Genomic DNA, 144,179 nt, shown 5'->3' on the forward strand with positions numbered 1-144,179 from the left:
CATCTCTTTAGAAATGTTTTCTGTCTCCAAGTAAACAATTTCTTATATTTCATTGACATTAACAATGAAATGGTTGGTTTGATGAGTTAAGTAAATTTTTCAAACCGAAAAGAAAACTGAAATCATGCATTTTGGCAGGTTTTCTTTCAGTTTAGAGGGAAATAAATCAGCATATCTAGTGAAAAAAACAGTCATCTGAAGGGCTTTGTTACCTCCTGTTTGAAATTTATATAGTCTGGACCTCTTTACCCCCCCTTCCTGGTGAACTCACCTTTTCATCTATGCCCAGCTGCACCCAGTATGAGCTGCTATCCTAACCTCATCTGCTTAAACAGTTGCTTCCTTCAACTGGGTTTCAAGAGCTTTAAGAGTCTGTTGGCTCTGTGTCTGATTCATCTTTGTAGCTCTTTGTAGCATGATTAACTAGTAATTAAGTGAATAAATATGGAAAAAATTTCAGTAAAAGCAAAAGTGATGACCAAAGTTGCAGGTGGCGAAGGCTTTCATATAACTAGTTACAGGGATTTGCTTTTTAAAATTTTTAAATAGAAGTATAGTTATGTATAATATTATATTACCAGTAGTTTCAGGTGTACAACGGGATTTGCTTTTTAAAATGTTTTCAATGAGACATTCCTTTTTAAAAAAGGACAACTTTTTTTAAAAAAAAGCCTCTAAATCCATGTATGCAAAACAATCAGTCCCTTGTAACTACAGCCTAAAATTTCTGAATATAATATTATTTTACATGTTCAAAACATTAAAAGAACTTTAATAAATCACAGGTTGTCCTCTCTACCAGTAATGGTAAAAGTGATCTTGAAAGAACCAACTAAACTCACTTTTCCCCATGAGTTTTTCATTATAGTTGAAACCGAGGTTCATACATTCCCTTTTAATCTGTGTGCTTTGACTATGGGATGTGAATCAGAAGGAGATTTTCAACTGGAAGTTAACAAGAATGAGTAGTTCACTTATAATTTTTGTTTTGAGTATATTACCAGGAAAGAATTTTTTCCTTTTTTTTTTTAAGGGCCCACGCTGTGTTTGTTTGTTGTTTTTTTTTGTTTTTGCGGTACACGGGCCCCTCACCGTTGTGGCCTCTCCCGTTGCGGAGCACAGGCTCCGGACGCGCAGGCTCAGCGGCCATGGCTCACGGGCCCAGCCGCTCCGCGGCACGTGGGATCCTCCCGGACCGGGGCACGAACCCGTGTCTGCTGCATCGGCAGGCGGACTCTCAACCACTGCGCCACCAGGGAAGCCCCACGCTGTGTTTTTCTCACAATTTTGTGTCCATTCTGGCTGGCAGTGGAGTCTTCCATAAACATCAAAGGCATCATAGAACTGGTATAAAGAGCTTTTATTGCATCTTTAACCTGGAGTTTTTATTTCCAATGAGTCCAAAGTATTATCCTACTTGAAATCTGAATCAGAAATAGGCTAGATAGGGCTTCCCTGGTGGCGTAGTGGTTGAGAGTCCGCCTGCCTATGCGGGGGACACGGGTTCGTGCCCCGGTCCAGGAAGATCCCACATGCCACGGAGCGGCTGGGCCCGTGAGCCATGGCCGCTGAGCCTGTGCGTCTGGAGCCTGTGTTCCGCAATGGGAGAGGCCACAACAGTGAGAGGCCCGCGTACAACAACAACAACAAAAAATAGGATAGATAGAATTGTGTCATAAAAATGAAGATGATTTTATTTAAGAAGAATGAAAGATTCTTACTCTATTCTATGAAAGTTGTCATTGAATGCCAGAGGCTCATTCCAGGGTGTACTTTTTATAGTTATGTTTAGATTCGAAAAGATAGACGGTAAAGCTACCAACTGCTTTGTGCCTATTGTGAGAGTTTTTTTCTCACCTAACTTCTTTAAATGTTGAAATAAAAGCAGTTACTACACTTATCAGTTTATGAGGATTACAGTGACATCTTGTGGCATGTTATTTTCCCTTTTAAAACTTGCCCAGGTAAAAGCTAACACTTTAGTTCTTGCTAAAGAATTTTAGCTTTATTAATGTAAGAGATATTAATAAAAAAACTCAGAAACTACTATTTGAAGTAGAAGCCAAATGAACAAAATGCATTCCACCTTATTTGGTTCAAGTAAATATTTCTGAATAATTTCAATTAGAAAAATACTTTCTTTCAGGAATACCAAGATCTAGCATTCATTTAAAATTTTCTTCCATTGACATCATTATGACATAGGAAACGCCCTAGAAATCAATCCATGTAAAGACAATGAAATTAAAAATTAAAAGTCTGTTGCTAAGGAACTATTGTGTGATTATAGCTTCTATAGCTTATGAATTGTTAAGACCAGCTAATTATAAACAATCTTATTGGAGGAAAGATTTTTATTGGAAGAAAAAAAATTTTCAGGACAAAATTAAACCTCTGGCATTTAATCTGATAATTATCAGCCTCCTCATGGATTGCCTCTAATTAGCATGTACAGTATGTAAGGCGAGAATGTTAAGCTACATTAAGAGATGTAATTTTTTTAAAAAAAAGATAAACTAGATTTAATATCCCCACCCTCCCACTCTGCCCTCCTTACATGCATTCTGGTCATTAACAGTCACTTCTATGTGATGGATGTCAGAAAAATTCTTCTTTCAGATGTTTTTTAATGACCAAGTTCAGTCTGCTTCAGATACTGTGGAGTCATTTTGCTGAAAATAATTACCATTTGCAAGTAGCTTGTGAATATTTGCTGTTCTACTCCCTTTTTCCTTTCCTCTCTCACACACTCTCCCCTCCCCTCTTTTTGAATTTGAACCTCTAAATAACCCTTCTGAGAGCCAATGAAAGCAATCTCCCTGGGAATTTATACGTGACAACATTTCCACTCGCTATGTACTTTAATAAATGTGATTCCTTCACAAGTCTTGCTGTGAATAATATGCTAGTTCATCCAATTCAAGACATCAGTTGTAGGACACTCCTTTGTTTTACGTACAGCTTAGAAAGAAAAAAATCACTTTCAGTAAAACTGTGACATGTTAAACAGAATGTTTATTTCAAACTCATTTGAAACATTAAGTATATCTTCCATTTAGACTTATTTAAATACATTTTATTGTAGATCATACCTATGTATATATTAAAAAGAAAATATAAGCAAAGTAAAATGTTTCTAAAATACAGAGTCCGGCTCCAAGTCACTCTCTGTGCAGTGATTGATGTCCACGTTTGCCCACACCATTATCCTCTACAGCACTAAGAGCACTGGTGACACAGTCATGCCCGTAGTGCAACTTCTGTCTCTAGGACTTTCTTCTAAGCTATTGATAAGTATTCCACGAGTTTTGAAACTGGCACTTTATCTGACAGAAAAATCAGTGAAAGGTTTTCAGATGATAACCAGGATTCACAATGCTTCTTCAAATAGCCATTATGATTCTTTCTCAAATGGCTTGTGGACTGAGAAGCCAAGAGATTACAGTCAGACAGCCGTCATGCAACAAGATTACTGTGTGCGCAGGCAAGGCCGTCTAAGTCTTGGTTGTTACCTTCACCAGCAACTGTAAGACACCATTGATCACTCCATTCCCTTAATGTTAAAATGTGAAAAATTATATGCCTTAGAAGAGCTGAAATATGGTAATGTTAATGCTAATTGCTAGCCTTTCATGACTGACTGCTATGTGTCAAGTACTTATTATATTCCTCATACACATTATATCATTTAATCCTCAGATAATCCTATGAAGTAGGTGTTACTATTTGAATATACAGATGAAAATTAAACAATCTTGTTCCAAGGACAGACATCTAGTAAGTGGCAGATCTGTTTAAACTTGGTTCTCTCTCATGCGCACAGCCCATGTTTTTCCATAAGTACCTGGTTATAAATATTTAAGCAGAAAATACTTGAAGGGAGGTGACTCAATCATATAGAAAAATATGATCTCTCCATCAGCAATTTTCCTTGAATAACCGATAAAGAGCAATTGCGTGAACAGGTGTCAGATTTATATATTTGTGAATTATCACAAAAGTTTCAGAAAAGGGGAGAGATGAAACACTGTCTCCTATTCAAAAAAGAGAAAAAACTGCTGTATCAGCTAGTAGCTGGGATGACTGCTGAAAAAACGTTTTCTGGAACATGCCATATGTCACAAATAACCATGTAATTTTCCCCCAAATAGACAAAAAAACTCTGCAATTTTCAAAGAGAGGAAAAGTGTGTCTATACTCAATACATAATAAAGGGTGAATTTGGACAAAGGACAGTACGTGTTCTATTTGCATTGGTTTTGTTTTATTTTATTAAACACCCTTTTCACAAATCCATGCATCTTTGTCTCATCAAAATCAGAAGCCAATATATATATAATGCACCTTTAGCTTTTAGCTTATTAATGTTAAACTATCTTCTCTAAGTAAACGGATTATTTTGTGGAAATATCTCTTCCAGTTTTCATAACACACAGTTTTTTTCATTAGCTATTTTTATGTGCATGTAGACGCTTCAGACTCCCTCAAGAATAACTTAGTTGGCAGACATGAAACAAAGCAGCTGAGTTAAGTTTCATATTCTCTAGGTTTGCTCTCTTAGAAGAAAACATAGGGGAAAATATCCTGATACTGGTCTTGGCAATAATTTTTTGGATATGATACAAAAGCAAAAGCAACAACTGGGATTACATCAAACTAAAAAGCTTCTGTAAAGCAAAGGTAACTATCAACAAAATGAAAAGGAAACCTACAAAATGAGAGAAAATATGTGCAAACCATATATATGACAAGCAGTTGATATCTAAAATATATATCCAAAGGAAAAGAAATCAGTATCTTGAAAAGATATCTGTAACTCCCGCGTTTATTGCAGCATTATTCATAATAGGCATAAAACAACCTAAGTGTCCACTGATGTATGAATGGATAAAGAAATGTAATATATGCATTCCTGTGTAACATATGTATATATACAAATACACACAAATGTATACACACACACAAAGGAATATTACTCAGCCATAAAAAGATGGAAATCCTGCCATTTGCAACAACAGGGATGACTCTGAAGGATGCCATGCTAAGTGAAATAAGCCAGACAAAGACAAATGCTGTATGAACTCACCCATAATGCAGAATCTAAAAATAAAATAAAATAAAATAAAATAGTAGAATACAGAGAAACAGAATAGAATGGTGGTTGCCAGGGCTGAGGGGGTTATTTATAATAACAGAGATAAACTCAGAAGGCCTTGTGCTATGTGAAATAAGCCAGACAAAGGATAACAAATACTGTATGGTATCAGTTGTATGCGAAACCAAAAAAAATAAAATAGACTCATAGAAACAGAGAGAAGAATGGTGGTTTCTAGATGCTGGTGGGTGGGAGAAATAGGGAGATATTGATCAAAGGGTACAAACTTTCAGTTATAAGATGAATAAGTTCTGGAGATCTAACGTACAGAATGGTGACTATAGTTAAGAATACTGTATCGCATGCTTGAAATTTGCTAAGACAGTACATCTTAAGCATTCTCACCACACACACACACACACAAAGGTAACCGTGTGAGGTGATAGATGTGTTAATCAACTTGATTGTGGTAACCATTTCACAATGTATACATATATCAAATCATTGCATTGTAAATTTTAAATATATATAATTTTGTTTGTCAGTTATACCTCAGTGAAGCTGAAAAATTATTTAAAATAAAAGCAGATGTATAACTGTTATTGATTTCCCCCCCCCAAAATATAAGAAAAATAGAAAAGTTTTCATAAGCTGGCTGTGCACATTGTGTGTGTGTGTGTGTGTGTGCATGTGTGTATCTGTGCTAACATACATTTTAAAGGAAATGGAACTGAACTATACTTTTTCATTTTTCTCCTCAAAAAATTAAAAATATAACTACCATATGATCCAGTAATTCTACTCCTAGGTATATATCTGAAGAAAATGAAAACACTAATTTGAAAAGATATATGCACTGCGGTATTCATAGCAGCATTATTAATAATAGCCAAGACATGAAAGCAATCTAAATGCCTATCGATAGGTGAATGGATAAAGATGTAGTATATGTATATGTATGGAATATTACTCAGCCATAAAAAAGAATGAAATTTTGCCATTTGCAACAATGTGGATGGACCTAGAGGGTATTCTGCTAAGTGAAATAAGAGAAACAAATACTGTATGTTATCACTTGTATGCTGAATCTAAGAAATAAAACAAACGAATATAACGAAAATGTAACAAACTTACAGATATAGAGAACAAACTAGTGGTTACTGATGGGGAGAGGAAAGAGGGCAGGGGCAAGATAGCGTAAGGGCGCTAAGAGGTACAAACTACTATGTACAAAATAAATAAACCACAAGGGTATATTGTACAGCAGTGGGAATATAGCCAATATTTTATAATAACTTTAAATGGAGTATAATCTATAAAAATTTTGAATTCCTATGTTGTATACCTGAAACTAATATAATATTGTAAATCAACTATACCTCAATTTAAGAAAAAGAAACTAAAAAAAAAAAGATTTACTTTTTCAATAGAAAGGAAATTATTGAAGAAATTATAAACAAAATCAAACAATAGGAAAAACTTGGTACTATCAAGTATTCTATTTTTAAGCACTCCACAAACATGCTAATAACAGGGCAGAATCCATTTTCATTTAAGGGACATCTAAATTGTATTGAAATATTTTATGGTAAACATTCTGAATGGTAGAGTTTAATCTTATGTCAGCTAACACAAATTGCATTTTGGGCTTTATAAAATGCACAACTGCATTAGACAAGCCACACGCTTGTCTAATAATGTTTACTCTTCCTTATAGGTAACCCATTTAGTTGACTGACGGCTACACAGGTATAGCAATATATGTAATGCTTAAGAAGTAGTGATGGGCTTCCCTGGTGGCGCAGTGGTTGAGAGTCCGCCTGCCAATGCAGGGGACACGGGTTCGTGCCCCGGTTCGGGAAGATCCCACATGCCGCGGAGTGGCTGGGCCCGTGAGCCATGGCCGCTGAGCCTGCGCGTCCGGAGCCTGTGCTCCGCAACAGGAGAGGACACAACAGTGAGAGGCCCGCATACCGCAAAAAGAAAAAAAAAAAAAAGAAGAAGTAGTGATATGGTAATAAAGAACATCACAAACTCAGAATATCAATACTGAATCAACATTAGTTAGCCCAACCTGTGTACATTATAAATGAAAACAAGAACACTGGTCTCCAATAACCTCAGCTTTATGAATACGTCTTCTGAATATACAAGCAGTAAAAGATTCAGTGATAAGTATTGTGTCCTTGGATACTCATAAATTCTTTCATGGGCATTGCCTATAAATGTCTTTATATTTTTAAAAACTGTATTTCAAGTGTTCTAATATGCAGAGGAAGTCTGCATTTTTCCATGTGTAACAGAAAAAAAAACTTTAGGGTGAAACCATTTTTTTCTTTTTGTATAAATTCATAGCACTCTTAATGTAAACTACAACCCCAACTCCTGAATCTCTCCAAGTTGCATGAAAATTATACAGTTTTTCTGTTTCCATAGTAAAAATATCAAACATGTAAACCTATGTTAAGTGGAGCTTTGCTACCAACCTGAATCCGTGGGTCAGCAGCCATGGCATCACCTGGGAACTTGTTAGAAATATAAAATCTCTGGTCCCACTGCAGATCTACTAAATGAGAATTTGCATTTTTAATAAGATCCCCAAGTGATTCCATTACACATAAATTTGAGAAGCACTAATTTAGGATACTTCATTGATTGACCTAATTTTCTATAAATTAATCATATTTAAACAACTAGTGTATAAGTGTTCCATCTGTATCCTTTATTTTAGCAATATTCAAGATTTAGTGTATAACAAAATCACCAAAGGAACTTGTTTAAAAAGCAAATGTTCAAGATTTTTCTCCAAGTTTAGAATTCAGTATGTCAAGGATCAGGCCTGGTTGCTTCAAACCACAACTCTCCTGAACAGAATTAAAGTTAATAATAATATCAATTCTTCTTAACAGCTCCAAACCATAGCAAAATACCTAACACACAAGAGAGTCACATACAAACTGTTTCTGTTAAATTTTGAAACGTTTCAAACTTTTTAAGAATTTATTAATCATAGAATCAAAAATTTGGCAATAAATGGACCTGGTTCCATTCATGGAACACGACAAGACCATTCTTTTTTTTTCTTCCCCCCCAAAGGAATGCCATTATTTCAGCCACAGGATAACAAAATAATTTACTGGAGAACTTAAGAAATTGACACTGTCCCCATTGGAATCGACTACTCTTATACTAGAAAATAAGAACAAAATATTATGCAAAGGACTTATTACAACTCTCAAGAGGTCTCAAACACAAATGCATCCTGGAGCCATCAGGTAACCAATGGGGAAACAAGGAATGTGTTATTCCAGTTACAGACATTCAAGTTCAAAACATGAAAACCTCTTGCACAGAACAAACAAAAACATCCCTGTGGGCAGCTCTCAGCCTATGATCTGCTAGTTTCTAGTATCTGTACTAACAGAGTTTTTCTAGTTAACTCTCTGGTGACATACCAGAGGGCATATTTTTATCATTAATTTGCTCATTTGGCTTATTGGGGCACTTTTGGGAACTATGTTACAGTTCAGATTTTACTTGCCACAGCAAAACATGGTGATATATCAGGCTCATAGTCTACATCACCCTTATAAAGCCAATGATCTTTAAAGACAAAGTCAGTAAGCTATAGCTATAATCTATGGGTTGGCATAGCCCTATTTTTTTCTAACAAGTTTTGTGATGGAGCCACACAGAAGATGTTCAGTGTGCAGGTTTTTATGTTACACTATACACTGTCTTCAGAGAAACAGCAGTTAGAATTTTTGCAGAGTACCTGTCTTCACCTCACTTGTTGTTGCTTGTTATGTATAAGTGTATGATGCTAATTTACTTTGGTGCTTTGTTTCTGCATGATTATAAAAGACTTAAGATGTCCAGAAACATCATTGTTTCCAAATTTCACCTAGAGGTATCTTTATACTACAACTTCTAAAATGAAAAACAGAGCTGTTCACACGTTCACTATGTACTTTTATTTTAAATTCTAGCACAACAAACACAATGACATGAGAGGATCATTACCTCAATAATACGGATAACATTCCTTGAGAAGTTGGCTTATAATTTACATACATTGCTTTTATCAGGAGCTATTTTAAGTATTATCTTAAGATATATTGTAAAACACGTCTCAAATATATACCAGTTGCAAACATAATGTGCTTAGTTACTATTTTCCTTATTATTTAAATAAAATGATTTAAAGTTCCTCAAAATCATGCCCACTGGTGTTCATGGTTTCAGGATGCATGACTCGTCCCATGAATACGATTGTACCTGCATTGGGTTGGGAATGAACAAAAGAGGAGTTGAACAAAAGATATTTATTTTCCTTCTTGCTTACAATTAGCAGTGTTCTAATTGTACATTATAAATGAAAGCAAGAACACTGGTCTCCAATAACCTCAGATTTATGAATAAATTATAAGTTTTCTGAATATACAAGCAGTAAAAGATTCAATGATAAGTATTGTGTCCTTGGATACTCATAAATTCTAAAGATAAAAATGTAAGTAAATTATTTTCATTTAAAAAATCATTTGAACACATCTGATAAATAATGTGGAAAATGTTTTCAATTAAAAAAATGATTTCTTTTTGGCTTATTAAAGTTCTGTTCTCATAACAGACTTACCTGTTCTCCTGTTCCTAATAAGAAAGAAAAATGGATGGTCGACAATAACTTGAGGATACAGCACAGCCATCCTGCTAATTGCAATCATTCCTGTAACGCAGAGAGAAAGTAATTACATGTCTGTGGATGTGCGGGGACTAATGAGTAATTTCTCCAAACTATCTATGTTTAATGCAAAGGTAATGATTTACACGAAACAAGATTTTAAAGACTTAGAGAAAAATTGTAAATGTGTTAACATTTCTACTTGATCTTAAAAAAAATCAAATACACACACACACACAGTTCCCTCCCTATAGAACAATTTATTTTGCATGTTACAAATTTTTATTCTCAGATAAATACTTACAGCTTTACTAAAATGACCTTTGAGTCAAGGAAAGGGGAAAAAAAAACACCGCAAACAAGCAAAAATCAGTTTCTTTATATTCTCAAATCATTATTTCTTTTACATGAAATGGGGATTTTTACATAGCAAGTCACCAGGCTTCTAGCAAGTGGCCAGAACAGCAGTGATTAAAGAGAAAATACAGCAGGGAGAGATGCAGTGGTGTTTCCTGCAGCTGGGAAATTGAATTCCCTCGAGATCCTTATTGTGGGATAATCATTTTATACTTTCTGCAGGGTGATTTGTTGTCAGGAAAAGGCCAAGATTAAATTATGTAAGATTTTAAGCTTTCTCGGTGCCTGAGACTACTGTTTCTATTTCCTCCCGAAAACACCATTTTAACTGATGAGATCCTTTTAATGGACAAATGTATGCAGAAGTTAAAAAGAATTTGCGCAAATATGATATGTTGCATTTTACCGGAGAAGGGAAAAATCCTGCCAAAATTTCATGACGGCTGTTGAACATGATACTGAAACAAATCCAAAGAAACAAATGAAAAAAAAAAGAAAAATCCTTCTTGCTTAACTAAGGAAGTCAGAACATTCAAAATAACCAAGGACATTTACCATTTTGCTTTGGACACGTAATTTAGGTAAATTTAAAAAGAATTTTATTTAAAATTATTTTATTATTAACTTAAAATTATGTATTGCATGCTATCATGCACTCTTGTTTGTACATGTGCTTTTTAAAAACTCAAAGCTCTTCACTGACAAAATTAAGAACTAACTTCCAAAAATAATTAAGTAGAAAGAAAAATGATTAACTGGGCAGCAGGGAAATATTTAAAATATTTAAACAGGCAGCACAGCAGGAAAATCTATTCTGCAGAGCTGACAATCTTCTCCTGCCTCTCATTAGAGACGGGAGTTACTCTGTATGGGGCACTGAAATGAGTGCATGCTTCATATCCTATTTGGAAAATTCTAGCAGGTTCATCATTAGCTTGACTTCTAAGTTAGAGCAGGGTCAGTTTTTTGGCTTAGTTCTAAATGATCCCCATTCCCCACCCAAGATGGCTTTAAAAATACAAATCTCAAAAAAGTGAGAAGATTTTGGAAAACAATAGTTTGGCACCTGAAGCAGCAGCAGCTTCTGAGCCTTCTTCATTAACCTCTATGAAGGACTTGTGAATTGCTTTAGAAAGGAAAATCTCTTTGTTATCTGCAAAAAAAGAGATAACAGAAGCATTTTTTCGGTATCAGAGAAGGGGAAGCACTTTTTCTTTAGTTAAACAGATTTGAGAAATATAAGTGATATAAGATACTGATATAAAACATAAGAGATAATGTTGTAAGATTACATTCATGATTTGAAAGAACCATTGAAGATGTATTTTCTGTTTTGTCCTTATTTTATATTCTCTTGTTGATTTTCTCCTTCATTTTTATTGGTAATTTTCCCATCGTTTATTTCTTATATTGCCAGGAAAAGCAGAAACGTGGCTCTGTTTTTAATAGCAACCTCAAATTAGTTCATAACTCAGGATAAAACTTCTTACATGTTTCTCCCTAACTTGAAATTTCAAAACATAAAATGAAAACAGAAATCCACGTATAACCAGAATAAAAAGTTTTTAAAACTCTAATCTCTAATTACTGTGATAATAGAAATATCCTTGGCAAAGGAAAACAAAATTGACTTCTAGGTTGTAGAAACAGGAATATATTAAAAAGCTATTTCCCATTCCAATTAATTGGTTTATCTGAGGATTCAAAAACATGCTTTATCCTAAAGTCAGAGGAAATAACACATTTTTAATATTAGGAGGACTGTCTTTCCCTTTGAATTGTCTTTCTAGTTATGCTTACTTTTAAATTAATGGCTGTTACAGGCTGAATTTGTTCTCTAAAATTCATATGTGGAAGCGCTCATCCCCAAGGTTTCAGAATGCGACTGCATTTGGAGATAGTCTTAAATTTAAATGAGTCATTCGGGTGGGCCCTAATCCAGTATGACTGGTTTCTTTACAATAAGAGGAAACTTAGGCACAGACAGGTACAGAGGGAAGACCAGGCATGATGGTTAATTTTATGTGTCAGCTTGGCTTGGCCACAGTGCCCAGATAATTGGTCAAACATTATTCTGGATGTTTCTGCAAAGATGTTTTCTGGATGAGATTAACATTAAAGTTGGTGGACTTTGAGTAAAGCAGATTACTCTCATCATGTGGGTGGGCCTCGTCCAATCAGATGAAGATTTTACTAGAACAAAGACTAGCTTCCTCTGAGTGAGAAGGAATTTTGCCAGCCTTCAGACTCCTTCCTGTGTCTCTGGCCTGCTGACCTACCCTGCGGATTTTATATTTCCGAAGTCTACACAATTGTGCAAGCCAATTCCTTAAAATAAATCTCTTAATCTCTCTCTCTCTCTCTCTACATATATATAGACACGCAAATGCATATATCCATCTCTCTCCATATATATATATGTACATCCATTCATCCTGTTGGTTCTGTTTATCTGTAAAACCCTGACTAATACAACATGGGAAGACATAGGGAGAAAATGGCAATCTATAAGCCCAGAAGAGAGGTCTCATAAGAAATCCACCCTGAAGACAGCTTAATCTTGGACTTCCAGCCTCCAGAACTGTGACAAAATAAATGTCTGTTATTTAAGCCACTCAGTCTGTGGTGCCTTGTTACGGCAGCCCTAGCAAGGCATACAGTACAATAGCCTTCAGTCTTGGGTTTCCCACTTTTCCCCAAGATTAAAACAAAACAAACAGAAGATACTTCAATATATATAAAAAGGAAAATAGCACAAGAAGCAAGATAAAGGATTACTCAAGTTTGTACCGTTTTTTTTTTTTCTAATCCCAGGAGGTCTACTTCAAATTTAAGATAAATAACTTTGTTGCTCATGCCCAGCCCTATTTAGTAAAAGCACAATTGACTTCCCACTAAACTACTTAGTAATACTTTCAAAGACACATGATTATCTGATACCGATAGAAAACGATGTTCAACAACATTTTTGGTACACCTGTTGCAAAGCACCTGCTTATTTTGAATAAGCCCCAAGACAAACTGGTGGCATCTCTGAATATATTTTAATAGGGATACTCCTTCCTCAGCTCATATTCAGCATTAAGATAGAAGCACTGCATTATGAAATTGTCCATCTCACAGATTATGATATTTTCTTCTAGAATGCATTTGATAACCAGAAGAAAAATTAAAAGCAGTAAAGTTTTACATCAAACAATTAAGTATAATTAGCTTTCTCAAATCCAGATGACTAGGTTTTTTTAGCAAATAAAAAGAAAAAATATCAATTGCATTAAGTAACTAGTCAAACTAATTTAGTAGGCAAAACAAACACTAAATTCCAAGACAGTAAAACGTAACTATTTAGTAGTTAACAGATGCTATATTATTTTCAGATTCTGATGCCCATTTTCATCAGTCTGCCAGTTAAGGTAGAGTCATGCATCAATGGCCCTAAATGCGAAAGTGACAGCACCCAGTTCCTAAAGGATAAGGAGTGTCCACATTGCCAGGTAAGCCCTGTTCAGAAATTTGAGGGGAGGAACTTCCCTGGTGGTGCAGTGGTTAAGAATCCGCCTGCCAACGCAGGAGACACGGATTCAATCCCTGGTCCAGGAAGATCCTACATGCCGCAGAGCAACTAAGCCCGTGAACCACAACTCCTGAGCCCGCGTGCCACAACTACTGAAGGCCGCACGGCTAGAGCCCATGCTCCGCAACAAGAGAAGCCACCGCAATGAGAAGCCCGCGTGCAGCAACAAAGACCCAATACAGCCAAAAATAAATAAATTTATTAAAAAAAAAGAAAAAGAAATTTGAGGGGAGTTTTCAATAACACCGAATGATATTTCAGACACATTAATTTGCACAAAGGAAACTGCCTCCAATATCCCCTGAGCCTGATTTGCCGACTGTACTAAGCACCTTCAAAGAAGGAATCTCCTCCCTTCAACCCTGGCATCTGCCCCAAGTATACCCTCCTCTAGACCCCAAACCTCTCATGTGCTCTCATTTACCTCCACAGAACGGTTTTGAGGGGAGGGATGCTGCAAGACATCATGGCAGAAAGATCAAGAAAGCAAGAATGCCGAGGGTTCTTCCCAGAGAGCTAGTTATTTAAAAGATAATGAAATGGACAAACCTATAATGAGATTCACAAAGAAGAAAGAGAAATTACCCAAGTAAACAATATTAAGACAAAAAAGCAGAACATACCTAAAGATAACAGAAGAGAATTTTTAAAAATCACAAAAAATACTATATAATTTTCTGCAGATAATGTTAACTTTAAAGGGTATACTTTATTTACTCTGCATTGTATCTATTTATAATACACAATTTGGTAAATTTTGATAGCTGTATATATCTATGACCCCACCTCTACAAATAAGATAAAGAATATTTCCAACTCTCCCCACAAGTTTCTTATGCTTCTTTATGCAGATAACTTTGAAATAGAAGATTTGCCATCAACTACAACTTCATAAAAATATTTAAATTATAAAGTTGAATCAAGGAAAAAAATAGAATGAATAGTCCAGTAACCATTAAAGTAGTTGAATCAGTAGACAGAATCTTCCCCTATCCTCAAAATTAAAGACTCCACGCCTAGATGGTTTTCTAGGAAACTTTAACCAAACCTTCCAGCAACAGAATTTTCTGAGATAAAACTATTCCAGACTCTAGAAAGAGAGTAAAAGCAATCTAAGTCACCTCTGGGTCATCTTACTTGCTATTAAAATTTAAAAAGGACTGTCTAAGAAAAGAAAATCATAGACCAAACTCACCTATTAATATGGAGGTAAAAGTTCTTCGAAATCAGAAAATTAAACCCAGCAACACATACAAACAACTTTTTTAAATGAGTTTCTGGGGATGTCAGTGTATCATGACACAGCAGTTAAAACTACTCTAACTGCCTCCCGTTCACATTAAAGCTTCCTCTGGGATGATCATCAAATACAAACCAATTCATGCTACTCCCCTACTTAAAACCCTTTATCACCTCTCCTGCTAGCTCTACCTCCCATCTCCCCCTTAGTATATAACACACCTGCTCAGTATGTAATATGAGGGCCTCCGTGAGGTTGCCTCTGCCTCTTCCAAATAGCATTCTTCACTCTACACACTGTGCTCCAGATTATTTGAATGGCAATGGCCTGATCATACCACACTTTATCACTTCTGTGTCTTTGCTTCCCCAGAAACTCACTGAACCCTTGTACAGTGAGACACCTAATCTACTTTTAAGGCTCAGCTTCAAACCCTACCAGGACTTTTCTGCTCTCTCCCGATTCCCACCCTACGACTAAAGTAGAACTGACCACTCTTTCCCACTGAACCCACGATCTAATTCTATTTAAGCCTTCATAATATATCATATTCACATTGCTATCTCTCTCTTCCTGGACTGTCCACTTCCTTCAGGCAAGGATTGTGTCCTTCCCCTAGTGCCCCTGGCTTCTGGCATTTAGGGAGCTTAATGAATGAACTAACCTAAGTAGAAGGAGTTTGCTGGTAACGTGTAATTTTCCAGTAGTTAACCCAACATTTAGTAACTGTTGAATGAAAGGTGTTAGTTATTTCATATTGTAAGACTTTGGGTGTTGTCACTCTGTGGGCACCATGACCACAATTCTGTTCACAATTATGGCTATAAAGTTTATTCTTGTAATAAATAAAATATGTGACACTAACTAAGTAGATGGTCTAGGAAAATTGATGGAAAACAGCCCCAGAGAGAGAAAGAATACAAAGACCACACACACACTAGAAAACTTAAAAATCTAATTGAGTAGAAGAGCAAAGGGAATGGGATCTAACAGACCACTGTCATCATGTATATTTCAAAGACAGCAAAATCAAGATTGAATCCAATGTTCCAACTCCTGGGGGTGACTAACTGCTACACCAAGGACAGCAAATGTCTCCAGTTGTAAACAAGACTTCACAACACTTAACCTTCAGCAAAACACCACCCCTTTGGATGTACAAGTAGGAGAAAATGTAACAAGTAAGAAATCACATCATGAACACTGAGGGAACAAAAGAAAATGAAACTTTTTTCTCTAGGCACAAACTTCAAGCTGTCACATTAAAATAAAATATAAGCTGAAAGTAGTTTAAGCAAGAATGTGTCTGCTGCCACATCTTAGAAGGAGATCAGATCATACAGGAATACAGGCAAGTTCATAGCTTCTATGTTTGGCCTCCAGTATTGCTCATTCTTGTGTAATTATATGTCAATCAAGGCCATCTTTCCTGCCTTGCACTTATTCCCTGAGGGCCTGGACCCTCCTGTCCTATTTATCTCCTCTCCCTATCCCCAGTTCCTTGCACGAAGTATTCAAGGAATCATAATATAAGGGGAGTTAAAGAGATTTACACTGATGAGTTTGTCTTATTTGTTAGAGAAAAGTTAACTATTCTCTAAAAATGGAAATAAATAAATCAATGGCAAACAGAACTACCAAAAAAAAAAAAAAAACCCACACACTGGTCCCAAGTAGTCTTCTTCTGGCCACAGCAGACATTGCCGCCAAATAACTGGTCCTACTTTTCTCCAGGCAGCGTGGAGCAAGGCTTTTCACGATGGATAAGATGGAAACAGTGCCAGCAAACCCTAGGTTCCCCAGAGAAGAGCTGGGCAGTAATTCAAGCTCTTCTGAAAAAAGCAAGGCCAAATACTTAGGCATTCATTCAGTCACTGAGCAAATATTTATCAAGTACCCTGCTCGTATGAGGTATCATGCAGGGCACCAAAGGCTCTAAGTACCTGTGATTGACACAACGCTGGCCAGATGGCCATCATGCAAGAGTATGCCACTACTTCCTTTGTGGCACTGTTCCTAATCAGCCAATTTTAATGGATTTCTGCATCACCAAGGACATGCTTAAAATAACAGAATGAATGGAGTTCCATAACAGAACCCTAGGATACCAAAAATGTCTCTGTCTCTGTACTTTAGTTGCTAAAATACTTTTAGCTTTGGCCCCACCCATGAACTTTAGAAAGGTTTTTAGAATTTGAGCTCCTTCAAGGTAGGAATAGTGTTTGCTTATTTGTTTCTCTGCATAGATTTTGTTATAGACCAGCAAATATTCATTCATTTATTCACTCATTCGTTTATTCATGTACTGAGCACCTCCTATGTGCCTGACATTGTTGATGCACTGGGTATACTATGGTGAGCTAAATAGTTCCTTCCGAATGGGGGAGAGAAGACATTAAATAACAAGGACAATAAAAAAGCAAATCAGGGCTTCCCTGGTGGCGCAGTGGTTGAGAGTCCGCCTGCCGATGCAGGGGACGCGGGTTCGTGCCCCAGTCCGGGAAGATCCCACATGCCGCGGAGCGGCTGGGCCTGTGAGCCGTGGCAGCTGAGCCTGCGCGTCCGGAGCCTGTGCTCCGCAACGAGAGAGGCCGCAACAGTGAGAGGCCCGCGTACCGCAAAAAAAAAAAAAAAAGCAAATCAATAAATGACCACAGTTTCAGGGTATGGTAAGTATAAGAAATAATATAAAGTGATGGGTTGGCTGGTGACTAGGGAAAGGAAGAGGAGCTACTTGACATTGGATGTTAGGAAAGGCTTGTCTGAGAAGGTTAATCTGAGCTGAGACCTAAAGAATACAGAGGAGCCAGTCCCAGGCAGACTGGCGGGAAAGGCTGGTGCAGAGGCAGATACAAGCCAGGTGTGTTCAAGGACCCAGAAAAAGCCTGTGTGGCTGGAGCATGGGGATTGAGGAGGGCCAGAGGCTTGAGAGAAGCCCCCAACTTGGAGCAAGGCAGAGCCCAGCACCATCTTCTCAGGACACGCACCCACCCAGCATCTATCCTGCTCCCCACACCATGCTGGGCTCTGAGGACAGAGAGATGTCTATGACACAGTCCAGGCTTCTGAGGGGCTCCGAGCTCAGTGACAGGTATAAGAACAAACAATCCAAGGAAAAAGTAGAACTTGTGAGAGCACTTTGCACCATCAGAATCCAGATAAGGGAAAGTAAACCATTTAGGAAGGGCAGGACGTCAGGGGAAGCTTCTCAGGGATGCTGACATTTGGACTGGTTCTTGAAGAATAAGTGGAAGAGTGAAAGAGAAGGGGACAAGGGCATTCCAAACAGAGAATTATATCTGCAAAGTGAGAGAAGCAGCGGTGAGGACCTGAAGGTACAGCTGAAGCTGGGGCTAGAAGCAGGAGGGGAGTGGCGGGGGATGTGCTTGATTTTAAGAGCTCGGACCATGATGCTAGAGAGCCCGGGCTTTGGCCACAAGTAACAGGACATGACGGCTTTGATTTTAGAAGATATGGGTGGCAGCAGCTGAAAAGCGTGAATTGGATGAGCAATCAGCTGGGGGCAAGAAGATCAACTGTGTCAGCTGTTGCAACAGTCCAAGCAAGAAAGTGGGGTAGAACTGGAATTACGGTGCTGGAAGAGAAAGACAGCTCTCTGACTTACAGGTAGAAGGAGAAAGAGAACAAACAAGGGCAGGATGTAAGAGTCAGTCCAGCATAAATCTAAGCGCTTGAGTCTGACCTGAATATGGCTTTTGCTGTTTCTTCTTAATTCCTTTATTTCATTGGCTCCTTTATTAAAGCTCATGCTTCGTGCTGAAGGATTTAGTACTCTCTCTTTCCCCTTACACCTTCCAAGAGGATTATCTATTAATCCAAATGCTGATGGTCCTTCATTTCCCTTACAAAAATAGCCCTACTCTATAACAGGATCTTCGCTGCAACTAGATGAGCATTTTAAATAGAGCCTGAGAAGAAAATGATTCTCAGCACTCTCTAGATTCCATGTTTATCGCATGAGTCTTTACTATGTTTTATGTTCATGGAATTTAGCGTCAAAAGCAATGGACATCAAAGTGAGGTGAAAAACACAATAAATACAGAGCATCTCATCTTATTTGTTCCTTCATTCAGGGAGTACGAAGCAGAAAGCACGGTGCTGGGTGCTTCTTAAACACACACAAGGATCAATTATGTGGAAGTTTAAATTCTGGTGGGAGATATCCAATGCATAAGTAATGATAATATGAAATTAAATGTGGTATGTGGCATAAGAAAAATAATAGAATATTGTAGTATTTAAAAAGGAGTGATTACTTCTCGTTGGTGTAATCATGGTGGCTTAATAAAGTTGGAGATATTTGACCTGAGGCTCAGTTCAAAAGGTATTTCAGGTGGGAGAAATTTCATAAAGATGAGGGCTGGGGGGATGTGAGGTGCAGAGCGAATGTTCAGTTTGGCTGGAGCACACGCTGTGTGTAAGGAATCAGCCAGAGATGAGGCTGGACGGAGCTGAGGTCTGAACGCCCTGCCGAGCGGTGGACGGTGCACAGCAGACCGAAGGGAGGCTCTGAACAGGAGCTGGAATGATCAGAGAGTGAGTTTTAAGGTGATTAATCTTGGCAGTGGTAGATAAGACAGATTAGATGGTAGAGAGATTGGAAACCGTTTAGGAGGCTATTGAAATAGTCTAGGGCAGCAGTAATGAGAGTCTGAAATGAAAGTAGATGCCATGGAACAGAAAATGAAAGCATGGATTCAAGAGGTCTTAGCAAAAGACTCTCAAGTCATTCCGTTTTTCAGAAGCAAGAGAATGTCATGTAGGGTATTTTTGGTCCACTGCTGAATCACATTAACTATTTTTAAAGAAAGATAAAAATCTCATTACATGATTTTAGAATGTAGTAGTGTCCCAATAGTACTGAATTGGTTCCTGGGTACTTTCGAGTTTTCAAATTCTACTAATAATGTTATTTTTAAAAGATTTCCCCAGTTTTTACATAAGGCTTTTAATTAAAGAAGGAATACATACACAAGGTAAATTTCCAAGCAGTACACAGTGGTCTATGAAACGAAACCCCTGCTCTCATCTAAGAGCCTCTGGCCAGTATTCTCGAGGCAACCACTTCTATCATTTTCTAAGATGTTGTTCAAAAATGTTCTATGCATTTAGAAGCTTAAATACATGCTTATGAGGGGGGCGATCTAAGGTGGTGGTGTACAAAGATCCTGAGCTCACTCCTCCCACAGACACACCAAACCTAAAGCTACATATGGAACGAGTGTTGAAAAAGAACTAATAATTAGCGGACCAACTGGAGGCACCACAAAGGATAAAAGGGCCTCATGGTAGGAGATGCAGAGGGTCAGTCCCACCAAAAACTCCATGCCCCTGTGCAGAGACCTCCAACAGGGAGGGATCTCATAGGTCCAGAGCTACACCCTGAGGAGCAAGGTATTTGTGCCCCACGTTGGGCACCCCAACCCTAGGGACCTGCACTGGGGACACGAGGTCCCCAAAACATCTGGCTTTGGAAACCTAAGAGGTTTATGTCCAGGCCACCCAGGGTAGAGACCTGAGATACTCCTTTGAAAGGACTTGCACACTGTCTCACTCATCCCAGGACCCAGTACAAAGGCAGCAGTTAGAGAAGTGCCTGGACCATATGTGAAGGAGGTTCATTTGCTCATCTTAAAGCATCTGCTGGAGGGGCAGGGACAAGTTGGGACTTTCTTTGGGGACAGAGGCATGGGTGAGCGCCGTTTTTGCACTCTCCCTATACCTTGCTAGTGCAGGTGGGCACACACAAGCATAGCCTTGCTATAGCCTTGGGTGTGCCCCATTCCCAGCGCTCTTGCTCTCCCTCGCTAGAGGCAAGGGTGTGCCCTTCCCCCAATGCTCTTCCCTGCTAGGGGCGAGCACAGTCCACACAGGGGGCGCCCCTTGATTGTCTGGCCCTGGTGGCCAGAAGGGCTTGCATTTCTGGGCCCCAAAGGACTGTGACAATCAGAGAAACAGTTCTGTGCAGGCTATCACCCCCCGGGGCACTGCACAGACAGCAGACTAAAACCATCCCCAGTCTGTCTGTGAAAAAGGTCCATTTCCTTGTCTTGGAGCTGCAACCGGAGGGACAGGCTACAGGTTTGTTACACCTCTAGGGGCTACAGAGGAGCTCGCAGGGAACGTAGGCAGGGAGATACCATCCTTCAGCCCTCCCTTGGCCTCGCCACAACTTACTGGTACCTCCCCAGAGTTTATTCATTCATCTGAAACCCTGATTTTTGCAAACTGTCACGCAGGAACATGTTCAGGTCTGGTCTGGAAGTCAGCAGGGTTTATAATTGTGGACCCACAGGGCTGCATGGATTTGCATACTTTAAAAGCTGCTGCCTGAAGAGCTGGCTTCTAATCAGCCTAAAACCAGGTGCTGACTGAGTTCCGTCTTATTGGAACACTGCTGGGTCTTCACACACTGTCCACACCTGGGATTTATCAAGTATTAACCAGGCTACTTAGACAATCACAAGGGTTCAGGAGTCAACCAAGAGCTGGGGAAAGGTTGAACAATAAGGTTCATCTCCTACACGTGGTCATTTCATCAAGACTGGGAGAGGCACCTGTTTCGCTTAATTCATAGAAACAAACACAGAGAGTCAAGCAGAATGAGGGAGCAGAGGAGTGTATTCCAAATGAAAGAACAAGACAAAACCCCAGAAAAAGACCCATTAAAATGGAGATACAGAGAATAGATTGGTGGTTACCAGAGGAGAAGGTTACCAGAGGAAGGGGGTGGGCAAAATTGGTGAAGTAGGTCAATTGTACAGTGACAGACGGTAACTAGACTTAACAGTGGTGATCACTTTGTAGTGCATACAAATAGCAAATTGTGTTGTACACCTGAAACTTATGTAATGTTAGCTACCAATTTTACCTCCATATGAAAATAGAAAGAAGAAAAATACATATAGTCTCTTCCTCCATCTTTTGACCCAATATGCTCCCTCCCATTCTCCCCTTTGATTTTTTTCCTTTCTGCTTCCGTAATGCTTTCTCTAGTACAGAGTTTCTCAACTCATTGCTATAGAAATTTTGGGCTTGATAATTCTTTGTCATGGAAGCTGTCTTGTGCAGTGTAGATCACAGGGATGTAGAAGCATCCCTGGCCTCCACCCAGTAGATGGCAGTAGCTCTCCCTAATTGTGACAACCAAAAAGGTCTCCAGCTATTGTCAAATGTTCCCTGAAGGGCAATATTGTCCTGGTTAAGAACCACTACTGCAATAATACATTTCTATCACTCTTCCTTTTATTAAATCCAGCTGTTTATGTCTTTCTCCCCACGAGTCTATGTGCTTCTTCAGAACAGGTAGGATATCTTAATTATTTCTTCATTTTTATGACCTAGTCCTTTGCTCACACTATCTGCCTCACAAAGAGTTGTTAAATGAAAGGAATAGACATGGCATTGAATAGAATTAATCTGTATATCCTAAACACCATGAAAATTCTCACTAAAGTAGAAAGTAATAACCAAATACATGCTAATAATTTTCCTGGGTACTTGTGGGGTTACTGAGTGTCATAAACACTTTAATCATCAAGGTTTTCATGTCATTTGGGGAGGCAAAGAAGTATACATGTGAACAGGACACCAATCATGTAAGGCAGAGCATACGGTGCCCCAAAATAATGCAGGGAATAAAGGCTATTGAATTTAGAGGAAGCAGAGAGGAAAGTTTTACAGCTGCGTCACTAGAAAGTTCTTGAATGAATGATTCATAAAGTAATGTATGTATTTGTGTATATGTGTGTGTGTGAGTGAAAGAGAGAAAGAGAATGAAGACTGTATCGGTTGCGGTAGCTGGCATGCTGGGACTTCTAAGACTGTGGCAAAACTAGAAATTTAAGAATCAAAGAATTCCCACTGAAAACTTGAGAAACTGGTTTTAGATCAGTTATCCTGAAGACCTGAACTGGGTAGTGTTTGAGGATGACCAGGTACTGGGAATGCAGCTGTGAGCAAGATGCTGAGAAGGATTCAGGTCTGATGGAGGTTTGATCAAAGAGCAAAGACTTTCTGCTATAGACTCTATGAACTCTGAAAGAGCCTAGTGTGATTTCAAATCTGCACTCATATGTACATTTATGCCCTATTGTCTCTGTACATAGCAAAGGCAATTAAATATTACCTTATGAACCTTCCAGATACGTCAAAAAAGTTGACCTACACTGACCACAGTAATTGATTTGCCACTGCAGTGATACTCCTTCGGGACTGAAAAGCAGTAAATATTCTATGTGTGTGAGATAACTGCCTAAATGTTTGGGTGACACACTGAGGAATCTCTAATCAAACTGAAAACAGAGCCATGGTAAGAAAGCAAAATATAATTATTTAGTTGGAATTTGGCCAATCTAGCATTCGTTGAATTCCTAAGGAAAGGAGCATAAGAATTTTAAATTATCCTGTGCTTGAACCACAAATATATATATATTTCTGCCTCAAGTACAATGTACCCATTACCCTTTGAATCTCCACTTATTCTACCTTCATGGCTCACATCCAAGCTCCTAGGGCTCTGAACTCTTGTTTTATCTTGATATCAGTCTGTCTTTATCTCATCAGAAAACATACTGTTTTATTTCCCATGTTCTATAGAAATGATGAAAATTATCATTAGCTAAGCTAACTAAATCTTACACTCACAGGTACCTTAATTCAATACATGTCTTGGGATTAGCTGCTTTAAAAATATTTCCAAAAGGATTTTACATTTCTAAGTACTTTAATGTTCCTAATATGTTAAGATTTTTATCCTGACCAATTAGGGCATCTGTATCAAATAATTTAACTGGTTGTTTTCCCTTGGGATATTTTAAATAAATTACTCAACACCTGATATGTCAAGTATATTTTGAAGCTACTTCTTCAAAACCACTGTTCTTTATTGAAGACTTAAGATAATAGTTACATCATCTCACAGGTGTTCTTTTTAAAAGCATCTAGTTCTCACAGCAGGCACTCATTTATCCTCTCTTCCTTCTTTCTTTCCCATATGATTTATTATAACCGGACATATTGAGATATTCAATCAATACATTTATTGATCATCTGCTCTGCAAGGCATTCTGTCAGATGTGATGGGGAATTCAAAGATGCATAAGACAGGTCTTCTGGAGAATATACTCTGCTATCAAAGATAGACATGGAGCAGAATAATACAAACAATGTTGTGACTGTATAGTTTTGCTTGTAGAAGTTAAATATATTTCTTATATTTATCTGGCAACTGATAACTATATTTTACCTCAGAACTCCTTAATAAATAGAGGTTTCACCACCATCATTTTAAAAAAACTTTATGGAATAACATTTTTTTTAAATTGGTGTTTATTTCCTACCAGACAAGGCTGTCAAATTTGCATTTTTGATGAAAACTTCAGTTATTCCAAGAGCCTTCAGAACATGTTTTAAATCAATTTCCTGTTCCACTGTGAACCTGGAGAACACAGAGGGGAAAAAGTATTTAGTTACAGCATTTTAAAAGTATTTAGTTACAGCCTTTAAAAAGTATTTAGTTACCCTGCTACCTGGGACAGGAATAAAATGTTAGATATGTTGATTTTTAAAAGTCTGTTTTATAGAGGGTATATTATACTAAAACTGGATTTTGACTATAAGTGGTATTTGATTATTATTGTAAAAAAAGGGAGCATCGAAAAGAATAACATAACAGAATAGTATTAAATTATTAAGTAGGAAGCCAGATTGGTCTTAATATGGAATCTCTCCCAATGAGATTGTATCAAACCAATGAATTGTATCACCCATCTTTCCAGTGAAAGATATGGACCGAGCATGGCTGTATTAACAAGTGCAGTTTTTAAAAGCAAAGGCTTTTATTACTTTTTTATAAAAAGTGAAAAACTGGTTAGAACTAAATATTTCCTTTTTTAAAAGATGTTGCCTCCTAATCAATACAGATCATAAATATAAGTTTTTAGGCAATGGGCTGTGTCCTTAAAAAAGCTAAGTCTGTAATAGTCACTAAACATTACTTTAGCATCATTTCTGATGTCTGGTTTTAAGAAGAATGAAAAGAGAATGATTGCTATAAACAAGACTCAGACACCAAGAGGAATAATCAGGGGAAAACCAACAGATGAGTAGAAGTATAACAAACATATTAGACTAAGTACTAAATTTTATCTATTTTAAAATAGATACTATTTAAGTACTATTTAAAAATAAGTACTATTTTTATCTTACACTTTAACTTGCACCTAACATTGTTTATTTTGTTTTCCACAAAAAAAGCGGATATTGACTGTGAAAGTAGAAAAAGGGGATGAGTAGGGAAATACATTGGAGAATATATTCAGTGACTTGAATGAATTCTTAAAGTGTTTTCTCTGTGTGCTTTGTTATTTATTTGTTTGTTTATTGGTCACATATGTAGCTTACTATATAATAGGAACTGTTCCAACAATATAAAACAGATTAATTTAACAAAAACAGATTAATTTAAATATCACTACAGCTCTTTGAGGTAGGTATTATTGTCCTCAGTTAATAGTTGAAGAAACTGAGCAGCAGAGAGATGGAATAACTTGACTGAGTTCATACAGCTAGTAAGTGGCGGAGTTGAGATGTGGATCCAGGTAGTAGTATATATATCCTGATCTACCTAAAATAAGAAAGTGAAGGAAGATTTCAGTAAGGGTTCTTTTTACTTCTTGAAAGCAGCTTGGTTTGTTTCACACTTTTTAGGCTGTTTAGGTGACAATGCTATTTTAGCTAGATTGAATTTGGGCAAGTTCTCTAATTTCTGAACCTTGGTTCTGGCATATGGAAAATGGCAATAATAATGCCTACTTCACAGTATTGTTGAGGGGATCAAATAAGTTTTCTAAACATCTTAGGATGATGCTGGCTTGTAGGAGGCATGCAGTAAAGGGCAGATATGTTAAGAGTACTTACCATATTGCAGTTATGTGTAACATTCACATTATTATCGATGTTAAGGTGTTGAATATTTGCATTTTAGTAGTGGTGGAGTAATTTGATTAAATAGGTGTACTAATCTCTGCTACTTTAACTGTAAATTTGTCAGATCTAGTGTTTTTTTCATTTTAATATTTGTAGTATCTGGCATAAGACCACATACGTAGGGTGAAGTGAAATAAAATCTAGGTGTCCACGAGAGTGTTTGTTTAAAGTTGAAGACAAGATGTAAACAATTTCCACTTATCCATTCCTTGTCTTTGTTCCTTATCAAACTATTAAAAAATAGCTATTATCCATATACTCTCTCTTTCCTCTTTATATAGACTAATATTAATATAAATAATCATTATCATCTCCCATATACTGAGTGTTTACTATGTCCCAGGCACTATGCAAATCCTTTTATGTCTAGTATCTCATTTAATCATCCCTGTGATAATCTCACACAATCCTATGAGACAGGTATTGTTACCTCTATTCCACAGAAGAACAAACTGAAGTTCAGTAAAGCTAAACAACTTCCCTAATCACACAGCTAGTAGGTGGCAGAATAAAGATATGAACTGAGATCTTTCTGACTGCGAAGTCCTCCCACCCTTAATCACTATAATTCCAACAATGGCTTATTTAAAAACAAACAAACTACAGGAAGATTTTACATTTCACCCACTGATTTTAAAAATAAAAAGCCACAATGCTACTTTTTTAAAACCAAAAGTCATGGCTGTTTTTGTAAAGGCATTTGATGTAATCTTGTATTTGCAATTTTCTATCTGAATAAATTAAAGAGGTATGCGGAGGGCAGAAGCATCGGAGACTAAGCAGGGACAGTGTGGAGCAAGTGTTAGAAAAGAACAAATATATATTACACATAAGGAGATTTATAAAAATGTGTAAGAATTAATCAAATTCTTTGAAGAAAAACCTAATAAAAGCACTCATGATAAAAAATAAAATCAGATGGCTTATGCACTGGTTTTCTTTAACAGACATGAAACTGAAGTGCTTTATTAGTAGACAGTCACTTCAAAATAGCAGGATGGTTTCTGGTTACAAAATAGAGAACACTTATCCTTTGATTTCTAGTACTCTGATCACAAATGAAAAACCTAAGACTACGAAGGTAAGAGTGGAAAGATACTACAGCCAGGTACATCTGCATTCCAAGTATTAGAGATTTCATTTTTATTTTATCAATAGAAAGATCTTTTTATACCTAAGCTGTATCAGTAAGACTGAAAAGTAAGAATATACAATGAAGAGGGTAATTTCATTAGAACCAAGTTTAAAAAAATCCTACTTAGGGAAAAGTATATAAAAAGATTGATTAACAAAAGATAAATACTAGGACTTAAAAATAAACAAAAATAGTAATATTAGATAATAATTATATGATGCTTACTTTATGGCAGGCATCATTCTAAAGTGCTTTTTAGATATTTTACATATATTTTATATATATATATATATATATATATATATATATAATATATACTTTTACATATTAGCCAAACTATTTTTTCTACCATGGATAAATTTTCTACCATGGATAAATTGGAAGAATATTTGGCAATCTCATTTAAATCTTAGAGATGTATGACTGTGCATAAATCTTGTGGTATTTCACTGGATTTGGTGATATCACATAGAAATAGCAATCTTACCCTCTTCTGAATAGATTCTTGTATTTTGGATAAAAATACAATTTCAATTCAGCAACTGATTCCTGTAGGATTTACTGTTCAGGGGAAAAAATATTAATATAAAAGTAATTGCCTTTCCCCCCTCCCCCTCCCCCCAAGTACCCTATGCCTCTTAAGGGAAAGTATTTTAAAGCAACTTGTATAAAATCTGGTATAATAGAAAGTAAAAGTACCTGTGAAGTAGGACAAGAATGTGGTCAAATTCAGAAATGCACAGTTGCATTTTTAGAGTAATGTCTCCATGTGAAAAAACTATACAAACCCTTTAAGACAGACACTTGAGTAAAGCTGGAGCACAACTATTAGAAAACTTTTACCTTTGCTAAAATTGAGTCACATAAATCACTTCCTTCACTGAACATTTGGTGGGTCCTAATGCTGTAAAATGGAGGGGTGGATAGTTCCCATTGATTATTACCAACACATTGGTATTTGGAAACACTCAATCTCTTAAAAAGGGACACCAAATTTATCTTATCTAGCTACTTAGCCTCCCACTCTATGCATTAGCCATGCAGAAGGAGAATTCATGGAACTCCTGGAGAAATGGATACATGGTAATTAACCATGCCTAGTTTAGTAACAGGCATTAATATGAGCAAGCAAGCTAAACTCTTTCATAATTGAAGAGTAACTCTTAGAGAATGAAAATTTAATTTTCTTCTGCTGCCACATTCAGTTTCTCAGTGGACAGGACCCGAGGCCACATTTTCTAGTGAATGTGGTTGAATTACAATATGTGACACTTACTAAACATTCCTTTAGAATTCTTTTAAAATACTCAAATAATTTTGCATCCCTACAGAATTAAGGCATTTGGAGATGCTGCAGTCAATTCATAGAATTTAATAAAAGAAGCATTAACTCTCTACTGAATTTCTCATATTATCAAAAAGAATTCCTTATAAAAATGCAAGGGAAAAATACAAAATTAATGATAAAAGGTCACTGGATGAAGGTTTAAATCTGATTTAGTTATTTACATCTAATTAATATTTAAAAGTAAATTGTTCTTTTAGAGTTAAGATATATTGTTCATATATTAAATATGTAGATGTCAATTATCATATATTAAAAAAAAAACCTGGTTTTGTATGTTAGATATTCATTGGCTACCTCTCCTTGAGAATAGACTTACAGTGAAATCTTTCTACATAAATGTATTGTCATGGTAAGTTATGCAAGCTAAATATCTTAGCTAAAAAGAAAAAACATTTGGACTATGATTACCTTAATTTTTATATGTAGACTGAGAAGTATATGGCTATATACTATATATGGCTGTATATTATGAACTACATTAACATAATGCATCAATATACGCATATTTCTAGCCAAAAATGTCTACAGTTCCAAATAGCTCTCCTTCATTAACATAATGTAGCAGACATCAGCTAAGTTTTCGAAAAATAAGCATTCATATAAGATGTAATTTTAAATGACAATTCCTGAAATTAGAATAAATATGAATGAGTCAATGAGGTTTTAGTAATTCAATTTTTTTTTTTGCGGTACGCGGGCCTCTCGCTGTTGTGGCCTCTCCAGTTGCGGAGCACAGGCTCTGGACGCGCAGGCTCAGTGGCCATGGCTCACGGGCTCAGCCGCTCCGTGGCATGTGGGATCTTCCCGGATCGGGCCACGAACCCATGTCCCCTGCATCGGCAGGCAGGCTCTCAACCACTGCGCCACCAGGGAAGCCCAGTAATTCAATTTTAATACTAATATTTATCATCCTTCAATATTCATACTAATTAATCATATTTGTGTAATTTTCTTACATGCAATGAATATTGGAACTCTACTTCCACATACACACACACGCACATGTTTATTGGCTGTTTGCGTGTTTTGTTTTCTAGCCTAGAATTTATATATTATGTTTATAAATTTGGTTTGCTGGTCTAGCTCCCCTATTACGTTTTAAAGTATTCAAGGGCAGAATAATATCTTTGGTTGGGTTTGATTTTGCAAACACACTGTATCTCTAGGATAGGAGAGAGAACTGACTTTACCCTAGAAGAATTTACAGAAGGAAAGCAAGACCTACAAAAAAGGTAATTTTGTTGTGGGGTGGTAATGTAAATGTACTGTCATAACAGGGAGGTGCATAAGTGAGGCAAAGTGAGGGTCACCTGCTCCATCACACGGTTCATGGAAGGCTTCCTAGAAGAACTGGTGCCAGACCTGTACGCTGAAGGCTAAGTAAATAACATCTGGCAAAGGTATGTGAGGAGGGCACTTTAGGCCAATGCAAAAACATACGTAAAGGGCACAAAAAAAAACCCAAAAACAAAACAAAAATCCATACATAAAGACCCTGAGGCATAAAAGAGCCTATGGTGTCTGTGGCATAACTACAAGCACAGGGATAGTACCTACTACAAAAAATTGGACGTGGTGAGTGGCCCGAGATAGGGTCGAGGAAGTGGATGGTAGTCAGAACATCAAGGCCCTGCACGGAGATTTTAAGCTTCTTCCTACTTATTTATGGTTGCATCTTGGCACCTAGCCCATGACTTGCTTGCACTTCTTACAACAAAGTAGAAGATTATTTTTTCTCCAGCTATTATCAATTTAAATATGAATGAAATACAGAAGACTGTAGATGCAAATGATATTCAGAGACAATCTGTTGAAAAATCTTCTAAAATGAAGCTAAGAATATTGATTCATATCTGAAACTAGGTCTTGATAAGTAGTATAGAATGATCAATGAGTCAGCCTGTGTCTCTGGGCAGGACTGAATGAGTATGAAAGAATACTTTTTAAAAGATGGAGGAGGTGGAGGAAGAGAAAGAAGAGGAGGAAGAAGAGAGCAACACAAGACAGAATTCAACAGCAGTGGCAAGAGTTTCTCTGCGTCAGAACCTTCATTGATACCCTCCCTCCATGCTATCAGAGAGAGTCACACAGGAACCTCTCACCTGGGGAGGTACACTTCCACTTTTTGCTTCTTCACAGAGTTTGCCCATTCTTCAATCAGCTGTGCTTTGACCAATGGCTCCAGAGTGGCCAGTGGAACTTCCTGTCTGGACAAGACCAGCATCATACTTATCTCATCCCCCTCATAGGGTATTTCCAAGACTTGGTAGATACCACCAGCTTCATTGGAGCCGTCACTAAATTCCCCTAAAAAGAACAGAAAGGTGATAAAAGGCCCCTATCAAGGCTTAACTAAAATGTTTACATTTGTTATAACTTTCTTCCAAAATAGTGCGTAGAATATAAAAAATTCAGGCATCTGAGAAGAAGAGGGTTTATTTTAAAGTAAGCCCTGAAATTCAAGTGAATCCTCAGCCCTACAGAATTTATTTTATTTTAGGATCCCCAGAATTGTTTCACATTTGTCATATCATGTTCTCTAGATTTACTTTTTATTTTTAAATGAGATATCTCAAATGAATATATTTTAAGGATATCATTAAAAAAGTGAAAAGTCATGATTAGAAAAATAAAGCCCTGGATCCAAGCTGGATGTAAATCACATTTACCAATATCCACCTGATTTCTGAGAAGGGAAAAACTGACTACATAATACCTGGTACTCTATTATTACCTCAGCCAAAAGTTTTGAGGCCAAGGTAGCACAGCCAAAGTGAAATCTACTTCATTCGGCAGTAGTTATCCAGAGCATTTGTGGTGATTAAAATCTCCAAATTAGGTAATTAGGTAAATTAGGTAATTGGCTTTGTGTTCTATGAACTTAGCTAAGTTGACCAGGCTTTCACTAAAAAAAAAAAAAAAAAAAAAAAAAAAAAGTCTTTAAAACAAATGGTCCTGCCACTACTTTCAAATTTCCTCATTTTCAAAACAAACATAATGCTTTTGTTCTGAATATTTTCATTTAACTGATCTAGGTCCTTTAGATGTCACATTAAACATTTTGGTTCTCAAATAAATAGGTATTTCCCTTTCTTATTTTGACTGTTCATTTGATTAACTGTGATTATAATATTTTAATTTTACTGTGTACCTTTGAATAGAATAAAATATTAGTTCTAACATATACTTAGCTTGCAATTACATTTCTGCTTATGACAATAAATAATTACAGTTCAGTATGGTATGGAGAAAGGATTAGCACCCTAAACTTCTGAAAAGGCCAATGAAATATCCCTGAAAACAATGCCAAGGATGCTGACCTGTATCACAAATTATAGACTCTCAGTAGGTGAAACTATGAATGAATAATTACGCCTGACCAAACATAAACAAGTCTGAAAGCAAAATTTTAAAGGAATGCTTATAATTCAAAAAGTGGGGCTTCCCTGGTGGCGCAGTGGTTGAGAGTCCGCCTGCCGATGCAGGGGACACGGGTTCGTGCCCCGGTCCGGGAGGATCCCACATGCCACGGAGCGGCTGGGCCCGTGAGCCATGGCCGCTGAGCCTGCGCATCCAGAGCCTGTGCTCCGCAACGGGAGAGGCCACAACAGTGAGAGGCCCGCGTACCGTACCGCAAAAAAAAAAAAAAAAGTGATGAGGTGTCCAAATCAAGAGCTGGTGGAACATATGGCTCACTGAAAACCACCCCAAAGTGAATGACTTTCTGGAGTGACTCAGAACATTCTGACACAGGTCAGGTATTTTCACATGAATAAAGCCACTCTGTAGGTGTAATCAACTTCATAAATTAAGAAACATATTGGAAAACTATCAAAACATATCATATTCACTCAGGATCTAATTAGAGGCCTGTGAAAATGGGGCCAAGAAAATTGAATTGTAGCCCAAACCAGATTGTTGAGAAATCTGAGTAACGAATATTTCATGTTTTTTTCTTAGAAATTTGTTGATACACTGCAAGAAGAGAGAAATAAAAGCCAAACTGTCTTACCATAATAAAATTCTCCTTGTTGATACATCATTGGAATTTGGACTTCACTTTCATCATCTTTAGTGAAGGAAAAAGTTCTGGTATTTTCAGGTCTAAATTGTGACTTCCAATTCCCTTTGAAATAAACAGCATTGATGAGGGCCAGATGAGTGACGGCGTCAAAATCCCTTGGGGATACCAACTCTTTCAACAGACCTATTCAGGAAAAAATGAATGGATGAAAATTCATATTAAATTTGAAGGTGAAAGGAAACCAAAAGATTATCAAACTACCATCCAAGAGAGTGCTTGAGATGAACTTTATATCATTATAAAATTTACAATAAAAATTAAAAGTATCTAACTTTAAAAGGAAAAAATGTAACACACACACACACACACACACACAAATATACTTACAGACTAAGGGCATCTAAAATACCGTTATACACCACCTAAAATAACACTAACTAGTAGTATCTTGACATTTGCACAAACTACAGAACCACATACAACAGAATCTCAGGCTTTACTACTTTCTAGTTGCAATCTTAAGACAGATTAAACATTCAACAGATATTTCTAAGTTTATTCTTGAACAATGTACATGATCAAAATGTCATCCAATTCAAACTTTTCCCCCATGTACATTGGATATCTATCAGATATAACAACTGCTTTTGATTAGGTGAAAACAGATGAGTAAAAGCCAACTTAACTAATGATACCTTAATTTTTATCACTTATAATGTTCCTTTCTAAATCCATTTTGAAAGACATTGGGACTTTATTAATGGCTGAAATTGTTTAAGAAGAGTTTGGAAATAAACAGCTTTCAATAATCCAATCTAATGCAGCTGAATTATTATTCTTATTCTTTGAATGTTAAAAAATAACCATGTTTCTTTTATCTTACATTTTAATTTCACAGTTAGAAAAGATAGGACCACATTCACTCCGTATTCTCTCATTTTATTAGTCATACTTAAGAAGATGCCTCAGCATTTGGGGGAATATAGAACAAAGGGTATGGGATGATGGTCTTTTGTTGTTGTTCCAGCATAAAATGTATTAGATTAACATTATTTTCAGAGTTTTGACAACATGAATTAATTAATTTAAGGAACAGCCATAGTAATCTACTTTCAATTTGGTCTCATTTTTTTATTCTAATTTCAATTATTTTGTTGGTAAAATCGGAAAATAAAATGGTAAAATATGAAACATTTGGAGAGCTTAAATAGTTTTTTTTTTTTTTTTTGTCGGTACGCGGGCCTCTCACTGTTGTGGCCTCTACCGTTGCGGAGCACAGGCTCCGGACGCGCAGGCTCAGCCGTCATGGCTCACGGGCCCAGCCGCTCCGAGGCATGTGGGATCTTCCCGGACCGGGGCACGAACCCGTGTCCCCTGCATCGGCAGGCGGACTCTCAACTACTGCGCCACCAGGGAAGCCCCCCTAAATACATTTTAAAAATATGATTTAGAATTAAAATTTGAAACAAATGCATCCTTTTCTAATTCCTCTCCATTTGTTTGGGCTTAAAATAGGCTGCTCTTTTTTTTAAAGGAATCCTGTACAAATTTTTTGATTAGCAATCAAGTTCTGTGGTTTAAAAGCCAACAAATATCTTTAAACTCTCTTACTCTATTTTAATCATATTGTTAAGAGAGCCAGCAACTGTGATTCTAACTAGTATCTAACTTATTAAATGGTCAGCCCAAGCAAAATTCCATACAGTAGTTAAGATTACCATTCGAATGAAACTCACCAACTGGAGAGCACAGATTTCATATTAATTTATCAGTACCAATATTCTATACATGCCAAAAGAATCAACTTTTTCTCAAATATTTATTCATAAACAATGCTTCTAAAATAGGCTGTAATCAGGGCTTCCCTGGTGGCACAGTGGTTGGGAGTGCGCCTGCGGGTGCAGGGGACGTGGGTTCGTGCCCCGGTCCGGGAGGATCCCGCATGCCGCGGAGCGGCTGGGCCCGTGGGCCATGGCCTCTGGGCCTGAGCGTCCGGAGCCTGTGCTCTGCGACGGGGGAGGCCGCAGCAGTGAGAGGCCCGTGTACCGCAAAAAATAATAATAATAATAAATAAAATAAAATAGGCTGTAATCTATACAAAATAATTAGTAGATACTCAACTAAATGCAATGTAACATTCAAAATGTAAAAGGAACGAGGGGACAAATAATTTCAGAAGTAAAAGGGAGTTAAAACTAAGCTATTAGAGAAAGAAAGGAACCAAATGACTTACTATTTGTATTATTCTCCACCCACTTATTGATATGGTTGGCCACAGCTACATTTTGACCGAAGTCCACATGATTGACTTCTGCGTTAAAGTACTTTTTTATCATTTGCAAAAACTCATCATTGATATGAAACCCATTTTGCACAAAGAGGGCATTGGCAATTTTCATCACATACTGACTCTCTTCAGCAGTCACCATGTGAGAAAGATGCTTCAAGAAAGAAAATTCTTCACCTGCAAAATGACAAAAGATAAGTTTATTAGTGGAACAAACACAGTGAAAGATCCTGGAGAGTGGAGGAGCACGAAAACACAGCAAGGGGGATTAATAGAACAGAGGCCCAAAGGAAAAGCACTGGCTTATTCGCCGCACTGACATGGTAACTCCGGAGGTTCCAATATTTGTGCTGTTTCTAGATGTTCAAATTAACTTTTTGAAGTTTAGTATTATCAACTGATATTATTTTCATTTTAATTGACTTTCTTGGTAAAATCTATAAAGTAGAGATACTTGGATTGTTTTCTTTCAAAAGACTTAGGTTACTTTAATTAAATGAGTTATTTTAGATGATCAGAAATAATCTGTTTCTGTTATCAAGTTTAATTTTCTAGTTTAAAAATCAAAATATTCCTTTCAATTTTACTTTAAGTAGACTTTTTTTTAACCTTACAACTAGAAAATCCAATTGAAATTGTTTTAGTTCTCAACTTTTTAATGAGTTAATTCACATGTATATTAGAAACATTAAAATAGAAATTATACATCATTGAAAAGTAATTACAAAATACGTTTTGGTTAGAAATTTTCTCCAGTACAAAAATTTTTCATGATAATACAACATTCAAAAAAACCTCTTGGGACTTCCCGGGTGATGCAGTGGTTAAGAATCCTCCTGCCAATGCAGGGGACACAGGTTCAAGCCCTGGTCCGGGAAGATCCCACATGCTGAGGAGCAACTAAGCCCGTGCACCACAACTACTGAGCCTGCGCTCTAGAGCCCGCGAGCCACAACTACTGAGCCCATGTGCCACAGCTACTGAAGCCCACACACCTAGACCCCGTGCTCCGCAACAAAAGAAGCCACCACAATGAGAAGCCCGCGCACCACAACAAAGAGTAGCCCCCGCTCACTGCAACTAGAGAAAGACTGAGTGCAGCAACAAAGACCCAACGCAGCCAAAAGTAAATAAATAAAATAAATAAATTTATAAAAAAAAATTCTTGGATGCCATTTAAATAATGAAGGTACTGTTGGTTTTAAGTAAAAATTTCTGATATTCTTAGAGCATAATGGTTTTTTTATAGTACTCATCACAGTTATAATTTCTCATTTATTTATGTGATAATTGATTAATATATGCCTCTCCCTCTAAACTGGAAACTCCAACAGAGCAAGAACATGTTTGCTTTTGTTTATCATAGTGAGGTTTGTTTAAACAATAATAATAAAAGATACAATTTCCTTGGATTAACTCAGCCAGGGATACAGCTAGGAACTAAGAACTTTCTTGGGTTTCCTAATGGTTCTCTTATCCATATCACCTCAGTGAGACCTCTTTCTTACTCTTTGTAAATACTGCTGCCTCAGGCATAAGGCAACATAACTGAGTTGAATGTTAATGTCAAACCATCTTGAGAAATTAAGCACACTTACCATTTTTCAGGCTATCATATCCCATTGAATGACGGATTTCTTTCAGGGTAGACCCTTGGGCCCCAAGTTCCATCATTCCCATTGCAAGGGTGACACTCAGTGGAGAGAAGAGAATATTTTCATCTTCTCCAGTGGCTCGAAGATGGTTATACATATTCACTGACAACTCAGCAATGGTTTCATCAGTGAAAGTGGTCCCTGATGCCAAACTTTGCAGAACCAGCAAAGAGAAGAGTCCAAGGAAAGCCATGTTGGAATAGTTTCAAGCCTGGAGAACAATATTTTACATATTAATATTAATTACCTCAGAGAAAGGGAGTGAAAGGTAAAAAAAAATTTCATGGCAAAGTTGTAAGTAAACCAAAAGTTTTTAAACATATGGAATGTTAGTGTCTCTATAACAAAAAAGCCCATTAAAGGATTTGTTGGAAGATCCTGTTAAGTCAATTAATAGTCAAATGAGCGAATAACACTGCTAAGTCCTGAGGATACTCCCAAGAACAAGATAGCCCTGGTCTCACCCTCATGGGGCTGAGTATATATAGATATATATTCAACAATGTTTGGTGAGGCTAATTTATCAATTTTCATGGCCTCATCATGCATATTTCAGTCATGACTTTGAAACAATTCACTCTAGTGTACACTAAACTACACAGGGACAGGACAATTAAGATGAAAACCAAAAGGTATTCACAGGGTTTAAGAAGAATTAGTGAAGTTAGGCATTTGAAAATGCCCCTTTACCCATTTACTACAATTTATGAAATTAATGTACCATGCAACTGGGTTACCAACTAGTGGGGAGAGATCAACACACATTTGCCAGGAGCCCCAGTTTATTCAGCCCAGACTGCAGAACCCACAGGAAGTGGTAACTCAGAGAAAAAGCAGATTTGGCACATCCTTGTGTGGTTTTCCTTATTTATTTATTCCCTAGCAGGCTGCTGCCCTCAGTGACCATCTCTGTGCAGGGAGACGCCTCCCTCTTACAACAATGTCCTTTCATTCTTAGACTTACATGACCATTTCAGCTTACACCAATACTCCAGTGATTTTATTTAAATGACTGTTCTAAATATCAAGCTTATCTGGTACTTGAACCGTGTTCTCTCAGGAAGAGAAAGCAGTGTCAGTGCCCAGATATCTCAGAATAATATTCCTGCCGTTTGGCACACCAGCATTCCACACGCTCTGTCTCCCCACAAACAGTCTGACTGGCACACATTGGGGACAGGATTCCCTCATTCCTCACATTCTCACACTTTGTCACTCTAGGCATCTGAAAGGTAAACTGCCGATTCAAACAGTTAAGCAGCTTCCTTGTTCTTGATCTTTAAAAAAAAAAAAAATCATTAAAACAACAGGTAAATGGGCATCATCAGAAAATCTACAAACAACAAATGCTGGAGAGGGTGTGGAGAAAAGGGAACTCTCTTGCACTGTAGGTGGGAATGTAAATTGATACAGCCCCTATGGAGAACAGTACAGAGGTTCTGTAAAAAACTAAAAATAGAATTACCATATGACCCAGCAATCCCACTACTGGGCATATACCCAGAGAAAACCATAATTCAAGAAGACACATGCACCACAATGTTCATTGCAGCACTATTTACAATAGTCAGGTCATGGAAGCAACCTAAGTGTCCATCGACAGATGAATGGATAAAGAAGATGTGGTACATATATACAATGGAATATTACTCAGCCATAAAAAGGAATGAAATTGAGTCATTTGTTGAGACGTGGATGGATCTAAAGACTGTTATACAGAGTGAAGCAAGTCAGAAAGAGAAAAACAAATATCGTATATTAACACATACATGTGGAGCCTAGAAAATGGTACAGATGAACCGGTTTGCAAGGCAGAAATAGAGACACAGATGTAGAGAACAAACGTATGGACATCAAGGGGGGAAAGTGGCTGGGGTGGGGGTGGTGGTGGTGGGATGAATTGGGAGATTGGGATTGACATGTATACACTAATATGTATAAAATGGATAACTAATAAGAACCTGCTGTATAAAAATAAAATAAAATTCAAAAACAACCCAGGTAAAGTGATATTGAGCAAACACATTTGGAAAACTGTATTTTGTTAGTATGAAGCATTAACAGTCTCCACTACTCAGTTAACAGAGTGCACACATGTTTAACCTAAGAGCGGTGCATTTCCTACAGGTTTTTGAGTCAGAATGTCCCAATCAGCCCTGTAATATTTCTGATTCCAATTTCAGAGAATTTTGCCTGACCACTTTGCAAGTCCTTCATATTTTTAGGTTCAGTTTCAGGTATCAGTTTTTTGTCTGAGAAGTTCCAAGTCCCCCTGTATCCTGCCCCCCACTTTTGTATTAAGGTTTAAATAATTCTTGCTTGTTTAGGAAGGTAAAGCTCAGCCTATATGTAAATATGAACTCTCACAACGGTGAGGAGGCTGAGAATAGCTACTGGCGGGAGATGAAGTATGTTGCTGCAGAACAGAGTCTGCAGTGCAGGCAGCATCGGGACAGAAGCCAGATGCCAGAGCACGGCTGTCCTGCTCGTCCGCTGGCCTAGGCCATTGATGGGAGGCTGCTGTGACATTCTCTCTTCCTCTGTCCTCTCCAGGGAAAGTGAAGTGGAAGAGATGAGTTTTCTCTCTCTCTAGTTTCAGATGGAAGAAATATAGCACGTGCTCTTCTAAGTTGAAAGAGAACTTAAAACATATCCGGTATTTAATACTTAAGATGTAATAGTGTTTAGAGGAACTCTGAAATCCAAGTCTGGTTCAAAAGCCCCTGCTCTTCATCATGACGCTATACTGCTATCTGACGTGCCATCTTCACTCTACCAAGCAAAGACCCATTGCTTTCATTTAATGTTATCTAGTACAAGACCAAGAAATTAAACTCACTGTATGAGAGTAGTATCTGTCATTCAATAACACAACTATTGCAAAACCACTGCATTTCACATGAGGATTACATTTTAAGCTAATAAAAAGATTTCATTCATATAAAACAAAAACCTATTGCCAACCAATAAGCATCTCAGAAAGTAAGGCCAAGTCTATTGTGTTTGTAGGCATTTTTATTTATGTATGTACCATGAGATAATAATAACAGCTGGCATATGATGTATGACCTGTGACAAGTCATGTGCATTCTTTCAGTCTTGGCGCCACTCATGAAATGAAGATACCAATCCCTACTCTGCACAATTATTAAAGAAATAAAGGAGATAGTGTGTGTGTCTGAAGCACTCATTTTAAGCTACAGGTTATACTAATAAAGGACATTATCATTAAAAAATATGTTTTCTAGGTTTGTATACTTGCTAATTCAAGCAAGAGGCTATAGAGTCAAAATGAGTATTTTATGATTCCTGTTGGCCCATTACCCATTCACTCAGCCAAAACTGATAGAGGTATCATGAAGATACCAAAATTTATAAGGACAGGCTCTTGTCTTTAGGGCACTTACATCATTGTGCAGCAGGGCATGATCCATTACAGTGGTTCTTATCTTTTTAAGAAAAGAGATGCTTTTAAGAATCAGGTGAAGGGTAAATCATCTCCTCAAGAAATGCACACATGTGGAACAGAACATTACATTCACTGGCCAGGATTTTGCTGGCCTCGGGTTAGGAACCCCTGGTCTACAGCAGATGGTCCAATGCAGGAAGGAGAAGTGTTTGGTGGACCCACAGTTCTGCAACATTGCCTTACTGGGGGAAAGAGATGTTAAAACCACTCATGTCTCTTCAAGCTTCTAGAGGATTCCTGGAAGGAACACCCGTATGTTTGTGAGACAGGGCTCTTCCCAGGGTAGCAAGCAGCAGGACACTGAGTCATATTGGGAAACTCCTTAATAAAGATTTAAAGAACTCTGCTCTGGAAACACACATTTGATCTACGGTTAAGTGATCTTTCCTTCTTTCAAAGGAAGTCTGGTGCAGCCTTTTTGATCCCACCTACTCCACCCCTGGCCCTGGCCCCCTTCACCTCTGCCACCCCAGACTCCTCCTTATGAGTGTGTTTTTTTTTTTTTAATATTTATTTATTTATTTGATTTTGGCTGCGTTGGGTCTTCGTTGCTGCACGCAGGCTTTCTCTAGTTGCGGTGAGCGGGGGCTACTCTTCGTTGCGGTGCGCGGGCTTCTCATTGCAGTGGCTTTTCTCGTTGTGGAGCACGGGCTCTAGGCATGCGGGCTTCAGTAGTTGTGGCATGCAGGCTCAGTATTTGTGGCTCACGGGCTCTAGAGCACAGGCTCAGTAGTTGTGGTGCACGGGCTTAGCTGCTCCGTGGCAGGTGGGATCTTCCCGGACCAGGGCTCGAACCCGTGTGCCCTGCACTGGCAGGCGGATTCTTAACCATTGCGCCACCAGGGAAGTCCATGAGTGTTTTTTCATTTTGTTTTTTTCAGAGGAGAGGGGAAGATTTCCTTTTCCCCTTCTAAGCATAGGCATCCTCCACGGACCTATGCCTGGCCCTCTCCTCTGTAATGCTCTTCTTACTGCTGCTCCTGTGAACTTCTCTCAAAACAAAAAGGTGCTTCAACTATTATCCCTATTCATACTATTCCCAAATAAGTAAAATTCTAGCTCCGGCTTAATTTTTATCTTCATTTCCGACGTGCATTGCAAACTGTTCTTGCGATATTTAGTCTTTTACTCTTGCCAGCACTTTAAATTCAAGGTGGCTCAGATAAGAATCTTTGTCTTATCAATCACACCCACTCTTTTTTATTTCCTTAAAACATCAAAGTCTTTGACTCTTCCCCATCTCTTTTCCCCTTATGTTCAATGAACGTCAACCCTTATTCCATACCGCATCCCTGACACTTCTCCTAGCCATCGTCCATGGCCATTGCCCTGGTCATGGTGGCAGTTCTTCCTCTTAATGCATTCCCAAGGACTCTATCAATGACTCTCAGCCGTTCTCTGAACTCCAACATTTGCATATCCTCCAGATGAACTGTCTTGATGTGCTCTTATGAACAGATATTCTTATATTTACAAAACCTTAGGCTTGCCCTTATGCCTGGAGACTAAAGCCCCAAATCTTGAACATAACCCACTGCACTGTGTTCCAGCATTTCTTTCTATCCACTACTCTCCTTCCTGGATGCTGCAGTTCTAGCCAGAATCCCCTTTGCAATACATATCCCAGAATTTCTCTCTTCTGTTGCCGGCTTGTGGAGGTTTCTTGCTCTAACTGCTTCAACCTGGTTCCATATGTTCAAATCCTAACCACTCCTCAAGGTTCTGCTCCACTTCCTTTTCTTTTATGAATACCCTGCTAGGTCTTCAGTTAAAACAACTATTTCCCCCTTTTTTGAAATCTTGGCATATTTTATCTCTACCTCTCCAATAGCATGTACTACTGTTGCCTTCTATTACAGATAATTCCGTACATGTGTCATCTCGTCTCCTAAGCTTTTTGAAGGCACAAATGGAAGTGCATCCATCTTTTTTTAAAAAAATTAATTTATTTAATTTATTTATTTTTGGCTGCATTGGGTCTTTGTTGCTGTGCACGGGCTTTCTCTAGTTGTGGTGAGCGGGGGCTACTCTTCGTTGTGGTGCACAGGCTTCTCATTGCGGTGGCTTCTGTTGTTTCGGAGCACGGGCTCTAGGAGTGCGGGCTCAGTAGTTGTGGCACGTGAGCTCAGTAGTTGTGGCTTATGGGCTCTAGAGCACAGGCTCAGTAGTTGTGGTGCACAGGCTTAGTTGCTCCACTGCATGTGGGATCTTCCCGGACCAGGGCTCAAACCCGTGTCCCCTGCATTGGCAGGCGGATTCTTAACCACTGTGCTACCAGGGAAGCCCCTGCATTCATCTTTTATATCTTCGGATATGTAATGCATTACACATAGTAGGTGCCCAATAAATATTTGTTGAATGAATACAGCATGAGATATAAAGGCCCACACAGCTGCATTAGAAGGAACAGCAAGAGGGGCTGCTGCTTCTAAATTCTCCAGGCTAATTTAATTTGAGCCCACAGGTAGTAGCTCATTTCCATTTTTTATTCCCTTGATAAAGTGTTTCCTTATTGAGTATGAGCCTGTCTTTCCAGCCTGACAAAGTGGCACTGTCACCAATGTCGGCATAATGCAATGGCTGGACATGGGATGCATTAACAAACAAGTATACCACCTTGAAAAACTGCAAAAGGTGATACCCAAATGTTACTGTATTAACATTCATCTACAAAATGCCAGGGCCCCACCATTAATCATAATAATCAACGCGTTCTAAAATACGTTACTCTCGCACGGAGCGTTACTTTGTAGATTCATTACTTTCAAGTTACTGAATAAAATGCCTTTACATAAAAGCAAGTGGCTGCAGTACCAGACTAGCAGGAGACTGTGCTGTTGTGCTAGAAAAGGCAAAGGCAGCTGAGCTGTGAATAAACCACATTCATTCTTGCAATTCTCCTCCCATTGCCAGTAGTAAGGTAGGTTATGGGCACGTGTACGTGAGTATCCTGCTTCAGAAAACACTTCATTGAAACAGGTCGGAGAACTAAATCTTCTGGTAATCGAGGTATGAGGAATCACAGAGCTAAAGCTAGAACAATAAAAAAAGATAGTTTTTTTTAACTTCCTTGGTAATTAGTCTTATTTATAGAGAGGCTGATTATTCATATATGAAACATTTCTTTTTAGATAACCCAATTATTTGAAATTTTAAAAAAACGGTTTCATAATTTTGAGTTGAGAAAACAAGGGAGGCGCTCTTCAGAAGATGAGACGAAAAGCTGAAGAAGGTCCTTTCTTCAGCAGGCAACAGGCATGGGAAATAACTAAGGAGAAATGCCTAATGCAAAGAACACTGTCTTAAAGCCCTCTGGCCTATTAATTCTCAGATTTTTGCATGTAAAGGACTAGTAATGTTTTAACTTAGGGAACCGATATAGGGTTGCTAAATTTTTATTTTACCAAGTAAATATATTGGGATGGGGGCAAAAAAAATTAACAAGAATAATGACTCTTACAATCACATGAAGGAATGAACACATCAATCACATGAAAGAATGAACACAGCAATCACATAAAAGAGTGAACGTTTCAACATGAAAATAAGACAGTCATTTAAAGTGGATATATTTGAATTCATGAAGGTTTTGTTTGTTTATTTGTTTGTTTTTTCCCTCATGGGTAGCCACTGAGTGTTTGGAAATCACTACTCTAATTTTGGTTAGCAGTAGCTCACTTGATGAAATTTGGAACAAGTTGAATTTTCCAGGTCTGTGTTTCCTGATTTATTAAGAGAAAGTGTTAACCTAGATCAGCAGCAATGAAGCTGGAAAATTTTTCAAAGAACTTGTCACATACAAAAAAAAGAAATCATTACCTTGTGAAACAATATGTATTTAAGCAACCTATAATTTAGCAAATTTCCTCAACTGTAACATGCACGGTGTTCATCCCCACCCCCAATTTTACCTTTTCTGAAATTGGAGTAAGTCTTATAATCAATGTCCAGCTGGCCCTCAGACAGAGAGGCAAATTGTGTGACTGTTCCCATTGCCTGTATAAGTGTCATAGCCTGGAAAAGTGTGAACTTTAGGCTATTTGTCTATCCTTATTCTCTCAGCTGACTTATTTCCACTGATGCTGGCTCCCATAATTAAGTTTTTTGCTTCAACTTGGATCTAGAATTATCAGGACCATACTATGATGGCAGTACTTAAAAGAAAGAGGACCACATACAGGGACGAGAACAGAAAGGAGAATGTAACCTACTGTAAGTGAGGCAAGCATGCATCACTAGAGAAATGAACCAACTGATTTTCTTGTAAAACAAAAACCAGATTTTTTTCTAAAGCACCCAAGAACAGAAGACACGTGTAAGAGTTAATTTGCACTAGTAGATAAATCTTTTGTCCTTGGGATATATACAAAGAACTGTCTGTTGGATCCCAAGCAGTACAATTAAAGGCAGAAGAATTTGCCAGATTTCTCAGGATAAATCATAGTGTTTTCAAAGCAAGAAAAGGTGAATTACCTATGCATGCTTTGTGAAGGACTATTGTTCAGGTGCTAAGCTGGCAAAAGCTTGCTGTTAACTTTCAAGATTAGCTGTATACGTACATGGGGATGGATAAATCAAAGAATCAAATGGAAGTGTAGAGAACACATCACTATTCTTTGAAATGCCTTAAGATTACATTTTCAATCACAACAGCACTAAAAAGTTTTGATCAGAAAATACATTATGGGGCTTCCCTGGTGGCGCAGTGGTTGAGAGTCCGCCTGCCGATGCAGGGGACGCGGGATCGTGCCCCGGTCCGGGAGGATCCCACATGCCGCGGAGCGGCTGGGCCCGTAAGCCATGGCCACTGAGCCTGCGCGTCCAGAGCCTGTGCTCCGCAATAGGAGAGGCCACAACAGTGAGAGGCCCGCGTACCGCAAAAAAACAAAAACAAAAACAAAAACACATTATGAAAAGTATAATGTCATATGCATGATAAATGATGGCCCAATGTAATTCAGAAGAACGATAAGAAGACTTAGATTTAAACTCTGATTATTAAGGGAATAATATGCTATGGTATGAATAAATATATTCCATTGTGCTATTTTTAAAGAGAAGTGTATATTTTTTTCCTTTTAAAATGTTCTTTGTCCTAAAAAAGGTGTTATGAAATTGAGATGTGTCTTAAAGCCAAGAGGTCAGAAACAAGGAAATAAGAGAAACAAAGAGGTTTAATTCTGTAATTGCAACATCTATGAAATTCTGATGTAAATGAATTAATCTTCTCGTCTTTTTCTTTCTTTCGCTTCTCCCTTCAGCTATTCAGCCCACTGTGACCCTTTTCAATAGTCTCTTAACTTAGAGTTTTCAATAAGATACATCTTTAGGTTCTTTTTCCTGTTCTATTGAATCAAGCAAAAAAGAAAGCTCATCGAGTATCTCTCAAACAAGGAGAAAATGGCCAGGCAAATCAAAGAAGCAGAACTAGGGAGAAAGTAACCTATAAAGATTTCTACCCTAAAACAATTATAAAAGACTCGGAAATGGACCAAGATGATTACTGGGCATCTTCAATGAAAAACTATACATTACCTAGAAATACCCTTCCAAGTTTTCTGACTACGGGTTTGGGCCCTTCATAGGCTTTGAACAATTTTAAAATTCTCTAAATTGCAGAGAATTGATAGTGATGCAAATGTCTATAAAAATGCACAGTGTACATGGATGGTGGGATGCAACTGATTATTGTCCTGTGGATATTGACCAGTTTTGCACCTGTTAAACAAACATATTTCAGTATTCCTGACAGACTTATGTATTCATCTGCTTTCTGGAGTCTCTCGTGAATCGTTTGTAACATCTTACTGGATCTCTCACTAATTAATGAGCTAAATAAAATCTCTGACATCTGTTCATTTTATATTTGTATTAAAATCAAGACTATAACCTTTTAAAAAATAATCTTCCTTTAATTTTTTAAATCAAACTTAGAAAATTTTCTTTTAAAAAATGTTTAGGACTTCCCTGGTGACGCAGTGGTTGAGAGTCCGCCTGCCGATCGATGCAGGGGACACGGGTTCGTGCCCCGGTCCGGGAAGATCCCACATGCCACGGAGCAGCTGGGCCTGTGAGCCATGGCCGCTGAGCCTGTGCATCCGGAGCCTGTGCTCCACAACGGGAGAGGCCACAACGGTGAGAGGCCCGTGTACCGCAAAAAAAAAAAAAAATGTTTATTTTCATGGGATACCTCAATAATCAGAATAGGAAAGAACTGCAATATTAGCCTTTTCTGAATCACTGAATATTCCTTAATTATTGGTTGAATCAGTATTGTACCAGTGGTATCCCAAAGTGATTTGGTAGAATTCTGTGGAATTACTGATCATATAGCAGCCAGTGCTGAGCTGGCTCTGCTATAGGTTTAAAGTTCTTGAGTATTTTGCATGCATCCAAGAGGTAGATTAGGGCTGGAAGAGTCTATGGCGGGCTGCTCATTTAGGGACTAACTAGTCCTAGAAATGTGGAGAAATAATCAAAGGAAGCTACAGTGCCAAAACTTCCCAGAATTTATAAAGTGCTTTGGTATATATTAATATAATTAATATATAGTCCTCAGGCTAATTGGAATGAAGATGAACAGTAACTGAGAAGCTTGCCTTTCTTTGGAAGTACCGAAGGCTTCCAAGGAGTTTTTGAGTTTTCCCAGTAACCTCCCTGGGCCACATCATCTATCTCGTAGGAGATAGGGGCTATAAACCTTCAAGAATATTTCACAACAAAAATAGCCTCTTGGCTATTTTTTTTTTGGGAAATTGTTTTGACTCAATAAATTGGGAAATTGTTTTGACTCAATAAATAAATGCTGGATAGATAAATCTCTGGCCAAAAGTTTTGGGAAATTGTTTTGGGAAATTGTTTTGACTCAATAAATAAATGCTGGAAATTGTTGGGAAATTGTTTTGGGAAATTGTTTTGGTAAATTGTTTTGGGAAATTTGGGAAATTGTTTTGACTCAATAAATAAATGCTGGATAAATAAATCTCTGGCCAAAAGTTTTCCTACCTTAGGCCATAAGAAATTCTCAAATTAAAATCCAAAATATTTGATTACTCTGTATCCTTCAGAAAGTTAGAAAAATGTGGTCCAACAGAACTCTCTGCGATGATAAAAATATTACGTATGTGTTCTTGTTCATAAGGTAGTCATTTGACACTAGTAACTATTGGGTTTTGTAATGTGACTAATGCAACTGAGGAACAAGAATTTTACTTTTGTTGAATTTTAATTAATTTAAACAGCCACATGTGGCTAGTGGTTACCATATTTGAAAGTACAGAGCTAGAAGTAGGCTAAACAGATTTAGTCTTCAGTAACATTGATTCCTGACCATAGTACAAGTGTTTGAATCAAAAACAGAAAATCAGTCGCGAGAGCCTCACAAAACGCGTCTCTTTTTAAAAACATACTCTCTTTCTTTGAGAGATCTCAACTGATAAGGAGGCTCCTTTTGGAATTCCAAAGGCATTTGGTTACTGCTGGTGACTACTGAGGAAAACAACGTCAATGCCCCCAAGAACCAGTGAGCTGGCAGGTCCTTAGCCCTCCTGGAACTATGATTTGGGCTCTCCATTAAATGGTAATGAATGATTCTGCTTGGCACAACTGGGGGAGACTTCCTACTGGCCAGTGAAAGACTTCCTTTGGAATGTGCTGTTGGGAAAGCTAAACAAGTGACACACAAGCCCTTAGGCAAAATTCAGTGAACAGTTTCAGAGAGACAGGTTAAAAAGTCATCATCTATCAAGGTCATGCATGGCCCAAGGCCATTTTGGAACTAAGCCATACATTAATGGTCTCAGCTTACCCATTAATGTTTTAAGAAATCCCTCTGCTTGCTCTCTTCCCTGGCCTGAAGGTTTAGCTGTTTACAAGATTGTACCTTTCTGCTGGAAACACCTTGTCCAGCCCCTCATTTTATACATGAGGAAGGGAAGTCATTTATATGGAACATCTTCTTGTACACAAAGGATATTTAATGAGCTACTATGGATGTTTAAAAAAAAGCCCAAAACTTCAAATGTGAATACAGAATTTCATTCACTCGTACGATAAATATTTATCCTTGACAACTAGTTACTAGGGATGTAGAGGAGAACAGGGTGACACAAGAGATGCCTCTGGGGTATTTTCCTTCATGTGTTAGGTCTACATTGTTCAAAGAGATATTCACCTTTTTATTCAGAGCTTCAAAAATATTTGATTTTCTAATTTTTCAATATTAAAATGTTGCTTGTGTAATAAAGTTTTTAAAAGTTGGATGTGTCCCTAAAAGTCTAAAAATACCCAGATGTAAGGTTGCTTCTCAATTATTTTGCCAGTGGAGGGAGTAGTAGCCTGACTTATCTTTCAGTCATTCACTAACACTTGAGTACACCCTGAAAGGCTGAGAAATGAGGTGAAAAATCCCGAGAAGTTATTTGGTGCACCAACCTAAAGAAAAAATTCTCACAGAAAGACTTTCAGAGCACTCAAAGCCAGTTTTAAACTTGTCTTGATAATTACAGTCAGAAGTGTAAATACACTATTGTAATGTGATGATAGCCTAATAGAGGACAGTAGTGGTTAGGGCTCCTGGCCAGACACACCAAAGTATCCCAGATACTAGGTATTTATATTCGTATTTTTATTAAATTATATTTGGGTTATAATTACAGTGTTTCTGTTTCTCCTTCTTCCCTCCCTCCCTTCCTTCCTCCCTGCCTCCCTCCCTCCCTCTCTCTCTTTCTTTTTCCTTCTTTCTTTCCTTTTCAGATTCTCTGTCTCTCCCCACTATAATGCAGCCCTCACGGCTGTTGTTATTTTGCTCCTTTAGCTTTACCCTCTTGCCTTGTTTTATAAGATTGTGTGTGAGGGTCTGGGGACATCTAAACTCTCCTGAGGCGAAATGCATAGGTTCACTTTGCCTCAGTGTCTGTTAAGGCCACACAAATATACTTCCTTATCTTGGCTAATAACTATAACATTACCAAGACCTGCTTGTTCTTTTAGTAAGACGGTTTAGGCTCATGGGATTCTGACACCAAGGTGAATAATGAAGGATATTAGTATTATATCGAATCCTGTGAAACTGCCATTTTTGGAAGTCAAAGTGGTCAGATATCAGCAACTTCATATGCTTCAACCTACTCCTTACTGAGCATCTATCGTGTGCCAGGCTGAAGATTAGAACATTCATAGGCTGCTTTGTGACTTAATATTTCATACAGTTGCTTCACTGTTTTGAGAGGTCACAATATCTCATATTTTTAAAATGCATCCTATTTAAGAAATCTGGAAAAAAATATTATGATTTTGTCTTAGAATTCTTTTCTCTTCACCTTGTGCTGGAAACGCTAGAAACTGACAGAAGGAACTCTCCAACTGATACAAAACACCAACCTAAATTAAGTGTCTCTTTCTTTAAAAGAAAAAATACAAAATCCTCATGGCTCATACTTTCTGTACCCTGTGGAAATTAAGTTACATACATTCCTTTTTAAATGGTCTCTTGCTGGACTACAGACTGTGGGAAAAGTGAAAGCAAGAAAGAACATGTCAAAAAATAATTTCACTACTTTGTTTTTTAAACTCTTATAAACTTAAAGTACAAAATTTTCCTGATATTGACTAACATTGTATTAATGCTGCTTGAAAATATCCACCTGTTAACTCTATTTATAAACCTGCCACACTGTAATAGGGGATTTCTAACAGTACTTTGGTTTCCTCTTCCTGTTCATCACTGTGAATGACTGAAAAAGCAACTTGTAATTTTTATTGCTGAGTGTGGGCAAACAAGTAGAACGTAAGTATGTAGATATAAAGGGCTCTATGAAAGCATTCTGGTACACTTCCCTGTGATTTTCAGAAAAATATTTACAATATAGTAACAGCTTTAGGAAGTGTGTAGAAAGATGAATCAGGGATATCAGCCAATGTAAATGTTGTATGACAAAAAATAAAATAAAAATAAAGGGAGCTAGTGTACTTCTTCTCCACAAGGCAGAGTTAAACTACTCCAAATGGTAATCAACTTCTCTTCTTTTCAGAGCTCTGTAGAGATATAGGCTTAATTCGTTTCTTCTGAATGTCTTCCAAGTTTAATAGTCCTCACTGATAGGAAATGGTCCCCATCAAGCTCCTTGCATAGCACCTTAAGGCTTTTCCCATTACTGGACAGGTAAGATGGGAAGGATTTCTCATGGGTCTTATATCGTGAGCACCAGCGCTCACTGCCCTGACCTGTTAGGGTGCAGCTCTCTTCCTCTGAGTTAACTACTGAAGGATCCAGAAGAGTCTGGTGAAACGCAGGCAAGGATACTGGCTTTTCGCTTTGTTAACTTGTGGGTTGCCTCTTACATGTCTTAAGCATTGTCGAAAGTTAAAGCTAGTTGTGTCAGAGAAATTACAGAGTATATTTTTAGGACTCCAAGATATGTGTCAGAGTCTATCTTGCAGATGAGACTTGTCTATAAGTAAATTGGAATAAAATGAAATCGCTCTCTCAACTTAGCTTTTTTAAAAAATTCACATCATTGGCCTTGCAAAGAATGACTGAATGATGGGCATCCTGAGCCTCGTAGGTTTTACACTGCAACAGAGATTTAGAACTATCATTTTAAATATACAGTTTTACAGTCCCAGTGAGAAAAACAATGAGAGACAAAGCTCAACTGGAGACAAGTGCATGGGAGGCCACCCAAATAGAATGGGATATGTTGCCCGATTTCTCACTTCTAGGATTGCTTGAGAGTCTACATATTGGGGTTGGGAGCTTGAAGACTAGGTTCAAGCTAATAAACTTCAAGAATATGATAGGAATATTTAAGTTTCAAAATGAAAAGGAAAATTATTCCCATAAAATATATCCTTGACCTCAATTTTCTCCCCAGGGACCAATTAATTCATGGAATTCTAGAGCTGAAATAATAACATAATGGATCAGCCATCTGGACGTAATACAAGTTATTGCTAATCCTCATAACAAGCTGGAAGGTAGGTGAAGGTAACCCCGTTTTGTAGATGAAGAAACTGAAACCTAGTAAGTTTAAGATATTTTTACCATGTTCATAAGTTTACTAGGGAATAGAAAAGGGATCTGAACTTTTGCCTGAAGGCTTCAAATTCCTTGCTAATTTTACTGTGCCAGGCTGTCCGTGTTGGGCAGGAATTCCCTCTACAAGACTGACTCTGCTTGAATTCTGTGTGCCAAATAATGCTACAACAGGCTTTAAACATAACTTATGTTAATTGGGATCTTAACCTGTTACATAATACATTACAATACTTAAATTTTTTAAGCTAAAAAAATTAAATAGGTAAAACATTCAGAGTACAAACTCAAAAGGTATGAAGAGGCATAGAGTGAAGATTCTCTTTCCCACACTCTCTTGTCCCTTAGTCAGCCAATTTCTCCTGGTGGAACCAACCAGCGTTATCTTCCAGAAATATCTTATGTATATTCAGTATATGTATTTCCCATTTTCTTACGGAACATAATATACACACGCTGGTTTGCAACTTCATTTTTTCATTTAGCAACATATCTTGGAAAATATTTCCCATCATTACATAAAGAACTTCCTAATTTTTTCTTTTACCAGGTTCAAAGCATTTCACTGCATGGGCATGTTATAATTTACTTAATTAGTCTCCTACCAATGGGAATTTAGATTATTGCAATCTTTTACTATTACAAATAATGAGGCAATGAGTAATTTCAGAAATACATCATTTCACAGGTGTGCAATTATCTCTGCAGGATAAATTCCTAGAAGTTAAGTTGCTAGGTCACAAGACACATGTACTCGTAATTTTGATCAGTGTTGCCAGACTGCTCTTCTTAGAGGTTATATCATTAAAAATCCTAGAAATATGCTCATAAAGAAACAAGGAAGGTATACACTAAAGAAAAACTGAAACGTCGCTGAGAAATAGATGCAAAAAGAATAGAATACTTAATCTCCTACAGGGTATTCTTCCTAAAATAAGGACAGATGAACATGTTAAACAACACCGTGGGGGTGTAATTGACAAGATCCTGATGACGGGAAACTCCATAGGACAACTGATTCAGTTTCAACAAATAAAATGTAGAAATAAAGGGCAGTGGGAGGCAGGGAGGCAGATGGCTTTAAAAAGATTTAGACAACTGTGGCTTCCCTGGTAGTGCAGTGGTTGAGAGTCCACCTGCCGATGCAGGGAACACGGGTTCATGCCCCGGTCCGGGAAGATCCCACATGCCGCGGAGCAGCTGGGCCCGTGAGCCATGGCCGCTGAGCCTGCGCGTCCGGAGCCTGTGCTCCGCAATGGGAGAGGCCACAACAGTGAGAGGCCCGCGTACCGCAAAAAAAAAAAAAAAAAAAGATTTAGACAACTAGAGAAAGCCCGCACGCAGCAACGAAGACCCAACGCAGCCAAAAATAAAATAAATAAAATAAATTCTTAAAAAATAAATAAAAAATAAAGTTTATGTAGAAAAAATCAGAAAGCAGGAACGGCAAGAAAAACTCTGAGGAAAAAAGAACAGTGATGAGATACTAAAATGTATTAAAAAGCTATAATAATTAGAATAGGGATGGTGAGAAATATAATTTGGTATACGATAGAACTTAGCATGTCAAATCAGTGGGGTAAGAGAGATTATTCAGTAAGTGATAACTCGTGTTAGGAGAACAGAATATCCAGGTATTAAAAAATAAAGAAATGAATATTCTAATTTATTATTTTGAATCAAGATAAGTTCCAGATGGACCAAACTTTAAAAGTGAAAACTGAAACTTGAAAATTCCAGTGAGAAATCATGGGAATTTTAAAACATACATTCATAAGTAAATATATATATATATGCATATATATGGTTCATGCATACAAACATATACGTATATATATATATACACATATGTATACATTATATATGTATAGGTTGCATATATTTATATTGTACTATTATTTGTATACATATATATAAATATATATATTATACACACATGTATTAGACACACAGTGTTGAAATGGAGAAGGCCTAAGTGTGACAAAGACCCAGGAGCCATTAAAGAAAAGATTAATAAATTTTACTAAATAAAGATAAAAATCTGCACAGCAAAAGCCATATGAGAAAAGACAAGTGACAAACTGAAAAATCTTAAATTACAGACTAAGGCAGGGGTCCCCACCCCCCAGTCCACCGCCTGTTAGGAAACAGGCCACACAGCAGGAGGTGAGTGGCGGCGAGTGAACGAAGCTTCATCTGCCCTCCCCATCGCTCACATTACTACCTGAACCATCCCCCACAATGTCCGTGGAAAAATTGTCTTCCACGAAATCGGTCCCTGGTGCCAAAAAGGTTGGGCACCGCTGGACTAAGGGATAAGTTCTCTGTTCTGTACAAGACCTCTATAATTCAATAAACCCAACAAAAATCCTATAGAAAAATAGGCAAAGGATATGAATAGACAGGTTACCAAAAGAATGTTAAACAGCTCTTAAACACATAAAAATATGGTCAAACTTACTTATCAGATTGATAAAAGTAATATTAAGGCCTAAACTACGCAGATATAACAATAAGGCCTTGAAGTCTTAGGACCACTTAGGACCACTTACTACAGGCACATTTCTTATGAAGATCAGGGTATTAATGTAGTACCCAGTGTTAGAGATTCATGATGATGACCTTGAACCATCTCAAAAATATTAACTTATTCTGTTTGGTAGATTCTGGAGGGATACAAATAACATACAGTTAGGTAAACTACCATAAGGCATCTGAAACAAAATACTGGGATATTTACTAGGGTACATTTCAATTGTCTTTTTCTAGACACACAGGAAAACAAATTCTTCCTTGGACACAGCTAACTATGATATTACTGTAGGTTTAAAGACAAATAATAGGGAGTTCCTTGGTGGCCTAGTGGTTAGGATTCTGGGCATTCACTGCTGTGGCCCAGGTTCAATCTCTGGTGAGGGAACTGAGATCCTACAAGTCACGAGAAGAAGCCAAAAAAAAAAAAAAGACAAATAATAAATCATCATTGGTGTGCTTTCGTTTTTAACCCGCAAGTCAGATTTTCCAAGCTTCAATCAATCTGAATTGAGTAATATCTAACTTACCTTATGATTATTTACAAAGGAATACTTTCGTGGGTTTATGCCCTTATTGTAGAACATGGCCACATGTCATATATCAAAATTACTTGCCTTAGCATAATTATGTCAACGGAGTGAAATTATGTTCACGTTTGAATCTGCAAGGCTTAATCATGGCAGCAGTCAGCACCATCTGTTGATAGCTTTCCTTAGTGTCTGTGGCAGGAAGGCTCTCTGAGGTCAATATTCTTTTTGGTTGTGGCTCTCTTTGCTATTCTGTACTTTTTAGCCATGTAAATGGATGACATTTTAAAACTCTTTCTGTTTTTTGCAATAAACCTACTAGGCAAAAAAAGGTGCCCTCAGGTGGGTGAGTTATTTTAAGATTGAGACTCTAGTATGATTAGATAGTGTGTGTATAGCCTCTAGGAATAATTAATATCATTAACGTGAGGCAAAAGTCCTGGAATAAATGGCTTCTGGGAGAGCATAATTTATTCAAAATGATATGACTTTAAAATGTTTTTATTGTTACCTATTATTAAAAAGAAAGATGATAAAGCTATTTCTTTAAATCAGCACTTCTCAGTGTGTGGTCTGCATCAGAATTTCCTAGGATGAGGTGAAAATGCAGGTTGGAGGCCACATCACCAACCTCTTGAATCAGAAATTCTAGACATGGACCTCCGTTGCCTGTATTTTTAAGAGATATTTCAGGACACAATCAAGTGTGAAAACCAAGTTAGTAGGATATCAACTAGGATATACCTGTCAGTAAAACTGAGGTTAAAACTAGGCACTGGTGGCGTGAGAGGCACACTGTTTACATTTGTTTCTAGGACTATTGTTTAATATCTATCTCCTCCCTAGACTGCAAGCTCCATGAATTACATCTGTCTCACTCAGGACTGGCTGGACTTAGCCCATTGCTTGGTCTAAGACTGTCCTCAACATTTGCTGAGTGAATGATTTAAGTATATTGTGCCCACTTACAGGTGAGCAAACTGCAACTTGAAGAGGGTAGACAGCCCAACACCACTCAGATGATAGAGATCTGAGTGACAACTCAGATCACTCAGTGATAGCCGCTCACTGGCTCCAAACCCAGGCCCCTTCCTTGTCACGGGACATTCAATGTGGTCGTAGAGGGGACCTATATTAGCTTTGCCGGTTAAACACTCAAATCCTCAAAAACCCCTATAATGGAGTTTATTTAGAAAATAAAAAGTTTTATAGTGTTTTCGAATGTGTTAATATCCTGGAAAGAAAAAAAAAAACTCAGCATAAGGGGATAAGAGAGTGAGGGGGTGTGAAGGACTATCACAATTTTAAATAAAATAATTAGAAAGTCTTTACTGAACAAGTGATTTTTTTTGAACAAAGTCTTCAAGGAAGAAGCAAACCACTGATACCTGGGGTTGGAGGCCAGGGATCAGCAAGAGCAAATGCCTGAGGAATGAGTGTGCCTGTTTAGTCCAAAGATCAGCAAGAAGCCAACACAGGTAGAATGGAGAGGGTGAAGAGGAGAGGGGGTGAAACGTGATCATAGTGAGTTATAGAAGAACGGGAAGAGGGGACTCAGAAACTGAGCAAAGACAACTCTTTGGAAGAACAGAGAAATCGGGCAGCAGCTGGGTGGAGAAGGGGTGAGTCAAGAGGGAGTTTTCTTTGGGCTCCCCTGGTGGCATGGCAGTTAAGAATCCGCCTACCAATGCAGGGGACACGGGTTCGAGCCCCTGGTCGGGGAAGATCCCACATGCCGCGGAGCAACTAAGACCGTGCGTCACAACTACTGAGCCTGCGTTCTGGAGCCCACGAGCCACAACTACTGAGCCTACGTGCCACAACTAGTGAAGCCCGTGCGCCCTAGAGTCCCTGCTCCACAAGAGAAGCCACCGCAATGAGAAGCCCATGCACCACACAGTAGAGTAGCCCCTGCTCTCCGCAACTAGAGAAAGCCTGTGCAGCAACGAAGACCCAACACAGCCAAAAAAAAAAAAAAAAAAAAGAGGGAGTTTTCTTTGTTTGCTTGTTTGTTTAAGGTAGGAGAAGAAACAGGATGCTTGTTTTCTGGTAGTAATGCTCCAGGGGAGAAGGGGGAATTGATGATTCAGGAGAGAAGGGCGTTGCAGGAGCGGGATTGTGAGGTGAGAAGGCTGAGGACCTGTGCACAGGGAGGGGGTGGCCTTAGAAGCACAGACAATTCACCTACAGAAACAGGAGAAAAGTTAAAGTATATGGGTACAGAGCTATTAGGTGGTAGTTATTAGGTGGTAGGTACAGAGCCACTGTGGTAGTGGGAGGTTGCGCAAGTCTTTTGATGGGTTCCCTTTTCTCCACGAAATAAGATGCAGGTTCATTAGCTGAGAACAAGGCTGGGAGCAGGTGTAGAAAACCCGCCTTAAGAACATCTTTCACTGCAAATCTCCTCATACGTAAGCACCGTACTTGATATTTCTGCTTAAGCATATGAAAATATCTTATGCACATACTTTTGCCAATGCAGTGTTACTCATCTTTGGTTAGAATTAGGTTGGGAAGTAAACTGTACAAGTAATGACTTGAAATATAAATTAATACACACTGAAAATCTTCTCGTCTGCTCACGTTTGTATTGCAAATATATTCTCTCAAAATTATTTCATGTTCTGAATGTCACTGAGAAATTTAGTAGATCACTGAGCTGTACCGCAGAGGTGGGTTTCCAACCATAATTTAATTGGAAGGGTCATAACTAAGTTTCACCATATAGGGCTGCCAGATGTAATCAATGCAGTATAAGTTTGAAGAAGACATTGAGTGTGTCGAAGCACATTTTATAAGCAAGGCAAGCTATCATTTATGCAACAGAAATCACTCTAATGTCATGAAATTAGGACATCAGTAGAATATACAAGTGTTGTAGAGTTAATGAAAAACAAGTAATTTTGGTTGAAAGATAGCATACCATTTAAAGACATACATAAGTCAGATAATAAAGGTATTACTCATCGTTCCTCCACCCTACCATATCAATCAAATCCGTAAGGCTGACATGGCTTGAAGTTTTTATGCCAATACAATTGATGATACAATTGGAAACTGATACAATGGGGAATTTAGTTTTATTAACAGAGAATCTGGGCAAATTCCTCAGCCATAAAGTAGAGGCCCATAAAATTTTCAACCTGGGGCCAATGCATGGTTTAACAAACTGAAATCGGCATTACTGAATTTTCAGCTTGTTATCTCGATTCTTAAAGTCTCAAAGCTCCTGCAACTCAGTGGCTAGCCTTGCAATGGATAAACCTAACAACACCTGTGATCCCCAAAGTTTATCATTCCGATGTTTGAAGACAGGCTCAGAACAAAAGATCACAACTGAATAAACCATATAAAAGGCATTGTCTTCTCCCCCTCCAGGTCAGGTTGAAGAGGGTTCTTGTACAAGCGAAGAGTTCATCTGCCCTAATTGTGCATCAATAGTAGCTACTGTACTAGTATTGCATCTTGCTCAAATACAGATGCATATATTACATATGCCACCCAAACAACGGCATCCAAAGCTAAATATCCGAGATTATCTACCATGCAGGGAATAATCATCGGGTTTTACTCTCCCTGGACTTGGCTACAGTTATTTGCAGAATTGTGATGAATGAATCTAAGAGTTTAATGCCTTAAGTTCCCACAATGTGGAATTCATCCCCCTCATGGACTAATCTGGACTAATCTGAGCACATGTGTGAAACCAGTGAAGGAAAGGCAAACTCAGATAATTTGAACTGCGTGATGTGTGGCCAGATTAGATAAACTGAAGAGAGAGATTTCACTTAAAGGGTTCAGCAGGTCGGGACTTCCCTGGCGGTCCAGTGGTTAAGACTCCATGCTTCCACGGCAGGAGGCATGGATTTGATCCCTGGTTGGGGAACTAAGATCTCGCATGCTGTGCAGCCAAAACAACGACAACAAAAAGTAAATAAATAAAAATTTGAAAATTACTGTAATTAAAAAAGAAAGGGGGTTTAGCAAGTTAAGGGTTGTAAAGTAGTCAAGAGCACGCACACACACATACACACACACACAATTTGGAGCCAAGCTACCAGAACTGAAGAATCTCCTGTTGCCAGCTGGAGAATTTAAGCTGAGACAGTATGTTCAACCCAGGAACAGAGTGTGAGAGGATTGGAGGCCACACTGTTCTCTGGTCAGTTGCTTTCTGCTGCCCTGGTGCTAGGCAGGCGCATCTTCTCTTGACATCAGTTATCCAGCCACCCTTCTCCAGCACCATTATAACTTTGGTAAGGTCCGACTGGTAGCACCGCACAGAGGAACTGTTGAGGCCAGCCAGCTGGACCACAGAGATGTACGGGCGACAAGACTAACTTAAGCTTTCCAGTGAAGCAGAATGCAAGTAAACTCTACAACAATTCCCAAAGCAAAGCTAATGTGAAGAAAATAAAGTTTACTTTTAAACCGCAGTCTGTAAGTGGCCTTTCACTGGTAGATGGGATCTAATTGCTTACAGAGGAGTGAATAAAAGGAACTGTGAGGATGCTGGGCCTCAAGGCCAGTTCTGTGGTACTCTTGCTGCCATCTTTAGAGGTCAAGTTACCACCCTCCCTGCTCAGAATGATGTCCTTGGCTTTTTTTACCTGGCTAACTTCTATTTCTCTTTCAAAACTCACCTCATTGAAGGCGGCCTCCAAAAAGTAATTTTCATTTTTGTACGCACAGTGCTCAGTGCAGTGCCTTGACTAGAAAATTCTAAATAGATATTTGTTGAATAAAAGAGAGAGATAACTATATGTATGGAATATGAATGAAAAGAAAATTGGATTAAGTATGAGAAGACTTGAACTTTAGCTCTCATTCCACCACTCCCTAGCAGTAAATCTTTTACTCTTGCTGGAACTCTGTTTCCAAGTCTATAAAATGGGAATCATAATGCCTCTCCTTCTTCTTTGTAAAGTAGCTATGAGAATGAAGCTGCCGTGGTGAGGACCTAACAGGACACATGACTTTATAACGGGTAGCCTTGGGCAAATCACAGAAATGATGGGCATTTATTTCCTGTGTCAAGGGAGGATCAAAAAAACTTCCCCATTTCTTAGCATTTTTTTTTAAATAAAGGGCCATTCAAATGTTAGAAAATGTTAGAACTTTTTAATTTATTTATTTTTAAGTTTAAATTTTTAAATTTTAGTCTTGAAATAATTTTGGACTTAGAAAGAAGTTGACAAAGTACAAAGTATTCCCATATACTCTTAGTTTCCCCAAATGTTAATATCTTACTTATAACTGATACATAATAATCAAAATCAGGAAATTAACATTGATATAATACTACCAACTGATCTATAGACCTTACTCAAATGTTTCCAGTTATCCCATTTATGTCCTTTTCCTGGTCCTGGATTCTATCCAGGTTCTCACCTTGCATTTTGTTGTCTTGTCCCCTTAGTATCCTCCAATGTTTAGAAAAGTATCTCATGGGTGGATACATTAAGACAATGCAAATATCCTATTTCTCATTATACTTTTGGCCACTCATTTTAACATCCATGTGTTATTCTTATCTGCAACAATGAACATGGTGTTTGCCAAATGGTGATTTTTTTACTTCTGTCATTCTTTCTACCTTCATCAGTTGGACTTCTATTGTAAGGAAGAGCTATCCCTTCTCTTGTTTTTAGTAATGTATTCAAGTTACTTATTTGTATGAGTATGGACTCATGGGTATTTATTTTATATGCATTACAGTCCATTGCTATCATGATTTATTTTATTTCTCAAACTGTCCCAGATTTACTATGGCCTTTTTAGATGGTTCAACTCACATACATCAATGCCTTGCTAAAAATCAATCCACCCCAAGAAATGCCTGTTTTTGAGATGTGGCATAGGAGAAAAAATTAAAATGTATAGCTAGAGAAGGAAAAAATGTCTGGGGTACAAAGGACAAAGGGTACTGAATCTAGATCCTGGCAGCTCCAAGAATGAAAGACAAAAGACCTATAAGGATACAGAAGCTCAGGGTACCGGATACCCCTGACATTTATACTCTGGCTGGAGATTTAACACCTGGCAATTGGTAAGAAGGGTGTTAAAAAATATTTCTATCTCTGGATCATCTGGATATACAGAGGCCAGCCAGAAGCCATAATTACAAGTTCAATAACTTTAACTCATGGGTGGGTGTGTCCGTGTGCGCGCAAGTGCGAAAGGGCAGGGTGCGGGGAGAGATTAAGATATCACCAGTTTAGGCTACTGTAATGAGAGGGAACTTTTTGAAAACAGATAAGATCAACCTTGAATATGATTTGTGTAACACAAATCCCTGTGCAACAGACAGGTGATCATGTTTGTTCATAAAATCACTTATTAATTCATCCCACAGACTCATACTCTGAATGTTTAATATGTTCCTAGCACTGTGCAAACACCACGGATATAAGCAACAATTAAACACTGTCTTCAGTGACCTTGCAGTTCAGTGGAACTGAGGTCCTTTCAAAAAGCTGCAATGTTTCAGGTGGTCTTAGAGAACGCTTTGGGCTTCATCAGTAAAATGGGAGAGTTGGTCTTTGATCTTTAAGATTCTTTCCAGCACTGAAGTCATTTGATATTGTAATTCACTAACTTGATTATTTAAAAATTACCGCTCAATGTGCCTTTTGTAGCAACACTAAACAATCATTGCATGGTTTCTTTTATTTTTTAAAAAATATTTTTGCCTAAAATTGACAGTTCTCTGATAATGAAGGCTTCATTTATCAGTTATTATTCCAGTGACATTGGTTCTAGGCAAGATTTAGACGTGTTTCTCAACCTTTGCCTCAACACACCTGAGGAATATAATATACTTAAAAATAGCCACTCTGTAGCAAGCAGTGGAGGTGAGATGCAAGTGCAAGGAGTTTGAAAAACACTACAGAAATTATTCTAATGCACCTACCTCACTGTCTCCCCATTCTCAATATTCATGGGGGCCCAGGGCTTTTGAGAATCACGTGTGCAAAAAAAAATCAAAATTACTATTTGAAAAAGGCATTAGGGTTTCCAGCATTTATTGAGCACCTGCTGTGTACTAGGTACTTCCTATGACTTTTTTTATTAACCCTCTCAGAGTGTCACTAGAAAGGAACTCTGCAAAAGGAGAAACAGAAGCTTATCTACTCAACAAATATTTATTAATCATCTGTTATACACCAGGGACTCTTCTTATCACTGTTGGGATACAGCGGTGAATAAAATAGACAAAGTATATGCTTTCAAAAGCTTACAATCTAGGGGCTCAGAAAAGTTGAGTTAACTCACCCCAAATGAAGATGAGATTTGAGACCAGTCCATGTTTCACATATTATACAACACACTTCCAGAGGCCCCTCATCACTGCCTCCTCTTCTGAACAATCTGGCTTCCTTCAAGCACCAACATCGAAGATAGATTGTTTTTCACTTTAAGCAAATAGCAGCTATTATGTACTGGGCCCTGGACAAAGTACACAAGGTGCCTGCCTTACGGCGTTTATATTAACCAAATAAACATACATATAAATGTCTAATTGCAAACTGCGCTAAGTGCAATGAAGAAAAATTACAATGTGCTATATGATAGAATCATGGCGGCCTACTTTAGAGAGAGGACCGGGAAAGGTCTTTCTGAGCAAGTGTCATTTAAGCTGAGCATTGCAGGATCAGTAAGAGTTAAAGAGGAAAGCAGTATTCTAGGTGGAGGGAACAGCACAAAGCCCTGAGGTCAGGAAAGAGCTTTGTGACCGTGAGGAACTGACAGAAATCACTGAACAAAAGGGAGAGAAGACGCTGGCTTACGTAGGTAGGGGCCAGGACATACAGGGTCTTGTAGGCAGCAAGGATGTTGCATTCTCTCCTAAATGCACAACAATTTAAGAAGCTGATATTTACAGAATGGATTTCAAGGGAGTCCAGAAGTAGAAGCCTAAGGACAAATTGGGTGGTTATTGCAACAATCTAGGTGAAGGGAGTTAGTGGCTGGATTAAGGTGGCTACAATGGAGATAGAAAAGAAGTAGACAGAGTCTCTATTCTTACATAAGAGATAGACTGAATAGGACATAGGTAATGGAAAGGAAGGACAACTCCTTGGTTTCTCCTGGACCAAAAAGGTGGGTGGAGGTGCCCTTCACCAAGATGCAGAGGTTGAACTAAGAACAGAGAGGAGTGAGAGAGGGAGATCAGAAATTTTGTTTTGGATAGGTAAATCTGAGATGCCTATGAGATATTCACTTGAAGAGGCAAGGAAGTACAGTTAGATAAATGAGGTTAGAGTTCAGAGTAGAGGTCTGGGATAGAGAGACATTTGGGAGTTGTCAGCACATTTAAGACTATCAGGAAGGATGAGATTTCCTGGAGAGTGTGGTGAATAGCCTGCCTATGGCCAAGCTCTGGAAAAGTCCAATATTTGTAAGACTTAGGAGGATGGAGCAAGAAAATGACCATCCACGTGAGCACAGGGCCTAGCAGGAAGCAAGGCCAAAATGCGTGTTTATTATTAGCCTAGAAACAAAACCATCTTTTAGTTTCCGTTGAAAAAACACTTTCCCAGTTTGAAACAATTATATCTAGGTCGGAATAGCTGATGTACTATGTTAAACCATGTGAACTGTCTTTTTCTTTTTTGTAGGTCAAAAACAGTCAAATTTGGGCATTTTTATAAAGTTCAATCTTATACAAACATAATTTGGAAGAAAATCCATTTGTATCACAGGACAGTATACAGTTCTAAAATGTTGCCCTTTCACACATGAAGAGTAATCTTTTGCTAACATTAGAAGCTTCTTTATTACCTTAGATATTATAAAAGTTATTAAAACAAATCATACATGGTAATGTTGCATAGCACTTAACCAAATAATTTTACCCTGTCAATCAAGCTGACAGCCTGAAAATGCCATTGACAATTTATCATTGTATTCTGACTACTGACAACCCCAATACTACTGCTCCCTGGGAAACCTACACGTCCATCAGGGTAAGCACTTGCAATTTGACACATCTCAAATTTTCTGTCTGGTTTAAGAAAAATCTGACTTCCTGCTTCTTTCTACAGGGAAAAAAACATTAATAGGAAATTAATAGACATGGTTGACAGCTCTATAATCTAACCTTAGTCTGTAGGGACTATGCTTTGAAAAACTATTCTGATATAGCTTGAGTTACTCTGTATAATCACAGGTCTCTCTCATTTTACCAGATATATTCCAAAAAATTGTTAATAATTCAATATATTTTCAATTTACCAAGGACTCATGATTTAAAGCCAGGATTACAAACTTAGATGTCAGATATGTGAATTGGGCCAGTGTAATAGAGAGGAGTGGCATCTGTGGCATATAAAGAAAAAGAAGTTTTTTCTAAAACATAAACTCTGCAAAAACAATTCAGTAGGGATGAGGTGAGGTGGGAGGATTTCAGTCTGTCCAGCTGGAAGTTTGAGATATCTGATTTAAAGTAACCTCGCAGTGGATTTTTTGGTAGGATCACTGGACATCCTCCAGTTTTGTCTGAAGTTAGAATTTTAAAATATTGCTTTCGTTATTTTTAAAATGGTAAGACCTATAATTGTAAATGTTCTCATTTTTTTTTAAGAATGCTGGAGACTTTATAGTTGCAGAATGCAAGGTGCATGACACAAACGGTATGCAGTAACTATGGAGAAGTCTATAGAAATACACAGAAGATGTTGGTCACTTCTGAAGTAATGAATATAAGCCACGCTTAGGCTTAAAAAAGATGCAAACTTGGTCCTATGTGGTGATACCTGAGATAACCTACACAACTTTTTGTGCCTCATTTTCCTCATCTGTGAAATGGGGACTAAAACAGTACTTGTCTCATAGGATTATTATAGAAATTAAGGGGGATAGTGTATGTATATAAACATACTAGCACAGTGCACAGGTCGAGGTAAAAGTCTAGTCTCAAAAAACAGTAAAGTACTCTGGATCTCCCTCTGCACAACACCCACCGCCTCCTCAAAGCTTTCACCCTATCTTCACACACTAATAACAGTCTCTACACGAAATGCAAACAAGTATCAGGAACATATGATTGCAAACCCATTGCTCAATGTGGCCTTTTCTATTTCATTAATTTCTGTGTGCAGTCATCCTGTTCTTATTTTCCCACACCTAACTGTGCTGATGAAATTATACTTCTCGGAGAGCTTTCTAAACCCAACCAGGAAAAGAGAAAGCCGTCATATGCACATGTCTAAAGTAAATAGCCGTCATATGCACATGTCTAAAGTAAATATCCCAACATTAACAACCATTATTTTAGATATTCAGATAAATACATATATGTAACTACACATATAAAAAGCAAACCTTTGGTTTTCTTAATTTCTCTGAAAATAAGTTGTCCTGGCTGGGTGTTTTGCCAATGATGGGAATTTACTACTTATGCACCAAAATTTCTATTACCATTTTCATGAAACTTAAAGAAAACATGTAATCTACTTTTTTCTCAGAAAACTGGAAACATAACAATGTATCCTCTTTGTCACTCTGAACTTACTGTTCTTCACTCATCCAACTAATACCCACTGAGCATCTCCCATTGTCCTAGGGCTCATGTGTCACAGGACTTCACTGAGGTTTCAAGACATGTACTTTTCAGATAACGAAGCTCTTTTAGTTCCATTGTTCTTTTTCCCCCTCCCATTTATATTGAGAGAGTTTATATTATTGAACCATTGCTAAACATACAAATTAAACAGTTTATTAAAAGTAAACAGGCTATGAATAAGGGCTGAAGGGGCTGATGAATGCATAAAGTGAGTTTTACAGTAAGAAATTGGCTGGATTAGAAAGCTGGGTTCTAAGGTATGTTTTGGTTGGGATTCTGCATCCATTTGAAAAATGAGATCTTTCTGTTAAAGGTTTTCACTTACAACTTATTCTAAAAGGGAGAAAGAAGAAAATATTTCTTGAAATATCAGCTGGCACACTATTATATTTTAGGTGAAACTGGGTTTATGGTTTTGTCAGCCACATAATCAGAAGACTGTCTTTACTTGTTTAAAGACAGCAATTACTATAGTTAATGATTCTTAGTGATGGATTATTCATGCTAGTTAGCTAGCTGAACATTATGTTTCTATAACAGTAACAAGCATAATTAATATGTTTTGTGGCAGTTAAGAAGCAGGTGTCAAACCAAAAACTAAAATTTTCCAATTAGGGTGACAGAAAAAGGAAGGTGATACGAAAGTAAACTAGAGCAACTACAAAAATTTTAAGACTGAAAAGAGAGGAAATGAGACAGTATTTTAATTAAAGTTGACTTCCTTAATCTAAGAGCAAGGGGACAATTTTTACATAGTGATGTATCAATGTCTCAATAAGCCATTACTTTTTATTACAAAATGAAGCAAACTGAATGCAGGTGAGTGAACACAATCCTCTTAAGACAAACAGATTTAAATGCTTCAGCTGATTTATAATTGTTACTACATTTTTTAGGTTTCTAAACTTATTTTTTATTGTGGTAAAAAAAAAATCCATCTTAACATTTTTAAGTGTATACAACTGTTACTTTTTTTTTTTTTTTTTTTTTTTTTTTGCGGTACGCGGGCCTCTCACTGTCGTGGCCTCTCCCGTTGCGGAGCACAGGCTCTGGACGCGCAGGCTCAGCAGCCATGGCTAACGGGCCCAGCCGCTCCGCGGCATGTGGGATCTTCCCGGCCCGGGGCACGAAACCGTGTCCCCTGCATCGGCAGGCGGACTCTCAAACACTGTGCCACCAGGGAAGCCCAATTGTTACTTTTTGAACTACTACGATTATTCATTCTCCTCTTATTACTCACTCACAATTTTCTTAGCCATTTTTCCTTAGCCATCTCCCTTACCTCATCCCAGGGTTCACACACTGAAATGCCTACAGAGGCTGGGGTGGGGGGCGGGCAGGGGAAAGGCAAATGGCCCCAACGAGCTCAATATAAGACAATAGAGAACGGCGGTGACTGTGGAGAACTGGCATTTAAACACACACACACGCACGCACGCGCGCACATACCTATGGGCTGACTTCTGACTTGTTTTGTAATCCTTGGGGTAGAGCTAATAAAGGGACAAGAACTGTGGATTCCGATCCCAAATCTTGAATCTACATCATTGTTGCTATCACCCCTGGGCCACTGTCATCACTTCTGCTTCTTCCCAAGTCCACTTTTGTCCTTTCCTTATTCTTAACGTCACATGTTTATTGGCATGTTTCCCTTGAATCCAAATCTGACACCAAAGGCCATGTTTTCTTTTTCAGATTGTTTTATGTATTTTAATTGTATATGACCAGTACAAACAGATTCATGGCTATTAAAGCTTCAGTGTGGATTACATCTTTACCAATATAAATTATCCTTTTTGACCAGACTAAAGCTTTTTACTTTGAATTCTGTCATCTTACAAATATGCCACCTACACTTTAAAATTTATTTTTGTCTATTATTGCACTGCCATCCTTCTACTTTAACTGATATTATTTTGCTTAGCTTTGTCTCTAAAAAACTTAATAGTTTTTGTTTTCCACTCAGCATGGCAGGTTCTACCTTTCAATAAGAGACCAAAACTATTGATAATTGCAATATGTTTGTTTCGCATTTTGTCATGCTTCTTATTCTTTTCTTTTTGCATTGATCGCATTTTTTCCTTTTTTCTTAAATATAGTTTTTCTATGAATGTGAAGAATAAAACAACATTTACTGACTCCACAATCTGTAAAATGAGGCATGTGATATTCTTATACATCTCTCTCTGTGTTTTTGAAGTGACCTGGGGTACTGGACCCATAATATTATTATTTTTTCTACCATAAGGCACCTTGTAAGAATTATTTTTAACATCTGAATTGTTTAAAAACAAAATAGGAACAACTTATTTAAATGTCATTTGTTTCATCATTTTATAGTTCCTTGAATTCAAACTTGGAATTCTTGATTTTGATTATTTGGGCAGCAAAGTATGCATTTTTTGTTGTTGTCGTTGGCAGCGGTGGTGGTATGTGTATGTCTGCCCTTGTATGGCTGAGAAGATCATTCTTTTGTTCTTATGCATATTGAATGCTAGCTCAGCTGGAAAAGCAAGTTTGAATCGTAAACTTATTCCACTGCAATTTCATAGACATTATTCCATTACTCCTTATGTCATTAAATGACACAGAAGTCTGATCACAAGCTGATATTTTCACTCCCTTTATTTTTTATCTGTTTGGAGTTCTTTAGGTTCTTTTTCCCCTTCATTTTAAAATTAAAAAACAAAACAAAACAACTTTACCAAAGTGTGGCTAGATTGCAGTCTCCATTAATTTTTCCTGGTGTTCTGAGGACAAAAGATATAAAATGAGAGTATTTCCTTTTATCTGCTAGTTCTGGGTTTATCTGGGTTCCTTATAATTCAATCTTCTATAACTCTTCTTTATGTTTTTTAAAATCATTTTATATTATATTCACTTACACTTTTTACAGGTTCGCTTTTAAAGTGTACGATTTAGTGGTTTTTGAAAGCTGTGCACTCACCACCGCTATCTAGTTCTAGAACATTTCACCCCAGAAAGAAACCCCATAACCATTAGCAGTCACTCCCCATTCCCGCTGTCCCTTAACACTAATCTACTCTTTGTCTTTATGGATTTGGCTACTCTGGATATTTTATATAAAATGAAATGTGGCCTGTTGTGTCTGACTTTCTTGTTTAGCATAATATTTTCAAGAGTCATCCACGTTGTAGCATCTATCAGTACTTCATTCCTTTCTATGGTTAAATAATATTCTATTGCATGGCTATACAACATTTTGTTTATACATTCATTTATTGATGGACACTGGGCTGTTTCCATTTTGGGGCTATTATGAATAACACTGCTATGAACATTTGTGTACATGTTCTTGCGTAGACCTATTTTTCTCCAATTCTATTAGGCTTATGTCCTGATCTTAAGGAGAAATATTCAGTCTTTCACCATTAGGAAAGATGTTAGCTGTAGGTTTTTTGCAGATGTCCTTTATAAGTTGAGGAGGTTCCCTTCTATTTCTAGTTTGTTGAGTTTCATGTTTTCACCCTGAAAATCTGTTGGATTTTATCAAATGATTTTCTGTATCTATTGAGATGATCATGTGTCTTTTGTTCTATTGATATGGTATATCAATAGATTTTCTGACTGATTTTCATGTTTAACCAACCTTGCATTCCTGGAATAGATCCCACTTGATCATGGTATATAATTTTTATTTGTTGCCAGATTTGATATAAGGATTTTTGAGTCTATATTCAGAGTTTCTATTTCTTCTTGTTTTGATAGTTTGTGTTTTTGTACTAATTTGTCCATTTCACCTAGGTCAACTAATTTATTGCCATATAATTTTTCATACTATTCCCTAATACTATCTTTTATTTTTGTAAGGCTAGTAGTGATGTCTCCTCTTTATTATATTCACTTTTAAATATCATTTTGCTCTAAGTTTTAATAAAGTATCTTAATTTCGCTTTTAATTGACTATCATGGCTTCCTACAATATTTAATATGCTATTCAGTCTTTATTAATTGTATTTTAAAGTCTGGGCTTTACTATTCAGTACATTTATGTTGTTTGGCTCTTACATCAATATCATTGTCCCTATACAATATTTTGTGCAACTCTTGAAAATTTCTTACAATAAGATGACACCCTTCCCAGTTTCTTGAACTTTTATTGTAGGGGTAGGGAGTACTTAAATTTAGAGATTCTAATCCCCATTTGAATTAAAAGTTATAGTTCACTTAAAATAATAAATCATAATAAAATAAAATCTAACATTTAATAAAATAACATTTAATAAGCATATAATACACACCAGGTATTACAATGCACTGTATGTGAAATCTCTGTGTATCAGTATAAACATCCCTGGAGTGAAGTTACAGATTACATAGCCAAATTTGAACCCAGTTTTGCATCACAACAGAAACCACGTTCTTAACCAGTGGTTGACAAACTTTTTTTTTAAAGGGCCAGATAGGAAATATTTTAAGTTTGTGGGCCACATGGGCTTTGCCACAGTGACTCAACTCTGCTGTTGTAGCAAGAAAGCAGTCTTAACAATATGTAAATGAATGCACATAGCTGTGTTCCAAGAAATCTGATTTACAAAAAAAGGTAGTGTGCTATAGGCCATCAGTTGTGGTCCCCTGCTCTTACCAGCACACCACACTGGCCTACTTCTCAAAGCCTTCCCTGATTACCACATAGATCAATTTCTTCTGCTTCTTCTGCTTCTGGACATCTACCATAGTACCTGTTGTAATACCATCATCATAAATCATATATCCTTGTTTATATATATATATATATATATATATATATATATATATATATATATATGTCTTGTGATGTCTTCTTTTGTTAACTATATTGACAAAAGCTTATGCCAAGGAGTTAAGTGGTTTTACATATCGCAATATTGTGTTGTATCTCTCTATAACACCCAACCCCATGCTACAGATTATAGTAGTTTAGAAATTTACTTGAGTATATCTGGAGAGTTTTGCCTCTATAAAGCCATTCATCTAAGTTCACATAATAGAAATGTAAAGACTGGACAATAAAGATGTTGATATGGAAATGCAGACAACTGCTGTATAGCCAAGGTTCTATGGTCAACATCTTTGATTATGAGTTTTTTTAAAGTAGAAAAAATATTTGTTTCCATTTTCTCAGTTTCAATTTTCTTCTCAGACTTTCCTATCTCAAGGAATCCTAATTTTTCAAAACTATAAGTCCATGATGTATTATTCTAAGAATGAGTAATAATTTAGGTAATAATAAAGGTATAGCTGTTGATAATATTTTTCACATTTTAGAAATGGGTAATAACACCATTTTCCAGGATTAACATTTTTTAGAATGAGTTCCTTTCTATGAAACAATGGCTTTGTGGCTTTTTTGGGCAGATAGCATTTGTTTTAAGATTTTTTTAATATTCAATTGTTCTTTCATTTACATTATACCCATATTTTTAATTCAGTCTATAAGAAGATACTTTGATACCTTGAGGCTCAAAGCAGATTTAAAACAGAATTGTCCTTTCAAGTGTTACTGAATACATCTGTAATGAAAAGTACAGGACAAGTATTATATGTGGAATGGGCTACAGGATCTTTTAACTAGAGATGCCGTCAGTCTCTGAGAAATGCCTTTGCCCAGAGACTTGAAATTTGGTAGTCACAGAAGTGAAAACTTGGTGTAAGAAGGTGAGAGTTTTCTAACCCGGAGAAAACAAACAAACAAATGAACAAACAGGAAGCATAAACATCAGTCGGAACGAGAAGGAATACAATTTAAAGTTAGCATGGTTTTAATTATCAGACTATGGCTGAAACTATGGACTGGTTACCCCAAAATCACACTCGAACCACTGTTCCCCTGCTTCATCCACCACCAAGGCCCAAAGTCCCTGATATCTCGAACATCCCTTAAAAATAGGGACAGCTACATGCCATGAGCCAGTAAGTCCACAGTCGACATTTGCTAGAGGTCACTGGGAAAGCTTTTACTTCCTGATTAAAAGAGAAAGACTCAGTAGGCACAAGCCTTTCCTCATTCTTCCTGCCCTGAACTAGAATATGATGTCTCGATCTGCAGAAGCATCCATCTTGCATCAGGCACAAGGTGTTGTGAGGACAACACCCTGACAACATTAAGCCTCTAACCAAAAAGGACACAACCGCTTTCCTCTAGACTTCTTGTCCTGGAAAAAGTAAATCCCTATTATTTTATGTCATTGTACATAAAACTTGCAGCTGAAAACATTTCTAATTGATACATACTTGAAAACCACTTTTTAAATTGTCAGTTACTTTGAGGCCACATAATGTGAGTAAAAATTGGCTTTTAAGATAACCTTGGACAACAGGATTTCTTTCTCTTTCAAAATGTTTAATTTCATATTAATAATTACTAACAAAATCTGTTATATTAAAAAATGAATAGTTATTATTAGGTCTTCATAATTTTGTTATTGACATTTTATTTTTAAAAGAACAAATCAAAAACTCTGAAATACAGAAAAAGTTACTTTTCTGGCTTAACATACCTTGTGCTCAATACCTCACAATATAATTTTTAAAAGTTCCCCGACTTAGCAAGGACAAAAATTATACCATTGTTACACAGCTGTCAGAATACTGGAATTGTATAAATTTCATCCAGTATTATACGTCAAATGACGTATGGTATAAATCCAATTTAACCTGCCTTAGACATAGAACAAGAGATTTAGGATACTATGTGAAGGTTTCTTAACTGGAAGGCTGAATGTATCTAAAAAACATTAATTGCTTCAATGATTTTAAATTGCTTTGTGAAGTACACAACAATTAAATGCTCTGATAATTGATTTAATTCAAGTGAGTGGCAAAAATTATACATCATAATACAGTATTTATAGCATACTACTAAAAGATGAAAAAACAATAAAATTAACTCTTCAAGTTACATAGGATTAAAAGACCTCAAATAAAACTTAGGCTCAGAACAAAATTTAGGTTATCAAGAAAATGGCAGAAGCAATCCAATATTGGCAAAATATCAAAAGTATCTTGGTGAGCTCTTTCGGGTCCATTCAAAAGAAGCTAAGACACTAAGGGGAAAATAGACTACAGGTTGACAGGTACTCACTGAATTGCTAGATTGTGCAATAGAAATCACTTTCTGACACTTGAGTTACTGTTACTGGGAACTCTGGTATATCTGGGAAAAACAATACACTTAGGCAAATGAGGTTATTAAATCAAAGTAAATTCCATCTGCCTTTCTTCTCACACTAAAATTATGAGCTGTGTGCTCAGAAGGCTCCTTTCCTAGGCTGAACCAGAAGGGGGCCTTGAAGCACTGGCTAGAGCTGGAGGTCCCATGCACACTTCATCAGCTATGCTGTACGGAAGGTCAGCACTGAATACTGTCAATGCCAAATCTCAGAACTCATCTCTTCCCCATGCTGGCTCAAAGATGACAAATACCTGAATAATTTAGATTTAATAAGCCTGAATAAGGTCTCCCATTGTAACCATTTCACTGAAAACAGAACATTCAAGAGCAGTTAAGTTTTAGTTAAGATAAAGCCTCATGTTACGTTTATATACTTTTCTCTAAGTCTCTATGTGTCAAGAAAAAAAGTCATAAATTGTGTGTATATACACATAGTACGGAATGTTACTTAAAAGTACATCTTTAAGTCAGCAAAGTTCTAGAGACAAGGAGAGACCACACAAATTTCAAATGGCATTGAATTAATAAATTTACATTTAAAGTATACACACATGCAAGGTTGTAGTTAATAGCAATGTTTACTCCATTCAGAAATCCAACAAAATGCAGTGACATTTATATTTAGCTCAATATAAGCAACTGTTGTGGGCAGAGGGCTGAATTTAGTGCTAAAAGACATGTTTAAAAAAATTCAGTTTTCTAGGTGTACTTGTGAAAAATGTAAAATGATGCTTCTTTACAGGTTGTCAACTATAACTGTTACTGTTAAACTATTATGTGTAAGGCTCTCAAAGTAAATACCAAGATAAATGAAACTCAGTCTTAATTCTGAAGATACTAAGCATCTGGTGAAGAAGACAGGAACTCACCTAACTCTATACAAGGCACTATGCTAAGCATTTAGAGTAACGCCAACGAACCACGAAGAAGGAAGATTAATCAAACATCAGTTCTAAGCCAAAGTGTATCTATCGCATGCTAGTAAAGGCATATTAAAAAGCAAACAAATGATAGTTAAATATCTGCTATTATTAAATTTACTACTAAAGAACTATTTACAATTAACTAGAATTCTCCAGGTCTTATAATAATAAAAGAAAAATCACATTTGAATTCTTAATTCTAACATTAATCAGATTAATTTGTTTCTGGAATAAATGCCAAATTCCGCATGTGCTTAAATACAATGAGTCTGGCTCTTTTTTTAAAAAAAAAGAACAATTAGAAAAATGGAAGAGCGAATTCAATTTTTATAGAATAAAGTATGCTTTTCCTAGATAAGCTTCTACAAAGGTATCTTACTGGAAGTAAACAGTGGTGAGCCACAGGCTTCCTTAGCTGTAGAATGCAGACCTTGAGTATCACTGGTGGGAGAATCCTTTTCCTTACCTATAACTGCCTATCTCTGGAAGGATTTAGAAATGTTGGCACATGAAGTTGTAGGTAAGTCTTTGCAGTCCACATAGTCTGAATCAAATTGGGCTCAAGTAACACTTTTGCAAAGGTTAACCAGCACAAGGTCATTCTCAGAAGGCCTAATGTATAGCACTTATTCTGTGAGGGCAACTGACTCTCGTTTGTCAAAGTGCAAGATGTATCAATGCGTACATTAAAGAAGTATTGGTCCCCACTTCTAATTCAGTAAGGTTATAGGGCAAGTTCTTTCTGCTGAGCATTATATAAGATGCTGAGAACAAATAGGAGATAGGAAAGAAGCATAGTGTCTAGGAACTAATAATTGTTAACTTAAAACACACTGATCCAGACTTTAAGGACTAAATTCTGAAAACATTAGACATAAGATTGAAAATAAGACAGAAACAAATCTTTACCTTTGTATAACAATCTTGCTCCCCAAAGCCTGTTTAACCTTAGGAGATGACTTTAAAAGGCAGCAGGGGCTGGGAGGGGAGGGTCCTGCTCATCTTTAGTGTCTGGTTCAAGTACCTTTGCTATTAAGGGGGAAAACCTCAGTTTTTACTTTTAATATTATATCCAAATAATATTAAGTTTCACTTAGAAGTGAATGTATACATGCAGGATCCTTTTCACTTTGCTTCAGTAACCCATAATGATTCAAAACCTAATGAATTAATGTCAGTCTGACTCCAGTTAAAATGACAATGTAGGAAAGTACTGTCTCCCACTATGGGTATAAGCCTCTAGAAATTAATAACTGGGAAAACAGGTCATGAAATCACTTACAGGCATTCAACAAAAAAAAAGGTCAAATCTCTTGCTCTCTTGCTAAGGGTATGTGTCTCAAACAGGTTTCTTCATATCTATGCCCCCTTGTACGCCACCTCTCCCCCACTGCCGCCCCCCAAAAACCATTTGATCTTGAACCTTTACGTCTTGCTCTTTTGTACTGCATGCATCAGTGAATCCTCCTGTTAGAAAGAGAAACCCATGCCACTCAATTATTTTTACTCAATAGGCTTAGAGTTAGAATTATAAATTTTTAAAAAAATCCAAAGTATATTGTAATTTGAAATTAACCAAGTCTTTCAGCTAAAGAACACTAATTTCATGAGCATCTTCCACTTGAGAGACATTCTGCACTCCGTTGGTTTTCTTCTTTCTCATCACATGCATACTCTGATAGCCATACACAAAGAGTAAAAATCAAGCACAGAATAATATGCTTTTAACCTAGGTAGTACTTCACATAAAATTGTAAACTGTCATATGATGAACATTTTCAACACCAGTAATGTACAAGAAGTCTTCAGCTTATCTGCGATTTAATGTGAACACCAATTTAAAATGTGTCAAGAGTTCAAGGTAACAAATACTTAAGTGCCACACACTGCCAATGATTTTCTTCCTTATAAAAACATGGTTTTCTTACTCTCAAATGTTATAGGAAGCCAATCTCTTTCACTGACACAATAAAAAAGATCCATATCTTGGAAACAGGTGAAAAATCCAGTACTTTAATACCACAGACTCATTCATTCCTAATGAGATTCTATCCTTTTTGATACTTCAAAGCAGAAGACCTATAAATAGTTGGGATTCAAAGTACATCTGAATTTCGACGGTTTTGGTATTTATTTTCTATCTCACTTACTTGATTATTAACTGATTCCCAATCAAACCCTTTCAAAAAGATCTTCTGATAAAGGCCCTGAAAGAACTTCATTGCCAGTATTATTATTAATTATTACATGGGGGAAACGACCCAGTGACAGCAAGTATTCAATTTCACAGAATGAATCAGTAGCAGAGCCTGAGAGAGAATCTGAGACTCTGATTCAGGATGATCTATTTAATCAGAAATAACAAGGGCAAACACAATCTTTTCCAAGCCTAACTAACTATACCCTAGTACCCATTTTTCACCCTAAAATCATTTTCACAGGGTCATATCAGCTATGTGGATTAAGACTCTCCTGTGATGTAGCAAAGATAAAATCCCATCCTTACCATGGCTGCTAAATTTAGTGGCTACTGTTGCTTTTTCTTTTTTCTAAGCTCTTTGCTGTTTCTAATACTTACCTGATCTACTTGAGGACAATCGAAAAGCAGCTGTTTTTCTAAGATCTGTCCCCCTATATATTCCTCTAGTGGGTGAGAGTATGGGAGGGAGTGTTGGAGTATATACACTGATAAGTCACTTAGGCTTATCAGTAGTAGCACTCAGTAGGATTGAACTTGAAGCTATGAAGAGAATTCTTTCCAGCCATTTCTTTTCAAAAAGGAATTTTGTATCACAGAAATAAAATCCCTAAATCATGAGTAAATCAGCAAACCATGAAAACAAAACAAAACAAACAAGAATAGAAGGTAATTACTCCATTTTAGTGACCCTAGTTCAAAAAAAACAAAAAACCCAGATTAAAGTATTCAGGCAGACTCTGAAATATACAACTGTCACAAGGAAAGCATTTCAGAGCAAAATGTGCTGCAATATGCTACTATGATTAAAAGCCATGTAATCTGGAGAACCTCTGTGACAAAAAGAAAAAGAAAATGAACTAGGCAAATAGCTTTTTACAGTTTTTTTCTAAAAAAAAGGCTGTAATTTTGTCATAGTTACACAAAGGTAGATGTGACTTTCATCTTAGTATTAAAACATATTTTCACCTATTGGTGTTTAATTACACTCAAAGGAATCACACGTGGTTTAATACTAAGAATAAACTATTATTTTATGACACTATTACATGCGTTAAGCCTGAGCCCATCATAACACATACTAAGGGAAACCATTTAGCATACACTGTCTAAACAGAAAAGATCCTTGCACAGCTTTTCTGGTACTTTTGTTTTTTAAAATGTACAAATATTACTAGACACAAATGAGAGAATAAGGAGCAGCTGTGAAGTACACCATACGTTCCCACTGTAGGCTGAGTCCTAGTCTTTGTTCCGATAGTTTAAAGCCACTGGAAGGAAAGCGAAGTGTCTCCATTAAAAAACAGTTTTACATTATTGCTGGCAAAAGTTATACTTCTGATAGGTTCAGTCATCGTGATTATTCCTGACTGTATTTCCTTCTTTAATAGACATCTCTTTCAATTCTAGGAACCTGCAGTATAACCACCCTGGAAAACAGGTCGGTAGCAGGGCAATCTGATAAAACAACGTGAAGGATAGATAGTAAAGAAGAATGCTAAGTTATTTTCCTAGTGAAACAGTTCTGAAGTAATTCTCTATCAGTGACAAAATTTTTGTTTTTTACCAGCTACGCACCTATCCAAATATCATCCACCTTGTCCTCAATTAGCAGTTTCCTCAATATTAAAATTTCCCAGAATAGTTTTAATGGTACAACTCAAGCCAAAAACACTAACCACGCCCTTTATACCCTGAGTCAAGCCACCTTTTGCTTTTTATCCCCCCGCAAACTCCAAAAACGTACATCTTTCACCTAAAAGGGTTTGCACCAGTTCCCTAACCCGAGTCAGAGACTCTTTTTGGCTGTGCCTTGATAAAATTCCTATTGGAAGACGCTTTCTCCCGGGCAGAGGAGACGCCCATAGAGGCACCCACGCTTACCTCCCACACACCTGCAGCCCCTGGCGGGATGCTGGAGCAGAGGCTCCGAGGACTGCGCTCCTCTCCTGTTCCTGCTCTCCTCTCTCCCGGGAAACTACAGTCCAGGCTGCGCCTTCTGCTGCTACAGGGACCTAAGCTCCGCCTCCCCCTCCTCTAGTTGGCGAATTCGGCAGCTGTTGCTCCTCCCCCTGCTGTTCCGGCTGTTCCCCTGGCTGAAGGCGGCGGGAATCTCCTTCCCTGGTACCTTCGCGCTCCCCGCACTTCTGCAGCTGCTCTGCCGCTTCCCTTCCCCGGGGACCCCTCTCCCTTCACTCAGTGGCCTGACACCTATAGCAGCCTCCCGCCCCGTCCGGGCACCTCCGCGAGGAGCCCAGGCTCAACCTATCCCTGCCTGAGCCGCAGGTCTCGCCGCTCGGTGTGCCTGGTGCTTGGCCGCTTTCGGGGAAACTGCTCCTCCAGCCAGGGTGAATCCTCACACCGCGCCCTCCCTCCATCCTGCCTATTATTCCCGCGGCTTCCTCTCCGCCCGCGCAGCTCGACCGCCCCACGTTCCCCACTTGGAGTTCTCCCCCCACCCCGCTTCCTTCCTCGGCTCCGCTAGCCCGCCCCCACAATGGGTGAGTCGCCTCCCGGGCCGACCCTGCATCCTGATTGGCGCAGGTGAGAGCTGACCCCTCCCTTCCTCTTCTTTCCGTGCACCCTCTCTCTTTTTCTCACCTCCTCCCGCACAGACAGGGAACTCTCCTACTATTGGCTAAAAGTGTCCCCACCCATCGCCTAAGGCTCCACCGCATGGCTTGACGGGAATTGTAGTCTTGCATGTGCAGGAATTGCCGACAACACCGGCGAGTGGGACTACGAGTCCCCATAGGCCCCTGCGCGCCTCCGGCAGGGCAGGATTCCGGACAACGCCTGGTTCCTCTCGGGTCCTTCCGGCGTCGCCGGAGTGAATTGATCTGGGAGTTGAAGAGGGCTCCGAAGGTGGCAAGTGAAGTCACTGCCTCAGTTGCCGGTAAGGTGTGGCTGTTCTGTCCCAGTCACCGTAGTCCCGCGCGGAGCAGAAGAGCTCTAGGGTCACACGGGGGTCGTGGCTGAGGCACTCGGGCTTGGTTCTGGCAGGCGGAGCGGACGGGGCTGGGAACGGGGCCCTATGGGCGTAAGCGAGGTTACCCTACGCGAGTGGCGTAAAGCGGGTTTGTAAATGCCGCCTGCCCTGCTCGGGCCTGAACGCCTCCAGGAAGTCTCCTCTAGGTGGGGGCGGGAGGGGAAGGGCGAGGTTGGCCTCTGGTGCCCCCGGAGGAGGGAGAGGGCGGATGTGCCTGGGGTGGGGTCCTCTGAAGGTGTGGCTTGGGGCGGGGAGATGAGGCTGCTGTTTTCCCCCTGCTTTAGAAATAGGAGAGGGAAGGAGTGGAGGAAGGAAGGGGCGCTTGGAGTCTGCTTTTGAGGTGACTCGGGTTATGCCCTTTGAGGGAAGAGGAGAACTGTAGAAGAGTCAAATGTTGACAGAGACCTACGGATTCAGTACCAGTTTCATGACGTGGTCCCTCTAAGGAGGTAATTTTACCCTAAGTAGAAAAGCTTAACGCTATAAAGATGTAATTCCTAAGATGTATTTACTGTTTACTGTTTTCAAAGAGCATTCACAGTTGGATGCTAATGAGGAAACTGAGGGGATAAATGACGTGCCCAAGGTCACACACGTAGGGACAGATCGTCTGAATCTAATCTAGTTGTAATCCAGCTTCTGCATCGGAGCTGCCGCACCAGAAAGGAGTAGGGAGTTTGTTTTTTTTTTGAAGAGGGTGGAGGAAGTTGCAAAGTAATGAATTTTAGGTATTTCTAAGAAGCCATCTGTGAGGTGAAGAGTTTTTTTGAGCTGGAGAGAAATTCCTCAGCAAAAGAAAAGCACGCACTCTAACCTGTTGGAAAAATAAGAAGAATCAGTTTCAACTTACCTATTTTTTCCTTTTATTAGAGGTATATTAAATGATGGACTGTGCTACCATTTTAAGGGGTAGTTGATGGGACAGGAGAAAGTCAGGTAACAATACAGCTCATCCTTACTGGTGAAAGATATTCCTTTCCCTTTCTACCTTAGTCTTTACTCTGTTTTTTTACTTTCAGCTGAGAACAATGGGATTAGGATTCTTTCACGAAACTTATTTTACACTTTTTCAAATAATGCAGCAGCAAGAAAGAGTTTATTTCTAGTTGTGCTCATTACTAGAAAAGAAGATACGTTGCATTTCTTGGAGGTAGCATCACATTTTTGTTGATTTTTATTTACTTCCCCTCATTTTCTGGGCTCGTGTGTGTGTTGTGTGTGTGTGTAATTAATAGCATCAGGCTCTTGTATATTCTATTTTTCTTAGCATCATCTATGAGTTTTAATTCATCCTTATTTTATATTAAAGAATGGAAAAATGGACATTTGTGTTTTATATTGAGCAGAAAGCAGTGTGCTTGTTCCAGTCTTACCCATTGTTGTGACCAATTATAATTACAGTTCACATATATTATTATTAGACAGTTCTTTAATAGAATTTTAGGAGTATGTTCATTGACATTAAGATCTCTTCCTGGTAAGTTTATAGCTAAAAATCGGGTATCTACTGATAGCAGGTAATCAGTCATGGTTTACTGTTGTATAAGTTGACCATTTAAATAGGCAGTATTTTGAATGTACTCTGAAATTATTAAAATTATCCACAATGTGTTTAACTTTTGAATGCAAAAACACTTTATAGGATCAGAAATACTCTTACATTCCTCTTTGATTGAAACTCAGATGGTCTGGAAATTAATATGACTTTTAAAATGAAAGAGAGGTATGATGCTATAGAATGAAGTAAAATAAAAAATAATTAGTACCATAAGTAAGTAATGCAGTAGACAAGGAAGGAAGACTGACTGAACAAATGGAAAATTATGTGGAGGTAACTGGCTCAGTGCTGTGTTAGAAGGGTGCGGTAGTTTAAATAGACCATAAACTGAATATGAGTCAGTTATGGTAAAGCAAGAATGTGAAAGTATTTTCTATATGGCCATGTAGGCATTTGCTTTTTGTTGGAGGAAGTGAGAAATGAGTTCTTATTTTTGACATGCAGTTAGGAGGTTGTGGAATGACTTTTGAACCAAAAGCCAGGAAAACTTGGAAATTAGTAAAATTAATATAATGCACTTGTCTAGTGAGTGTTAATTTTTGTCCTTGGTTCGATTCTACACCAACTGCTCTTCATCTCTGAGCTTCATTATAGTACTGATATTTCACCAATGGCGAATGGTGAGTAACGGAATGGCGGGATAATGTTTCTATTGTATTTATCATCTTTCAGTCACATGCTGGAGTACTGTGGTCATTTTGGAGCTCTGCACACTGAATAACTTAGGGCTCACAGAATGATGTGTACGCTTATATTTTTATAGTAGTTTGCAATTCACCAGTGTCCACATTCATTGTCATTTTGGGTTTTGCAGGAGCCTTGTGTGAACTTTTGGACCTCATCTCTTATAGGGCTTAGGTTGTGTCCCATATACATGATTTTTTTTTCTTTAAGGATGTAAGATCTGTAAGAACAGGACTGTTGTGTTATCATTGTGTTTCCCAGTAGGTAAAATAATTGAGTACCTGTTTACAAAGAGAATAAAGAAGTTCAGATTGGTTAAGTGCAAGATCACGGAGCTAGTAACTGGTGGGACCAAGGCATAATCCAGGTCTTCTGACTATAGATATTTAATATTGTGGAATAAAGACTCAGTTCCCTTAGATTATTTATTTTACATGAGAAAAAGACTTAAAATGATTTAAATATTCAAATACTGTTACCCTCTTACTCAGTTTAATGCTCACAGTTTCTCTTGTCTCCTATCTAACTCTCCATCCTTAACCCCAGCCTTTCTCATTTACTGTGCTTTTCAATTACTACCTACAAAAGCTCTTTCCTGACCTTTGTACGCCTTACATCCTCCTGCCTGGGCTGCTTCCCCTCCCCTTCCCAAGTCTGGCCCACTCCTAGTTAATTTTCAAGTCTCAGTTTAAATGTTATTTCTCAGGGGAACCTTCTCTGACCATTGACCCCTCCTTCCCCAAACTACAGTAAGTTCCCACTATATCTTCACCATACTCTGTAATTCTTTGTAGCATCATCACAAGAGGAACTTAATTATTTCTGTGTTTATTTGGTAAATGTCTGTCTCGCTCACTAGATTGTAAGCTACCTGAGCAGGGCCCTCATTTGTCATGTGCCTTACCTCACTACTTATACAGTAGTGTCTGACACAAAGTTAACTACTCAGTAATTATTTGCTGAATTTATGAACAAATGTAAGTGCATTCATGCACAGTGCCTCCAGCACTCTACTAGGGGCAGAAATACAGAAATTAATAAAGGAGACATGTTCCCTACCTTTGAATAAAAAGGAGTTATTTTCAGAAGTTTAATATAAATTGTAGAAAGATGTTTGTTCTTCCTTAGAGGTCTGTAAAATCAGGGTAGTTTTCTACGTGGACATGGCAAAGGAATCATTTTCTATTACAGCAAAATTTCTGTATAACAGCATTTTGGACACCTTGTCACTATCCTGCTTTTGCAAGCAACATTCATTATAACAGAATACAGATGTGGAAGAAACTAACTTTCAGTGGATTCTGTTCTTCCCTAATGGTATCTCATTCTGTCCTCAACAAAATTCATGCATTTTCCTTTTTTCTTTGTTGTTTTGTTTCATTTTTTAACCACAGTATCTTCCTTTGAGTTTTTACCTTTAGTATCACCTGCCTTAGGCAAGGTGACTGTAAAAGTGAGTAGTACTTATTTCAAAGGAGCTTATAGTTTGTGCTTCTTGAAAGTTTTCATATTTGAGTGAGTCTTATGGTAATATCTTATTTGCTTTAACCTAGATACTTATGAGAGTAAAAATATTATTTTCAAAACATGCAGACTAAATTCAGGAAAAATTGTGTCAGGTTTTGGTCCTGAAAACAAATTCTCTGATCTTTCACAGTACTGTAATAATGGCATAGAATAAATTCAACAGCTCTGTGTTGCTGTAGCTTTGCCTGCCTTCATGAATTTACCCATTTACTCTTCCGCAAGATATTGTCGAAAAGTGATTGCTGATATTTGGCTTTAAAACTTGGTAATGCTCCCAGTTTTTATTTTTAAATGTAAGTCTTTGATAAGTCCTAAATTTAATTTTTAAAAAGTAAGTCGCTATGTTGTTTGAATTTTGGATAAAAAATTGATACTGACCTAGCATACTAATATGTGAAAGATAAAACTGAAGTACTGCTTCTTATATCTTGTTGGGTTATTAAGGTTGATATGATTGGTAATGTATGCCAAGAATTTTAAGCTAATTCCATGATAAACAATTTTTTTCCATAATATAAACTGCAGAAGTGATTTAGATGTTAAATAGTGTCATCGATGGTGTGTATTATTGCATTTGAAATGTTATAGAAAGTTGCAGTCTTAGAGATTTATGTTTTAGCAATCTGCACGTGCACACACACACACACACACACACAATGTAAAAAGTGAAAGCATCTTTATTGTAGCAGTTAGAAATAATTTATTGGCAGAAAGGTAAACAGTATAGTTTGGTGGTCCATTTTCGTCTGTATGAAAATGAAGAATTCAGTTTTCTCATTTTAGCTATACAATTAATTGCATCTTGGATGTAATATAATACTAGTTTTATTTTTCAAGGTCACCCTTACATTTTTGGTATGTATAATCTTTTTTTTTTTTTAACCACCCAAAAAGTGAAATAAATATTCAGTCTCACTATGCAGTTGCCTAGAATCAGGTGTTGCTATTAAAAAAAAAGAAAGAAAGAAAAGAGGATTTTTTATCAGCAAGCTTATGAATTATTGGGTAACAGCAGTAGAGCTTATTAAGTGGTAGTCACTACTGTTTACTTAGGCCAGTCCTTTGGAAATAAGTTTACCAGAAGTAAGTTAGATTGCATAATAATGATACTTTGGTTCATTCATTTATCAAATATTTATTGAATATATATTATGTATAAAATTGCCTTAAATCTTCTTTGTACCAACCCTATGATGTAGAGGCACTATTATCCCCAAGGTAAATGAGAAAACTAAAGTACAGGGAGGCTAAGTAACCTCCCTGAGGTCACACAACCACTTATTGCTTGGAATTAGGATTTGAATCCATGCTGGCCGAGTTAAGACACCATATTTTTAATCATGGCAGTAAAATGATGTTAGTGATTGAGCGCCATTGGAGGGCAGTTAGAGTTGCAGTTACAGAAAGGTTGTATCTTAGATGCTAAGGTCGGTGTGGCAGGCAAAAATTACTTATCTTCAAGCTTACTCTAAAAAAAACACTTAGGAAGTTACCACATTGGAAACTAACAGAGCGTCAACACATTTTTCCTCTAGCATTGGAATAGAATTACTTTTCCTTTGAGTGCTGGATCAGGTATTTAACTTGTTATTCAGAGATCATGTTGGAAAAGAAATATGTACATTATAATACATAATCACGGTGTGATTATGTGGAATCACAGTGTGGTGAGCTGCTCATCATGAGGGACAACTATGGCTCTCAGTCTGATTGGGGGGGCAGCAGATCCATGTCTTTATCTCTTTCATTCTGGGGCTTATATGCGTGGAATGGAATTATGATCACCTACCTATTTCAATAGTTCTCTTTTTTGTTGTTTTCTTCAAAAAAATTGTTCAGCATGTTCATTGAATTTGCATAGAAAAGTGTATATATAGTATGACACAGGTATGCTCCCTGGAGTTATGTGAAGTGGCAGCTTAACATGTATTTATTTACTGTCTCTCTTCCCTGCAAGACTGCACACCCTCAAGGGCATGGACTATATCTGGCTTTTCATCATCACATCTCTAACACTGTTGCTGATGTAGACTGACTATATAGAGTACTGAGCTAGGTACTAGAAAATAGAGAACAGAATAAAATTTCTCTACAGTGTTTATAATTTGGTGGATAATAGGGGATGGAAAGACCGTCATATGGACATTTAGCCATTCTGATAATATTAAGTACTTGAACATGCATCAATTCATTTGATAATTTGGGGTCAGAGCTGATAGGAGGGGGGAAAATGATAGTTTCTCTAAATTACCTTCTGGTCCCTGGCACTGAAACATGCCTTCCTGCTTTATTCAACCATCCTGTCTTCAGGATGAACTGGAACTCCAGTGGAGTTTGGAGTTCAGGAAGGACAAAATCCTAAGATGTTACACATCTGCTGCCTTCTTAGACTTCATTAGGTTGCTGCAACCAAAGGCATTTGGGAATGGTAAATGAATCAGACATGGCCTCCAGATTTCATTTGCTCCCTATACCAGTTCACATTGTGGCAAGGCTTTCTAATTTAATTACAAAGCATTTTGAATATGGTCTTTTATTCAGAAGTAGATACTTGTGGATGCCTTCGTCGGTAATCAAATTGGCATTTTGGCAGTATTTTCAAAACTTGAAAGATTTCTGAGGTCCTACCTTAATTTTGGTGTGCTTCCTTGAAAAATGAATTACAGTTTTGCAAGTGAAGGTCAGGTGGAATTGTACGTATGGTTTAAGCAGAGACCATTCTATCTCCCTTATTTCTTCTTGTGACTAATAGAATTTTTATTTGAGATCAGTTGGGAGCTAAAGGTGAGGTTAAAGTTCATCATCATGATAGAATCTTGTCCTTATTAGCATCTGCTGGTAAACAAATGAGTCAGAGTCCATTTATCATCTGAGGCTAATAATTTTATCAACGTTTAAGTGCTTTGTGGCAGTGTTGTGGTGCAAAGAAATTTGATAAGGTAAGATAAGAAAATATACATTGCATACTGTAGAGAACCTTAAGCAGTAAGGAGTCATTAAGTAAGATAGTAGGTATATAAGATTGTAAGTGTTACAGAGCAGGTAAGCCTGACCCATGTGGTACAGTCTCCTTACATTGTACTTCCAAGCATAGAGAACATAGGGACAGTATGAGAGCTTGAGTTTAATTGAATTTCTAAGGGGTTTTAAAGGAAAGCTTTAGCATTATATTTGAGAAATTAAAACATCACAAATACTAATAAAAGGGAAAATGAAAAGATGTACCTCAATTAAATGCTAAATGACTGTTCAGTTAGGCATTATTTAATTCATGAACCACTAGATTAAGAACTTTATGGGCATAAGTGAACACATTCAAGGGAACAGATTTGTTTCCTGCCTTCCAACAAATGTTTTCATTTAAATTTTGTCCAGACCAGAATTTAACAAAAATTTAGGCATTCGAATAGGAAAAAAACTTGAGGATTGTCACAACCAAAGAGACGTGTATCCTTTTCCCTGAACCTGTTGTGCAGAAATATCTTAGAAGCCAGTTGTTGCTATTTTTGTTGTTCCCATTTCCCATCAGCTAATTCAGAGGTAGCAAGCCTTTTGATTCTATTATCTTTTGGTTTTCCTATATAGATTATCCCCCTTTATGGATTATCTTGAGAAAATCTTTGATCACATCTTGATTTCACTCTGCTACTGAGCCTACTTCTGGGCCACGGCTTTCTTTATTAAATTGCTCTATGTACATTAAGAGAATAAAAGGTAATTTTAACACAGGCTTGCATTTGATGATCACATTCTTTTAAGGATTCCTAAACTATGTAATTTGATTTGGATGATATATGTAACTTTTTTGGGTGGCCCAAGTAATTTATATATGCCTCCATTTTGGCAAGTGGGGGAGAAAAGGTTTTAAAAATATGCTATGTGGGGCTTCCCTGGTGGTGCAGTGGTTGAGAGTCCGCCTGCCGATGCAGGGGACACGGGTTCGTGCCCCTGCCCGGGAAGATCCCACATGCCGCGGAGCGGCTGGGCCCGTGAGCCATGGCCGCTGAGCCTGCGCGTCCGGAGCCTGTGCTCCGCAACGGGAGAGGCCACAACAGTGAGAGGCCCGCGTACCGCAAAAAAAAAAAAAAAGCTATGTAAGTGGCCTTTATGACATTGTTATATCAGTATTAGGCTATCCTTGTGTGTGCTATGCAGGGACAGGACTAGGGTAGGCAGGGAGGGTCTAGGGTACAAAATTTAAGAAGGCGCTCACTCTCTGTCAGGCAGGTGAGACCTTAATTTTGTGCTCTAGGCATCCGGTTTGCCTCACCCTAGTTCCAGTCCTGATGCCATGTCAGGTTCATAGAATCTTGGATAAAACATTAATAACTAATAATATGAATTGAATGTTTATTGTGTGTCAGACGGTGTAATGAGTACATGCATTTTGTACTCTTAATTCTGTGAGGTGAGTACCTCAATCGTTATTTCCAGTAATTTCTCATTGAGTTTAGAAAGAGATTAACAAATGATATCACCCACCTGAGCAAAATTCAAACTTAGACCTTTGTTTCAAATCTAAGCACTTACCTACTGCTCTGTACTGTCCATCTGTAGAAAAACCTAATTACTTGTCCATTTTATGATTTCTGTATTAAGAAGCTACTCCCCCAAATTTGGAAGTTCTTACACTGACATGATGCAGGTAACTTTTAAAGTGAGTGAGTCAGAGGTCTCAGCAGCAGCAAATGGAAGATCCACAAACTTGTGCTGCTGAGTACCCTAGGGCGACCTTGAATCAGAGCCACATTCCCACTGGCTTCCATCTCCAAACACTCTGCGTGGAGTCTGGGGGTCTTGGCTCTCAGCTGCAGGACCAGTGGAGGACACAAAGAGCAGGGCAGGTGAGCCTAGAAGTAGATCAGTTTGGCAGACTAAGATGTCCTGTACAATAGGTTATAGTAGCTCAATTGCATATTTGTTTAAAATATCTGTGACTAGTTTCTTAATGTGAATTTCTGGGGACTTTTATTTCTAAATTGTGAAATTTGGAGATTGGACTAGATAATATATAGTAATGTATACTAATGGTTGTTATCGCTTTAAAATTTTAGGGTCTTTTTTTTTTTTTTTTTTGCAGTACGCAGGCCTTTCACTGTTGTGGCCTCTCCCATTGCAGAGCACTGTCTCTGGACGTGCAGGCCCAGCGGCCATGGCTCACGGGCCCAGCCGCTCTGCGGCATGTGGGATCTTCCCAGATCGGGGCACGAACCCGTGTCCCCTGCATTGGCAGGTGGACTCTCAACCACTGCGCCACCAAGGAAGCCCCAATTTTAGGGTCTTAACATTTAGGTTTCTTAAATGCATGAGCATGTGACAACAGTACAGATAAATTTACTGGTGAGAAATTGAGATCTGGAACTATCTGAATTATGGAAAAAATCTGGGTCCGGATATCTTTTGCCAGTCCTTATCCTTACTATTCGGACCACTCACCTTTGTTCTTACGATGCTTTGTTCATAATGCTTGTGTCGTGATTGTCCCTAGAGCAGTGATTCTCAAATTGTGGAGAGAGGTGTTTAAGGGCTCCTGCGAGAGGAAGGGCTGGTAAACCATAGTTATTACTTAATACATGTATTGAATAAATGCACAGTTGAGTGTGTTTTATCTCACATTTAGGATTTGATAAAAGAATTTATTTGAAAAACAAAACAGGTCTGCTGTTCTAAGGTTTACAATCACTTATCTTCCCCCATTTATCTGGTTTTCAAGAGTCCTTGACTCCCCTGGCTAGATGGTTGATTGTACAGAGGACCTGACCTCTAGAAAGAGATCTTGTCATACTAGATTAAAATGTACTTAATCATAATAGCTAATATTAAATAATTACTGTGTTCCATGTACTGTTCTAAACACTTTATCTGTAATAACTTGTTTAATCTTTACAACCTTAAGAGACAGATACTATTGTTATTCTCATTTCATAAATGAGAAAACTGTAGCACAGAGAAGTTAGATAACTTGCCCCAGGTCACAGAACTAGTAAGTAGTAGATCCAGGATTGATTCCAATCGAGTCTGGTTCTACAGTCACTATGCTTGTCACTTACCTCACTAATGACAGTGCTGTTAATGTTGACTAAGTATAGTAGGCCCTCCCTTTTTCTGGCTATAGGTTCCAAGACCCCTAGTGGATGCCAGAAACCTCAGGTAGTACCATCCCCTCTATATACTGTTTTTTCCTATACATATGTGTGGTAAAGTGTAATTTATAAATTAGCAAGAGACTTTTTTTTAAGATTTTTTTGATGTGGACCATTTTTAAAGTCTTTATTGAATTTGTTACAATATTGCTTCTGTTTTATGTTTTTGGTTTTTTGACTATGAGGCATGTGGGATCTTAACTCCTCGACTAGGGATCGAACCTGCACCCCCTGCATTGGAAGGTGAAGTCTTAACCACTGGGCCACCAGGGAAGTCCCAGCAAGAGATTAACAATAACTAGTAATAAAATAGAGCAATTATAACAATGCACTGTAATAAAGTTATGTGAATATGGTCTCTCTCAAAATATCTTATTGTACTGTACTTACCCTTGTGATGATGCAAGGTGATAAAATGCCTGAGTGATAAGATGAAGCAAAGTGAATGATGTAGGCATTGTGATGTAGTGTTAGGCTACTATTGACCTTCTGATGATACATCAGAAGGAGGAGGATCAAGCATGATGATGTCAATGGTTGCATGTTGGGAGCAGACGATATCTATGGTTGGGGGTCTCAGGCTGGAGGGTGTGAGATTATATCATGCTGCTCAGAATGGCGAGCAATTTAAAACTTATGAATTGTTTATTTCTGGAAATTTCCATTTAATATTTTTGGACCGCAGTTGACCTCAAGTAAGTGAATCTGGATTGGTGGGGGTGGGCACTGTATAATTCAAACAGCCCTATTACTGTTTTCCTTTAGGTAACATTGTGAACTTTGAAGTCTTTCTTAGAACCTTAACCCTCACTTAACCCTCTATAGAAAAATAAACAGTAAGTTTTAAATGACTGATTTATAAGTATATGTTTAGAACCAGATCTGCTTAATAGTTAAGGAACACTTGTCTGTGAAAGCTATATGGAGTTTAACAAAGAATGATAAAGTAAATGGAGTTAAATTGCTAAATTTTACATTTAGGCATTTTTCCTTCGTGGGTCATTGTGTGCTAATTTGCCAGTGTTACCTACTTTCAAAAACATCTTAATTTTCAGATGTTGTTTTAGTTAGAACCTCTATTATTTCTTAATAACTCAGGAAATGCTTGTTTGGTCAGTCATGTCTACAGAGATATTAGAGATTATATCTTTTTTATCTTGTTTTTTTTTTTTTAAAAAAAAAAAACAGTTGGTGGTATCCGATTCCTGGAAATTGTGGTATAACAGAGGAGGTGCCTTTACAAATCTGACTGAGATCAGATCTTCCAGTGAAGTGATAATTCTTTGCAGAATGTATACTTTCTTTAAATAGTTACTTAAAAGTGCAAAAATACAGTGCTTAGTAACTTAGTAAATTAAAGTGATTTAATATAGAGGCTTTATGTTTTGATTTAGAAATTACTTCATCTTTCGATCTAATTATATCACTTTCAAGTATACAGCTCAGTTTTGGTCCATCTTAAAAAACTAAAGCATAGATAGGTCAAGTGACAAGATGGTTTATAATGACAGAATTTGAGCCCATGTTTTCAGATCGTTCTTACACTCCTTTCACATATCTCTGCACAAATTGTGCATTTATTATTTTGGAGAAGCCTAGAAAAAATTGATACATGTAAACAGATAGAGTGGCAAAATGTAATATATTACACCTACCATTAAGAAGAGATTGTTCCTAGAGGTCCCTAAATGCAAAATTCTATCAATACTAAGCTGACAGCAGTGCATGTTCAGGGAGGTTGAGTTACACGTTACCTTATTCAAGAAGAAAACTGTTAGAATGAAGGACCTTGAATTATAGAAAATATAATTTGCAGAGGAAGGAGAGAGATGTAGGTGTATCCTGAAGGTTCAAGCTCATTTTGGTCTAAGTAGGATCTCTTACTTACCCTGTTCCTCTGCCTGCCTTTTTCCTAGCTTCCTCCTCTAAACCTTTTGTCTCTTGTTTGGAAGTGGCTACAATATTTTGGCATGAGAAGGCCCTAAAAGGTAGGTTGTGATATCAGATGCCCACCTTTCCAGCTATGTGAATTGACCAGATTGATCTATACCCACTTTGGAATAAATTCAGTTTCTGGGTGTGATTCGTGATGCCGGATGCTTAAGAGAAAGCAAGGGGTTGTCAGTTATTTGAAACCCTGAATCAACCAACTATTGAAGAGGATCTCCTTATTGGAATTAGTGAATTTTTTTAAGATCTGATGAGATCTTTTTCTTTTTTAAAAATTTCCCACGAGATTACTTTGGAACCTTTAGGAGATACCTGTAATAAAATTTTATTATCACTGAATTTTAGAGTACCATGGCCTTTAAGATGATATAATTTTTACCCCTTTCTGTTTCTGATGAGGAAACAAGGTCAGTGATTAAGTGAAACTTCTACAAAGTCAGGACCAAAAAACCCTGTCTCAGGTACTGAGTCAAACTTAATTTTACCTATGTCTCAAGACTGGCCTTAGCAACTCTATTTTCTGACTCTAGCCACTGTTCTTTCCATGCCAGTGATTTCCAGCCGGTTCTGTTCACAAGAATCATCTAGGCTGGCTGTTAAAATACAGCTTCCTTGACCCTTTCTTGGAGATTCTGATTGAGTAGTCTTGGGGATTTGTGTTCTTAATAGGCCCTGAAGTGATTGTGATGCCTTAGGTCATCCAACATTTGGAAACTGCACCACTCTTCCACTCTTTCTCATAGGAAAAGTTTTGCTTTCTGCTAAAAGTTGGGTGATTTTTTGGATATTTCTTATGTGTAAAGCAAGGTTAACCAATGTTGGAGATGCTTGCACTTTGAAAATTTTGTGAACTATTAAATTATACACCAGTTATGTCCCTAGGATCGCGTCCTGGTAGCCTTAATAAAATTGAGACATTAGAATTTATAATCTCTGTTTTATTTTCTTTGGTTTTATTTGGTTTTCATGTAAATTTCTGTTGGAATTCTGGTTTTATTTGCAGTTATCTGATGCTTATATTCTCTTAGCTTACTATAGTAGGAAGAGCTTGTGATAGCCAAAAGAAGTAAAAACTGGTAAATGTAACTGGGTCCAGACTTTGTTAATAAAATTATTTAGATTTCTGGGTCTGTTTTTGTTTTGCTAGCCTTGATATTTGAAAAGTATTAGCAAGACTGATTCAACTTATAAATTGCCCATCTCTTAACTCACTGATTTATTCGTTCAACAAACGTTTATAAAGTGTCTACTATGTACCTGCTATGCTGACTGTAATGGCTATTGGAAAAAAGAACTACGCTTGTAAACTGTAACATGAACTCATGGGTTCTGTTTACTGCTAGAATAAACAAACTTCTTTTAGCTAAATATTATGGACAGTTTGGAGAGCCAACAAAAATAAATAAAACTTCCCCTCTTTAGGGAGAAAAATTAAAGGGATTATAAGAATACAGGACCATGTAAGGGGGCTAAGTACTAGATTTCACTATAGAGAAAAACAAGACAAATAGACCTGCCTACAAATATTTTTTAAGTGTAGAATTTACTTTACTTAGGAAGCTTCTGTTTCTCCCCAAGAACTGCATACATCAATACCAAGAACTTCCCTTTGTTCACTCATTTTATTTGTGAGTAAATAGCTTTGGCTCTGTTGTGCCCAGATGGAATAAAGTGAGGCTGTTTCAGGAAATGCTGATTCTGAGCCTTAAGATACACCCAAGTATAGTTCTTTAAATGAACAGACTCCTGTGGGTTGGTTGGGTAGTGCAGGGCAGAAACTCCTCAGACTGAGTTTGGCATTGGAGTGGCTTGGAGTAATTGGCAGGTTGTCCATTAAACCATTTCAAATGAAGAAGCATGTAGAAGGAATGACAGCATATTTTAACTTGAAGTTGAATTTAAATTGGCAGAACAATTTAATATTTAAAAAGCCTTATTGGAATTGTTGATTTTTAATCTCATGTAAACACTAATGAAACTGTTTGGCCCCAGCTTGTGAACGTGTGTTCTGAAAAGGCCAGATGTAAATTGGTTCTTTGGAACATTTTCCCATAGGAACAATATTTAAAAAGGTGGTTAAGTGTGGAGTGGGCCAGCCACCTATGTAGCCCATAATGTTGCTATAATATTATCTTCTTGATGACAAATAGTAGCTGATAGTCCTGTAAAGTTAGTTTAAGAAGCAAGAAATAAATATATATATATTTATATGTATAAAAATAAATGTATATATACAGAGGGAGAGACAGTTGACTTAAATCATAAATATTTTAAGTGAAAATTTTCTGATGTGGTACAATACTGTGGTATTGTACTGATGTGGTATAAAAAAAAAAATGAAATAGCTCTTCAAGTTCTGTTGTTGGCCCTGTACTGCTATTTTTCACTTTCTTTTTTCATAGATACTGATGCTTTTTATTTACTACTTATACTGTACATCCAGTATCCATCATTTTCATTTTGACAGCACTTCAGCCCCTCTTCTTTATTCCAAGTTTATTATGAAAAGGTATTCACAGTTAATTTTTAAGTGGAAAAGCAGATTACCAAATGGCTTATTAAGAAATCAAATAGGAACAGCAGGGCCAGAATTGATATTTATCTGCTTGCTCTTGCTTATTATTCAGGTCCTGTTGATCTAGATGCACTAGATTTCTTAAGTTTTCCTTGCCTTCAACTTCTGTTCCTCCATTCTTTCCTTAATGCTGTGACCAAAGCAGTCTACTTAAGTACCAATTGTCTCATTAGGTAATGATTTTCTCTTGTCCTATAGAATAAAACTTAGGAATTGGCCTTTTCTTCCTTTTATTTATTATTTATTTGGTTCTGTGAAGTCAGGGAGCAGATTTAAGCTCAGAAACAGGAAAGACTTTCCATGTTTAGAACTACCAGAAATAAGGCTAAACTGTTTTTGTAAGTGTTGAGTTCCCCTTCACTGGTAGGGATAAATGGAAGAATAGTAAGCAGTTCTCAAACGGGACAGGTTATTGGAAGTTTTTAAAGCTATGAGTACTGGCCTTTGTAGCTTTCAAACTGCTTAGGTCTTCCACAGTCTGGCTCAGATAATGTTTTAATGATTAAGACCACACCTTTTTCATCCCCCATTGTATCTTGCATGTAGTAAGTGCTAAACATCTATTTATTCAGTGAATGAATAACTTCTGGACATTTTCCTGGGTAGATGAGGTTCTGGGTTTTCACTTCATACTTTATTTTCTGATTTGGGAGTGTCAGATCTGTATTCAGAGCACAGGGATCAAGTCACAGGCCTCTGCATGTGTGATCTTTGGCAAGTTATTTATCATCTCAGAGTCTACATTTTCATCTGTAAAATTAGAATGACAGTTACTCTAAGGTAAGTTATTAGGACTAAATGCATGTGAAATATGTTTTATAATCTGAAAATGCTTTATAAATGGTAGAAATTATTCAAAAGTAATGGCTTTTTGTTTAACATGTATATCATTTAATATACAGGTATGTTACTACTGTTACTCTTTCACTTTATAATTAGGCTCATATTTCAGCCTAGCAAAGGAATTAAATACAGTTGCTTTCTCTTAAAAAGCAACACATTTCTTCAACTCCTCAAAGCAAAATTTCTCTCTTATATTGTTGAATTCTCAATATTTTATTTCCAAACTACCAGTGTCTGGGTTTTTCTTCTTAGTCTCTGTGTCAGATTTGGACAAAGATTCAAAAAATGCCACTGGCAAAATTAAATAATATTAAGTGAATTATTTAATTAATAAATTAGGTCAATTTTTTTCCCAAATCACATTTGGTAGAATTTAAAATTTTGCCTTAAATCTTTGATGCTTGCTATGTTTTGGTTATTTTTTAGGTGACAAAAATCAATGAACAATTAGCAAAAGAATTTTAATGAAAATGTTAAACACCTTAATTTTTTATTGTTAATTCTAGCATAGTAAATCTCTGTTCTTTCGTCCCCTTTAACCAGGTCAGCATATGTTTTGTGCCCTGTTCTTTTGTCACAAAAAAGAGAAGAAAGGCTGCAGTGAATGAAGATTCCTCTGCATTTTAGCACTGCTTTTTCTACTGTAGTTGGCTTTTGAATGAGGATGACAATGGAAGAGATGAAGAATGAAGCTGAGACCACTTCCATGGTTTCTATGCCCCTCTATGCAGTCATGTATCCTGTGTTTAATGAGGTAAGTGAGTAAACATTGCTTCATATGATCTCTGCAGTTCCTTAATGCTTGCTTCATTTATTCATTCGTTTGTTCCTTCGTATAATAAGTACTTACATAAATGGACTCCATCTGTGTGTTAGGCATTGTGCCAGGCATGGACATAAAATATCGAGGGAAAAACCCTGACATTTTGTTCCTCCTCTGGAGGTTTCACTATAGTGGGGGAGAGAGAGACGTTGAACAAAAGAATACAAGTAATTATATAAATGAAAAATTGTGGCAAGTGCTAGGAAGTTTTTTTTTTTTTTTTAAGTGTGTTAAATAAAATAGCAGTTAGGACCTACTTTAGGGGCCAGGCCTCACTGGTAAAAGAGACATATATGCTAACATCTGAAAGAGATAAATAGGGTTAGAGTGTTGAAGAGTTGGGGAGTAGCACATTTTAGGCAGCCAGAAGAGCAGGCAGAAAAATATCCTAATGAGTTATAGTCAGTAGCAACAAACATAATTTTACTGATAAATGGAAGATACCATTCTTCGTATCTAGAGAATATATAGTTGCTTTTGTATTTGAGGAATTTTCCAGGACTTAATAATACCAATACATTTTAGGTTTTTCTTTTAAGTTTATATGCTAAGGTATGTAGAGAATTTTAGAACTGGAAGTTCCTTAGAGATAATTACTCCCCTCCTTTTAATGGTGAACTGATATCCTGATATGTGAAATTATTTTGCTTTAAAGTTTATTTCTTTACATAAAAAATTCTGGAAGTAAGTGGTCCAGGAGTAGTAGTATTATGAGTCAGTATCATCAGAAACTCAGGTTCCTATCTTCTGTTTCATCATCCTAGTGCTTGCCTTCCATTATCAAGGTCACTTCAGTATGTAGGATGGCCGCTGCTATTTTGTCTTAAGTTGTTGTCTAGAAGGGGTAAAAAGTGGAGCAAGGGGTGGGGAGTTATTTCCAGCTGATTCAGCTTCCTTAAAGTAACCTTTTTGTAAGTCCTACATAAGACTTCCATTTACATCTCATTGGCAAGAGTTTAGATTTGTGACCACACCTAGCTGGGTGGTTAGGAAATTGAGAAGTTTACTAAAGAGGAAGCAAGGAGGAGGCATCTTTTGAAAACCTGTCCCTATTATCCTGCTACCGTGGTAGCATTGGAGGCACTCTTTTAGGGCTGGTTATATCCATCTCTGGCGGCTGTAGCCAATGCTCCAGTAATTCTGCCATGTTGTTCTAACACTTTACCCAGCCATTGCAAGACTACAGTTATTGTTGGAAGCAAGTGCTTCAGTGCTGTTCAGTGAATGTAATGCCAACTGTTAATTTGTCAAGTACTCAGCAAGGGTCTGGAGATATGGAGAAGAAAAAGTCGGCATACTTCTTCCCAAGAGTTGTAGGGAACACAGATGTTTAAGCAAATACATTATTAACTATTTAATTATTCTTGTACCAGGTATGAGGTAAGGAGAGGGTCACTGAACGGTAGGTGAGTAACCTGTCTTGACATTTAGTGTTTGAACTTCTCATGTTCTTCAAGAACCATCATGACAGTTCCACCCAGAGGTGCTCCCTCTTTTCATGTCTATATAGCTAACTCTGTAGGCTATTGGATCAAGTTGTTTGAGGGCATTTTCTGTATTTATCTGGTATTTTGAGTCTTTATTTGAAGGGAGGGCAATTTACATTGCAGAACTTCAATTTGATCCTCTGGTTAATGAGGGAGGAATGAGAAAAGCTTGTTTCCTAACAATTTGAGTGACCTTTTCCTACATATGGTAAAATGATTTTATTTGAATCTTGACTTTGGAAAACTGTTATAAAAGATGTGGGATTCTGGTAAAATGAACTGTTGGGATTAATACTAGTATACCTCTTATAATTGATTCATGTGTACAAAAAATTAATTTGAAAGAAAAAGAAATGGCTATGAAGGGACTAGTAAATCTCTTCCAGAAATCTGAGATCTGAAAACATACATGGGTTAATGGGCCCAGAATTAGAACATGTTGCCAAATGATTTATAGTTGCTTCAAGAACTAATTGTTAGAAGTGAAATTTGAAAATGAAATGTCTGGATGAGGCCGACTGAGAGATACTATGTTAAATTGTCAGGATCTAATTCTCACATTGAATTTACTGATCTAACGTCATGGTATCAAGCTTTTTTCTTTTTTAAATACTAACATTGTTCTCTGACATTCTAGTGTATTAATGTACCATCTTAAATAAGATACCTAATCAGTTAAACAATATTTAACTATAGTTCAAACATGGATTTTTCTATAAATAGTCATGGGGAAATTAGAGTTTAGTTTGGCTCTGTTTTTCTCTGCTTTGCAGATTTAAAGATAAAATGGATGTCAAATTAATTTTACAGAAAATAGCACCACAGTAGGGGTAAAGTTTTACTATGAAGCTAAATTGATTCACTCAGTTTTATCCACAGTGTACTGTGAGAGTTAAAAAGCTTGCATTCTCACCTTAACATTACATTCATAATAGTAACAATGGTAGCCCGGAAGTCATTTTGCAGAACAGATTTTTAGGTAGTAGGACATCCTTACACCTGGGGAAATTTTAGTACTGTTACTGCAGCTCATAGGGGAAAGTTATTTATGGCATTCTGGGACCTAGATGCTTGCTAAACTTAATGAAGCTATGCCAGCACAGCTGAGGAGTAAGCTTCTCGTTTAATCAGCTGCTGCAGAGTTCAGAGTCCAAGTATATTGCATGTGTTGTAAATGTACTGTGAAATAGGTGTCCTGGTTGCATGATGGAATAATGAGTTTATAGAAACCTCATGCCAAGTCTTAGATCAGGTTTTTATGTACCGTATTATCTTTTGTTGATTCTTTGTATATGGAGGAGGAAAGATATATGGTTCAGTTCTTCATTCCAGGAAAAGACATATCATGTATCTTCTTTTCCTATGACTTTAAAGGAACGTTCTAAGGTGAAATATAATTATAAATATAATTTTTCCTATTGAAAAAATCAAACCTCAAATTTTGAGCATAGTAAATATACACTTCTCCACAATGAAGGCATGGGTTTCACCTGCAATCCCACCATCGAGAAGCCATCATAGTTAATATTTTGCATTGCATTTGATTTACTCCTCTGCCACTTACTATGCTATATAATCTTGTCTTAGTTTCCTAATCTGCAAAATGAGGATAAACAATTTTACTTAATACTCACAACTCTGGGAAATAAAATGAGTTGATGTTTTGTAATGCCTAGAATAATACCAGGCATGTACTATTAGTAGTAAGTATTAGCTATTGAGTCTTCCACATAATTTTCTGACAAATTGCGATCATACCCTAGAGTTTTGCATATTTGTAGGCAGTGTTTTAGTGGAATATTTTTATACTAGTTAGATGGCTCTGGTTACCTTTTTGCCAGACAACTTGGCAATGCCAGGAACTTTTAGCACCAGTTACTGGACTTAATATCAATCTGTACAAAACAGATGATTGCATTTTGCCTTCTCTGTGGACTCGTAAAATTTAACGGGTGGCCTCTTGATTCCATCTACTTCTGTTTTTCTTCTGGCTTTTCTTTTTTTTTCCTTTTTTTGACCTAACTCACCTCATTATCATTTGAATCACAAGAGGTGTTATGTGGAGTTTTTATTCTTTTTATTCTTGGCTCAGTTTAACTCTTTTTAAAGAATATGATCAATAATCTTCGTGGGGGTGGGGGGGAGGGTGGGAAGAAGGGTAAGGGATATCAGCATGTGGAAAATATACCTAATTTTGAGGAAGCAAGATTTATAGACAATTTGGAACCAACTAATTAATTATTTTGACCTAAAAAACAAAACAAAACAAAAAAACTTCTGAAAGATTTTATGCAAGACTGTTTAAAACTTGAGCAACCAAAGGGTTAAGTGGATATATTTTTTATAATTATGGGTTTAAGAAACCAGCTTGATACTAGAAAATAAAGTATAGGAATGAAATGATATTTCTGGAGGGAGCAATATAATAAATGAGCTCTTTGTGGAATCAGAATTACTTACAAGGTTTTAAAATATTTTTATAAATGACCCAGAAAGTTAAATTTGACAAGTTTGCAATTAGTTAATAGTTAAGTGCTCTCAAAATCTATGAAGAGTCAGTTGCAGGAGGAGTTCACACAACTGAGAGTACGCAGAACGTGAGGTTGGGGTGAGACCTTAATGTTGGGCTCACCCAGCCTGTCATTTCCCTCCAGTTGCACTTCCCTCTCTTTAGGTGAGGGGAAATGTTATGCGCCCTTTTCTCTCACCCTGATTCTCTCTTTTTTTTTTTTTTAACTCTTTTTACTTGTGACGTAGAAGTTCTACATGGCAGAGACCCAGGAGTGCCTCTCCATGTCCCAGTATCCATTATCATATGCCCCCTCCTTCTTTGGACTTAAAACATGGTGTATGCACTATCAGGTACCACTGAAAAATGATTGCATTGGCTCTTTAAACATACCCTAGTCAAAGACCATTATCCCAAAAGTTGGAAAAATACTGGACCCATTAGTAAAAGTATTGGAAACAAAGTGGATATTATTTGTCTGTTCCAAACTGACATAATATCATTATGCCCCCTTGTGTTACCCTGAAGAAACACTAAGGAAGATGATTTTAAGGGACCACATTCTTCAAGGACCAGTTCAGATCTCATCTTCGTACTTTCCTTTGTACTTTAGCTGACAGTGATCCCATCAGTTTCCATGTAGCTACCTACTTAAATTAATCTTCTGGGGTTCCAGGACAATAGTCTATTTCTTTGTATCTCTCACACTGACTTATCTCACATGGTAGAAACTCAGGACTTTGTTCGTTCTTAAGTAGCTGAAGAGATTCAGTAATAGGTTAGACTCCAGTCCAGAAAGGGTGAGTACGGGGAGGCAGGATAGCATGAGTGGCTTGTGTATGGGTTTTGGAACCAGACAGATCTGGTGTGAATCCTGTCTCTGTACTTATTAGCTGTTTTATGTTGGGTAAATTTATGCAAACTGAGTTTCCTCCTGTGTAAAATGGAGATGCTGATAGCTAGTTACAGATTTATTATGAGGATTAGAGATACTCTCTATAAAAATACTCTATATAATAGTCCATAATATGTGCTTAGTAAATGGTAGCTTTTATTAGTCTATTACCAGAACTGATACTGTCATGAAAGGTACAGGTAAGATGAACATGATTTTATTATGGAATCATCTATCACATGTAAGAGGCCTAAAATAGAAGCACTTTTTAATAGGGCATGTATAAACATATCTTGCTACCTGAGTATTACAGGCTGAAATTATAAATAGATTCAAGAACAATTTAGATAAATTTATGGATGAAAGATTAAGTTTCATTCAGAATATTTTTTTAATGTATGTATGTGCCTCTGTGCCTGGTACTTCCTGGGCAGTGTTGATATCATATGAGTAAAAAAGCCCGGTGGGTTTATTGCAAGATGTTGTGGGTAAATAATGTATCCCCAAATGACTCTTAGCAGAGTTCTGGTCAGGTGCTTCACAGCTCACAGATTTGATTCAGTACGTTAAGTCTGACCTTTCTGTCTTTCCTAAGGTGTGTGTGTGTATATATATATATATATATATATATGTATGTAAACTTAATCTAGCAATCTAGAGATGTAGATGTCTGTCTTGACCAATTTTACAGTTCTTCACCGACTTTTGGGGCTTCTTTTACTTCCCTTGACCATTTCACATACCACTCAGGGCAGTACAGAATGAGTTAATAATGCCAGTACTTGAAGGCACACATCTGACTCAGACCTTTGACTTGTCAGAAGAGGTCAGAGGGTGGTGTAACCCGAACAAGGAAATGGGTTCCTATCTGGGAGGAAACACTCATCCTGCTGTCGGCCCCTGCCTCCCTTGCACAACATGAACTTGAGATCAGAAGAGCTGTATTGTTATTTTACTATTCATTGGGATTTATTGTGATTAAATGAATTTGGTTCGAAGAAGAAAATTTTAATTTTGGGAAATATACCTTCATTATTTAATATACCTACCTTATGTAGTTGCTTATTTGCTGTTTTTGCCTACCTGGGTCCTCTTGTGTCTTTCCTTTGACCCACAAGGGCAATGTTAGATTTTACAAGATTTGTAGAAGCCAAGTTAAATACTAAATTAAATGGCCCATTGTTTATTTTTGGAGATAAATTATTTGGCAGATTTTGTTGTTTTTGCCTTTTGCTTAAGGTGATAACTCGTAAGGAGATAAGGTTCTTGGCATTTCTGTCTTGTTTAGAAAATAAATTGATTTAAACTGTTGGAGATTCATTAGGGGGGTGTGTGTGTATGTCATTTATAAAGGGAAACATTTTCATTGCCTTAAGGAATTGAAAGGAATATTTATTGTATGATGTGATATATAATCATAAGATTTTTGTAGAAATATTCTACTTGCATAAAAATCTACGAAGGTTACATTGTTTTTGAACATTTAGTATTGTCCCAAATAAAAAATATTTATGTTGAGTTTGATTGAGTTAACTGGCCTAATTCTTAGGGACTAAGGAAATCTGATTTTAACTGAAGCTAGTTATTTTAAGCCTGGCAGTTAACTCTTCAAAAAATGGAGTTTTTTAATGAAATTGCATGCCTTCAGCTCACTGAAAAGCAACTTATATAGTGTCTAATAAGGACATTTATCTTTCAGAGTTGTAAACCTTACACATTCGACGTAAGAATTAAAAGCATTTGAACTTTTGACTCATGATTTTAGGTAACCATTTTTTAATCCTGGTTAAAAAAAAAAATAGAGGACAGATAAAAGCATCTCTGAAATCCAGATGATCCACAGTCTTCAATTTAACTGTCAAACCTTTTATCAGTGCTATTTGCTAACTAATAAAAAAGATTAATCTCAGTTTAATGCCTGACTGAGGGGATTGAAAAGCAATTTTAAAAGAGTACAGTAGTAAATACAAAGAATCTTAAGTAATAGATATTTTCTTTGTTTTGGTCATTTTATAGTCAGTACACACATAATTTGCCATGTATTTGCAACAGAGCACTGAGAGTTAATCTTGAACCCTCCCTGTTTTCAGAAATTTAAGTGAATATGTTTATTCTTTCTATAGGGACTTAATGTTATTTTGTATTCTGTGCTTATCTTAAAATAAATCTATCTTTAAGGTACAGTATTTTTTTTAAAGGAATAAGAGACTGATATATATGCCTTAATTTTTCATGATTTTAATGAAAATTTTAGATTGCCTGTCTGTTTGAAGAATTATGGTGATTTAGAATCATTAGCAAGTATTTTTGTTAATCGATGAACATATCAATGTGATTACTACAGAATGAAATATCAGAAATATGCTTTTTCCAAGAAAATCGATGTTAATAATGATTTAAAATTTTCATTGCAGCTAGAACGAGTAAATCTGTCTGCAGCTCAGACACTGAGAGCGGCTTTCATTAAGGTGAGATGCAGATAATTTATTATGATTAAAAAGTATGTTATATATAAATCTAAATACCATGTGATAATTGCCAGTTTATTTCTTTATTTTTTTAGTGAAAACCTGTTTTGTTTGGTTTTTTAGTGAAAATCTTTTCAGTCATCTTGTGCTTGTTTTAGTGTACTCTTTAAAGCTTAAAACACTTGTAAAGAGTGAGCTGGAACAGGCGCTGTTTCCTTAGCATTCAGCTTTTGTCACTTCGTGCTTTTGAAACTGACTTCTTCAGAGTGTTCTCTGTTTAGCTTTAGAGTATATTTTTAAATTCTGTTCTATTTGACTTATTAAAACTTTTATAAAGTTATAACTCAAAGATTTTCTTCATATTGTTTACCTATAGAACGTAAGTATAAAACAGCATTTTTGAGTGGGGAAATAAGACCTCTGTGTATGTCAGATTAAGTATATTTTGAGAATATACAGCTGAGTCACTCGAATGAATTTTTTCATTGTCTCTAGACCTGAGATGTTCAATTGATAATCACTAGCTATGTGTTGCTGTTGAGCACTTAAAATACAGCGAGTTCAAATTGAGTTGTACTCCAGGTATAAAATACACACCAGATTTTGAAGGTGAATACCAAAAAAAAGAATGTATACAACTCAGTAATAAGTGTATTATGTTGATTACATGTTGAAATGGTAATATTTTGGATGTACTCTTAAAATAACTTCACATGTTTTTTCTTTTTACTTTTTAATGTGGCTACTAGAAAATTTAAAATTACATAGGCTCCTCATTGTTTCTTGCATTATATTTATTGGACGACCCTACTCTACATATTGGGTACAGTCTTTCATATAAAAATTAATCCATCCCATCCTAAATACATATCAAGACACCCAAAGTCTTAATTTTTATTTACTTTTTGTGTGCTTGCTCCCATCAATAGCTAAAACAAGTTATATTTCAAGGAAGGTATTTTAATGTTTAAATCTAGAAGAAGTTTACAGTTGAGTCTCATTGGAGTTGAAACTATAAATCCATCCAGCTTGATTTCTTTTTATGGCAAAGATTAGTTTATTGATACCACTCTTAACTGATAGCACAAATAATGTCATTAGACATCTGCGTATTTCACTAGAAGAAATTACATTGTGTGTGTTGGATTAGAGCTATTTTGATTTGTTTAATACTCTAAAATGCAGTGCCTGTGTACACATACATACTAATTTCATTAGAATATATCCTGCCAAATCTTTGGGTTAATGAAAAGAATCAGTGAAGCAGCACCATCCTTAGTGGTTTTTTTTCTTCTTTCCATTAAGTATCAGTGTGGTTTGGAAGGGTATATTTGGTCATTAGGGAGGCAGGATGGGGACTACTTTAAGCATCTTTGTGGCCAAAGAAAAGAAGGAAAAGTGATCTGTTGCACACTGTAGTATCGATAAGGCAAAAGTCAGTTTTTTAGCTTTTCTGATATCAGGAACAGAGAGAAATTTCTCCTGTGTGTCCTCATAAAGAAGACCCTCTCTGAAGTAGTATATGGTATATACTCAATGACATCCATAGAAGAGATAAAATAATGAATTTCATTAAGCTCTTTCTTAAAATATCTTTATATATAAGCTGATGTTTTAACTCTAAAGTACAGTTAAAAAGCAAACTGTGTTTAAAGTATGTGATTATTATAGATCTGGCTTAATACATGGGTAATTTTATCCACGGCACTGATTCTTAATTGGGGATAGTGGAAGTTATTTGGAGGAAAATAATATTAGTTTTGCATTGATTTATTCTTAATTACTATATTTAATTTGTTAGAATTTCAAATGACTTTAAAGGAGGACATGCATTAAAAAGTTTAAGATTTTTGTAATTTTTACACTATAACTTACTTGAAAAAGATTAAAAAAACCTTGTTTCATGTTTCTTGCCCAGCCATATATCCATATTTATATCCATATATATATATTCATGTTTCCAGTTCTTGGTCCACAACAACAGTAATATTTATCAAGCTTTAATATCTAGTTTTGTTATCTGGAGAAAAAGGGTTAAAATAATTTTTCCAAAGATAAAACAATACTAGTTAATATTGTCTTTTATGATATTTATCCTGCTGTTGATTCCTCTTCCCTCTGGGAAGTTCTGATAGTGTTGAGAATCATTGCTCCACAAGAGTGGATGTTAACTGCCTTTGGGATAGTTTTCTCTCACTCTTGGATTTTTCAGAAAAGTTGGACAGCAGAGTTTAAGGTTGTATTCTGAGGGATATCTTGAAGGTATAGATAGAGTCTCTGATTTAAGGGTAGATATATTTGTTTTGTCAACTAGAGTCACTGATTAAATTTAAGGCTTTTAAGATTAAAAAAAAATAGCTAAGATGCTAGACTACTGTTCCCAAAGTATGTGCCGAGGCACTCCAGGACCATGCAGCAAACTCAGAGTGGCATTGTGGGATATTTTAAAAATTTGAAGGAACACAGTGATACTCAACATTAGGTTGACACTGTGTGAATGAGTCTCTTGAAATAGTTTGCAGCTTCAGCATATTTGATTGGGCTACGTTCCTTTCAATGATGTCATATCTTTGTGAAACTGGACTTTTGGCCACTGCTATTGATAGAATGCAAGTATCACAAGAAAATCAAGGTACAACAGGAAATGAGGGTGGAAGGGTCTAATTCCAACATTTGAGAAATTGTGCAGTGCCCAACAGGTGCACACGTCTCGTTAGGGATTGTGGTTATTTAAGAATAAAATAAAATATTTTTCTTTCAATTCATGTAATTTTAAAGGTTACTAAGTTGTTAGGATGTAAGTATTCATTAAGTTGTTTGTACTTTACTTAATACGCAGCACTGTTCGGTATTTCTTTTGGTACTAAGAGCACTGTGAACAAGAAAGTTAGGGACCTCTGTAAGAACTCTGTAATGCTCCAGCTTTGGCATTTGGGGACTGCAAAAGAACTTGGTATTGAAAACTTTGTTCTCAGGCTTTCAGCATTTAATTCTTTCAGTAGCTTATTATAACTTAATCAGAGAGGCATTATTTTTCTTTTGGCATTCTCTGGAAGCACATAGAGAATGCTCCCCTGCTTTCCAAGATAATTCATTATGTAGGTAGATTTAATGCTACTTAGAGAAGATAAACCACTGTTATCAAATAGTGGCTTATTTAATTAGTATACTATATGTTATTTTGTGGCAGTTTACCAGATTAATGATGTTGATACCGTCTTAAGCCACATTTGTACAGCTTTGCTTTTAATGGCAAATCTTATTTATTAAAGTAGATTCTTCCTTAAATATATTCATGAGAGGAAAAATCAAAACAGGTTATAAAAGAAACGGAATTCAGTAGGACATATTTTATTATTATTAATCAACTATCAAAATGATTTTCCTGTATAGCATTTGACAGCAGTTAAAATGGTCCCGGGATTGAGATAAATGTGTATATTTTTTCTCCTTTCATTCCATAACCTTTCGGTTTTTGGTACTTGAAATTAATGAGAAGCAAAAGTTGTTATAATGTGAAGAGCAATAGGAACCAAATAAAGCTGAATCTGCAGTGATACCAGATTGAGGAGGCAGAGGTTAAACATAATTGGCACATCAGGAAGCAAATAGATTGCTATCTGATAGATCATAAGTTGTGTTTCTGTTTGCTATTTAATATCAGGGCAAAAAAGATAGGAAATCAGCAGCATAATGATTAAAATTGGCAGGCATCCTAAAAGAAACAGAATGTGATTATAAAATTTTTTAAAATAAAATGGGACAGAATTACAAGGGAAAACCAAAATCTCGAAAATTAACTTTGGTAAACTCAGAACTCTTTACGCTCAATCTTGAAATGACTAGAAGATTTTAGTACCGTAGAGAGTGTAAGTAACATCGAATCAATGCAAACTCATTAGTGAAACAAGCTCAGGAGGTAGTAAAAGGATTAATGATGTTCTGAAAGCTAGTGAAGGAAATACTTTTGCTGCAAAAATAGGAAATGAAAATTGTTGTGTGGGAATGTAGTTAAGGGATCACATAGCTTCAATAAAATCTCCAAAAGGGGCTTCCCTGCTGGCACAGTGGCTGAGAGTCCGCCTGCCGATGCAGGGAACGCGGGTTCGTGCCCCGGTCCGGGAAGATCCCACATGCCGCAGAGCGGCTGGGCCCGTGAGCCATGGCCGCTGAGCCTGCGTGTCCGGAGCCTGTACTTCGCAACAGGAGAGGCCACAACAGTGAGAGACCCGCGTACTGCAAACAAAACAAAACCTCCAAAAGACGGGTTATTTTTTTGTTTTGGTTTGTTTTTCCTGACATTCTGTTAATTTAAATGTAAAGAATCTGCAAAAAAATATTGTGAGATGAGTTACTGCTTGATCCTCAAGTCGAAATAGCTAAAAAAGCTAAAAATCTTCAGTGTCTTTAATCTATTGAAAAAAGTAATTGAAGAACTACCAGTATATAGATAATCTTTATTTCTACGTTTGTTATTAGTTTAATTGCAAGAGAGTGTAAATGAGAAGTAGGAAATGTTAAATACTTTATGTTGAAATGGAAAATGGGACCGTGTCTGTAATAAGAAGTTACGGGTGCACAAGCTGTACCCAAACATAAGTGAGTGCCATCACGACACCTGCTTTGCAAAGATTTCTGCTCTTATTTATAAGTTGATCAGTTTAAGGAGGTCCCAACAGGTTCTAAACAATTAGGTTTTGGCTTTGAAATGCTGATTTAGTTTCTATATTTCAAAACTAGCTTCCTCTTTCTTATAGGCTGAAAAAGAAAATCCAGGACTCACACAAGACATCATTATGAAAATTTTAGAGAAAAAAAGTGTAGAAGTCAACTTCACAGAGTCTCTTCTTCGAATGGCAGCTGATGATGTAGAAGGTAATCAGAAAGAGTCTTGTTTAGTTCCTTACAGTTGTTGAAAAGCTTTTCCTCCAGATCTTTCTTATTTGATAAAAGGGACTTCCTCCCCTTCTCCCTTCCCTCTTATTGTTATTGCTATTGTTTTGAAAGTGGGAAAAAATAAACCCATATAAAATAGAAATGTAGTTCTTATTTTTATTTTATATTTGTCAGATTTAATTACTTGAAGTAAAGCATTTGTTTATGCTGCATGCTTTAATTTTTTCCCCTACTGATTAATATGTTTGATGAGTTCTAGTTTCACCAAGAGACAAGCTGTTTGGAATGGTTATTTTATTTTGTGTTGACTTTATGCAAATACCAGTTTGAAAATAATGAGTTTCTTCTTTTTAAACTTTAGTATTGCGTATTTTTTTTTCAAACACAGATTCGAGAGAACAATGTAATAATCATCCTTTTGGCCTCTTTTCACATTTTTGCTTTTTTAAATAATTAGAAATGGGTTTCAGTTAAATTTAGTTTAACTGAATTAAATTCAGTTCCCACTAATTTAGAAAAACATAGAGGTATAATTTCCCATGTTTATTAAGGGAGAACAAAAGTAGATGTAGATGTTTTTAACTGATTCCATAAATTATGAGAAAGTCCTCATCATTATTCTAGATTTGAGCATCTGTAGCCTGTTAGGCTGAGTTATATTGAAGAGTTGGTAGAGTTGTAATGTTTCCAAGTCTATAATGAATCTGGTAGTACATTCAGTATAGAGGTTTTTATTAAACTCATATTCCCCATTGCCATTGTATTTGTTACAAATATTACTTACTTTAAGGTTTCCTTGTGAAATTTAGCTTGAAAGGCCTGAAAAACTTGATTAAGCCTCCCTTTTAATTTTTATTTATTTATTTATTTATTAATCTTTTTAATTTTTAAGGTTTCATGGGTTTCCATTTACCCCAAATTGAAAATGTTCAGTCTTTCATTTTCTGATATTTTATTTGGAGGGAGCCCTAATATAATTACAGAACTAAGTTGAACGGTAATGACTTCTGGTTTGCAACCTTGTCTTCCCTAATTATCTGGCCTTTATCTCCCCACTCCCCCCCCCACCTCCTTGACCAACACATTGGAAATTCTTAGACTTGAATTTGGCAGCAAGTTGCATGATTTTTTTTTTATTATGTATTTTATCAGAGTATATGATTGAACGACCGGAGCCAGAATTCCAGGACCTAAACGAAAAGGCACGAGCACTTAAACAAATTCTCAGTAAGATCCCAGATGAGATCAATGACAGAGTGAGGTTTCTGCAGACAATCAAGTAAGCAATTTTTTGTTTGGTTCTTATTTTTTTTAAGTACTTCAAAGGAACCACTCATTCTTTATGTTTTACTTTGGTATGATATTAAATTGAAATTAAAAAATTGAAAATTTTAATTGCTGCATTTTTATTATTAACTTCTAAACTGTGCCTTTGGCTTCTGAGTACAGTAACATTTTTTTAGAATGTTTAAAAACAGTGAAATGTGCATAAAACTGGAATGCGGTTTGAACTTCGTGAGAAATGGAAAAATGTAAATGTCAGATTAAAGTGAAGAGAGGAGTTGGATAAATTATAGAGATTGATAACAGAGGATACCAATATTGGTTTTTATTTCAGAAATGGTACAAGTCATTAGCATAATAATGTATGTACCCTTAGTGATAAATAGCACTTTCTAATGTTGACCAAATGGTGAACCTCCAAAAATCCTTGCCTTTGGGATGTAGGTTAAAAAAGGCTGAGAACTGTGTGAGGCCAGGAGGCTGGTTGATGGGCAGCAGCAAAAAGGGTCATTCTCAAGCAGGGGCACGAGTGCCTCAACCCAGGGGCACTCTCGTCGGGGGTGAGAGGGCAGAGGAATGAGGGGGAAGCTCCAAGCATAATTTCTAGGTAAGTATTTTCAAACTAAAGAGTCAGATAATTTTCTTCAGCCTCAATGGGTAGAAGACAGAGAAAGCCGGGAATAACTGTAGTGGCACTATCAATGCAACCTTTTGGTGAAACCACAGGTAGAAATTGCTAGAAAGGAAGAACTTAGCACAGATCTTTTTCTGGAAGAAGCTGCATCATACATTGTATCTTTAAAAAGCTGACAGAGGCTGCCTTGGAATAAATATTAGCATGCTTCTCAGGGGAAGAGTATTCCGTGTAATTCACATTGCAAAATTCTATTTTAGCTATTTGGCCACCTATTTTGAGTGGGTTAGAGGGAGGAGTATGACCCATTTTAGAAAATAACGGTGATAGGCGCCAACCCAGCTATCAAGGAGTGACCCTCTTCTTTTTGGTCCTCTAATTGAAGATCAGAAAGTACAAAAGACTTCATTGACTAGCCAAAATCCATGTCACAGGGGATAAACCCTAAGGTAAATATTTTACCTTTATTGGAAAGCCCCAACTTTCTTTAACAGTTTTTAATACAGCTTTTTATTTTCAGTTTGGTATAAAGTGAACACGTTTGGCCCATAAAAGGATAAATTATCAGTGATCTCAAACACAGCTGTTTAAACACTTAGTTCTAAAATTTTCAAATAATTTAAGGTTTAATTTATTTTGGTGATCATATGCTACATTTCTGTAACTTGGTTTGAACCTAAGCAGACTGACTCCAGGGACTTCTCTGCTGCTTCCCAATTATAGATTCATAACGTTGATCTAATCTGGTGATTGAAGAAAAGAATGTTTCTGCTGTTTGGAAGAGGTGTGGTAAAGGACATCCTATCTAGGTGTCAGTAGGAAAGAGGCAGAATGGTGTTGTTGTAGTTGAAGCTCGGATAGAGATGGTAGGTCCGGAGCCCTCATCTTGCTACTTTGATACTCTCTTTCCATCTTAGGAAGTCCTGGAGACATCTCTGCTAAACCCAGTGTGGCTCTAAAGAGATACCGTTTGAAAACCAATTTATTAATAGCCACATTTTGATCAAAAGGGAGTTGAGGTCAAGAGCCTAAGAGTCTTGTCCTTAGTCATTGACAAGGGCTGAATTGGGGTCTTGTCTCTCATTTATGGGGCAGTAGTAATATTTCATTTCTGTTTTCTGAAGTGTACTCAGCCAACTGAATTAAGATTATTGGCAATTAAAATTTATTTCATATCCATTTTAGGAGGGATAATTTGCCATGGAAAGTTTGTTGATAATGTGTATTGTTTCTGAGACTGAAATTCAACCATGTGTGTATTAGCGTGGATGGCTAAGGTATAATTATTTGTATCACTGATATATATTGATAACTTTTGATATATATTGTTACCAGTGTTAATTGTTTGACAAATTAGTGGATAAAATTGCACAAAAATATAAAATGGTTTATCCTTCAAGCACAACATATTGTACAGTTATTATTTTTCTTTAAAATATTTTACTTTCTCATATTTAAGGTGGATATCCTCTTCTTTCAAAATATTTTAACAATATTTTTCAATAAGCATGGATCAAATACCTACTATACCAAGTACTGTACAATATGTTATAGGAGGAAAGATTCCTGTCAGCTAACAAATATCCATATATTTTTGTATATATCAGCAGACTTAGGTTTGACTCCCCATTCCAGCGTTTTGCTGTGTGACCTTGGATAATTTGCTTAGCTTCTGTGATTCTAGTTTCTGCCTGTGAAGATGAGGGTAATAGTTGTGAGAATTGAAATGATATACATGGTACCTAGCACAGAACCTAGCATACACTCACAGCACCTAAAGCATTGTGAAATAAGATTTTTTTTCCCTCTCTCTATGAAGTTGATTAGGAAAAATGATCCAGCAAACAAATTATTTTAAAAGTACTTTTGATTAATGAATGTGTTTGACTACATTTGAGCTTATGCAAATATTTTATAAAATTCATTCTTAGGATACATTCCAATTAATGGATGACTAGTGGAAACTGGTGATTTAATAGTCCAGAAAGCTATGCATTTATCTGTTTACTCTTTTTTTTTTTTTTTTTTTTTTTTTTTTGCGGTATGCGGGCCTCTCACTGTTGTGGCCTCTCCCGTTGTGGTGCACAGGCTCCGGACGCGCAGGCTCAGCAGCCATGGCTCACGGGTCTAGCCGTTCCATGGCATGTGGGATCTTCCCGACCGGGTCACGAACCCGTGTCCACTGCATCGGCAGGCGGACTCTCAACCACTGTGCCACCAGGGAAGCCCCTGTTTACTCTTTATAATCTACATTTGCATATTCAGAGGTGAAAATTTACCAGTGTTTGGTTTTGATGCTGGCCTCAAAATAGCTTTTCCAGAGGTGTCCAGTCTAGACCAAACTAAACATACAGTGTAGGAATTTCCTTCCTTTAGAGTGTTTGTATAAACATAATTATACAAATTTGGTGGATACAGTTAGAAGCTTTACTATTCCATGCAATTTTTTTAATAAGATGTATTATGTTTCTTCTGATGCCTGTGGTCCTCTCTTTCAGCGTATATGTTCCCCAGAGTTGCCCCCTTAACCCCTTTAGCAACCTGCAAGTTGCTAAAATTCCTTTCTATTTACACATACTATATGTACTGTATCACAGAATCCGTTAACTCCAAACTGCATATAATTGCATTATAATTATTTTACCCTCAGGTTTTCCCCAGTTCTTTATTTTGTTTAATTGTCTGAAGTATTTTGTGTGTGTGTGCCGGTATTTTCTCTTATAGGAGACAAACCCTCTGGTAGTTACTAAAATAATTTAGCTTCCCTCGTGCAAACCTTAGTGCCATAAATGAAAATGCTGTTCCATGTACATACAGATGACATAATATTTGACATAAATTGCTGCAGATTGTTTTAGAAAAGGCCAGGCCTAGGGATAAACAGCCTTGGTCTTTATAAAGCTCCGTGGCAAATAGTGGATCAAGGATTAGCTCTAGGTTCTGGGTTTCCAAGCAGTGGTTTCCAAACCTGGTTCATCAGCAGAATCACCTGGGGAGATTTTTTACCCTTTTCTTTTCAAGTACATACAGACTCCCAATATTCATTAAAGTACACAAGAAGGTATGGTTGTGTATAAACAGCTGTCTGATCACTATAATTTTCTTTGTTGTATCCCTTTTGAATAAGCTTATTGTGGGTTTGAAGAATCTTCCATATTCAGAGATTTGACATTTTTTATTTGTTGAAACTAATTTTTCTCACATAATGGGATGGTCATATGACACCATTTTATTAAGCAGTAGGGGGCTTACGCCCATCACAGCAATACAGAAGGATTCAACTTTCTCAAAAACATAAATGAAAGGAATAGTTAATGTAACTTAAAATTGTTATTACTAGAGGCCAAAAAACAAAAAAGAGTGGACAGATGTAATTATGTAAATTCATTATCCTGTTTGAATATCTAATGTTTTAATGTTTCAGCCTGATGCCAGTATTTGAAATACAAGAGGTAATAAGGAAATAGTTATTGAAATATTTAATAAAAATATCATTACTACTTCAGAATAGGCTAAAATACTTTTTTATACCAAAATTCTGTATATTTGTAATTTTTAGAATTTCCATATGCTTATTTACTAGAAATAAGCTGTGAAACACACACGTACACACAAAAATCTGGACACGGAGCCTTTTGTTTTCTTTAAATAGTATAGCTGAAATGTTTTAGGTGTGAAATAACTGAAATCTTAGATTTGTGACTAAAAAGTAGGTAATAAAAGGTTATGTTTGGGGTGGTCTAGGTTGATGTTTTACTAATTCATATCTTCACACTTGCATTGCATTTGAACAGTAAAAGTTTTTGTAGCAATTAACAGCTAAGAATGGATGTGAAAAAGAGAAGGTTTGCCTTAGAGACTGAGAGGCTATTTGAGAATGCAGAATTACAGTAAGTTCAGTTTGCCAAAATATTACTATGAAGTTAGAACATGGAAATTGAAAAGGGCATAGATACAAAAGATAAGAAGACTTTTTAGAAAATGGTACATGGATAGGAAGAATAGTCAAGTCAGATGAGAATTATTGATTTCTTCTCTCTTTCTTTAGAAAGGGGAGAAAAGTGCTGATACATATATACTCAAAGGATGATTGCTGAAAAGGTTAAGGTAGAAGAGTATTCTGATATTGTCTCCCAGAAATTTAAATATATTTTCTGAAGGAAATAGTGTCAGCAAAAGTTTGGAAGAGAATAGATGTGTCTTAAGAGAGAAGAGCTACATCTGAGGAGGAAATATTTTAAACATCAGAACTATGCTTGAAACTATGTTTCAAAACTACATCAGGTCTGTAATTTGGTGTTTTAAGTACAGAAATGAGTTACATGTAATAGCAAAATTTCATATAATTGTTCATGAAATAGCAAAAGTGGATGATATGGTTGCTTGAATTCACCTACATGAGCCAGAAAAAGGAAGAATTGTAACCGGAAAAGGTGAGAGGCAGAGGTATTTTCTTATAAATTTGAGTGCGTAATGCTGAATGAAATGTTACTGATTTGGGAAAGCTGATGTTAGTTGTGCAGTGTTTTGTCAGCAGTGCAAGAGTAGCTGGGATCACAGGAGGGTACAGGCCAAAACCCTCATTCAACTAGCCAGTCAAGTATTTGTGCTTGATGCAGTGTTCATATGGTAGTTAACAGTGCAGTGATTCTTTAAAAAAATGTAGGCTTCTTTCAAATGAAACTGATTTTAAGAAGATTCTTTTTTCCTCACCCTACAGGGATATAGCTAGCGCAATAAAAGAACTTCTTGATACAGTGAACAGTGTCTTCAAGAAATATCAATACCAGAACCGCAGGGTAAGTTTAGTAGAAGCCTTGCAAGCTGCCGCCCTAGATATTGGTTTACACTTAGTCATTTTACTGAATTAAATAATAAGACTGTTGAACTATTGGAAATGGTTTTGTATCATTGATGACTGGGTTTGTCCTTGCATTTAAATATACTGTTACATATATTTAAGTAAATACTCCTAAAAATGCTTATCTGTAATATAAGGTACGTTCGTATTCTGTGTAATCTCCTGTCTTTGACTTTGGCTTTTGTGTTAACTTCTCTTTTTTTATTTAGTATTTTTTAAAATTATTTTTGATGTCTGCAGGCACTTGAACACCAAAAGAAAGAATTTGTAAAGTACTCCAAAAGTTTCAGTGATACTCTGAAAACCTATTTTAAAGATGGCAAGTAAGTATTGTCATTTATCATCCTTTTCTTTTAAGAATTAGAAAATTATGTGGTTTTATATGATGCTAAAATCATATAAATTAAACCCTTTTACTATATTATTAATACTTACACCAACTTACTAAGATAGACTGTTAAAAATAGAAAGGGAATGGTTGATAATCCAGCCATGACTCTAGTCTGGAGCAGGAGTTGCAGACTTTTTCTGAAAAGGGCCAGATGGCAGATATTTTGACTTGGTGGGCTTGTTGCAGCTGCAGCACTTCACCTCTGCTTTTGTAGTGCAGAAGCAGCTGTAGACAGTGTGGAAACAAGTGGTATTTTTGTGGCTGTGTTCTAACAAAACCTTACTTATAGATACTGAATTATATAATTCAGCTGTCACATCATAATATTTTGATTTTTTAAAAAATTTTTACTCTTTCAAATGTAAAGTATTCCTAGCTCGCAGACCATACAGTGAGTGAGATTTGACTTACTGGCCTACTTTACCAACCCCTGAAGCAGTGATTCTCAAACTTTAATAGCCTCAGAATCACCTGGAGGAGGGCTTGTTAAAGACAGATTGTTTTTGGGTTCCACCCAGAGTTTCTGATTCTGTAGGTCTAGGGTGGGCCCAAGAATTTACATTTCTGAGAAATTTCCAGATGTCATGGATCCTGCAGGTCTGTTAAGAACTGCTGCACTATTGTTAAAACAGTGGTTCTCAATCCTGTTTGCACATTACAGTCACTTGGGTTCAGTGTTTTAAAATCCCAGTGCCTTGGCCCTACCTTCAGAGATTCTGACTCCATTGGCTTGGAATGGGGTCAGGGTTCAGGTGTGTTTTTGTAAAAGTGCTTCACGTGTTTTTAAAATGCTGTAAACGGTTGTGATCCACTGTCCTGGCATAGGGAGGGCTTTCTATAAGACAGGAAGTATATACTAAAAAGGTAAATATGACATCATTTTAAAATTTACATACATTTGGCTGTAGAACATTCTAGAAAGCCAAGTAATCTTATGTGATTTATGTATAATACACATGTACATATAATGTATAAACTGATGCAGAGGCTATGTCTTCTGCAGCTTCATACCTTACAGAGAATTCTTTGTACCTCAAGTAGAGTTTTGTGGACAAGACCAATTTCCTACAGTGCTTGAAGCAGAAGAATAAGTGGTGATTATTTCAGCTCTAATTGGCAGGGACCTCTAACATCCTATCCCACCATTGACATTTTAAGATCCCAATATCCATGTCAAACTATTACAATATTACTGTAGTAATATTAAAAAATAATAAAAATACATTAGAATGGTATATTGATTTTCATAATTATTTTAAATAGTTCAAACAGGTTGAAATATTTACATTTTATTCTAACTTAAAGATATTGAGCTAAATATTATTAATGGTTTTGTGTTGTTTCATACTACTATTCAGGTTGTCTAGGGGAAATGTACCTTGTTGACTTAGTTTAATAAGCTAGCAGGTGTGTTCTGAAAATAAACTTACAACTATTTTTCCTTGGTCTCCCCTGCTAAGCCCAAATAACCAAAAAACACATTAAAAGAATAATTTGCATTAAGAAAATTATTTATGATACTGATTAATTGAGAACTATCGTGGAATAAGCACACTGAAAGGTATAAATTCATTTGGAACATAATTTTCATTAATCTGAAATTACTCACTCTCATTCCTGTTTGTATGTTAGAATCACTTGGGTTCAGTTTTTAAAACTCCTGGTGCCTTGGTGCCATAGTTATTTTTAACAGTTTAAACAGGCATATGGATTATTCAAGCTCTCTACTACTTTTTCTCCAGCAGCTTGTTTAAATTACCATTATTTGCGTATGAATAATGTGCCACAACTTTTGTCCCTGTTTCCTCAAAATTGAAAATTATTAATAGAGCCTGATCTTTGAGCCATTTTTCAGTAGGAGGATGAATTTCCATTGATTCATCTAATTCTTCCTAGTCCCCCTTTTTTGAGGAATGTTTAGGATGAAGATACAGTCAGCCCTTAGTATCTGCAGGTTCCACATCCCTGGATTCAACCAATTATGGATTGAAAATATTTGGGGAAAAAAATTCCAGAAAGTTCCATAGCATTTATATTGTATTTACAGCTATTTACATTACATTTACATTGTATTAGGTATTACAGGTTAGAATCTAGAGATGATTTAAAGTGTACTGGAGGGTGTGCATAGGTTATGTGCAAATACTACACCATTTTATGTAAGGGTATTGAGCATCCACAGTTGTTGGTACCTGAGGGGGGTCCTGGAACCCGTCCCTCTTGGATACCAAGGGACAACTGTACAAGCTTAGCTTTGCTACTGAGAAACTGATAAGGCCACGCAAGGGGACTAGGGCGTCACCTCTGTGCTCCAGGTCATATGAAAATGGACTGATAGGAAATATGGTGCAGCATTAAGTAATTTTTTAAGAACATATTTTTATATATTGTGGACTCATAAATATTGAAACCATATGATTATTTTCTTTTAAAAGTATATTCTAAAAGTAAAATCCTCTTTTTTTTTTTTTTTTTGAAAGAAGGTAAGAGATTGGGATGAATCAGATTCAAAATAATGAGCTTTTTCTTAAGTATTTATCATGCCCATTGATATACAGATTTTGAGACTGAGTATAATGTTTTAGCAGATGTTTTTTTGGTAACTTCTGTGAAACTGCAGCTGGAGACTATGTTTGAATCCTCTTCTTTGGCCAGTTATTTTTTTGACCTATAAGTGAACTCTGGTTGTTGAGGTGCCACCCATTATTAGCAGCCCACCAACACCTTATTGCCAGCCAGAACCACTAGGGGGCAGTAATTCCTAGATAGTTTCAAATGATGCAGGACCCTTCAGTTCCAAGCTGGGATAAAATTTGTGCTACTCAGTACTATCTTGCCTTTTTTTTTTTTTTCCTAAATTGATTTTATTGCTACTGCTAGTAGAGCATTTTAAGTATAAAATATTTTTAAAGGATGATTTTTGGGGGGATAAAATTAATTGTTTTTTTTTTTTTTTTTTGAAACAGGGCAATAAATGTGTTCATAAGTGCCAACCGACTAATTCATCAAACCAACTTGATACTTCAGACCTTCAAAACTGTGGCCTGAAAGTTGTATATGTTAAGAGATGTACTTCTCAGTGGCAGTATTGGACTGCCTTTATCTGTAAATTTAAAAGTTTGACTGTATAAATTATCAGTCCCTCCTGAAGGGATCTAATAATCCAGGATGTTGAATGGGATTATTGCCATCTTACACCATATTTTTGTAAAATGTAGCTTAATCATAATCTCACACTGAAGATTTTGCATCACTTTTGCTATTATCATTCTTTTAAGAATTATAAGCCAAAAGAATTTACGCCTTAATGTGTCATTATATAACATTCCTTAAAAGAATTGTAAATATTGGTGTTTGTTTCTGACATTTTAACTTGAAAGCGATATGCTGCAAGATAATGTATTTAACAATATTTGGTGGCAAATATTCAATAAATAGTTTACATCTGTTAAACATTTCTTTACTTGAAAAAATGCATATATATATGTGAATATATATATGATCAGAAGACCAAGACGACTTGGTGTAATGTGTAAAGAACTTCTAACGGGAGCTTATTAGCAGTTTATCAGATAATAAAGCAACAAGAATTCCTATTTTTTTTGTCCTTAATCACTCTGGGCAAAAAGTAGTTAATGGAGATATTTTTGTTAGTTATTATATTTGAGGTACTGAGTATTTTTCCAGCCTTTGTTTTAAGAGACTTATGAGAAGGAGATAGCAGTTTATAGTGTCTTCACACTGTACTGCCACTTTTGAACTCTGCAGTGTAAGATTGAGTATTTCTGGTTTGCTGGGCCCTAATAAGCTTTGCGCCTTTTTTCCATAAATAGCCACAACTAAGTTGACACTATACCAATGCTAGTTGGTTTGAAATTGTCAAGAGTGTTAATAATATTATATACACTCTTGAAATATGGACAGTTTTGTTTTACCATAGAGAAGTTTTAAGGAAATCATGTATCAAGTATTCAGGTTAAGTGATTTCATTTTTCAATTATAAAATAAAGGAAAAAATCAGAATTTATCTTTTATAAAGATTTTAAATGTTAAACTAAATTTCTGTTGGCAATATAAATTTTTTTGCTATGATGCAATTTAGTTATTTTTTAAAATTCTTTCTCCCATTTTAAAAAACAGACTTTTAAAGAATTACTCTCATTAGCAACATAAAACGAAATCGTCCTGTTAGATGTAAACAGGAAATATGTGGAGGGAAGCAAAAAAAACAATAGACAATTGGATGAAATCTCATAATTTATGGACATTTTACTGAACTGATTTTTTTCTTCAGAGATGCATAGCTAGTAAAACACAAAGAATTAGCGATTTTAATACTGTTTGGTTTTGGCATAAGCTATTTTTCACTCTTGGAAGTAGAAGGATGGGTATTTGCAAAATAGACCTGTGAATATATGAAGAAAAAAATATACTGGTTTTCTTTTTTTTGAGCAGCAGACCTTTCTAAGATAAACAAGTACTGTCTTTCTTCCTCTTGTCTTTACCTCCTTAAGAGACCTCATTAGTTACCAGCCATGCCCCAACTCATCTGTTTTTATAAGTCTTGTGTCTTTTTATTCTACTATGCAATATATCTGGCTTCTATTTTCATGAAATTTACCTCCAAAAAGGAGGTTTATTCTCAGGATAATTCAGTTTCTTACATGATCCTAGTGGGTTTGTGTTTTGGGGTCAAGGAGGAAAGGAACAGTGTGGCCCCAGTCATATACAACTCCAGAGAATAGAAAGGTGGCTACCAAGCAAAGGAAGAGAGGAGACATTTGTTGAGCACCTCTGTGTCAAGCATTATTCTAGATACATTAATTTAATTCTCTTAACACTCTGTGATTTAGCCATCTGCCTTACAGTTGAGGAAACTGGCTAAGAGAACTTAGGTTACAAAGCTGGTAATTGCTGGAGCCAGGATTTGAATTCAACATTTGTCTCCAGACTCCGTGCTCTTTCCACTGAACTGTACTTCATCCATTGTCGAAAATGCACCACTTAGAATACTAATGCCCTAACACCAAGCTGACATAGCTGTCCCTGGTCCGTGGGGAAATGAGAAAAATTAGGATAATGTGATGTCTTTTTCATAAATCTAAATTTATTCATTTTAAAGGACCATACTTTTATTTAACATCATTGCTATGCTTGGGATGTTTAATATGCCCTCTCCTCACACTTTTTTAAAACAAAGTGATATAATTGTAGATGGTGGTAGTATGGGGTTTTTTCATGATTGCATTGTAATAACCTTGTTTGGCAAAACATGAGATTAGTAACCCAATGTCAGGCCTTCCTAATTGTTTTTCTAACTTTTTATATGGAAATAATTTCAAGGGATTTCAAATTTACCAGATATTGGCAAGAGTAAGAATAGTGCAAAGAACATCAACACATCTTTTATTCAGATTGACCTATTGTTAAGATTTTACCATTTTTATTTTATCATTTGTTGAGTTGCTTACCTTCCCTTAATCTCCTTTACCCTGGGTCATTTCCATGGCTGCCTTTGTCTTTTATGGTGTTGAGCTGTTTTTGAAAAATACAGTCTTCTGTCTCCTCCCCTATCCTCCGTTTAATAATAGAATGTTCCTCATTTTGGGTTTCCTCACGATTAGATTCAGGCTATGCATTCTTGGTCAGAATAACTACACGGTGTCCCATCTTCTCCTCACTGTTAATTTTGGTCAGCTGGTCAAGGTGTCGTTCAGTTTCTCCAATGTATAGTGACTTTTTTTTTTTTTTTTTTTGCCATACGCGGGCCTCTCACTGTTGTGGCCTCTCCCGTTGCGGAGCACAGGCTCCAGACGCGCAGGCTCAGCAGCCATGGCTCACGGGCCCAGCCGCTCCGCGGCATGTGGGATCTTCCCGGACCAGGGCACGAACCTGTGTCCCTTGCATCGGCAGGCAGACTCTCAACCACTGCGCCACCAGGGAAGCCCTAGTGACTGTTTTTTACCTTACACCTGATAAGCAATCTGTGGAAGGCTCTTTTTAAGTCCATGCTTAACATCAACATTTTCCCCCCAATATTTAGCATCCATTGATGATTCTTGCTTATTCTGTCTTTACTTTGACAGTTACAAAATGGTGATTTTCCAACTCCAGCATTTCTTCTTACGTACCAGTTGACACAGCGTTCTCTGTAAGCCTGAACCCTCCTTTCTCTCCCATCCTTCCATTCATTAGTCCATATCTGTCCACATGAATTTTATAGTTACTGTTGTTTTGGACTCCTGTTTTTCTATTTTTTTCAATGGCTTATAATTCATTACTTACTTTGGTACTTAAAATGGTCTGAGATTTGACCAGTTAGGAGTACCTTCCATTTCAATCTTGTTTCTATGTCCTTGTGGCTTCCACTACCTTTTTTTTTTTAAAGGACATTATCTTAAATATGTCCCAGGATCTGGAATCAGCAGTTTCTCCAAGGAACTCTGGGGAATGATAACCGATATATAGATCTGCTGGCTGCTGTGTAGGCTCATTGCTACTACGTGTCATTGCTACTGGGTGTCGTCTTGCTTCTAGGCCTATTCAGACAGAACTAGAAAATGTGCATATACAGACATACACACATGGATATGCATGTACACATACATTTTACATGTCATAGGCACATGATGTTTGATTTCAGAAATCATGAGTTCGCACTAGTACCTCCAATTGCAGTCCATCCTCATAGGGTTCTTTCTTGCTTTCCCCATTCCGTGTTTCTGTGTCCCTTCTTCCTCAGAATCCTGGCTCCCTGAAAAATCAATTCATTCACTTTTTCAGTCCTACAATACATCTGAAACAGTCTTAGAATTTCTTTTGCACACTTAAAAGACTACAGGACTGTTTGCAGTTCTTTCCCTGTCTGTACCCTGCCCAAGACTAAGAATGTGTAATTACATTTTGTGTTCATGAATTACTTGGATTAATTCTTTTTTGTCCTTCACTGTGATTGTTATTTATTTGAAATAAATTGGGTTCATTTGTTTCAGTTTTCTTCCAGGTTTAAGGTTCCTTCCCCCTGCCCATCCCCACACACTTCCCATCCTTGTAAATTTAATTTTATTCATTTAAAAATACATAGAACATTAGCATGCTTCTAAACATCAGAACTATACCAAAAAGTACACTAGAGAAGTGACACTCTTACCGCTTCTGCCCCATTCCCCACCCTGCCAGTTAAGTATCCAACTCCACTGTTTTTTGGTGTTTATCTTCTGTGTTTCTTTTGGTGAAGAAAAGTAATGACAAATGTGTTTTCTCATTCCCCCCCCTTCATTCTTACACAAAAGGTAGCATTCATGTAGGGAAACCAACCCTCTCAGTTTGCCTAGGACTGTGAAGTTTCTTGGGACACAGAATTTTTAGTGCTAAAACTGGGAGAGTCGGACAAACTGGGAGAGTTGGTCCCTCTATATACATGCCTTTTTTTTTAAAAAAAAAAACTTTCTATTTTAAATTGGAGTATAGGTGATTAATAGTGTTGTGTTGGTTTCAGGTGTACAGCATAGTGATTCAGTTACACATATACATGTATCTATTCTTTTTCAAGTTATTTTCCCAATTAGGTTGTTACATAACATTGAACAGAGTTCCCTGTGCTATACAGTAGGTCCTTGTTGGTTATCCATTTTATTTTATTTTTTTAACATCTTTATTGGAGTATAATTGCTTTACAGTGGTGTGTTAGTTTCTGCTTTATAACAAAGTGAATCAGCTATACATATACATATATCCCCATATCCCCTCCCTCTTGCATCTCCCTCTCACCTTCCCTATCGGAGCGGCTGGGCCCGTGAGACATGGCCGCTGAGCCTGCGCGTCTGCAATGGGAGAGGCCACAACAGTGAGAGGCCACGTTAAAAAAAAAAAAAAAAACCATAAAAGATTATTTTACTCACTTCAATAGAAATGCACATCTAAAAACCTAGAGGAAATGGATACTTTCTTAGAAAAACGTAATTTAACAAACTGACTCCTGTAGAAAGCTTAAAAAATTTTGCACACTTGCAAAATTCAAAGTGATTTTGAATCACTTTGCCCAGCCGCTCCGCAGCATGTGGGATCCTCCCGGATGCAGGGGATGAACCCGTGTCCCCTGCAAAGACAGGCGGACTCTCAACCACTGCGCCACCAGAGAAGCCCTCTTTTGTTTTTTAAACATTTTTCTCTGTCTCAATAGCTATTTCTTTGTTATTATTACTTACTCTGTATATTTGTACTCTCTCCCCCTCCCTTTTTTCATTAACCTGGATAATCCTTTATCTATGTTGTTCCTGTTTTTCCAGGATTTTATTCATTAATTTTGTGTACAGTTTTTCCTTCCCTACTTCTTTAATTTTAATTTCTGCTCTTATATTTATTATTTTCTTCCTTGGGCTTTTGTTTTACTTTGTTGTTCTTCTAGTTCTTTCAGTTGGGAATGTAATTAATCTTTGTTTTTTTATAGATACACGCTATTTAGTGCCATGAAATTTTCTCTGATCACTGCTTAGAATGTATCCCATAGTTGTATTTATCATCATTATTTTTTAGAAATTCTGTAATTTTTGTTTATACATCCCGTTTTGCCCGAGTTAAGTTTATTAGAATATCTTTAATTTCCAAGTAGAGGATCATTTTTGGTTGCATTTTTAACTTCTAGTATTATTGCATTGTGATCAGCAAGTACTGTTTGCAATAACTTTATAGTATCTGCTGATACTATAAGCAGATAGTATATCTGCTTTGTATTTACTTTGTATATCCCTGCGAATGTTTCATGTATACTTGAGAAGATTGTATTTTCTCTATTATTAGTATGTAGTATTCAATATATATCCCCGCCAAATTACCTCCTGTTGTTTAGTTCTTACATATTTTTTATTTGGCTTACTTGACCTGTCTCGTAGTGTGTGTTAAAGTATCTATTAGCAGTGTGTTTCTCTGCTTCTCCCTGCATCTCTTGTAGTATTTGTTTTACATAGGTGGTTGCTGTGTTATTTGTTGTGTAGATATTCATACCTGTTACATCCTAAATGTGAATGTGGATTTTAACATTATAAAGTGTCCTTTTTCTCCCTCTTGCTTAGTGCTTTTTGAAATTTGTCTTTTGACCTTGAGTTAAACCCATTCAATTTATTGATATGACTATTATGTTTGGGCAAATTCTGTTATATTATAATTTCTGCATGTATTATGTTATAATTACTGTGTATTCTTTTCTACTTGGTTGTACCATCTTTGCTTTTTAAAAAAATTCCTTTTGTATTTAGGAAGGTTTATATTTTTATCCTAGTGGTGGATTTGTATTAATATATTACAGAATTTTTAACCCCTTGTTTTTTTGTTTTTTTGTTTTTTTTCTTTTTTTGTTTTTTTGCGGTGCGCGGGCCTCTCACCGCTGTAGCCTCTCCCGTCGCGGAGCACAGGCTCCGGACGCGCAGGCCCAGCGGCCGTGGCTCACAGGCCCAGCCGCTCCGCAGCACGCGGGACCTTCCCGGACCGGGGCACGAACCCGTGTCCCCTGCATCGGCAGGCAGACTCTCAACCACTGTGCCACCAGGGAAGCCCTAACCCCTTGTTTTCTTACTTAAATTTTCATTATCTGGTATGTCAGTTTTAAATCATATCCTTTAACGCTCACCTATTACCTAAATGAGAGTCAGTGTTCTTTTTCTGCATTTCCCTTGTTCTCTCCCTTCTCTTATTTCTAATTACATTTTTCTACTTTATCAGAACACAGAATACCTACATGGTTTTCTTCTACCTTTGTTTCCACCATCATTTCAGTCTAAATGAAGTCTACAATTAAATATATGAATGCTCACAAGTTGTCCCTTTGCCTAAGTTTTCTCAGTTGTCTGCTGGTTGGATGAAGCTCATCCTCTAGTAGCTTTTATGCTATATATTTATATAGTATCCTCTGAGTTCTTGCAAGTTCAACATTATTTTCCTATAGTCTTGATACTTAAAAGAATATCTTGGTTGCATATAATATCCTTAGTTCACATATTCTTTCCTTAAATTTCTTGAAAATTGTAGCTTCGCTATTACCTTGCTTTGTATGTTGTTTCTGAGATGTCTGGTGTTGATCTCTCTTGCCTTTACATTGTTTTGTCTTTTTTGCCTGGAAACCCTAGGATTTTTTCCTTATTTTCAGACTCTAGTAGTTTTATTGAGATATGTATCAGAGTTGGTCATTCCAGGTCAATTTTCTTGATAACTAATATGCCCTTTCTGTGTGTAGATTGAGGTCTTCCTTTATTTCTGTAAAGTGTTCCTGGATTACAGTTTTAAATATGAATTCTATTCCATTGTTTTGTCTTTCTGGGACATCATTTAACATGTTGAACTCTCCTTACCTGTCATCCACTGTCTTTTTTTTTTTATATATACTCCAACATCTTTACTGGAGTATAATTGCTTTACAGTGTTGTGTTAGTTTCTACTGTATAACAAAGTGAATCAGCTATATGTATACATATATCCCAATATCCCCTCCCTCTTGCATCTCCCTCCTACCCTCCCTATCCCACCCCTCACCCAGAAATCCCACTACTGGGCATATACCCTGAGAAAATAATAATTCAAAAAATTCATGTACCACAATGTTCATTGCAGCACTATTTACAATAGCCAGGACATGGAAGCAACCTAGGTGTCCATTGACAGATGAATGGATAAAGAAGGTGTGGCACATATATACAATGGAATATTACTCAGCCATAAAAAGGAATGAAATTATTTGTAGTGAGGTGGATGGACCTAGAGTCTGTCATACAGAGTGAAGTAAGTTAGAGAAAAACAAATACCATATGCTAACACATATATATGGAATCTAAAAAAAAAGAAAGAAAAAGAAAAAATGGTTCTGATGAACCTAGGGGCAGGATAGGAATAAAGACACAAACGTGGAGAATGGACTTGAGGACACGGAAAGGGGGAAGGGTAAGCTGGGACAAAGTGAGAGAATGGCATGAACATATATACACTACCAAATGTAAAATAGATAGCTAGTGGGAAGCAGCCTCATAGCACAGGGAGGTCAGCTCAGTGCTTTGTCTTCCACTTCCTTTGTGACCTTTTTTTACTTCTTTATTTAATTATTTTCCTGCTTTTCTTCAAGATCCTGTTAAATTTTTATCCAAATCTACTCTCTCAGGCACTTTGTAATTTAACCTTTATTTCTTTTTTTTTTAAATTGGAGTACAATTGCTTTACAATGGTGTGTTAGTTTCTGCTTTATAACAAAGTGAATCAGTTATACATATACATGTTCCCATATCTCCTCCCTCTTGCGTGTCCCTCCCCCACTCCCTATCCCACCCCTCTAGGTGGTCACAAAGCACAGAGCTGATCTCCCTGTGCTGTGCAGCTGATTCCCACTAGGTATCTATTTTACATTTGGTAGTATTTATAAGTCCATGCCACTCTCTCACTTCGTCCCAGCTTACCCTTCACCCTCCCTGTGTCCTCAAGTCCATTCTCTACGTCTGCATCTTTATTCCTGTCCTGCCCCTAGGTTCTTCAGAACCATTTTTTCTTAGATCCCATATATATGTGTTAGTCTACGGTATTTGTTTTCCTCTTTTTGACTTACTTCACTCTGTATGACAGACTCTAGGTCCATCCACCTCACTAAAAATAACTCAATTTCATTCCTTTTTATGGCTGAGTAATATTCCATTGTATATATGTGCCACATCTTCTTTATCCATTCATCTGTCGATGGACACCTAGGTTGCTTCCATGTCCTGGCTATTGTAAATAGAGCTGCAATGAACCTTGTGATAGATGACTCTTTTTGAATTATGTTAACCTTTATTTCTGGTGTAATTTTTTTGTATTTCTTTCCCACATTCAACCAACTCTCATATCTCCCTATTTGCATGCATTTGAGTCCTTAGTACTTGTATTTCTGATTTAGTCTACTTTTTCATATATCACATGCTTATTTGAGGATATTTTATTTAGTTGGGGTATACTGACTCAGTTTTCTTTTAGCAGCTTCTTTTTTTTTCATTATTTTTTCAAGGTAGGGGGATTTTCAGCAGCGAAAATGAATTGTGTTGCTGTTGGGGAAAGAGGAAGCCCAGTGTGCCTTGTTTCTTTTCTATTACCACCAGATACTTAATTTCCCCTTCTCATTTTCTTCTTTCCTTCTCTGCCTCATTCTTCTCTGGATGCGGTGCTTCATCAAAGCTGTCACATCCAGGGCTTCCCTGGTGGCACAGTGGTTGAGAGTCTGCCTGCCGGTGCAGGGGACGTGGGTTCGTGCCCCGGTCCGGGAAGATCCCACGTGCCGCGGAGCGGCTGGGCCCGTGAGCCATGGCCGCTGAGCCTGCGCATCCGGAGCCTGTGCTCAGCAACAGGAGAGGCCACAGCAGTGAGAGGCCCGCGTACCGCAAAAAAAAAAAAAAAAAAAAAGTCACATCCAGTCCTGCCTCTTCCCTGCAACTCGTGCTGCAAACTTTCTATCAAGTACCCACCTCTTTTCAGAATACTGGCCTTTAATGTTGCACTTTCTCTTTCTAGAGATGATTTTACCTTTGCTTTTTCTAAGTCCTCTTTTCCTTTCTGCTCCTTTTCAGAGGCTCTCTTAAACTTCCCCTTACTTGCTCTCCCTGCTCACAGGCTTGCCAGCAGCAGGAGAGAAGTAAGAACTCTTGGATTTTTCTTCTCGAATCACAGGTGATTTGAAGGTCGCAGTGTTTGCTGTCTCCTAGTAATAATGAAGGCATAAGTCAGCTAAGGTTTCATTTAGTCTTACTGAATTTCTCGTTTCAAATAGGAGAATGTGTGGGATATTAAGAATCAGACAGCCACCATTGTTCTCCAAACCTGGAACTTCCTTTTCCAATATTTCAAATAATTTTGCTGGTTTGTGAAATTCAAAATTCCTGAAACCTATGAATTAAAAGACTGAGCTTTAGGGCTTCCCTGGTGGCGCAGTGGTTGAGAGTCCGCCTGCCGATGCAGGGGACACGGGCTTATGCCCCGGTCCGGGAAGATCCCACATGCCGCGGAGCGGCTGGGCCTGTGAGCCATGGCCGCTGAGCCTGCACGTCCGGAGCCTGTGCTCCGCAACTGGAGAGGCCACAGCAGTGAGAGGCCCACGTACTGAAAAGACTGAGCTTTAGAGGTAAATGAAGACCCTGTGTTTTGGGAGGACAGATTCAGGGGAAAGCTGTGGGCTCCCTCAATCCTCCCAGTCCCCTTCTTCCACAGTGAGCACTGGTAGGAAGTAAACTCCATTTCTCTTTTCCCCAGTCTTGGTGCTCTTGCTGTTAACTGTCAGGTTAACCTGGGAGACAATTTTCTATTCTGAGAAGGTTCTAAATTGGCATACTCATGTTGGCTAAAATAGGATACTCCTGGGCTTCAAATTAAGAAATAATATGTCTAGAAAGTCCAAAGACTGTTTCCAGCCATCCAGTGAACTATGCAAATCAACTGTGGTAAATGTAAAAGCACGCATTTTGAGTAAAGCCTAGTGTTATTAATGAGGATAAGCCCACTTGTATTAGTCTAATCTGGCTGTCATGAAATACCATGAACTGCATGGCTTAAACAACAAAATTTCATTTTCTCACAGATTTGGAGGCTGGAAGTCTGAGATTAGCAACAGAAAATAAAATCAGGGAAGAGAATGCTAAGTAAAACTATTGAACTGCAGCTATGTTAAGGAAGACCTAAGATAGATGGTCTCACTTGCTAAAATTAATACTAAAGAAAGGAGGGGGGACCCCATGAAAAAAACACACAAGAATGTAAAAATGAATTTGCATACCGTGGCTTTCAGCTACAAGATATTAGAGGAAGAAGGAAAATGGCCTGGAAGATGATTCTAAGTAACATTGCCTTATAAATGTGCTGAAATGTTTCACTCAGTATGAAATAATAAAGATATATGTTATTGTTTTGTAAAGATGCTAAATAAGAGAGCAAAGAGTGCTTCAGAAAAGATCTCATCACCTGGGCACACTGCATGAAAAGCTACAAATTATCAACAGGATATTATTCTAAATGGAATTTGAAAAAGAAGAAATTACATAGATTGAATTCCAAATGAAATTAAGAGTTGGGGAGGGCGTCAATTATAGCTGAATACTGATCTATTTCACCTATTTTCTTGGTTGGCATTTATATTTGACCTCTTTTATAATGTTTATGCATTTCTCTTTTCTATTAAGCTTTTTCCAGAAATTGTTTGAGAGATTTTTATGATTTTGACAGTTTGACATTTACATTCCAAGCAAAAGGGCTAAGCTTTTTCAAGCATGTGTTACTAAGGACTTTGAGAAAATAAACCCAGTCATTTGATACCACTGCCAAGAAATAGCACTCATCCTTCTAAATCAAATCAGCTATTCATAACAGCATATTTAATATCTGATTTCATCTATAATTATCCTACAGAGTCTGGCTTTGCAAGTATAGTTATAAAGTTATTCTCTGAATACCATTATACTCACTAACATATTTCAATTTTTTTTTAACATCTTTATTGGAGTATAATTGCTTTACAATGGTGTGTTAGTTTCTGCTTTATAACAAAGTGAATCAGCTATGCATATACATATATCCCCATATCTCCTCCCTCTTGCGTCTCCCTCCCACCCTCCCTATCCCACCCCTCTAGGTGGTCACAAAGCACAGAGCTCATCTCCCTGTGCTATGCGGCTGCTTCCCACACGCTATCTATTTTACATTTGGTAGTGTATATATGTTCATGGCATCTCTCACTTCGTCCCAGCTTACCCTTCCCCCTCCCCGTGTCCTCAAGTCCATTCTCTGCATCTGCATCTTTATTCCTGTTCTGCCCCTAGGCTCTTCAGAACTTTTTTTTTTTGATTCCATATATATGTGTTAGCATATGGTATTTGTTTTTCTCCTTCTGACTTATTTCACTCTGTATGACAGTCTCTAGGTCCATCCACCTCACTAAAAATAACTCAATTTCGTTTCTTTTTATGGCTGAGTAATATTCCATCGTATATATGTGCCACATCTTCTTTATTCATTCATCTGTCGATGGACACTTAAGTTGCTTCCATATCCTGGCTATTGTAAATAGAGTTGCAATGAACATTGTGGTACATGAAACTTTTTGAATTATGGTTTTCTCAGGGTATATGCCCAGTAGTGGGATTGCTGGGTCATATGGTAGTTCTATTTTTAGTTTTTTTAAGGAACCTCCAAACTGTTCTCCATAGTGGCTGTATCAATTTACATTCCCACCAACAGTGCAAAAGTGTTCCCTTTTCTCCACATCCTCTCCAGCATTTCTCATTTGTAGATTTTTTGATGATGACCATTCTGACCGGTGTGAGGTGATACCTCATTGTAGTTTCGATTTGCATTTCTCTAATGATTCGTGACGTTGAGCATCCTTTCATGTGTTTGTTGGCAATCTGTATATCTTCTTTGGAGAAATGTTTATTTAGGTCTTCTGCCCATTTTTGGATTGGGTTGTTTCTTTTTTTGATATTGAGCTGCATTGGCTGTAAATTTTGGAGATTAATCCTTTGTCAGTTGCTTCATTTGCAAATATTTTCTTCCATTCTGAGGGTTGTCTTTTCATCTTGTTTATGGTTTCCTTTGCTGTGCAAAAGCTTTTAAGTTTCATTAGGTCCCATTTGTTTATTTTTGTTTTTCCATTTCTCTAGGAGGTGGGTCAAAAAGGATCTTGCTGTGATTTATGTCATAGCGTATTCTGCCTATGTTTTCCTCTAAGAGTTTTATAGTGTCTGGTCTTACAGCTAGGTCTTTAATCCGTTTTGAGTTCATTTTTGTGTATGGTGTTAGGGAGTGTTCTAATTTCATTCTTTTACATGTAGCTGTCCAGATTTCCCAGAACCACTTATTGAAGAGGCTGTCTTTTCTCCATTGTATATTCTTGCCTCCTTTATCAAACATAAGGTGACCATATGTGTGTGGGTTTATCTCTGGGCTTTCTATCCCATTCCATTGATCTATTTTTCTGTTTTTGTGCCAGTACCATACTGTCTTGATTACTGTAGCTTTGTAGTACAGTCTGAGATCAGGGAGCCTGGTTGCTCCAGCTCCGTTTTTCTTTCTCAACATTGCTTTGGCTATTCGGGGTCTTTTTTGTTTCCAAACAAATTGTGCAATTTTTTTTTTTTTTTTTTTTTTTTTTGCGGTACGCGGGCCTCTCACTGTTGTGGCCTCTCCCGTTGCGGAGCACAGGCTCCGGACGCGCAGGCTCAGCGGCTATGGCCCACGGGCCCAGCCACTCTGTGGCATGTGGGATCTTCCCGGACCAGGGCACGAACCCTTGTCCCCTGCATCGGCAGGCAGACTCTCAACCACTGCGCTACCAGGGAAGCCCAAATTGTGCAATTTTTTATTCTAGTTCTGTGAAAAATGCCATTGGTAATTTGATAGGGATTGCATTGAATCTGTAGATTGTTTTGGGTAGCATAGTCTTTTTCACAATGTTCATTCTTCCAGTCCAAGAACATGGTATATCTCTCCATCTGTTTGTATCCTCCTTAATTTCTTTCATCAGTGTCTTATAGTTTTCTGCATACAGGTCTTTTGTCTCCTTAGGTAGGTTTATTCCTAGATATTTTATTTTTGTTGTTGCAATGGTAAATGGGAGTGTTTCCTTAATTTCTCTTTCAGATTTTTCATCATTAGTGTATAGGAACACAAGAGATTTTTGTGCATTAATTTGTATCCTGTAACCAAATTCATCGATTAGCTCTAGTAGTTTTCTTGTGGCATCTTTAGGATTCTCTATGTATAGTGTCATGTCATCTGCAAACAGTGACAGTTTTAACTTCTTCTTTTCTGATTTGGATTCCTTTTATTTCTTTTTCTTCTTGTATTGATGTAGCTGAAACTTCCAAAACTATGTTGAATAGTAGTGGTGAGAGTGGGCAACCTTGTCTTGTTCCTGACCTTAGTGTAAATGGTTTCAGTTTTTCACCATTGAGAACCACGTCAGCTGTGGGTGTGTCATATATGGCCTTTATTATGTTGAGGTAAGTTCCCTCTATGCCTACTTTCTGGAGGATTTTTATCATAAATGGGTGTTGAATTTTGTTGAAAGCTTTTTCTGCATCTACTGAGATGATCATATGATTTTATCCTTCAGTTTGTTAATATGGTGTATCACATTGATTGATTTGTGTATATTGAAGAATTCTTGCGTTCCTGGGATAAATCCCACTTGAATATGGTATATGATCCTTTCAATGTGCTGTTGGATACTGTGTGCTGGTATTTTGTTGAGGATTTTTGCATCTATGTTCATCAATGATATTGGCCTGTAGTTTTCTTTCTTTGTGACATCTTTTTCTGGTTTTGGTATCAGGGTGATGGTGGCCTCATAGAATGACTTTGGGAGTGTTCCTCCCTCTGCTATATTTTGGAAGAGTTTGAGAAGGATAGGTGTTAGCTCTTCTCTAAATGTTTTATAGAATTCGCCTGTGAAGCCATCTGGTCCTGGGCTTTTGTTTTTTGGAAGATGTTTAATCACAGTTTCAATTTCAGTGCTTGTGATTAGTCTGTTTATATTTTCTATTTCTTCCTGGTTCAGTCTTGCAAGGCTGTGCTTTTCTAAGAATTTGTCCGTTTCTTCCAGGTTGTCCATTTTATTGGCATATACTTGCTTGTAGTAATCTCTCATGATCCTTTGTATTTCTGCAGTGTCAGTTGTTACTTCTCCTTTTTCATTTCTAATTCTATTGATCTGAGTCTTCTCCCTCTTTTTCTTGATGAGTTTGGCCAGTGGTTTATCAATTTTGTTTATCTTCTCAAAGAACCACCTTTTAGTTTTACTGATCTTTCCTATCATTTCTTTTTCATTTATTTCTGATCTGATACTTATGATTTCTTTCCTTCTGCTAACTTTGGGGATTTTTTGTTCTTCTTTCTCTAATTGCTTTAAGTGTCAATTTAGGTTGTTTATTTGAGATGTTTCTTGTTTCTTGAGGTAGGATTTTATTGCTATAAACTTCCCTCTTAGAACTGCTTTTGCTGCATCCCATAGGTTTTGGGTCATCGTGTTTTCATTGTCATTTGTTTCTAGGTATTTTTTTATTTCCTCTTTGATTTCTTCAGTGATCTCTTGGTTATTAAGTAGTGTATTGTTTAGCCTCCATGTGTTTGTATTTTTTACAGATTTTTTCCTGTAATTAGTATCTAGTCTCATAGTGTTGTGGTCAGAAAAGATACTTTATACAATTTCAATTTTCTTAAGTTTACCAAGGCTTTATTTGTGACCCAAGATACCATCTATCCTGGAGAACGTTCCATGTGCACTTGAGAAGAAAGTGTATTCTGTTGTTTTTGGATGGAATGTCCTATAAATATCAATTAAGTCTCTCGTTTAATGTATCTTTTAGAGCTTGTGTTTCCTTATTTATTTTCATTTTGGATGATCTGTCCATTGGTGAAAGTGGGGTGTTAAAGTCCGCTACTATTATTGTGTCACTGTCAATTTTCCCTTATGGCTGTTAGCATTTGCCTTATGTATTGAGGTGCTCCTATGTTGGGTGCATAAATATTTACAATTGTTATATCTTCTTCTTGGATTGATCCCTTGATCATTATGTAGTGTCCTTCTTTGTCTCTTGTAATAGTCTTTATTTTAAAGTCTATTTTATCTGATATGAGAACTGCTACTCCAGCTTTCTTTTGATTTCCATTTGCATAGAATATCTTTTTCCATCCCCTGACTGTCAGTCTGTATGTGTCCCTAGGTCTGAAGTGGGTCTCTTGTAGACAGCATATATACAGGTCTTGTTTTTGTATCCGTTCAGCCAGTCTATGTCTTTTGGTTGGAGCATTTAATCCATTTACATTTAAGGTAGTTATAGATATGTATGTTCCTATTACCATTTTCTTAATTGTTTTGGGTTTGTTTTTGTAGGTCTTTTCCTTCTGTTGTGTTTCCTGCCTAGAGAAGTTCCTTTGGCATTTGTTGTAAAGCTGGTTTGGTGGTGCTGAATTCTCTTAACTTTTGCTTGTCTGTAAAGGTTTTAATTTCTCCATCAAATCTGAGTGAGATCCTTACTGGGTAGAATAATCTTGGTTGTAGGTTTTTCCCTTTCATCACTTTAAATATGTCCCTTCTGGCTTGCAGAGTTTCTGCTGAAAGATCAGCTGTTAACCTTATGGGGATTCCCTTGTATGTTAATTGTTGCTTTTCCCTTGCTGCTTTTAATATTTTTTCTTTGTAATTAATTTTTGATAATTTAATTAATATGTGTTTTGGCATGTTTCTCCTTGGATTTATCCTGTATGGGACTTTCTGTGCTTCCTGGACTTGATTGACTATTTCCTTTTCCATATTGGGGAAGTTTTCAACTATAATCTCTTCAAATGTTTTCTCAATCACTTTCTTTTTCTCTTCTTCTTCTGGGACCCCTATAATTCAAATGTTGGTGCATTTAATGTTGTCCCAGAGGTCTCTAAGACTGTCTTCAATTCTTTTCATTCTTTTTCCTTTATTCTGCTCTGTGGTAATTATTTCCACTATTTTATCTTCCAGATCACTTATCGGTTCTTCTGCTATGGATTTCTTCTAGAGAATTTTTAATTTCATTTATTGTGTTGTTCATCTTTGTTTGTTTGCTCTTTAGTTCTTCTATGTCCTTGTTGAATGTTTCTGGTATTTTCTCCATTCTCTTTACAAGATTTTGGATCATGTTTACCATCATTATTCTGAATTCTTTTTCAGGTAGACTGCCTGTTTCCTCTTCATTTGTTTGGTCTGGTGGGTTTTTACCTTGCTCCTTCTCTGCTGCGTATTTATCTGTCTTCTCATTTTCCTTAACTTACTGTGTTTGGGGTCTCCTTTTCGCAGGCTGCAGGTTCGCAGTTCCCATTGTTTTTGGTGTCTGCCCCCAGTGGCTAAGGTTGGTTCAGTGGGTTGTATAGGGTTGCTGGTGGAGGGGACTGGTGCCTGTGTTCTGCTGGATGAGGCTGGATCTTGTCTTTCTGGTGGGCCGGTCCACGTCTGGTGGTTTGTTTTGGGGTGTCAGTGATCTTATGATTTTAGGCAGCCTCTCTGCTAATGGGGGGTGTTGTATTCCTGTCTTGCTAGTTGTTTGGCATAGGGTGTCCAGCACTGTAACTTGCTAGTCATTGAGTGGAGCTGGGTCTTAGTGTTCAGATGGAGATTTCTGGGAGAGGTTTAGGCGTTTGATATTACGTGGAGCCGGGAGGTCTCTGATGGACCAATGTCCTAAACTTGGCTCTCCCACCTCAGAGGCTCAGGCCTGACAGCTGGCTGGAGCACCAAGATCCTGTCAGCGACACGGCCTCAGAAGAAAAGGGAGAAAAAAAAAAGAATGAAAGAAAAGAAAGGAACAGAAAGAAAATAAGTAAAGTTATTAAAATAAAAAATTTAAAAAATATTATTAAAAATTAAAAAGTAATTAAAAAAAAGAAAGAAGAGAGCAACCAAACCAAAAAGGAAATCCACCAATGATAAGAAGCGCTAAAATCTATACTAAAAGACAAACAAACAAACAAAAAATAAAATGGACAGACAGAACCCTAAGAAAAATGGTAAAAACAAAACTATACAGACAAAAGCACACAAAGAAGAATACACATACACACTCTCTGAACCTGTTCCCTATCTGCAAAGCAGAGTCAGGGTTAGCAGTCTGTTTTGCTGGGAGGATAAGTGCATGTAAAATGCCAAGCAGGACCCAGTGGGACTCCTGGACACAAAAAGCACTAACATATTTCCTATGTTTCCCTTTTTTTTCTGATAGTAACCCTACATGAGTTACTTGGTTTCCTCCAGACTCCTCTCTTGAAGGAATGCCCCAGCCATGGTCATTGCTGAAGGAAAGGGATCTTGGCTATTTTTATGTGACCCTCCCTATCAACACTGATTGGAACAGGGGTGGAAAGCTTATCCAATGGCAAAAATTACTGGGGTTGGCCTTTGAGATAGCCAGTCTGAAGTACAGCTGTGCTCCACCATGATAAGCCGGGCCACTTCAGACCCTTGCTCTAAATTCTAAACTAGGTAATTCTGAAAATTGCTTGGCAGTGGGAGAGGAAACTAAAATAATACAATGAAGCCATGAAGCAGAAGACATATGGGCCAACATTAGGAGGAAACAGAGACCACCAGTAAGGATGAGGTGGAGAAAATTGATCAGAGGATAAGTTGTCAGTTTGTAGTGAAAAAGTAGGGTGTAGAAACACAGAAACAAACAGCAGAAGAGTTGCTCGAGTTACATTTAGGTGAAAATTCAATTGACTGCTATTGAGATAAGATAATCCAATTCCCAGACTTGGTTTTGTTCCAGAATAACCTTCCAGTACTGCATCAGACTTGGCACTACTGTGAAGGCATACCTCGGAGGTGTTGAGGGTTCAGTTCCAGATCGCCACAATAAAGCAAGTCATAAAAATTTTTTGGTTTCCCAGTGCATATACAAGTTATGTCTACACCATACTGTAGTCTAGTAAGTGTGTGATAGCATTATGTCTAAAAAAAAAAAGTACATGCCTTAATTAAAAAATACTTTATTGCTAAAAAATGCTAACTGTCATCTGAGCCTTTAGCGAGTTGTAATCTTTTTGCAACAGTAACGTCAAAATCACTGATCACAGGTGACCATAACAAATATAATAATAATGAAAAAGTTTGAAATATTACAAAAATTACACAAAGACACAAAGTGAGCAAATGCTATTGGAAAAATTGCTCAACACAGGGTTGCCACTTTGGCTTTTACAGCTGGGAATCACCCAGCACCCCTCCTCCCACCCAGGTGCCCAAGACCGTGTCCATTCTCCAGCACAGCCTGCCTCTCATAGTACTGGTTATTCATTTCTCCAAAGTCATTTGCAACAGGGAAGTACAGGTGCTTGAATTGTGGCAGTCCTTAGTCAGACTCTCATTTTTCTTAGGTCCAGTATACATAAACTCCTTATAAGTCCTGGAGTTAATATGGCAAGGGAGATTCACTTGAAAACCTACTGAAACAGCCGTTAATTTTTTTCTAGCCATCTTGCAAGCAGTTTGGGTTTCCTACCCAGCATCCCTTCCCTGTCTCTTCCTTGGTAACAAAACCCTGTTTTCATACAGAAGAACATTGTACCCAACACCAGGCAAGATAGCCTGCATTTCCCAGACTGCCTCATAGGCAGAAATGACCACATGACAAATGACACGATTCTGGCCAATGAAACCATAAGTGGAAGACTGTTCGGGGCTCTGGAAAGGCCTTTGTTTTTACATGATAAAATAGGAAACGCGTTCCCTCTTCCCTTCATCCTCAGGAAGTTCATACTGGAGTCACTTAACCAACATCAGCAACTGCCTTTTTCTAGATTTCTAGCTATATTAAAACAAAAAACAAAACAATTCCTGTTGCTACTTGCAAGCTAGTACATTCCTAATAGATACAAACAATTAGGAAGATGATAACATTTGTCTTGTTAGAAAATACTGGAGAATACACAAGGTTAAAAGCAATAAGCACAGTTTTAGACTTGCTGGACCTAGGTTTCTGGGAACCAGCTAACTGTGGTGTCCACAAACCTTCATTTTGTAAAACATGCTGTATTTGTGAAGCACAATAAAACAAGGTACGCCTGTAATTCATTACTTCTCCAGGAGTGCCCAGTGTATCCCTCTCTTCCTCTTTTTAATCACACTATATAACAAACCCCCATTACTTGACTATGTAAGTGAGTTTGGTTTTTATGACCCAAATAGCCTGACCTACATTGCCTAATGGTAGTGTTTGGGTAGCTCTCTTTGTGGAGTATTGCTATTTAGGTACTCGTATTTATTTTCCTAACGAGGTATTCTCATAGTGTCTTCAGTACTATGAGATGCAGGCTGTGCTGGAGAATAGACACGGTCTTGGGCACCTGGGTGGGAGGAGGGGTACTGGGTGACTCCCCGCTGTAAAAGCCAAAGTGACCCCAAAGCCACTGGCTTCCCTAAGTGAGGATGTCCTCACACTCAGCTGGGTGACAGTGGGTGCTTCCCCTGCTGAAGCTCAAATCCTGAAGTTTGTACTTTTATCTTGAAAAAATTTTAAAGCTACAGAGCTGTAAGAAGAGTACAATAATATCCATCGATGTGTGTAAGTGTGTATTTAGAGTTGTTATATATGATCATTATTGTTGAGCTAGTTGCAAACATTACAGGCATCATGACCCTTATCCTAACTACATCGCCATTTATCTCTAAGAACAAATACATTCTCTTACATGACCACGGGCCAATTATCAAATTTGGAAAATTTCATATTGATTCAATACTATTTTCTAATATACAGTCCATATTTAAATGTTGCCTTTCCTCCCAATGCTGTTCCCTCCCTTCACTCAACCCCAATTCAAGGAGCCAGTCTGGGATTATGAGTTGCATGTAGTTGCCTTGTGTTTTCAGTTTCAATGATTCTCTATCATTTCATGACATTTACATTTTGGGAAGAGGATGGTTGAATGTCTTATGGAATTCTATCTATTTGGATGTGTCTGTTTACTCATGAATAGATTCAGTTCTGGGTTTGGCAGGGATATTGTGGAAGTGATGCTGGGTCCTTCTCGGCACATCACATCCAGATGCACATGATGTCAGCCTGTCCCATTACTGGCGACATTAACTCCAATAACTTACTCCACTGCAAGGTACCCCTTTTGCTTCTGTAATGTAAGTAATCTGTGAGGAAGATACTTTGAAATTGTGTAAATATTTTATTTTTTAAGAAACTTTAATCAATTGATGATCTTTTCCTGAATCAATTATTACTAAAGTTGGTTGTGAAATAGTGATTTTCTAACTCTATCATTTTACCTCTTTTTATTCCCTACCTGTCCACTTCCTTCCTTCCACCCTTTCCTTCCTCCCTTCCTCCCTCCCTTCCTTCCTTCCTTGTTTCCTTCTTTCCACTTTCTTCCTCTCTCTCTCTCTCTCTCTCTCTCTCTCTCTATATATATATATATATATATATTTGTATCAGTATAGAATCATGGACCCTTCTTAAAAGTCCTTTGTGTTACCCATTCCTGTCATTATTCATTTTGTTGCTCAAATTGACTCCAGTTTGGCCAGTGTGAGTCCCTTTTTGCCTTCACCAATTTCTTTTTGATGTGTCTATCATTTTTAAAGCTTTTTTTTTTTTTTTTTTTACTTTCTAGCAAACAAGATATCCAAGGTTTGTCTCGTACTATTCCTGCCCTGGTTCTGGAATCATTTAGTTCTCCAAGGAGGATCATATTTAGAAATGAAGACCTGGGCTAAATGTGCTTATTGCATTTGAGTTGTCTCAGCAGTCAGAGCTAGGAAATAAGTGTGTGTGTGTGTGTGTGTGTGTGTGTGTGTGTGTGTGTGAGAGAGAGAGAGAGAGAGAGAGAGAGAGAAATTAGTTTAGACTGATATCTTCTAATTCCAATGCAACAGCATAGAGTTCTTCTCGCCTCTTCCCATTCCATATTTGTATCTCCCTTCTGCTACAGTGAAAACCCTGATTCCTAACAAAATCAATGTTCATTTATTTGTGCAACCCTGTAATACACACAAAATAGTTTCAGAATAGTTTCAAAATGTCACTGCAATCAAGAAAACTATTAGAGTTCAAGATTCTTTGTAGTTCTTTTTGTCCTTAAATTGAGGTTATATAGTCAAGGTCCTATGCTCAAGCATTCTCTGGACTGGTTTTGTTTTTTCTTTCCTTGTGGTTATGTTATGCATTTGGCTGGGTACACTTGTTTCTATTTGTGTTCAATTTTCATTTTTTCCCCCATCTTATTTAATTATTTTTATTTTTTAAAATATTTAAACTACTAAAATGATTTCTGAAATCTAAAACATACAATAAGAGGTTTCGGAATTGTGTTGATGCTTATTCTGGATTTTTCTCTCCTCCACACTTATCAAATACTCTCTCTTGTATTTCTGATACTTTTCTGGGATAAATAAAAACCATCATCAGCTGTCAGCTTTATTACTTCAGTTGTCTCCTAGTTGATCCTGCCTCTTTTTTTTTTTTTGCGGTACGCGGGCCTCTCACTGTTGTGGCCTCTCCCGTTGCGGAGCACAGGCTCCGGATGCACAGGCTCAGCGGCCATGGCTCACGGGCCCAGCCGCTCCGCGGCATATGGGATCTTCCCGGACCGGGGCACGAACCCGTGTCCCCTGCATCGGCGGGCGGACTCTCAACCACAGCGCCACCAGGGAAGCCCCTGCTTCTTTTTGACCCAGTAGTTCTGAATTTTAGTTGTACAATGGAATCATCTGAGGAACTCGAAAAATTACTGGTGCCTGGATTCCACCTCCAGAGATTTAATTTTTTTAATAAATTTATTTTTGGCTGGGTTGGGTCTTCACTGTAGTGTGAGGGCTTCTCATTGCAGTGGTTTCTTTTGTTGCAGAGTACGGGCTCTAGGTGCATGGGCTTCAGTAGTTGTGGCTTGTGGGCTCTAGAGCACAGGCTCAGTAGTTGCGGTGCATGGGCTTAGTTGCCCCATGGCATGTGGGATCTTCCCAGACCAGAGCTCGAACCCGTGTCCCCTGTATTGGCAGGCGGATTCTTAACCACTGTGCCACCAGGGAAGCTCCCCACCTCCAGAGATTTTAAATAATTGTTCTGAAGTGGAACTGGGCATTGAATTTTTTTAAAGCTGCCTAGATCACTTAAAAATGACCTAGATGAGAACCACTGGGCATCAGTGATCTTCCATGAATACACATCTCATCATGTTACATCCTCTGCTTAAATTTTCCATAGCTTTACTGCCCTCAGCATGACTACCTGGCTCCCCAGCACAGCTGTCATGATCTAGACCAGCTCACTTCTCCAGCCAGACCCCCACCCCTTCCCCCAGCCCTCCTTCCCTATGCTGTATGAGCCATCCAAACTAAATTATTTTTATCCCCAGGAATCCACCATGAACTCAGTCACCTCCAGACCTCTGCACATATTGTTTCTTCTATTTAAACCCCCTTCATCCTATTCTTTATATGGCTAATACCTACTCATCATTTGGAAGTTATCATAACTATGACTTTGTTTTCAATGCATCTTCCTTTCGCCATCTTTCCAGCTCTGGATTAGGAGCTCCTGTATGTTCTTCCCTGAATCCACCTCTTACCCTACTAGATTGTAAGCTTCATGAGAGTAGGAGCCAGTCTTTCTTTGTCACTTTATAGCACCAGTGCATAACACTATGTGTGGCCCACACTATCAATCAGTGTCTGGGGAAATAAATGTGTGGATAAACAAATCCATTTGAACTGTATTCTTTTGACAGAATCCATTTGCCATAATCAACTGCTGAAATCTCCACTGCTAATCCAATGAGAGAAGCAAGCAGTGTTGGGCTCAGGGTGTGGCAGGTGGGCAAATGCTTGACTGACAGGTCCATTAATTGGTCCATATGATAATTTAATTTATCATCAAAAAAGTATTTATGATGTCAAAAGACGTGTCCTGGGTACTGTGGGTACAAATGCAATAATATTACCTAGGACATGGAATATTTTCTCTTCCTGCAGAGCTCACAGGGCTCTTAGGCTTTCTCCTCTCCTTTTTCTTAAAATTAGGTACTGGAAGAGAACTTAAAGATCATATGATTTAACCTTTTAATTTTACAGATGAAGATTCTGAAACTGGAGAAGTTGAGTAACTTTCCCAAGGTCATGCAGCTGGTTATGATCATAGATTTGTATCATTTTTCTCCTTAGTTGAAAATCTGACTCACTTCCCTAAATTTAGCATCCCACTTGGTAAATCTGTGTTCCTGACCATTACCACTGCTGTATTTTCCCAATAGGTAGATAAGCTTTTTCCTGAGCTAACTGGCCCCCTACACACACACACATCTGTAGAGGACATGAACAGAGTAATCAAACCTCCTGCCATCTGCTCTGAACATGCCTAACTCCCTGCCCCATTCCAGAGTGCATTTTTAAAGCTTGCCTTTAAGGGCCTCATGTTTTTTCAGACATTGTCAAGAATTAATTGTGAAAATTATAAAACGAAAATATGTTGAGTAAATTAAGATCCATTTTCTCTGACAGCATTTGGTCTAGGCAATGATTGCAAACATTCCATTTGCATTTTCCAAGATGCCTTCTCTATGGGTACGCGTACAACAATTGATTTAGGAGTGTATTTCTGATATTAATTTGACCGTTGCTGTTTCTGCTGCAGAAAAATAGAGGCCTGTGGTCTTCAGGGCTTTCATCAGAGCACCGTGTCTGGGAGCATTATGTTCTGTGAGAAATATTGTTGTGGCAGTGTTCTCTCTGGGGATCACAGCTTTCAATCTTTTAAAGTGCAGTTTGTCTCAGAACTTTGATTTTTACAAGTTTTGACTTTTTCTATTTCTTTGCTTTCCTAGACAGAATTTCTTAGAGTAAACAAAGGTGAAATGGCAGCATTTTTCATAGGAGTGTGGATTTTTCTGATTTTTCTTGTGTGTGATAAGTAAAGGATTGGTCCGGGGGGGGAAAGAAAGTATGAAACAGATAAAAAATATATGTTTGTTGCCAATCCATTCCTCTTTCTGCGATCTCCTTTTTATTTATTAAAACATTCATTCGGGGACTTCCCTGGTGGTCCAGTGGTTAAGACTCCATGCTCCCAATGCAGGGGGCCCAGGTTTGATCCCGGGTCAAGGAACTAGATCCCGCATGCCGCAACTAAGACCTAGCGCAGCCAAATAAATGAATAAATAAATATAAAAAAATTAACTCAATAAGTATTTATCAATATTTTGTGCCTACTATGTACCAAGCACTGTGCTAGGTGCTTAATATTATATAATATTATAATAGTATATTATATTCGATATAATTATATAATAATAGCATATTATTGTATTACAATGATTATATTTACATTTTTATTAGCTTAATAAAAATAATAAATATATTAATAACATACATTTCTATACATAAACAGTTTTTCTTGTATTACCATATAAACAATCGTAGTAATTTCCAAGGGCTGCCCTAACACAGTACCACAGACCGAGTGGCTTCATTAAACAACAGAAATTTATTATCTCACAGTTCTGGAGGCTGGAAGTCTGAAATCAAGGTGACAGCAGGCATGCTCCCTCTGCAAGCACTAAGGAAAGATCTGTTCCAGCCCTCACTTCTAGCTTCTAGTATTTCCTTGGCTTCTAGCAGAGTAACTCTAATCTTCATGTGGTACTGTGTGTGTGTGTGTGTGTGTGTGTGTGTGTGTGTGTGTGTGTGTGTGTGTGTGTGTGTGTTTATGTACAAATTTCCTCTTTTTATAAGAATACCAGTCATACTGGCTTAGCGGCCAACCTTACTCCAATATGACCTCATCTTAATTTAACTAATTGGCTCTGCAATGACCCTATAACATATAAGGTCACATTCTGAGGTATCAGGGCTTAAGAATTCAACATACGAAGCAAGCCATAACAGCAACTCCAGTGCCACCTCTTCCAAAGCCATCTTTGCTCCATTCACAATGCCCCTTCAAATATATTTAAGCAATCTCTTTCTTAACCAAATCCATGTAGTACTTCATCTATAACATTTATTTTACCTACATGATTCATTTTTTAGACTTTATGCCCTTTACTGTTAAGACCCATGACTGATAAGCATTGGTATCACGACGATGATGATGATGCCCTACACATGTTAAGTGACATAAAAGTATTATAAAATGAATGAATGAATCAACCAACAAATAAATATTTACATAGCTCTTTCTGGTGGGCAAATGTCTTCACATACATGATCTTCTTGGAGGCTTAAATTGAGTCTTTGAAGTGGGTTTGTAGGAATTATTATCTCCACTTACGACCAAGGAAACGGAAGCCCAAAGGTAGATGTCCAGTGTTACATGGACATGGTAGGACTACATTAAGATCCAGGTCTCCTGACTCTGACCTTAGAGCTCTTGTTCCCTTACATTTTATCTCTTCTGGAGATATTTTTATCTCTCAATTACACCTCTGCCACCCCAGGTAGTGACCAGCGCTGTGACTGCCCATGACCTTCCCTTGCTTTGAGACAACTTGTCTAGAAGCTCCCAATCTTACACTCTTACATGGCTCCTCCCCCTCTGTCTTTCTTCTCCTATATGCATATGCATATGTATATGCATGCATGTATCCTCCCTTGAGGCTAAGCCATCTAGAGAGTACTTTCCTTCTAAAACAGAGTTTTGTAAACAAAACATCTGATTCTGGGGATTTGGGCACTTGAAGAGTAAGAGGCTCATGTTATGACGGATAGTGGTAACACTGTTTTGGTGATGGTGAAGAGCTATTTCTGTTGTTATCAAAAGTAGGCTCAGGGCTTCCCTGGTGGCGCAGTGGTTGAGAGTCCGCCTGCCGATGCGGGGGACACGGGTTCGTGTCCCGGTCCAGGAGGATCCCACATGCCGTGGAGTGGCTGGGCCCGTGAGCCATGACCGCTGAGCTTGCGCGTCCAGAGCCTGTGCTCCGCAACGGGAGAGGCCACAACAGTGAGAGGCCCACGTACTGACAAAAAAAAAAAAAAAAAAAAAAAATTAAAAAAAAAAAAGAGTAGGTTCAGTGCCAAGCAGACCAGATCCATTAGAGGAGACTTCTGTAGCTGCCATTATCTCTAACTAATTCTAAGGCAGAAAATGTTTTTTCAAAGTGTTAAGTATAACACACACACACACACACACACACACACACACACACACTAAGCATTGTTTTTAATAACTAACCTTGAATATATTGATATGGCTTTGATCTCTCTGGGATGGATTTAGATGTAAGAACTTCCTAGGAGCAATGAAGATGGTTATAGAATCTCAGCTTCAATAGAAAATGTCATGACATGGATGATTTTGCTTCATTCTGTTTTACAATTACAATATTCCAATCTCTCTGTGAACTCCTACCCAATCTTTCTGAGTTTGCAGGGAATTTCCCTTTCTCTGACTGTGTACTAACATTAATGCTAATTCATGTGCATAAAGTTTTACAATTTACATACAGCTTTCATCATATTATCTCATTTTAACCTTAAAACTATTCTGAAATAAACAATATTACTGTCTTCATTTTGAGAAATGATTCAGCTTGCCCAAGAAATAAAGGATTGAAAGTGAGAGAATTAAGACTTAAGCCCGGTGTACTGAGTCCAAATTCTTAAGTTCCTTTGACTTTATTACCAAATATATGCTTTCTCGTTTCCCCACTTTTCACACATCTCAGCTCCCAAACTGGATTAGAATTTACTATGGTGTCTAGCAGATTACTCTTTACAGGGTTCTACACCGTGGAGTACATAGAAGGATTTGAGTTTTGAATTACAGCTTTGCTGGGTGATCTTAGACAAGTTATTTAATCCATCTAAGCCTCAGTTTCTTCATCTGTAAAATGGTGACCATAATGGTGCCCACATCATAGAGTTTCAAAGAGAATTAAATGAAAAGATGTGTCAAGTCTTAGCAGAGACCATACTATGATATTATTATATTATCTAATTTGCAAGTTGTGTGAAGTTGGGCAAGATACTTAATCTTGTTTGGTACCCTCATCAGTAAAACAAAATTGGGAAGATATCAAGTGTCTTGCAGCGATATCATGAGGCTTCATAAAATTACATTTGTGAAAGTGCCTAACACAGTGTTTAGCATATACTGGGGACTCAATAATTGTTAATTTCCCACCTACCTGCTTTCCTTCTTTCTTCAAGGAAGAAATCAATAAATGTTTACTGGATTTTCGGTGACTCCTTTCATGCAATGATTTTGTGACTACTTTTTAGTGGTTCTATACATGGAGGCAAGTGCTCAATATCAAGGTGACTTTGACAAACTGTTCTCAATCTCCAAATGGAATAAAATGCAGTGTCCTCTT

At 37.3% G+C, this 144,179-nt stretch overlaps 2 protein-coding genes across 3 annotated transcripts; one reads left to right on the top strand and one right to left on the bottom strand.

Moving 5' to 3' along the window:
- Nucleotides 1–7,796: 7,796 nt before the first annotated feature.
- SERPINI1 (serpin family I member 1) lies at nucleotides 7,797–76,853 on the bottom strand. Of its 2 annotated transcripts, none has more exons than XM_060011183.1 (9): nucleotides 76,719–76,853; nucleotides 36,351–36,618; nucleotides 34,699–34,929; nucleotides 32,454–32,648; nucleotides 30,544–30,748; nucleotides 24,311–24,408; nucleotides 11,200–11,286; nucleotides 9,732–9,821; nucleotides 7,797–9,373 (listed from the first exon to the last, which is right to left on the bottom strand). In XM_060011183.1, the coding sequence occupies exons 2-9, from the start codon at nucleotides 36,598–36,600 to the stop codon at nucleotides 9,297–9,299; spliced, it is 1,233 nt and encodes a 410-aa protein (XP_059867166.1). In that variant the 5' UTR covers nucleotides 36,601–36,618; nucleotides 76,719–76,853; the 3' UTR covers nucleotides 7,797–9,296. The 2 variants fall into 2 exon arrangements, with proteins under 2 accessions (XP_059867166.1, XP_059867167.1); XM_060011184.1 differs by lacking the exon at nucleotides 76,719–76,853 and adding an exon at nucleotides 37,606–37,889.
- Nucleotides 76,854–77,569: 716 nt separating this feature from the next.
- On the top strand, nucleotides 77,570–117,306 carry PDCD10 (programmed cell death 10). The gene is made up of 8 exons (XM_060011185.1): nucleotides 77,570–77,730; nucleotides 93,647–93,857; nucleotides 101,232–101,285; nucleotides 106,043–106,160; nucleotides 107,334–107,460; nucleotides 112,820–112,898; nucleotides 113,201–113,283; nucleotides 116,318–117,306. Exons 2-8 carry the CDS (start codon nucleotides 93,762–93,764, stop codon nucleotides 116,397–116,399), a joined length of 639 nt encoding a protein of 212 aa, XP_059867168.1. The 5' UTR covers nucleotides 77,570–77,730; nucleotides 93,647–93,761; the 3' UTR covers nucleotides 116,400–117,306.
- Nucleotides 117,307–144,179: the final 26,873 nt, after the last annotated feature.

This window comes from Delphinus delphis, chromosome 4, assembly GCF_949987515.2.
Source record: "Delphinus delphis chromosome 4, mDelDel1.2, whole genome shotgun sequence".
NCBI lineage: Eukaryota > Metazoa > Chordata > Mammalia > Artiodactyla > Delphinidae > Delphinus > Delphinus delphis.

Coding starts and splice junctions, on each gene's coding strand:
- SERPINI1 (XM_060011183.1), bottom strand. CDS start 36,600: ATGGCTTTCCTTGGACTCTTCTCTTTGCTGGTTCTGCAAAGTTTGGCA. Junction 30,749..32,453: donor ACAAGGAGAATTTTATTATG/GTAAGACAGTTT, acceptor TGTTCTTTTTAG/GGGAATTTAGTGACGGCTCC. Junction 9,822..11,199: donor AGAAGCTGCTGCTGCTTCAG/GTGCCAAACTAT, acceptor TCTGCGTTACAG/GAATGATTGCAATTAGCAGG.
- PDCD10 (XM_060011185.1), top strand. CDS start 93,762: ATGAGGATGACAATGGAAGAGATGAAGAATGAAGCTGAGACCACTTCC. Junction 106,161..107,333: donor GGCAGCTGATGATGTAGAAG/GTAATCAGAAAG, acceptor GTATTTTATCAG/AGTATATGATTGAACGACCG. Junction 107,461..112,819: donor AGGTTTCTGCAGACAATCAA/GTAAGCAATTTT, acceptor CTCACCCTACAG/GGATATAGCTAGCGCAATAA.